Source organism: Carcharodon carcharias, chromosome 15 (assembly GCF_017639515.1).
Source record: "Carcharodon carcharias isolate sCarCar2 chromosome 15, sCarCar2.pri, whole genome shotgun sequence".
Classification (NCBI taxonomy): Eukaryota; Metazoa; Chordata; class Chondrichthyes; order Lamniformes; family Lamnidae; genus Carcharodon; species Carcharodon carcharias.
In genome coordinates, this window is record NC_054481.1 from 113,145,735 (window position 1) to 113,289,913 (window position 144,179).

Below are 144,179 nucleotides of genomic sequence, written 5' to 3' on the forward strand. Positions count from 1 at the left end.
CGCAGCACCCAGTGTGAACAGTCCTCTCTGTGATCAACAGCACCACGTGTGAAGAGTCCTGCCTGTGATCCGCAGCATCCAGTGTGAACAGTCCTGTCTGAACCACAGCACTCAGTGTGAACAGTCCTGTCTGTGATCCGCAGCACCCAGTGTGAACAGTCCTGTCTGTGATCCACAGCATCCAGTATGAACAGTCATGTCTGTGATCCGCAGCACCCAGTATTAAAAGTCATGTCTGTCATCCGCAGCACCCAGTACGAACAGTCCTCTCTGTGATCCACAGCACCCAGTATGAACAGTCATGTCTGTGATCCGCAGCACCCAGTGTGAACCGTCCTGTCTCTGCTCCACAGCACCCAGTGTGAACAGTCATGTTTGTGACCACAGCACCCAGTGTGAACAGTCCTGTCTGTGATCCGCAGCACCCAGTGTGAACAGTCTTGTCTGTGTCCCGTAGCAAACAATGTGAACAGTCCTGTCTGAAATCCACAGCACCCGGTAATGAACAATCCTGTCTGTGATCCGCAGCACCCAGAGTGAACAGTCCTGTCTGTGTCCCGTAGCAACCAATGTGATCAGTCCTGTCTGTGATCCGCAGCACCCAGTGTGAAAAGTCCTGTCTGTGATCCGCAGCACCAGTGTGAACAGTCCTCTCTGTCATCCACAGCACCACGTGTGAACAGACCTGTCTGTGATCCGCAGCACCCGATGTGAACAGTCTTGTCTATGATCCACAGTTCCCAGTGTCCTCTCTGGGAGGCAGAGCACCCAGTATGAACAGTCCTGCCTATGATCCACAGCCCACAGTGTGAACAATCCTGTCTTTGATCCACAGAACCAAGTGAGAACAGTCCTGTCTGTGATCCACAGCACCCAGTGTGAACAGTCATGTCTGTGATCCACAGCACCCAGTGTGAACTGTCTAGTCTGTGATCCACAGCATCAAGTGTGCACAGCCCAGAGTTTGAGCCACAGCACCCAGTGTGAACAGTCCTGTCTGTGATCCACAGCACCAAATGTGAACAGTCCTGCCTGTGATTCGCTGCACCCAGTATGAACAGTCATGTCTGTGATCCGCAGCACCCAGTGTGAACAGTCCTATCTGTGATCAGCAGCAACCAGTGTGAACAGTCTTGTCTGTGTCCCGTAGCACCCAGTGTGAACAGTCCTGTCTGTGATCCGCTGCACCCAGTATGAACAGTCCTGTCTGTGATCCGCGGCACCCAGTATGAACAGTCAAGTCTGTGATCCGCGGAACCTAGTATGAACAGTCCTGTCTGTGAGCCACAGCACCCTGTGTGAACGGTCCTGTCTGTGATCCGCAGCACCCACTGTGAACTGTCCTGTCTGATCCACAGCACTCAGTGTGAACAGTCCTGTCTGTGATCCGCAGCACCCAGTGTGAACAGTCCTGCCTGTGATCCACAGCATCCAGTATGAACAGTCCTGTCTGTGATCCACAGCCCCCAGTGTGAACAGTCCTGTCTATGATCCGCAGCACCCAGTGTGAACAGTCCTGTCTGTGATCCAAAGCATCCAGTGTGATCAGACTTGTCTGTGTTCAGCAGCACCCACTGTTATCAGTCGCGTCTGTGATCCGCAGCACGCAGTGTGAACAGTCGTGTCTGTGATCCGCAGCACGCAGTGTGTACAGTGCTGTCTGTGATCAGCAGCACCCAGTTTGAACAGTCCTGTCTGTGTTCAGCAGCACACAGTGTGAACAGTCATGTCTGTGATGCACAGCACCCAGTGTGAACAGTCATGTCAGTGATCCGTAGCACCCAGTGTGAACAGTCCTGTCTGTGATATGCAGCACCTAGTATGAACAGACATGTCTGTGATCCGTAGCATCCAGTGTGAACAGTCCTGTCTGTGATCCGCAGCACCCAGTGTGAACAGTCCTGTCTGATCCACAGCACTCAGTGTGAACAGTCCTGTCTGTGATCCGCAGCACCCAGTGTGAACAGTCCTGTCTGTGATCCACAGCATCCAGTATGAACAGTCATGTCTGTGATCTACAGCACCCAGTATTAAAAGTCATGTCTGTCATCCGCAGCACCCAGTATGAACAGTCCTGTCTGTGATCCACAGCACCCAGTATGAACAGTCATGTCTGTGATCCGCAGCACCCAGTGTGAACCGTCCTGTCTCTGCTCCACAGCACCCAGTGTGAACAGTCATGTCTGTGATCCACAGCACCCAGTGTGAACAGTCCTCTCTGTGATCCGCAGCACCCAGTGTGAACAGTCTTGTCTGTGTCCCGTAGCAAACATTGTGAACAGTCCTGTCTGTAATCCACAGCACCCGGTATGAACAGTCCTGTCTGTGATCCGCAGCACCCAGAGTGAACAGTCCTGTCTGTGTCCCGTAGCAACCAATGTGAACAGACCTGTCTGTGAGCCACAGCACCCGGTATGAACAGTCCTGTCTGTGTCCCGTAGCAACCAATGTGATCAGTCCTGTCTGTGATCCGCAGCACCCAGTGTGAAAAGTCCTGTCTGTGATCCGCAGCACCCAGTGTGAACAGTCCTCTCTGTGATCAACAGCACCACGTGTGAAGAGTCCTGCCTGTGATCCGCAGCATCCAGTGTGAACAGTCCTGTCTGAACCACAGCACTCAGTGTGAACAGTCCTGTCTGTGATCCGCAGCACCCAGTGTGAACAGTCCTGTCTGTGATCCACAGCACGCAGTGTGAACAGTCCTGTCTGTGTTCAGCAGCACCCAGTGTGAACAGTCCAATCTGTGATACGCAGCACCCAGTGTGAACAGTCCTGTCTGTGTTCAGCAGCACACAGTGTGAACAGTCATGTCTGTGATCCGCAGCACCCAGTGTGTACAGTGCTGTCTGTGATCAGCAGCACCCAGTGTGAACAGTCCTGTCTGTGATCCGCAGCACCCAGTGTGAACAGTCATGTCTGTGATCCACAGCACCCAGCGTGAACAGTCGTGTCAGTGATCCGTAGCACCCAGTGTGAAGAGTCCTGTCAGTGATATGCAGCACCCAGTATGAACTGTCATGTCTGTGATCCGTAGAATCCAGTGTGAACAGTCCTGTCTCGGATCCACAGCATCCAGTATGAACAGTCATGTCTGTGATCCGCAGCACCCAGTACGAACAGTCATGTCTGTCATCCGCAGCACCCAGTATGAACAGTCCTGTCTGTGATCCACAGCACCCAGTGTGAACAGTCCTGTCTGTGATCCGCAGCACCCAGTGTGAAGAGTCCTGTCTGATCCACAGCTCTCAGTGTGAACAGTCCTGTCTGTGATCAGCAGCACCCAGTCTGAACAGTCCTGTCTGTGAACCACAGCACCCAGTGTGAACAGTCCTGTCTGTGTCCCGTAGGACCCAGTGTGAACAGTCCTGTCTGTGTCCCTTAGCATACAGTGTGAACAGTCCTGTCTTTGATCCGCAGCACCCAGTGTGAACAGTCCTGTCTGTGTCCCTTAGGACCCAGTGTGAACAGTCCTGCCTATGATCCACAGCCACACAGTGTGAACAGTCCTGTCTGTGAGCCACAGCACCCAATGTGAACATTGCTATCTCTGTTCAGCAGCACCCAATGTGAACAATCCTGTCTGATCCACAGCATCCAGTGTGAACAGTCCTGTCTGTGATCCGCAGTACCCGATGTAAACAGTCTTGTCTATGATTCACAGTTCCCAGTGTGAACAGTCCTCTCTGGGAGGCAGAGCACCCAGTGTGAACAGTCCTGCCTATGATCCACAGCACACAGTGTGAACAATCCTGTCTTTGATCCACAGAACCAAGTGAGAACAGTCCTGTCTGTGATCCACAGCAACCTGTGTGAACAGTCCTGTCTGTGATAAGCAGCAACCAGTGTGAACAGTCCTGTCCATGATCCACAGCACCCAATGTGAACAGTCCTGTCTGTCTTCCTCAGCGCCGAAAGTGAACAGTCCTGCCTCCGATCAGCAGCACACTTTGTGAACAGCGCTGTCTGTGATCAGCAGCACCCAGTGTGAAGAGTCCTGTCTGTGATCAGCAGCACACAGTGTGAACAGCCCTGTCTGTGATCAGCAGCACCCAGTGTGAAGAGTCCTGTCTGTGATCAGCAGCACACAGTGTGAACAGCCCTGTCTGTGTTCAGCAGCACCCAGTGTGAAGAGTCCTGTCTGTGATCAGCAGCACCCAGTGTGAACATTCCTGTCTATGTCCTGCAGCACCTAGTGTGAACAGTCCTGTCTGTGATCCGCGGCACCCAGTGTGAACAGTCCAGTCTGTGATCCGCGGCACCCAGTGTGAACAGTCCTGTCTGTGATCCACAGCACCCAGTGTGCACAGTCTTGTCTGTCTTCCTCCGCACCGAGCGTGAACAGTCCTGCCTCTGATCAGCAGCACACAGTGTGAACAGTCCGGTCTGTGATCCGCAGCACCCAGTGTGAACAGTCCTGTCTGTGTCCCGTAGCAGCCAGTGTGAACAGTCCTGTCTGTGATCCGCAGCACCCAGTCTGAACAGTCCTGTCTGTGAGCCACAGCACCCAGTGTGAACGGTCCTGTCTGTGATCCGCAGCACCCACTGTGAACTGTCCTGTCTGATCCACAGCACCCAGTGTGAACAGTCATGTCTGTGATCCACAGCACCCATTGTGACCAGTCCTGTCTGTGATCCGCAGCACCCAGTGTGAACAGTCTTGTCTTTGTCCCGTAGCAAACAATGTGAACAGTCCTGTCTGTAATCCACAGCACCCGGTATGAACAGTCCTGTCTGTGATCCGCAGCACCCAGAGTGAACAGTCCTGTCTGTGTCCCGTAGCAACCAATGTGAACAGACCTGTCTGTGATCCACAGCACCCAGTATGAACAGTCCTGTCTGTGATCCGCAGCACCCACTGTGAACTGTCCTGTCTGATCCACAGCACCCAGTATGATCAGTCAAGTCTGTGATCCGCGGCACCCAGTATGAACAGTCATGTCTGTCATCCGCAGCACCCAGTATGAACAGTCCTGTCTGTGATCCGCAGCACCCTGCGTGAACAGTCCTGTCTGTGATCCGCAGCACCCAGTGTGAAGAGTCCTGTCTGATCCACAGCACTCAGTGTGAACAGTCCTGTCTGTGATCCGCAGCACCCAGTGTGAACAGTCCTGTCTGTGATCCACAGCATCCAGTATGAACAGTCATGTCTGTGATCCGCAGCACCCAGTATTAAAAGTCATGTCTGTCATCCGCAGCACCCAGTATGAACAGTCCTCTCTGTGATCCACAGCACCCAGTATGAACAGTCATGTCTGTGATCCGCAGCACCCAGTGTGAACCGTCCTGTCTCTGCTCCACAGCACCCAGTGTGAACAGTCATGTCTGTGATCCACAGCACCCAGTGTGAACAGTCCTCTCTGTGATCCGCAGCACCCAGTGTGAACAGTCTTGTCTGTGTCCCGTAGCAAACATTGTGAACAGTCCTGTCTGTAATCCACAGCACCCGGTATGAACAGTCCTGTCTGTGATCCGCAGCACCCAGAGTGAACAGTCCTGTCTGTGTCCCGTAGCAACCAATGTGAACAGACCTGTCTGTGAGCCACAACACCCGGTATGAACAGTCCTGTCTGTGTCCCGTAGCAACCAATGTGATCAGTCCTGTCTGTGATCCGCAGCACCCAGTGTGAAAAGTCCTGTCTGTGATCCGCAGCACCCAGTGTGAACAGTCCTCTCTGTGATCCACAGCACCACGTGTGAAGAGTCCTGCCTGTGATCCGTAGCATCCAGTGTGAACAGTCCTGTCTGAACCACAGCACTCAGTGTGAACAGTCCTGTCTGTGATCCGCAGCACCCAGTGTGAACAGTCCTGTCTGTGATCCACAGCATCCAGTATGAACAGTCATGTCTGTGATCCGCAGCACCCAGTATTAAAAGTCATGTCTGTCATCCGCAGCACCCAGTACGAACAGTCCTGTCTGTGATCCACAGCACCCAGTATGAACAGTCATGTCTGTGATCCACAGCACCCAGTGTGAACCGTCCTGTCTCTGCTCCACAGCACCCAGTGTGAACAGTCATGTTTGTGACCACAGCACCCAGTGTGAAAAGTCCTGTCTGTGATCCGCAGCACCCAGTGTGAACAGTCCTCTCTGTCATCCACAGCACCACGTGTGAACAGACCTGTCTGTGATCCGCAGCACCCGATGTGAACAGTCTTGTCTATGATCCACAGTTCCCAGTGTCCTCTCTGGGAGGCAGAGCACCCAGTATGAACAGTCCTGCCTATGATCCACAGCACACAGTGTGAACAATCCTGTCTTTGATCCACAGAACCAAGTGAGAACAGTCCTGTCTGTGATCCACAGCACCCAGTGTGAACAGTCATGTCTGTGAACCACAGCAGCCAGTGGGAACTGTCTAGTCTGTGATCCACAGCATCAAGTGTGCACAGCCCAGAGTTTGAGCCACAGCACCCAGTGTGAACAGTCCTGTCTGTGATCCACAGCACCAAATGTGAACAGTCCTGCCTGTGATTCGCTGCACCCAGTATGAACAGTCATGTCTGTGATCCGCAGCACCCAGTGTGAACAGTCCTATCTGTGATCAGCAGCAACCAGTGTGAACAGTCCTGTCTGTGTCCCGTAGCACCCAGTGTGAACAGTCCTGTCTGTGATCCGCTGCACCCAGTATGAACAGTCCTGTCTGTGATCCGCGGCACCCAGTATGAACAGTCAAGTCTGTGATCCGCGGAACCTAGTATGAACAGTCCTGTCTGTGAGCCACAGCACCCAGTGTGAACAGACCTGTCTGTGATCCACAGCACCCAGTATGAACAGTCCTGTCTGTGATCCGCAGCACCCACTGTGAACTGTCCTGTCTGATCCACAGCACCCAGTATGATCAGTCAAGTCTGTGATCCGCGGCACCCAGTATGAACAGTCATGTCTGTCATCCGCAGCACCCAGTATGAACAGTCCTGTCTGTGATCCGCAGCACCCTGCGTGAACAGTCCTGTCTGTGATCCGCAGCACCCAGTGTGAAGAGTCCTGTCTGATCCACAGCACTCAGTGTGAACAGTCCTGTCTGTGATCCGCAGCACCCAGTGTGAACAGTCCTGTCTGTGATCCACAGCATCCAGTATGAACAGTCATGTCTGTGATCCGCAGCACCCAGTATTAAAAGTCATGTCTGTCATCCGCAGCACCCAGTATGAACAGTCCTCTCTGTGATCCACAGCACCCAGTATGAACAGTCATGTCTGTGATCCGCAGCACCCAGTGTGAACCGTCCTGTCTCTGCTCCACAGCACCCAGTGTGAACAGTCATGTCTGTGATCCACAGCACCCAGTGTGAACAGTCCTCTCTGTGATCCGCAGCACCAAGTGTGAACAGTCTTGTCTGTGTCCCGTAGCAAACATTGTGAACAGTCCTGTCTGTAATCCACAGCACCCGGTATGAACAGTCCTGTCTGTGATCCGCAGCACCCAGAGTGAACAGTCCTGTCTGTGTCCCGTAGCAACCAATGTGAACAGACCTGTCTGTGAGCCACAGCACCCGGTATGAACAGTCCTGTCTGTGTCCCGTAGCAACCAATGTGATCAGTCCTGTCTGTGATCCGCAGCACCCAGTGTGAAAAGTCCTGTCTGTGATCCGCAGCACCCAGTGTGATCAGTCCTCTCTGTGATCAACAGCACCACGTGTGAAGAGTCCTGCCTGTGATCCGCAGCATCCAGTGTGAACAGTCCTGTCTGAACCACAGCACTCAGTGTGAACAGTCCTGTCTGTGATCCGCAGCACCCAGTGTGAACAGTCCTGTCTGTGATCCACAGCATCCAGTATGAACAGTCATGTCTGTGATCCGCAGCACCCAGTATTAAAAGTCATGTCTGTCATCCGCAGCACCCAGCACGAACAGTCCTCTCTGTGATCCACAGCACCCAGTATGAACAGTCATGTCTGTGATCCGCAGCACCCAGTGTGAACCGTCCTGTCTCTGCTCCACAGCACCCAGTGTGAACAGTCATGTTTGTGACCACAGCACCCAGTGTGAACAGTCCTGTCTGTGATCCGCAGCACCCAGTGTGAACAGTCTTGTCTGTGTCCCGTAGCAAACAATGTGAACAGTCCTGTCTGAAATCCACAGCACCCGGTATGAACAATCCTGTCTGTGATCCGCAGCACCCAGAGTGAACAGTCCTGTCTGTGTCCCGTAGCAACCAATGTGATCAGTCCTGTCTGTGATCCGCAGCACCCAGTGTGAAAAGTCCTGTCTGTGATCCGCAGCACCCAGTGTGAACAGTCCTCTCTGTCATCCACAGCACCACGTGTGAACAGACCTGTCTGTGATCCGCAGCACCCGATGTGAACAGTCTTGTCTATGATCCACAGTTCCCAGTGTCCTCTCTGGGAGGCAGAGCACCCAGTATGAACAGTCCTGCCTATGATCCACAGCACACAGTGTGAACAATCCTGTCTTTGATCCACAGAACCAAGTGAGAACAGTCCTGTCTGTGATCCACAGCACCCAGTGTGAACAGTCATGTCTGTGATCCACAGCACCCAGTGTGAACTGTCTAGTCTGTGATCCACAGCATCAAGTGTGCACAGCCCAGAGTTTGAGCCACAGCACCCAGTGTGAACAGTCCTGTCTGTGATCCACAGCACCAAATGTGAACAGTCCTGCCTGTGATTCGCTGCACCCAGTATGAACAGTCATGTCTGTGATCCGCAGCACCCAGTGTGAACAGTCCTATCTGTGATCAGCAGCAACCAGTGTGAACAGTCCTGTCTGTGTCCCGTAGCACCCAGTGTGAACAGTCCTGTCTGTGATCCGCTGCACCCAGTATGAACAGTCCTGTCTGTGATCCGCGGCACCCAGTATGAACAGTCAAGTCTGTGATCCGCGGAACCTAGTATGAACAGTCCTGTCTGTGAGCCACAGCACCCAGTGTGAACGGTCCTGTCTGTGATCCGCAGCACCCACTGTGAACTGTCCTGTCTGATCCACAGCACCCAGTGTGAACAGTCATGTCTGTGATCCACAGCACCCATTGTGAACAGTCCTGTCTGTGATCCCCAGCACCCAGTGTGAACAGTCTTGTCTTTGTCCCGTAGCAAACAATGTGAACAGTCCTGTCTGTAATCCACAGCACCCGGTATGAACAGTCCTGTCTGTGATCCGCAGCACCCAGAGTGAACAGTCCTGTCTGTGTCCCGTAGCAACCAATGTGAACAGACCTGTCTGTGATCCACAGCACCCAGTATGAACAGTCCTGTCTGTGATCCGCAGCACCCACTGTGAACTGTCCTGTCTGATCCACAGCACCCAGTATGATCAGTCAAGTCTGTGATCCGCGGCACCCAGTATGAACAGTCATGTCTGTCATCCGCAGCACCCAGTATGAACAGTCCTGTCTGTGATCCGCAGCACCCTGCGTGAACAGTCCTGTCTGTGATCCGCAGCACCCAGTGTGAAGAGTCCTGTCTGATCCACAGCACTCAGTGTGAACAGTCCTGTCTGTGATCCGCAGCACCCAGTGTGAACAGTCCTGTCTGTGATCCACAGCATCCAGTATGAACAGTCATGTCTGTGATCCGCAGCACCCAGTATTAAAAGTCATGTCTGTCATCCGCAGCACCCAGTATGAACAGTCCTCTCTGTGATCCACAGCACCCAGTATGAACAGTCATGTCTGTGATCCGCAGCACCCAGTGTGAACCGTCCTGTCTCTGCTCCACAGCACCCAGTGTGAACAGTCATGTCTGTGATCCGCAGCACCCAGTGTGAACAGTCCTCTCTGTGATCCGCAGCACCCAGTGTGAACAGTCTTGTCTGTGTCCCGTAGCAAAGATTGTGAACAGTCCTGTCTGTAATCCACAGCACCCGGTATGAACAGTCCTGTCTGTGATCCGCAGCACCCAGAGTGAACAGTCCTGTCTGTGTCCCGTAGCAGCCAATGTGAACAGACCTGTCTGTGAGCCACAGCACCCGGTATGAACAGTCCTGTCTGTGTCCCGTAGCAACCAATGTGATCAGTCCTGTCTGTGATCCGCAGCACCCAGTGTGAAAAGTCCTGTCTGTGATCCGCAGCACCCAGTGTGAACAGTCCTCTCTGTGATCAACAGCACCACGTGTGAAGAGTCCTGCCTGTGATCCGCAGCATCCAGTGTGAACAGTCCTGTCTGAACCACAGCACTCAGTGTGAACAGTCCTGTCTGTGATCCGCAGCACCCAGTGTGAACAGTCCTGTCTGTGATCCACAGCACGCAGTGTGAACAGTCCTGTCTGTGTTCAGCAGCACCCAGTGTGAACAGTCCAGTCTGAGATACGCAGCACCCAGTGTGAACAGTCCTGTCTGTGTTCAGCAGCGCACAGTGTGAACAGTCATGTCTGTGATCCGCAGCACCCAGTGTGTACAGTGCTGTCTGTGATCAGCAGCACCCAGTGTGAACAGTCCTGTCTGTGATCCGCAGCACCCAGTGTGAACAGTCATGTCTGTGATCCACAGCACCCAGTGTGAACAGTCGTGTCAGTGATCCGTAGCACCCAGTGTGAAGAGTCCTGTCAGTGATATGCAGCACCCAGTATGAACAGTCATGTCTGTGATCCGTAGAATCCAGTGTGAACAGTCCTGTCTCGGATCCACAGCATCCAGTATGAACAGTCATGTCTGTGATCCGCAGCACCCAGTACGAACAGTCATGTCTGTCATCCGCAGCACCCAGTATGAACAGTCCTGTCTGTGATCCACAGCACCCAGTGTGAACAGTCCTGTCTGTGATCCGCAGCACCCAGTGTGAAGAGTCCTGTCTGATCCACAGCTCTCAGTGTGAACAGTCCTGTCTGTGATCAGCAGCACCCAGTCTGAACAGTCCTGTCTGTGAACCACAGCACCCAGTGTGAACAGTCCTGTCTGTGTCCCGTAGCACCCAGTGTGAACAGTCCTGTCTGTGTCCCTTAGCATACAGTGTGAACAGTCCTGTCTTTGATCCGCAGCACCCAGTGTGAACAGTCCTGTCTGTGTCCCTTAGCACCCAGTGTGAACAGTCCTGCCTATGATCCACAGCCACACAGTGTGAACAGTCCTGTCTGTGAGCCACAGCACCCAATGTGAACATTGCTATCTCTGTTCAGCAGCACCCAATGTGAACAATCCTGTCTGATCCACAGCATCCAGTGTGAACAGTCCTGTCTGTGATCCGCAGTACCCGATGTGAACAGTCTTGTCTATGATTCACAGTTCCCAGTGTGAACAGTCCTCTCTGGGAGGCAGAGCACCCAGTGTGAACAGTCCTGCCTATGATCCACAGCACACAGTGTGAACAATCCTGTCTTTGATCCACAGAACCAAGTGAGAACAGTCCTGTCTGTGATCCACAGCAACCTGTGTGAACAGTCCTGTCTGTGATAAGCAGCAACCAGTGTGAACAGTCCTGACCATGATCCACAACACCCAATGTGAACAGTCCTGTCTGTCTTCCTCAGCGCCGAACGTGAACAGTCCTGCCTCCGATCAGCAGCACACTTTGTGAACAGCGCTGTCTGTGATCAGCAGCACCCAGTGTGAAGAGTCCTGTCTGTGATCAGCAGCACACAGTGTGAACAGCCCTGTCTGTGATCAGCAGCACCCAGTGTGAAGAGTCCTGTCTGTGATCAGCAGCACACAGTGTGAACAGCCCTGTATGTGTTCAGCAGCACCCAGTGTGAAGAGTCCTGTCTGTGATCAGCAGCACCCAGTGTGAACAGTCATGCCTGTGACCCACAGCATCCAGTGTGAACAGTCCAGTGTGTGATCCGCAGCACCCAGTGTGAACAGTCATGCCTGTGACGCCCAGCACCCAGTTTGACCAGTCCTGTCTGTGATCCGCAGCACCCGGTGTGAAGACTCCTATCAATGATCCACAGCACCCAGTGTGAACATTCCTGTAGGAGTTTCGCAGCTCCTAGTCTGAACAGTCCTGTCTGTGATCAGCAGCACCCAGTGTGAACATTCCAGTCTATGTCCTGCAGCACCTAGTGTGAACAGTCCTGTCTGTGTCCCATAGCAACCAATGTGAACAGTCCTGTCTGTGATCCACAGCACCTAGTGTGAACAGTCCTGTCTGTGATCAGCAGCACCCAGTGTGAACAGTCCTGTCTGTGATCCACAGCAACCAGTGTGAACAGTCCTGTCTGTCTTGCTCAGCGCCGAGCGTAAACAGTTCTGCCTGCGATCAGCAGCACACAGTGTGAACAGTCCTGTCTGTGATCCGCAGCACCCAGTGTGAACAGTCATGTCTGTGATCCACAGCACCCAGTGTGAACAGTCATGTCAGTGATCCGTAGCACCCAGTGTGAACAGTCCTGTCTGTGATATGCAGCAGCCAGTATGAACAGTCATGTCTGTGATCCGTAGCATCCAGTGTGAACAGTCCTGTCTGGGATCCACAGCATCCAGTATGAACAGTCATGTCTGTGATCCGCAGCACCCAGTATGAACAGTCATGTCTGCCATCCGCAGCACCCAGTATGAACAGTCCTGTCTGTGATCCACAGCACCCAGTGTGAACAGTCCTGTCTGTGATCCGCAGCACCCAGTGTGAAGAGTCCTGTCTGATCCACAGCACTCAGTGTGAACAGTCCTGTCTGTGATCCGCAGCACCCAGTCTGAACAGTCCTGTCTGTGATCCACAGCTTCCAGTGTGAACAGTCCTGTCTGTGTCCCGTAGCACCCAGTGTGAATAGTCCTGTCTGTGATCCGCAGCACCCAGTGTGAACAGTCCTGTCTGTGTCCCTTAGCACCCAGTGTGAACAGTCCTGCCTATGATCCACAGCCACACAGTGTGAACAGTCCTGTCTGTGAGCCACAGCACCCAATGTGAACATTGCTCTCTCTGTTCAGCAGCACCCAATGTGAACAATCCTGTCTGATCCACAGCATCCAGTGTGAACAGTCCTGTCTGTGATCCGCAGCACCCGATGTGAGCAGTCTTGTCTATGATTCACAGTTCCCAGTGTGAACAGTCCTCTCTGGGAGGCAGAGCACCCAGTGTGAACAGTCCTGCCTATGATCCACAGCACACAGTGTGAACAATCCTGTCTTTGATCCACAGAACCAAGTGAGAACAGTCCTGTCTGTGATCCACAGCAACCTGTGTGAACAGTCCTGTCTGTGATAAGCAGCAACCAGTGTGAACAGTCCAGTCCATGATCCACAGCACCCAATGTGTACAGTCCTGTCTGTCTTCCTGAGCGCCGAACGTGAACAGTCCTGCCTCCGATCAGCAGCACACTTTGTGAACAGCGCTGTCTGTGATCAGCAGCACCCAGTGTGAAGAGTCCTGTCTGTGATCAGCAGCACACAGTGTGAACAGCCCTGTCTGTGTTCAGCAGCACCCAGTGTGAGAGTCCTGTCTGTGATCAGCAGCACCCAGTGTGAACAGTCATGCCTGTGACGCCCAGCACCCAGTGTGACCAGTCCTGTCTGTGATCCGCAGCACCCGGTGTGAAGACTCCTGTCTATGATCCACAGCACCCAGTGTGAACATTCCTGTCGGAGTTTCGCAGCTCCTAGTCTGAACAGTCCTGTCTGTGATCAGCAGCACCCAGTGTGAACATTCCAGTCTATGTCCTGCAGCACCTAGTGTGAACTGTCCTGTCTGTGTCCCATAGCAACCAATGTGAACAGTCCTGTCTGTGATCCACAGCACCTAGTATGAACAGTCCTGTCTGTGATCAGCAGCACCCAGTGTGAACAGTCCTGTCTGTGATCCACAGCAACCAGTGTGAACAGTCCTGTCTGTCTTGCTCAGCGCTGAGCGTAAACAGTTCTGCCTGCGATCAGCAGCACACAGTGTGAACAGTCCTGTCTGTGATCTGCAGCACACAGTGTGAACAATCCTGTCTTTGATCCACAGAACCAAGTGAGAACAGTCCTGTCTGTGATCCACAGCAACCTGTGTGAACAGTCCTGTCTGTGATAAGCAGCAACCAGTGTGAACAGTCCTGTCCATGATCCACAGCAACCAATGTGTACAGTCCTGTCTGTCTTCCTCAGCGCCGAACGTGAACAGTCCTGCCTCCGATCAGCAGCACACTTTGTGAACAGCCCTGTCTGTGATCAGCAGCACCCAGTGTGAAGAGTCCTGTCTGTGATCAGCAGCACACAGTGTGAACAGCCCTGTCTGTGTTCAGCAGCACCCAGTGTGAACAGTCATGCCTGTGACCCACAGCATCCAGTGTGAACAGTCCAGTGTGTGATCCGCAGCACCCAGTGTGAACAGTCATGCCTGTGACCCCCAGCACCCAGTGTGACCAGTCCTGTCTGTGATCCGCAGCACCCGGTGTGAAGACTCCTGTCTATGATCCACAGCACCCAGTGTGAACATTCCTGTCGGAGATTCGCAGCTCCTAGTCTGAACAGTCCTGTCTGTGATCAGCAGCACCCAGTGTGAACATTCCTGTCTATGTCCTGCAGCACCTAGTGTGAACAGTCCTGTCTGTGTCCCATAGCAACCAATGTGAACAGTCCTGTCTGTGATCCACAGCACCCAGTGTGAACAGTCCTGTCTGTGATCAGCAGCCCAGTGTGAACAGTCCTGTCTGTGATCCACAGCAACCAGTGTGAACAGTCCTGTCTGTCTTGCTCAGCGCCGAGCGTAAACAGTTCTGCCTGCGATCAGCAGCACACAGTGTGAACAGTTCTGTCTGTGATCAGCAGCACCCAGTGTGAACAGTCATGCCTGTGATCCACAACACCCAGTGTGAATAGTCCAGTGTGTGATCCGCAGAACCCAGTTTGACCAGTCATGCCTGTGATCCACAACACCCAGTGTGAAAAGTCCCGTCTGTGATCAGCAGCACATGGTGTGAACAGTCCTGTCTGTGATCTGCAGCACCCGGTGTGAAGAGTCCTGTCTATGATCCACAGCACCCAGTGTGAACAGTCCTGTCTGTGATCCACAGCACCCAGTGTGAAAAGTCCTGTCTGTGATCAGCAGCACATGGTGTGAACAGTCCTGTCTGTGATCAGCAGCCCAGTGTGAACAGTCCTGTCTGTGATCCACAGCAACCAGTGTGAACAGTCCTGTCTGTCTTGCTCAGCGCCGAGCGTAAACAGTTCTGCCTGCGATCAGCAGCACACAGTGTGAACAGTTCTGTCTGTGATCAGCAGCACCCAGTGTGAACAGTCATGCCTGTGATCCACAACACCCAGTGTGAATAGTCCAGTGTGTGATCCGCAGAACCCAGTTTGACCAGTCATGCCTGTGATCCACAACACCCAGTGTGAAAAGTCCCGTCTGTGATCAGCAGCACATGGTGTGAACAGTCCTGTCTGTGATCTGCAGCACCCGGTGTGAAGAGTCCTGTCTATGATCCACAGCACCCAGTGTGAACAGTCCTGTCTGTGATCCACAGCACCCAGTGTGAAAAGTCCTGTCTGTGATCAGCAGCACATGGTGTGAACAGTCCTGTCTGTGATCTGCAGCACCCGGTGTGAAGAGTCCTGTCTGTAATCCACAGCACCCGGTATGAACAGTCCTGTCTGTGATCCGCAGCACCCAGAGTGAACAGTCCTGTCTGTGTCCCGTAGCAACCAATGTGAACAGACCTGTCTGTGATCCACAGCACCCAGTATGAACAGTCCTGTCTGTGACCCACAGCATCCACTGTGAACAGTCCAGTGTGTGATCCGCAGCACCCAGTGTGAACAGTCATGCCTGTGACGCCCAGCACCCAGTGTGACCAGTCCTGTCTGTGATCCGCAGCACCCGGTGTGAAGACTCCTATCAATGATCCACAGCACCCAGTGTGAACATTCCTGTAGGAGTTTCGCAGCTCCTAGTCTGAACAGTCCTGTCTGTGATCAGCAGCACCCAGTGTGAACATTCCAGTCTATGTCCTGCAGCACCTAGTGTGAACAGTCCTGTCTGTGTCCCATAGCAACCAATGTGAACAGTCCTGTCTGTGATCCACAGCACCTAGTGTGAACAGTCCTGTCTGTGATCAGCAGCACCCAGTGTGAACAGTCCTGTCTGTGATCCACAGCAACCAGTGTGAACAGTCCTGTCTGTCTTGCTCAGCGCCGAGCGTAAACAGTTCTGCCTGCGATCAGCAGCACACAGTGTGAACAGTCCTGTCTGTGATCCGCAGCACCCAGTGTGAACAGTCATGTCTGTGATCCACAGCACCCAGTGTGAACAGTCATGTCAGTGATCCGTAGCACCCAGTGTGAACAGTCCTGTCTGTGATATGCAGCAGCCAGTATGAACAGTCATGTCTGTGATCCGTAGCATCCAGTGTGAACAGTCCTGTCTGGGATCCACAGCATCCAGTATGAACAGTCATGTCTGTGATCCGCAGCACCCAGTATGAACAGTCATGTCTGCCATCCGCAGCACCCAGTATGAACAGTCCTGTCTGTGATCCACAGCACCCAGTGTGAACAGTCCTGTCTGTGATCCGCAGCACCCAGTGTGAAGAGTCCTGTCTGATCCACAGCACTCAGTGTGAACAGTCCTGTCTGTGATCCGCAGCACCCAGTCTGAACAGTCCTGTCTGTGATCCACAGCTTCCAGTGTGAACAGTCCTGTCTGTGTCCCGTAGCACCCAGTGTGAATAGTCCTGTCTGTGATCCACAGCATCCAGTATGAACAGTCATGTCTGTGATCCGCAGCACCCAGTATTAAAAGTCATGTCTGTCATCCGCAGCACCCAGTATGAACAGTCCTCTCTGTGATCCACAGCACCCAGTATGAACAGTCATGTCTGTGATCCGCAGCACCCAGTGTGAACCGTCCTGTCTCTGCTCCACAGCACCCAGTGTGAACAGTCATGTCTGTGATCCGCAGCACCCAGTGTGAACAGTCCTCTCTGTGATCCGCAGCACCCAGTGTGAACAGTCTTGTCTGTGTCCCGTAGCAAACATTGTGAACAGTCCTGTCTGTAATCCACAGCACCCGGTATGAACAGTCCTGTCTGTGATCCGCAGCACCCAGAGTGAACAGTCCTGTCTGTGTCCCGTAGCAGCCAATGTGAACAGACCTGTCTGTGAGCCACAGCACCCGGTATGAACAGTCCTGTCTGTGTCCCGTAGCAACCAATGTGATCAGTCCTGTCTGTGATCCGCAGCACCCAGTGTGAAAAGTCCTGTCTGTGATCCGCAGCACCCAGTGTGAACAGTCCTCTCTGTGATCAACAGCACCACGTGTGAAGAGTCCTGCCTGTGATCCGCAGCATCCAGTGTGAACAGTCCTGTCTGAACCACAGCACTCAGTGTGAACAGTCCTGTCTGTGATCCGCAGCACCCAGTGTGAACAGTCCTGTCTGTGATCCACAGCACGCAGTGTGAACAGTCCTGTCTGTGTTCAGCAGCACCCAGTGTGAACAGTCCAGTCTGAGATACGCAGCACCCAGTGTGAACAGTCCTGTCTGTGTTCAGCAGCGCACAGTGTGAACAGTCATGTCTGTGATCCGCAGCACCCAGTGTGTATAGTGCTGTCTGTGATCAGCAGCACCCAGTGTGAACAGTCCTGTCTGTGATCCGCAGCACCCAGTGTGAACAGTCATGTCTGTGATCCACAGCACCCAGTGTGAACAGTCGTGTCAGTGATCCGTAGCACCCAGTGTGAAGAGTCCTGTCAGTGATATGCAGCACCCAGTATGAACAGTCATGTCTGTGATCCGTAGAATCCAGTGTGAACAGTCCTGTCTCGGATCCACAGCATCCAGTATGAACAGTCATGTCTGTGATCCGCAGCACCCAGTACGAACAGTCATGTCTGTCATCCGCAGCACCCAGTATGAACAGTCCTGTCTGTGATCCACAGCACCCAGTGTGAACAGTCCTGTCTGTGATCCGCAGCACCCAGTGTGAAGAGTCCTGTCTGATCCACAGCTCTCAGTGTGAACAGTCCTGTCTGTGATCAGCAGCACCCAGTCTGAACAGTCCTGTCTGTGAACCACAGCACCAAGTGTGAACAGTCCTGTCTGTGTCCCGTAGCACCCAGTGTGAACAGTCCTGTCTGTGTCCCTTAGCATACAGTGTGAACAGTCCTGTCTTTGATCCGCAGCACCCAGTGTGAACAGTCCTGTCTGTGTCCCTTAGCACCCAGTGTGAACAGTCCTGCCTATGATCCACAGCCACACAGTGTGAACAGTCCTGTCTGTGAGCCACAGCACCCAATGTGAACATTGCTATCTCTGTTCAGCAGCACCCAATGTGAACAATCCTGTCTGATCCACAGCATCCAGTGTGAACAGTCCTGTCTGTGATCCGCAGTACCCGATGTGAACAGTCTTGTCTATGATTCACAGTTCCCAGTGTGAACAGTCCTCTCTGGGAGGCAGAGCACCCAGTGTGAACAGTCCTGCCTATGATCCACAGCACACAGTGTGAACAATCCTGTCTTTGATCCACAGAACCAAGTGAGAACAGTCCTGTCTGTGATCCACAGCAACCTGTGTGAACAGTCCTGTCTGTGATAAGCAGCAACCAGTGTGAACAGTCCTGACCATGATCCACAACACCCAATGTGAACAGTCCTGTCTGTCTTCCTCAGCGCCGAACGTGAACAGTCCTGCCTCCGATCAGCAGCACACTTTGTGAACAGCGCTGTCTGTGATCAGCAGCACCCAGTGTGAAGAGTCCTGTCTGTGATCAGCAGCACACAGTGTGAACAGCCCTGTCTGTGATCAGCAGCACCCAGTGTGAAGAGTCCTGTCTGTGATCAGCAGCACACAGTGTGAACAGCCCTGTATGTGTTCAGCAGCACCCAGTGTGAAGAGTCCTGTCTGTGATCAGCAGCACCCAGTGTGAACAGTCATGCCTGTGACCCACAGCATCCAGTGTGAACAGTCCAGTGTGTGATCCGCAGCACCCAGTGTGAACAGTCATGCCTGTGACGCCCAGCACCCAGTTTGACCAGTCCTGTCTGTGATCCGCAGCACCCGGTGTGAAGACTCCTATCAATGATCCACAGCACCCAGTGTGAACATTCCTGTAGGAGTTTCGCAGCTCCTAGTCTGAACAGTCCTGTCTGTGATCAGCAGCACCCAGTGTGAACATTCCAGTCTATGTCCTGCAGCACCTAGTGTGAACAGTCCTGTCTGTGTCCCATAGCAACCAATGTGAACAGTCCTGTCTGTGATCCACAGCACCTAGTGTGAACAGTCCTGTCTGTGATCAGCAGCACCCAGTGTGAACAGTCCTGTCTGTGATCCACAGCAACCAGTGTGAACAGTCCTGTCTGTCTTGCTCAGCGCCGAGCGTAAACAGTTCTGCCTGCGATCAGCAGCACACAGTGTGAACAGTCCTGTCTGTGATCCGCAGCACCCAGTGTGAACAGTCATGTCTGTGATCCACAGCACCCAGTGTGAACAGTCATGTCAGTGATCCGTAGCACCCAGTGTGAACAGTCCTGTCTGTGATATGCAGCAGCCAGTATGAACAGTCATGTCTGTGATCCGTAGCATCCAGTGTGAACAGTCCTGTCTGGGATCCACAGCATCCAGTATGAACAGTCATGTCTGTGATCCGCAGCACCCAGTATGAACAGTCATGTCTGCCATCCGCAGCACCCAGTATGAACAGTCCTGTCTGTGATCCACAGCACCCAGTGTGAACAGTCCTGTCTGTGATCCGCAGCACCCAGTGTGAAGAGTCCTGTCTGATCCACAGCACTCAGTGTGAACAGTCCTGTCTGTGATCCGCAGCACCCAGTCTGAACAGTCCTGTCTGTGATCCACAGCTTCCAGTGTGAACAGTCCTGTCTGTGTCCCGTAGCACCCAGTGTGAATAGTCCTGTCTGTGATCCGCAGCACCCAGTGTGAACAGTCCTGTCTGTGTCCCTTAGCACCCAGTGTGAACAGTCCTGCCTATGATCCACAGCCACACAGTGTGAACAGTCCTGTCTGTGAGCCACAGCACCCAATGTGAACATTGCTCTCTCTGTTCAGCAGCACCCAATGTGAACAATCCTGTCTGATCCACAGCATCCAGTGTGAACAGTCCTGTCTGTGATCCGCAGCACCCGATGTGAGCAGTCTTGTCTATGATTCACAGTTCCCAGTGTGAACAGTCCTCTCTGGGAGGCAGAGCACCCAGTGTGAACAGTCCTGCCTATGATCCACAGCACACAGTGTGAACAATCCTGTCTTTGATCCACAGAACCAAGTGAGAACAGTCCTGTCTGTGATCCACAGCAACCTGTGTGAACAGTCCTGTCTGTGATAAGCAGCAACCAGTGTGAACAGTCCAGTCCATGATCCACAGCACCCAATGTGTACAGTCCTGTCTGTCTTCCTGAGCGCCGAACGTGAACAGTCCTGCCTCCGATCAGCAGCACACTTTGTGAACAGCGCTGTCTGTGATCAGCAGCACCCAGTGTGAAGAGTCCTGTCTGTGATCAGCAGCACACAGTGTGAACAGCCCTGTCTGTGTTCAGCAGCACCCAGTGTGAGAGTCCTGTCTGTGATCAGCAGCACCCAGTGTGAACAGTCATGCCTGTGACGCCCAGCACCCAGTGTGACCAGTCCTGTCTGTGATCCGCAGCACCCGGTGTGAAGACTCCTGTCTATGATCCACAGCACCCAGTGTGAACATTCCTGTCGGAGTTTCGCAGCTCCTAGTCTGAACAGTCCTGTCTGTGATCAGCAGCACCCAGTGTGAACATTCCAGTCTATGTCCTGCAGCACCTAGTGTGAACTGTCCTGTCTGTGTCCCATAGCAACCAATGTGAACAGTCCTGTCTGTGATCCACAGCACCTAGTATGAACAGTCCTGTCTGTGATCAGCAGCACCCAGTGTGAACAGTCCTGTCTGTGATCCACAGCAACCAGTGTGAACAGTCCTGTCTGTCTTGCTCAGCGCTGAGCGTAAACAGTTCTGCCTGCGATCAGCAGCACACAGTGTGAACAGTCCTGTCTGTGATCTGCAGCACACAGTGTGAACAATCCTGTCTTTGATCCACAGAACCAAGTGAGAACAGTCCTGTCTGTGATCCACAGCAACCTGTGTGAACAGTCCTGTCTGTGATAAGCAGCAACCAGTGTGAACAGTCCTGTCCATGATCCACAGCAACCAATGTGTACAGTCCTGTCTGTCTTCCTCAGCGCCGAACGTGAACAGTCCTGCCTCCGATCAGCAGCACACTTTGTGAACAGCCCTGTCTGTGATCAGCAGCACCCAGTGTGAAGAGTCCTGTCTGTGATCAGCAGCACACAGTGTGAACAGCCCTGTCTGTGTTCAGCAGCACCCAGTGTGAACAGTCATGCCTGTGACCCACAGCATCCAGTGTGAACAGTCCAGTGTGTGATCCGCAGCACCCAGTGTGAACAGTCATGCCTGTGACCCCCAGCACCCAGTGTGACCAGTCCTGTCTGTGATCCGCAGCACCCGGTGTGAAGACTCCTGTCTATGATCCACAGCACCCAGTGTGAACATTCCTGTCGGAGATTCGCAGCTCCTAGTCTGAACAGTCCTGTCTGTGATCAGCAGCACCCAGTGTGAACATTCCTGTCTATGTCCTGCAGCACCTAGTGTGAACAGTCCTGTCTGTGTCCCATAGCAACCAATGTGAACAGTCCTGTCTGTGATCCACAGCACCCAGTGTGAACAGTCCTGTCTGTGATCAGCAGCCCAGTGTGAACAGTCCTGTCTGTGATCCACAGCAACCAGTGTGAACAGTCCTGTCTGTCCTGCTCAGCGCTGAGCGTAAACAGTTCTGCCTGCGATCAGCAGCACACAGTGTGAACAGTTCTGTCTGTGATCAGCAGCACCCAGTGTGAACAGTCATGCCTGTGATCCACAACACCCAGTGTGAATAGTCCAGTGTGTGATCCGCAGAACCCAGTTTGACCAGTCATGCCTGTGATCCACAACACCCAGTGTGAAAAGTCCCGTCTGTGATCAGCAGCACATGGTGTGAACAGTCCTGTCTGTGATCTGCAGCACCCGGTGTGAAGAGTCCTGTCTATGACCCACAGCACCCAGTGTGAACAGTCCTGTCTGTGATCCACAGCACCCAGTGTGAAAAGTCCTGTCTGTGATCAGCAGCACATGGTGTGAACAGTCCTGTCTGTGATCTGCAGCACCCGGTGTGAAGAGTCCTGTCTGTAATCCACAGCACCCGGTATGAACAGTCCTGTCTGTGATCCGCAGCACCCAGAGTGAACAGTCCTGTCTGTGTCCCGTAGCAACCAATGTGAACAGACCTGTCTGTGATCCACAGCACCCAGTATGAACAGTCCTGTCTGTGACCCACAGCATCCACTGTGAACAGTCCAGTGTGTGATCCGCAGCACCCAGTGTGAACAGTCATGCCTGTGACGCCCAGCACCCAGTGTGACCAGTCCTGTCTGTGATCCGCAGCACCCGGTGTGAAGACTCCTATCAATGATCCACAGCACCCAGTGTGAACATTCCTGTAGGAGTTTCGCAGCTCCTAGTCTGAACAGTCCTGTCTGTGATCAGCAGCACCCAGTGTGAACATTCCAGTCTATGTCCTGCAGCACCTAGTGTGAACAGTCCTGTCTGTGTCCCATAGCAACCAATGTGAACAGTCCTGTCTGTGATCCACAGCACCTAGTGTGAACAGTCCTGTCTGTGATCAGCAGCACCCAGTGTGAACAGTCCTGTCTGTGATCCACAGCAACCAGTGTGAACAGTCCTGTCTGTCTTGCTCAGCGCCGAGCGTAAACAGTTCTGCCTGCGATCAGCAGCACACAGTGTGAACAGTCCTGTCTGTGATCCGCAGCACCCAGTGTGAACAGTCATGTCTGTGATCCACAGCACCCAGTGTGAACAGTCATGTCAGTGATCCGTAGCACCCAGTGTGAACAGTCCTGTCTGTGATATGCAGCAGCCAGTATGAACAGTCATGTCTGTGATCCGTAGCATCCAGTGTGAACAGTCCTGTCTGGGATCCACAGCATCCAGTATGAACAGTCATGTCTGTGATCCGCAGCACCCAGTATGAACAGTCATGTCTGCCATCCGCAGCACCCAGTATGAACAGTCCTGTCTGTGATCCACAGCACCCAGTGTGAACAGTCCTGTCTGTGATCCGCAGCACCCAGTGTGAAGAGTCCTGTCTGATCCACAGCACTCAGTGTGAACAGTCCTGTCTGTGATCCGCAGCACCCAGTCTGAACAGTCCTGTCTGTGATCCACAGCTTCCAGTGTGAACAGTCCTGTCTGTGTCCCGTAGCACCCAGTGTGAATAGTCCTGTCTGTGATCCACAGCATCCAGTATGAACAGTCATGTCTGTGTCCCTTAGCACCCAGTGTGAACAGTCCTGCCTATGATCCACAGCCACACAGTGTGAACAGTCCTGTCTGTGAGCCACAGCACCCAATGTGAACATTGCTCTCTCTGTTCAGCAGCACCCAATGTGAACAATCCTGTCTGATCCACAGCATCCAGTGTGAACAGTCCTGTCTGTGATCCGCAGCACCCGATGTGAGCAGTCTTGTCTATGATTCACAGTTCCCAGTGTGAACAGTCCTCTCTGGGAGGCAGAGCACCCAGTGTGAACAGTCCTGCCTATGATCCACAGCACACAGTGTGAACAATCCTGTCTTTGATCCACAGAACCAAGTGAGAACAGTCCTGTCTGTGATCCACAGCAACCTGTGTGAACAGTCCTGTCTGTGATAAGCAGCAACCAGTGTGAACAGTCCAGTCCATGATCCACAGCACCCAATGTGTACAGTCCTGTCTGTCTTCCTGAGCGCCGAACGTGAACAGTCCTGCCTCCGATCAGCAGCACACTTTGTGAACAGCGCTGTCTGTTATCAGCAGCACCCAGTGTGAAGAGTCCTGTCTGTGATCAGCAGCACACAGTGTGAACAGCCCTGTCTGTGTTCAGCAGCACCCAGTGTGAGAGTCCTGTCTGTGATCAGCAGCACCCAGTGTGAACAGTCATGCCTGTGACGCCCAGCACCCAGTGTGACCAGTCCTGTCTGTGATCCGCAGCACCCGGTGTGAAGACTCCTGTCTATGATCCACAGCACCCAGTGTGAACATTCCTGTCGGAGTTTCGCAGCTCCTAGTCTGAACAGTCCTGTCTGTGATCAGCAGCACCCAGTGTGAACATTCCAGTCTATGTCCTGCAGCACCTAGTGTGAACAGTCCTGTCTGTGTCCCATAGCAACCAATGTGAACAGTCCTGTCTGTGATCCGCAGCACCTAGTATGAACAGTCCTGTCTGTGATCAGCAGCACCCAGTGTGAACAGTCCTGTCTGTGATCCACAGCAACCAGTGTGAACAGTCCTGTCTGTCTTGCTCAGCGCTGAGCGTAAACAGTTCTGCCTGCGATCAGCAGCACACAGTGTGAACAGTCCTGTCTGTGATCCGCAGCACACAGTGTGAACAATCCTGTCTTTGATCCACAGAACCAAGTGAGAACAGTCCTGTCTGTGATCCACAGCAACCTGTGTGAACAGTCCTGCCTGTGATAAGCAGCAACCAGTGTGAACAGTCCTGTCCATGATCCACAGCAACCAATGTGTACAGTCCTGTCTGTCTTCCTCAGCGCCGAACGTGAACAGTCCTGCCTCCGATCAGCAGCACACTTTGTGAACAGCCCTGTCTGTGATCAGCAGCACCCAGTGTGAAGAGTCCTGTCTGTGATCAGCAGCACACAGTGTGAACAGCCCTGTCTGTGTTCAGCAGCACCCAGTGTGAACAGTCATGCCTGTGACACCCAGCACCCAGTGTGACCAGTCCTGTCTGTGATCCGCAGCACCCGGTGTGAAGACTCCTGTCTATGATCCACAGCACCCAGTGTGAACATTCCTGTCGGAGATTCGCAGCTCCTAGTCTGAACAGTCCTGTCTGTGATCAGCAGCACCCAGTGTGAACATTCCTGTCTATGTCCTGCAGCACCTAGTGTGAACAGTCCTGTCTGTGTCCCATAGCAACCAATGTGAACAGTCCTGTCTGTGATCCACAGCACCCAGTGTGAACAGTCCTGTCTGTGATCAGCAGCCCAGTGTGAACAGTCCTGTCTGTGATCCACAGCAACCAGTGTGAACAGTCCTGTCTGTCTTGCTCAGCGCCGAGCGTAAACAGTTCTGCCTGCGATCAGCAGCACACAGTGTGAACAGTTCTGTCTGTGATCAGCAGCACCCAGTGTGAACAGTCATGCCTGTGATCCACAACACCCAGTGTGAATAGTCCAGTGTGTGATCCGCAGAACCCAGTTTGACCAGTCATGCCTGTGATCCACAACACCCAGTGTGAAAAGTCCCGTCTGTGATCAGCAGCACATGGTGTGAACAGTCCTGTCTGTGATCTGCAGCACCCGGTGTGAAGAGTCCTGTCTATGATCCACAGCACCCAGTGTGAACAGTCCTGTCTGTGATCCACAGCACCCAGTGTGAAAAGTCCTGTCTGTGATCAGCAGCACATGGTGTGAACAGTCCTGTCTGTGATCTGCAGCACCCGGTGTGAAGAGTCCTGTCTATGATCCACAGCACCCGGTGTGAACAGTCCTGTCTGTGATCCACAGCACCCAGTGTAAACAGTCCTGTCTGTGATCAGCAGCATCCAGTGAGAACAGTCCTGTCTATGTCCTGCAGCACCTGGTGTGAACAGTCCTGTCTATGATCCACAGTACCCAGTGTGAATAGTCCTGTCTGTGTCCTGCAGCACCCAGTGTGAACAATGCTGTCTGTGATCCACAGCACCTAGTGTGAACTATCCTATCGTTGATCAGCAGCACTCAGTGTGAACTGTCTAGTCTGTGATCCACAGCACCAAGTGTGAAAAGCCCAGAATTTGAGACACAGCACCCAGTGTGAACAATCATGTCTGTGATCAGCAGCACCCAGTGTGAACAGTCCTGTCTATGATCCGCAGCACCCAGTGTGAACAGTCCTGTCTGTATCGTGCAGCACCTAGTGTGAATATTCCTGTCTGTGATCCACAGCACCAAGTGTGAAAAGCCCAGAATTTGAGACACAGCACCCAGTGTGAACAATCATGTCTGTGATCAGCAGCACCCAGTGTGAACAGTCCTGTCAGTGATCCACAGCCCCCAGTGTGAACAGTCCTGTCTATGATCCGCAGCACCCAGTGTGAACAGTCCTGTCTGTGATCCAAAGCATCCAGTGTGATCAAGCTTGTCTGTGTTCAGCAGCACCCAATGTGAACAGTCGTGTCTGTGATCCGCAGCACGCAGTGTGAACAGTCCTGTCTGTGTTCAGCAGCAACCAATGTGAACAGTCCAGTCTGTGATACGCAGCACCCAGTTTGAACAGTCCTGTCTGTGTTCAGCAGCACACAGTGTGAACAGTCATGTCTGTGATACGCAGCACCCAGTGTGTACAGTGCTGTATGTGAAGAGCAGCACCCAGTGTGAACAGTCCTGTCTGAGATCCGCAGCACCCAGTGTGAACAGTCATGTCAGTGATCCGTAGCACCCAGTGTGAACAGTCCTGTCTGTGGTATGCAGCACCCATTATGAACAGTCATGTCTGTGATCCGTAGCATCCAGTGTGAACAGTCCTGTCTGGGATCCACAGCATCCAGTATGAACAGCCATGTCTGTTATCCGCAGCACCCAGTATGAACAGTCATGTCTGTCATCCGCAGCACCCAGTATGAGCAGTCCTGTCTGTGATCCACAGCACCCAGTGTGAACAGTCCTGTCTGTGATCCACAGCACCCATTGTGAACAGTCATGTCTGTGATCCGCAGCACCCAGTGTGAACAGTCCTGTCTGATCCACAGCACTCGGTGTGAACATTCCTGTCTGTGTCCCTTAGCACCAAGCGTGAACAGTCCTGTCTGTGATCCACAGTTCCCAGTGTGAACAGTCCTCTCTGGGAGGCAGAGCACCCAGTGTGAACAGTCCTGCCTATGATCCACAGCACACAGTGTGAACAGTCCTGTCTGTGAGCCACAGCACCCAGTGTGAACAGTCATGTCTCTGTTCAGCAGCACCCAATGTGAACAGTCCTGTCTGATCCACCGCATCCAGTGTGAACAGTCCTGTCTGTGATCCACAGTTCCCAGTGTGAACAGTCCTCTCTGGGAGGCAGAGCACCCAGTGTGAACAGTCCTGCCTATGATCCACAGCACACAGTGTGAACAGTCCTGTCTGTGAGCCACAGCACCCAGTGTGAACAGTCATGTCTCTGTTCAGCAGCACCCAATGTGAACAGTCCTGTCTGATCCACCGCATCCAGTGTGAACAGTCCTGTCTGTGATCCGCAGCACCCGATGTGAACAGTCTTGTCTATGATCCACAGTTCCCAGTGTGAACAGTCCTCTCTGGGAGGCAGAGCCCCCAGTGTGAACAGTCCTGCCTATGCTCCACAGCACACAGTGTGAACAATCCTGTCTTTGATCCACAGAACCAAGTGAGAACAGTCCTGTCTGTGATCCACAGCAACCTGTGTGAACAGTCCTGTCTGTGATAAGCAGCAACCAGTGTGAACAGTCCTGTCTATGATCCACAGCACCCAGTGTGAACAGTCCTGTCTGTCTTCCTCAGCGCCGAACGTGAACAATCCTGCCTCCGATCAGCAGCACACAGTGTGAACAGCCCTCTCTGTGATCAGCAGCACCCAGTGTGAAGAGTCCTGTCTGTGATCAGCAGCACACAGTGAGAACAGCCCTGTCTGTGATCAGCAGCACCCAGTGTGAAGAGTCCTGTCTGTGATCAGCAGCACACAGTGTGAACAGCACTGTCTTTGATCAGCAGCACCCAGTATGAAGAGTCCTGTCTGTGATCAGCAGCACCCAGTGTGAACAGTCATGCCTGTGACCCACAGCATCCAGTGTGAACAGTCCAGTGTGTGATCCGCAGCACCCAGTGTGAACAGTCATGACTGTGACCCCCAGCACCCAGTGTGACCAGTCCTGTCTGTGATCCGCAGCACCCGGTGTGAAGACTCCTGTCTATGATCCACAGCACCCAGTGTGAACATTCCTGTCGGAGTTCCGCAGCTCCTAGTCTGAACAGTCCTGTCTGTGATCAGCAGCACCCAGTGTGAACATTCCTGTCTATGTCCTGCAGCACCTAGTGTGAACAGTCCTGTCTGTGTCCCATAGCAACCAATGTGAACAGTCCTGTCTGTGATCCACAGCACCCAGTGTGAACAGTCCTGTCTGTGATCAGCAGCACCCAGTGTGAACAGTCCTGACTGTGATCCACAGCAACCAGTGTGAACAGTCCTGTCTGTCCTGCTCAGCGCCGAGCGTAAACAGTTCTGCCTGCGATCAGCAGCACACAGTGTGAACAGTCCTGTCTGTGAACAGCAGCACCCAGTGTGAACAGTCATGCCTGTGATCCACAACACCCAGTGTGAATAGTCCAGTGTGTGATCCGCAGCACCCAGTGTGAACAGTCATGCCTGTGATCCACAGCACCCAGTGTGAAGAGTCCTGTCTGAGATCAGCAGCACATGGTGTGAACAGTCCTGTCTGTGATCTGCAGCACCCAGTATGAACAGTCATGTCTGTGATCCGTAGCATCCAGTGTGAACAGTCCTGTCTGGGATCCACAGCATCCAGTATGAACAGTCATGTCTGTGATACGCAGCACCCAGTATGAACAGTCATGTCTGTCATCCGCAGCACCCAGTATGAACAGTCCTGTCTGTGATCCAAAGCACCCAGTGTGAACAGTCCTGTCTGATCCACAGCACTCGGTGTGAACAGTCCTGTCTGTGATCCGCAGCACCAAGTATGAACAGTCCTGTCTGTGATCCACAGCCCCCAGTGTGAACATTCCTGTCTGTGTCCCTTAGCACCAAGCGTGAACAGTCCTGTCTGTGAGCCACAGCACCCAGTGTGAACAGTCATGTCTCTGTTCAGCAGCACCCAATGTGAACAGTCCTGTCTGATCCACCGCATCCAGTGTGAACAGTCTTGTCTGTGATCCACAGTTCCCAGTGTGAACAGTCCTCTCTGGGAGGCAGAGCACCCAGTGTGAACAGTCCTGCCTATGATCCACAGCACACAGTGTGAACAGTCCTGTCTGTGAGCCACAGCACCCAGTGTGAACAGTCCTGTCTCTGTTCAGCAGCACCCAATGTGAACAGTCCTGTCTGATCCACCGCATCCAGTGTGAACAGTCCTGTCTGTGATCCGCAGCACCCGATGTGAACAGTCTTGTCTATGATCCACAGTTCCCAGTGTGAACAGTCCTCTCTGGGAGGCAGAGCCCCCAGTGTGAACAGTCCTGCCTATGCTCCACAGCACACAGTGTGAACATTCCTGTCTTTGATCCACAGAACCAAGTGAGAACAGTCCTGTCTGTGATCCACAGCAACCTGTGTGAACCGTCCTGTCTGTGATAAGCAGCAACCAGTGTGAACAGTCCTATCTATGATCCACAGCACCCAGTATGAACAGTCCTGTCTGTCTTCCTCAGCGCCGAACGTGAACAGTCCTGCCTCCGATCAGCAGCACACAGTGTGAACAGCCCTCTCTGTGATCAGCAGCACCCAGTGTGAAGAGTCCTGTCTGTGATCAGCAGCACACAGTGAGAACAGCCCTGTCTGTGATCAGCAGCACCCAGTGTGAAGAGTCCTGTCTGTGAACAGCAGCACACAGTGTGAACAGCACTGTCTTTGATCAGCAGCACCCAGTGTGAAGAGTCCTGTCTGTGATCAGCAGCACCCAGTGTGAACAGTCATGCCTGTGACCCACAGCATCCAGTGTGAACAGTCCAGTGTGTGATCCGCAGCACCCAGTGTGAACAGTCATGACTGTGACCCCCAGCACCCAGTGAGAACAGTCCTGTCTGTGATCCGCAGCACCCTGTGTGAAGACTCCTGTCTATGATCCACAGCACCCAGTGTGAACATTCCTGTCGGAGTTCCGCAGCTCCTAGTCTGAACAGTCCTGTCTGTGATCAGCAGCACCCAGTGTGAACATTCCTGTCTATGTCCTGCAGCACCTAGTGTGAACAGTCCTGTCTGTGTCCCATAGCAACCAATGTGAACAGTCCTGTCTGTGATCCACAGCACCCAGTGTGAACAGTCCTGTCTGTGATCAGCAGCACCCAGTGTGAACAGTCCTGTCTGTGATCCACAGCAACCAGTGTGAACAGTCCTGTCTGTCTTGCTCAGCGCCGAGCGTAAACAGTTCTGCCTGCGATCAGCAGCACACAGTGTGAACAGTCCTGTCTGTGAACAGCAGCACCCAGTGTGAACAGTCATGCCTGTGATCCACAACACCCAGTGTGAATAGTCCAGTGTGTGATCCGCAGCACCCAGTGTGAACAGTCATGCCTGTGATCCACAGCACCCAGTGTGAAGAGTCCTGTCTGTGATCAGCAGCACATGGTGTGAACAGTCCTGTCTGTGATCTGCAGCACCCAGTATGAACAGTCATGTCTGTGATCCGTAGCATCCAGTGTGAACAGTCCTGTCTGGGATCCACAGCATCCAGTATGAACAGTCATGTCTGTGATACGCAGCACCCATTATGAACAGTCATGTCTGTCATCCGCAGCACCCAGTATGAACAGTCCTGTCTGTGATCCAAAGCACCCAGTGTGAACAGTCCTGCCTGTGATCCGCAGCACCCAGTGTGAAGAGTCCTGTCTGATCCACAGCACTCAGTGTGAACAGTCCTGTCTGTGATCCGCAGCACCCAGTCTATACAGTCCTGTCTGTGTCCCGTAGCACCCAGTGTGAACAGTCCTGTCTGTGTCCCGTAGCACCCAGTGTGAACAGTCATGCCTGTGATCCGTAGCATCCAGTGTGACCAGTCCTGTCTGTGATCCGCAGCACCCGATGTGAAGACTCCTGTCTATGATCCACAGCACCCAGTGTGAACATTCCTGTCGGAGATTCGCAGCTCCTAGACTGAACAGTCCTGTCTGTGATCCACAGCACCCAGTGTGAACAGTCCTGTCTGTGATCCACAGCACCCATTGTGAACAGTCATGTCTGTGATCCGCAGCACCCAGTGTGAACAGTCCTGTCTGATCCACAGCACTCGGTGTGAACATTCCTGTCTGTGTCCCTTAGCATCAAGCGTGAACAGTCCTGTCTGTGAGCCACAGCACCCAGTGTGAACAGTCCTGTCTCTGTTCAGCAGCACCCAATGTGAACAGTCCTGTCTGATCCACCGCATCCAGTGTGAACAGTCCTGTCTGTGATCCACAGTTCCCAGTGTGAACAGTCCTCTCTGGGAGGCAGAGCACCCTGTGTGAACAGTCCTGCCTATGATCCACAGCACACAGTGTGAACAGTCCTGTCTGTGAGCCACAGCACCCAGTGTGAACAGTCATGTCTCTGTTCAGCAGCACCCAATGTGAACAGTCCTGTCTGATCCACCGCATCCAGTGTGAACAGTCCTGTCTGTGATCCACAGTTCCCAGTGTGAACAGTCCTCTCTGGGAGGCAGAGCACCCAGTGTGAACAGTCCTGCCTATGATCCACAGCACACAGTGTGAACAGTCCTGTCTGTGAGCCACAGCACCCAGTGTGAACAGTCCTGTCTCTGTTCAGCAGCACCCAATGTGAACAGTCCTGTCTGATCCACCGCATCCAGTGTGAACAGTCCTGTCTGTGATCCGCAGCACCCGATGTGAACAGTCTTGTCTATGATCCACAGTTCCCAGTGTGAACAGTCCTCTCTGGGAGGCAGAGCCCCCAGTGTGAACAGTCCTGCCTATGCTCCACAGCACACAGTGTGAACAATCCTGTCTTTGATCCACAGAACCAAGTGAGAACAGTCCTGTCTGTGATCCACAGCAACCTGTGTGAACAGTCCTGTCTGTGATAAGCAGCAACCAGTGTGAACAGTCCTGTCTATGATCCACAGCACCCAGTGTGAACAGTCCTGTCTGTCTTCCTCAGCGCCGAACGTGAACAATCCTGCCTCCGATCAGCAGCACACAGTGTGAACAGCCCTCTCTGTGATCAGCAGCACCCAGTGTGAAGAGTCCTGTCTGTGATCAGCAGCACACAGTGAGAACAGCCCTGTCTGTGATCAGCAGCACCCAGTGTGAAGAGTCCTGTCTGTGATCAGCAGCACACAGTGTGAACAGCACTGTCTTTGATCAGCAGCACCCAGTGTGAAGAGTCCTGTCTGTGATCAGCAGCACCCAGTGTGAACAGTCATGCCTGTGACCCACAGCATCCAGTGTGAACAGTCCAGTGTGTGATCCGCAGCACCCAGTGTGAACAGTCATGCCTGTGACCCCCAGCACCCAGTGTGACCAGTCCTGTCTGTGATCCGCAGCACCCGGTGTGAAGACTCCTGTCTATGATCCACAGCACCCAGTGTGAACATTCCTGTCGGAGTTCCGCAGCTCCTAGTCTGAACAGTCCTGTCTGTGATCAGCAGCACCCAGTGTGAACATTCCTGTCTATGTCCTGCAGCACCTAGTGTGAACAGTCCTGTCTGTGTCCCATAGCAACCAATGTGAACAGTCCTGTCTGTGATCCACAGCACCCAGTGTGAACAGTCCTGTCTGTGATCAGCAGCACCCAGTGTGAACAGTCCTGACTGTGATCCACAGCAACCAGTGTGAACAGTCCTGTCTGTCCTGCTCAGCGCCGAGCGTAAACAGTTCTGCCTGCGATCAGCAGCACACAGTGTGAACAGTCCTGTCTGTGAACAGCAGCACCCAGTGTGAACAGTCATGCCTGTGATCCACAACACCCAGTGTGAATAGTCCAGTGTGTGATCCGCAGCACCCAGTGTGAACAGTCATGCCTGTGATCCACAGCACCCAGTGTGAAGAGTCCTGTCTGTGATCAGCAGCACATGGTGTGAACAGTCCTGTCTGTGATCTGCAGCACCCAGTATGAACAGTCATGTCTGTGATCCGTAGCATCCAGTGTGAACAGTCCTGTCTGGGATCCACAGCATCCAGTATGAACAGTCATGTCTGTGATACGCAGCACCCAGTATGAACAGTCATGTCTGTCATCCGCAGCACCCAGTATGAACAGTCCTGTCTGTGATCCAAAGCACCCAGTGTGAACAGTCCTGTCTGATCCACAGCACTCGGTGTGAACAGTCCTGTCTGTGATCCGCAGCACCAAGTATGAACAGTCCTGTCTGTGATCCACAGCCCCCAGTGTGAACATTCCTGTCTGTGTCCCTTAGCACCAAGCGTGAACAGTCCTGTCTGTGAGCCACAGCACCCAGTGTGAACAGTCCTGTCTCTGTTCAGCAGCACCCAATGTGAACAGTCCTGTCTGATCCACCGCATCCAGTGTGAACAGTCTTGTCTGTGATCCACAGTTCCCAGTGTGAACAGTCCTCTCTGGGAGGCAGAGCACCCAGTGTGAACAGTCCTGCCTATGATCCACAGCACACAGTGTGAACAGTCCTGTCTGTGAGCCACAGCACCCAGTGTGAACAGTCCTGTCTCTGTTCAGCAGCACCCAATGTGAACAGTCCTGTCTGATCCACCGCATCCAGTGTGAACAGTCCTGTCTGTGATCCGCAGCACCCGATGTGAACAGTCTTGTCTATGATCCACAGTTCCCAGTGTGAACAGTCCTCTCTGGGAGGCAGAGCCCCCAGTGTGAACAGTCCTGCCTATGATCCACAGCACACAGTGTGAACAATCCTGTCTTTGATCCACAGAACCAAGTGAGAACAGTCCTGTCTGTGATCCACAGCAACCTGTGTGAACCGTCCTGTCTGTGATAAGCAGCAACCAGTGTGAACAGTCCTGTCTATGATCCACAGCACCCAGTATGAACAGTCCTGTCTGTCTTCCTCAGCGCCGAACGTGAACAGTCCTGCCTCCGATCAGCAGCACACAGTGTGAACAGCCCTCTCTGTGATCAGCAGCACCCAGTGTGAAGAGTCCTGTCTGTGATCAGCAGCACACAGTGAGAACAGCCCTGTCTGTGATCAGCAGCACCCAGTGTGAAGAGTCCTGTCTGTGAACAGCAGCACACAGTGTGAACAGCACTGTCTTTGATCAGCAGCACCCAGTGTGAAGAGTCCTGTCTGTGATCAGCAGCACCCAGTGTGAACAGTCATGCCTGTGACCCACAGCATCCAGGGTGAACAGTCCAGTGTGTGATCCGCAGCACCCAGTGTGAACAGTCATGCCTGTGACCCCCAGCACCCAGTGTGACCAGTCCTGTCTGTGATCCGCAGCACCCGGTGTGAACAGTCCTGTCTGTCTTGCTCAGCGCCGAGCGTAAACAGTTCTGCCTGCGATCAGCAGCACACAGTGTGAACAGTTCTGTCTGTGATCAGCAGCACCCAGTGTGAACAGTCATGCCTGTGATCCACAACACCCAGTGTGAATAGTCCAGTGTGTGATCCGCAGAACCCAGTTTGACCAGTCATGCCTGTGATCCACAACACCCAGTGTGAAAAGTCCCGTCTGTGATCAGCAGCACATGGTGTGAACAGTCCTGTCTGTGATCTGCAGCACCCGGTGTGAAGAGTCCTGTCTATGATCCACAGCACCCAGTGTGAACAGTCCTGTCTGTGATCCACAGCACCCAGTGTGAAAAGTCCTGTCTGTGATCAGCAGCACATGGTGTGAACAGTCCTGTCTGTGATCTGCAGCACCCGGTGTGAAGAGTCCTGTCTATGATCCACAGCACCCGGTGTGAACAGTCCTGTCTGTGATCCACAGCACCCAGTGTAAACAGTCCTGTCTGTGATCAGCAGCATCCAGTGAGAACAGTCCTGTCTATGTCCTGCAGCACCTGGTGTGAACAGTCCTGTCTATGATCCACAGTACCCAGTGTGAATAGTCCTGTCTGTGTCCTGCAGCACCCAGTGTGAACAATGCTGTCTGTGATCCACAGCACCTAGTGTGAACTATCCTATCGTTGATCAGCAGCACTCAGTGTGAACTGTCTAGTCTGTGATCCACAGCACCAAGTGTGAAAAGCCCAGAATTTGAGACACAGCACCCAGTGTGAACAATCATGTCTGTGATCAGCAGCACCCAGTGTGAACAGTCCTGTCTATGATCCGCAGCACCCAGTGTGAACAGTCCTGTCTGTATCGTGCAGCACCTAGTGTGAATATTCCTGTCTGTGATCCACAGCACCAAGTGTGAAAAGCCCAGAATTTGAGACACAGCACCCAGTGTGAACAATCATGTCTGTGATCAGCAGCACCCAGTGTGAACAGTCCTGTCTGTGATCCACAGCCCCCAGTGTGAACAGTCCTGTCTATGATCCGCAGCACCCAGTGTGAACAGTCCTGTCTGTGATCCAAAGCATCCAGTGTGATCAAGCTTGTCTGTGTTCAGCAGCACCCAATGTGAACAGTCGTGTCTGTGATCCGCAGCACGCAGTGTGAACAGTCCTGTCTGTGTTCAGCAGCAACCAATGTGAACAGTCCAGTCTGTGATACGCAGCACCCAGTTTGAACAGTCCTGTCTGTGTTCAGCAGCACACAGTGTGAACAGTCATGTCTGTGATACGCAGCACCCAGTGTGTACAGTGCTGTATGTGAAGAGCAGCACCCAGTGTGAACAGTCCTGTCTGAGATCCGCAGCACCCAGTGTGAACAGTCATGTCAGTGATCCGTAGCACCCAGTGTGAACAGTCCTGTCTGTGGTATGCAGCACCCATTATGAACAGTCATGTCTGTGATCCGTAGCATCCAGTGTGAACAGTCCTGTCTGGGATCCACAGCATCCAGTATGAACAGCCATGTCTGTTATCCGCAGCACCCAGTATGAACAGTCATGTCTGTCATCCGCAGCACCCAGTATGAGCAGTCCTGTCTGTGATCCACAGCACCCAGTGTGAACAGTCCTGTCTGTGATCCACAGCACCCATTGTGAACAGTCATGTCTGTGATCCGCAGCACCCAGTGTGAACAGTCCTGTCTGATCCACAGCACTCGGTGTGAACATTCCTGTCTGTGTCCCTTAGCACCAAGCGTGAACAGTCCTGTCTGTGATCCACAGTTCCCAGTGTGAACAGTCCTCTCTGGGAGGCAGAGCACCCAGTGTGAACAGTCCTGCCTATGATCCACAGCACACAGTGTGAACAGTCCTGTCTGTGAGCCACAGCACCCAGTGTGAACAGTCATGTCTCTGTTCAGCAGCACCCAATGTGAACAGTCCTGTCTGATCCACCGCATCCAGTGTGAACAGTCCTGTCTGTGATCCACAGTTCCCAGTGTGAACAGTCCTCTCTGGGAGGCAGAGCACCCAGTGTGAACAGTCCTGCCTATGATCCACAGCACACAGTGTGAACAGTCCTGTCTGTGAGCCACAGCACCCAGTGTGAACAGTCCTGTCTCTGTTCAGCAGCACCCAATGTGAACAGTCCTGTCTGATCCACCGCATCCAGTGTGAACAGTCCTGTCTGTGATCCGCAGCACCCGATGTGAACAGTCTTGTCTATGATCCACAGTTCCCAGTGTGAACAGTCCTCTCTGGGAGGCAGAGCCCCCAGTGTGAACAGTCCTGCCTATGCTCCACAGCACACAGTGTGAACAATCCTGTCTTTGATCCACAGAACCAAGTGAGAACAGTCCTGTCTGTGATCCACAGCAACCTGTGTGAACAGTCCTGTCTGTGATAAGCAGCAACCAGTGTGAACAGTCCTGTCTATGATCCACAGCACCCAGTGTGAACAGTCCTGTCTGTCTTCCTCAGCGCCGAACGTGAACAATCCTGCCTCCGATCAGCAGCACACAGTGTGAACAGCCCTCTCTGTGATCAGCAGCACCCAGTGTGAAGAGTCCTGTCTGTGATCAGCAGCACACAGTGAGAACAGCCCTGTCTGTGATCAGCAGCACCCAGTGTGAAGAGTCCTGTCTGTGATCAGCAGCACACAGTGTGAACAGCACTGTCTTTGATCAGCAGCACCCAGTATGAAGAGTCCTGTCTGTGATCAGCAGCACCCAGTGTGAACAGTCATGCCTGTGACCCACAGCATCCAGTGTGAACAGTCCAGTGTGTGATCCGCAGCACCCAGTGTGAACAGTCATGCCTGTGACCCCCAGCACCCAGTGTGACCAGTCCTGTCTGTGATCCGCAGCACCCGGTGTGAAGACTCCTGTCTATGATCCACAGCACCCAGTGTGAACATTCCTGTCGGAGTTCCGCAGCTCCTAGTCTGAACAGTCCTGTCTGTGATCAGCAGCACCCAGTGTGAACATTCCTGTCTATGTCCTGCAGCACCTAGTGTGAACAGTCCTGTCTGTGTCCCATAGCAACCAATGTGAACAGTCCTGTCTGTGATCCACAGCACCCAGTGTGAACAGTCCTGTCTGTGATCAGCAGCACCCAGTGTGAACAGTCCTGACTGTGATCCACAGCAACCAGTGTGAACAGTCCTGTCTGTCCTGCTCAGCGCCGAGCGTAAACAGTTCTGCCTGCGATCAGCAGCACACAGTGTGAACAGTCCTGTCTGTGAACAGCAGCACCCAGTGTGAACAGTCATGCCTGTGATCCACAACACCCAGTGTGAATAGTCCAGTGTGTGATCCGCAGCACCCAGTGTGAACAGTCATGCCTGTGATCCACAGCACCCAGTGTGAAGAGTCCTGTCTGAGATCAGCAGCACATGGTGTGAACAGTCCTGTCTGTGATCTGCAGCACCCAGTATGAACAGTCATGTCTGTGATCCGTAGCATCCAGTGTGAACAGTCCTGTCTGGGATCCACAGCATCCAGTATGAACAGTCATGTCTGTGATACGCAGCACCCAGTATGAACAGTCATGTCTGTCATCCGCAGCACCCAGTATGAACAGTCCTGTCTGTGATCCAAAGCACCCAGTGTGAACAGTCCTGTCTGATCCACAGCACTCGGTGTGAACAGTCCTGTCTGTGATCCGCAGCACCAAGTATGAACAGTCCTGTCTGTGATCCACAGCCCCCAGTGTGAACATTCCTGTCTGTGTCCCTTAGCACCAAGCGTGAACAGTCCTGTCTGTGAGCCACAGCACCCAGTGTGAACAGTCATGTCTCTGTTCAGCAGCACCCAATGTGAACAGTCCTGTCTGATCCACCGCATCCAGTGTGAACAGTCTTGTCTGTGATCCACAGTTCCCAGTGTGAACAGTCCTCTCTGGGAGGCAGAGCACCCAGTGTGAACAGTCCTGCCTATGATCCACAGCACACAGTGTGAACAGTCCTGTCTGTGAGCCACAGCACCCAGTGTGAACAGTCCTGTCTCTGTTCAGCAGCACCCAATGTGAACAGTCCTGTCTGATCCACCGCATCCAGTGTGAACAGTCCTGTCTGTGATCCGCAGCACCCGATGTGAACAGTCTTGTCTATGATCCACAGTTCCCAGTGTGAACAGTCCTCTCTGGGAGGCAGAGCCCCCAGTGTGAACAGTCCTGCCTATGCTCCACAGCACACAGTGTGAACATTCCTGTCTTTGATCCACAGAACCAAGTGAGAACAGTCCTGTCTGTGATCCACAGCAACCTGTGTGAACCGTCCTGTCTGTGATAAGCAGCAACCAGTGTGAACAGTCCTGTCTATGATCCACAGCACCCAGTATGAACAGTCCTGTCTGTCTTCCTCAGCGCCGAACGTGAACAGTCCTGCCTCCGATCAGCAGCACACAGTGTGAACAGCCCTCTCTGTGATCAGCAGCACCCAGTGTGAAGAGTCCTGTCTGTGATCAGCAGCACACAGTGAGAACAGCCCTGTCTGTGATCAGCAGCACCCAGTGTGAAGAGTCCTGTCTGTGAACAGCAGCACACAGTGTGAACAGCACTGTCTTTGATCAGCAGCACCCAGTGTGAAGAGTCCTGTCTGTGATCAGCAGCACCCAGTGTGAACAGTCATGCCTGTGACCCACAGCATCCAGTGTGAACAGTCCAGTGTGTGATCCGCAGCACCCAGTGTGAACAGTCATGACTGTGACCCCCAGCACCCAGTGTGACCAGTCCTGTCTGTGATCCGCAGCACCCGGTGTGAAGACTCCTGTCTATGATCCACAGCACCCAGTGTGAACATTCCTGTCGGAGTTCCGCAGCTCCTAGTCTGAACAGTCCTGTCTGTGATCAGCAGCACCCAGTGTGAACATTCCTGTCTATGTCCTGCAGCACCTAGTGTGAACAGTCCTGTCTGTGTCCCATAGCAACCAATGTGAACAGTCCTGTCTGTGATCCACAGCACCCAGTGTGAACAGTCCTGTCTGTGATCAGCAGCACCCAGTGTGAACAGTCCTGTCTGTGATCCACAGCAACCAGTGTGAACAGTCCTGTCTGTCTTGCTCAGCGCCGAGCGTAAACAGTTCTGCCTGCGATCAGCAGCACACAGTGTGAACAGTCCTGTCTGTGAACAGCAGCACCCAGTGTGAACAGTCATGCCTGTGATCCACAACACCCAGTGTGAATAGTCCAGTGTGTGATCCGCAGCACCCAGTGTGAACAGTCATGCCTGTGATCCACAGCACCCAGTGTGAAGAGTCCTGTCTGTGATCAGCAGCACATGGTGTGAACAGTCCTGTCTGTGATCTGCAGCACCCAGTATGAACAGTCATGTCTGTGATCCGTAGCATCCAGTGTGAACAGTCCTGTCTGGGATCCACAGCATCCAGTATGAACAGTCATGTCTGTGATACGCAGCACCCATTATGAACAGTCATGTCTGTCATCCGCAGCACCCAGTATGAACAGTCCTGTCTGTGATCCAAAGCACCCAGTGTGAACAGTCCTGCCTGTGATCCGCAGCACCCAGTGTGAAGAGTCCTGTCTGATCCACAGCACTCAGTGTGAACAGTCCTGTCTGTGATCCGCAGCACCCAGTCTATACAGTCCTGTCTGTGTCCCGTAGCACCCAGTGTGAACAGTCCTGTCTGTGTCCCGTAGCACCCAGTGTGAACAGTCATGCCTGTGATCCGTAGCATCCAGTGTGACCAGTCCTGTCTGTGATCCGCAGCACCCGATGTGAAGACTCCTGTCTATGATCCACAGCACCCAGTGTGAACATTCCTGTCGGAGATTCGCAGCTCCTAGACTGAACAGTCCTGTCTGTGATCCACAGCACCCAGTGTGAACAGTCCCGTCTGTGATCCACAGCACCCATTGTGAACAGTCATGTCTGTGATCCGCAGCACCCAGTGTGAACAGTCCTGTCTGATCCACAGCACTCGGTGTGAACATTCCTGTCTGTGTCCCTTAGCATCAAGCGTGAACAGTCCTGTCTGTGAGCCACAGCACCCAGTGTGAACAGTCCTGTCTCTGTTCAGCAGCACCCAATGTGAACAGTCCTGTCTGATCCACCGCATCCAGTGTGAACAGTCCTGTCTGTGATCCACAGTTCCCAGTGTGAACAGTCCTCTCTGGGAGGCAGAGCACCCAGTGTGAACAGTCCTGCCTATGATCCACAGCACACAGTGTGAACAGTCCTGTCTGTGAGCCACAGCACCCAGTGTGAACAGTCATGTCTCTGTTCAGCAGCACCCAATGTGAACAGTCCTGTCTGATCCACCGCATCCAGTGTGAACAGTCCTGTCTGTGATCCACAGTTCCCAGTGTGAACAGTCCTCTCTGGGAGGCAGAGCACCCAGTGTGAACAGTCCTGCCTATGATCCACAGCACACAGTGTGAACAGTCCTGTCTGTGAGCCACAGCACCCAGTGTGAACAGTCCTGTCTCTGTTCAGCAGCACCCAATGTGAACAGTCCTGTCTGATCCACCGCATCCAGTGTGAACAGTCCTGTCTGTGATCCGCAGCACCCGATGTGAACAGTCTTGTCTATGATCCACAGTTCCCAGTGTGAACAGTCCTCTCTGGGAGGCAGAGCCCCCAGTGTGAACAGTCCTGCCTATGCTCCACAGCACACAGTGTGAACAATCCTGTCTTTGATCCACAGAACCAAGTGAGAACAGTCCTGTCTGTGATCCACAGCAACCTGTGTGAACAGTCCTGTCTGTGATAAGCAGCAACCAGTGTGAACAGTCCTGTCTATGATCCACAGCACCCAGTGTGAACAGTCCTGTCTGTCTTCCTCAGCGCCGAACGTGAACAATCCTGCCTCCGATCAGCAGCACACAGTGTGAACAGCCCTCTCTGTGATCAGCAGCACCCAGTGTGAAGAGTCCTGTCTGTGATCAGCAGCACACAGTGAGAACAGCCCTGTCTGTGATCAGCAGCACCCAGTGTGAAGAGTCCTGTCTGTGATCAGCAGCACACAGTGTGAACAGCACTGTCTTTGATCAGCAGCACCCAGTGTGAAGAGTCCTGTCTGTGATCAGCAGCGCCCAGTGTGAACAGTCATGCCTGTGACCCACAGCATCCAGTGTGAACAGTCCAGTGTGTGATCCGCAGCACCCAGTGTGAACAGTCATGCCTGTGACCCCCAGCACCCAGTGTGACCAGTCCTGTCTGTGATCCGCAGCACCCGGTGTGAAGACTCCTGTCTATGATCCACAGCACCCAGTGTGAACATTCCTGTCGGAGTTCCGCAGCTCCTAGTCTGAACAGTCCTGTCTGTGATCAGCAGCACCCAGTGTGAACATTCCTGTCTATGTCCTGCAGCACCTAGTGTGAACAGTCCTGTCTGTGTCCCATAGCAACCAATGTGAACAGTCCTGTCTGTGATCCACAGCACCCAGTGTGAACAGTCCTGTCTGTGATCAGCAGCACCCAGTGTGAACAGTCCTGACTGTGATCCACAGCAACCAGTGTGAACAGTCCTGTCTGTCCTGCTCAGCGCCGAGCGTAAACAGTTCTGCCTGCGATCAGCAGCACACAGTGTGAACAGTCCTGTCTGTGAACAGCAGCACCCAGTGTGAACAGTCATGCCTGTGATCCACAACACCCAGTGTGAATAGTCCAGTGTGTGATCCGCAGCACCCAGTGTGAACAGTCATGCCTGTGATCCACAGCACCCAGTGTGAAGAGTCCTGTCTGTGATCAGCAGCACATGGTGTGAACAGTCCTGTCTGTGATCTGCAGCACCCAGTATGAACAGTCATGTCTGTGATCCGTAGCATCCAGTGTGAACAGTCCTGTCTGGGATCCACAGCATCCAGTATGAACAGTCATGTCTGTGATACGCAGCACCCAGTATGAACAGTCATGTCTGTCATCCGCAGCACCCAGTATGAACAGTCCTGTCTGTGATCCAAAGCACCCAGTGTGAACAGTCCTGTCTGATCCACAGCACTCGGTGTGAACAGTCCTGTCTGTGATCCGCAGCACCAAGTATGAACAGTCCTGTCTGTGATCCACAGCCCCCAGTGTGAACATTCCTGTCTGTGTCCCTTAGCACCAAGCGTGAACAGTCCTGTCTGTGAGCCACAGCACCCAGTGTGAACAGTCCTGTCTCTGTTCAGCAGCACCCAATGTGAACAGTCCTGTCTGATCCACCGCATCCAGTGTGAACAGTCTTGTCTGTGATCCACAGTTCCCAGTGTGAACAGTCCTCTCTGGGAGGCAGAGCACCCAGTGTGAACAGTCCTGCCTATGATCCACAGCACACAGTGTGAACAGTCCTGTCTGTGAGCCACAGCACCCAGTGTGAACAGTCCTGTCTCTGTTCAGCAGCACCCAATGTGAACAGTCCTGTCTGATCCACCGCATCCAGTGTGAACAGTCCTGTCTGTGATCCGCAGCACCCGATGTGAACAGTCTTGTCTATGATCCACAGTTCCCAGTGTGAACAGTCCTCTCTGGGAGGCAGAGCCCCCAGTGTGAACAGTCCTGCCTATGATCCACAGCACACAGTGTGAACAATCCTGTCTTTGATCCACAGAACCAAGTGAGAACAGTCCTGTCTGTGATCCACAGCAACCTGTGTGAACCGTCCTGTCTGTGATAAGCAGCAACCAGTGTGAACAGTCCTGTCTATGATCCACAGCACCCAGTATGAACAGTCCTGTCTGTCTTCCTCAGCGCCGAACGTGAACAGTCCTGCCTCCGATCAGCAGCACACAGTGTGAACAGCCCTCTCTGTGATCAGCAGCACCCAGTGTGAAGAGTCCTGTCTGTGATCAGCAGCACACAGTGAGAACAGCCCTGTCTGTGATCAGCAGCACCCAGTGTGAAGAGTCCTGTCTGTGAACAGCAGCACACAGTGTGAACAGCACTGTCTTTGATCAGCAGCACCCAGTGTGAAGAGTCCTGTCTGTGATCAGCAGCACCCAGTGTGAACAGTCATGCCTGTGACCCACAGCATCCAGTGTGAACAGTCCAGTGTGTGATCCGCAGCACCCAGTGTGAACAGTCATGCCTGTGACCCCCAGCACCCAGTGTGACCAGTCCTGTCTGTGATCCGCAGCACCCGGTGTGAACAGTCCTGTCTGTCTTGCTCAGCGCCGAGCGTAAACAGTTCTGCCTGCGATCAGCAGCACACAGTGTGAACAGTTCTGTCTGTGATCAGCAGCACCCAGTGTGAACAGTCATGCCTGTGATCCACAACACCCAGTGTGAATAGTCCAGTGTGTGATCCGCAGAACCCAGTTTGACCAGTCATGCCTGTGATCCACAACACCCAGTGTGAAAAGTCCCGTCTGTGATCAGCAGCACATGGTGTGAACAGTCCTGTCTGTGATCTGCAGCACCCGGTGTGAAGAGTCCTGTCTATGATCCACAGCACCCAGTGTGAACAGTCCTGTCTGTGATCCACAGCACCCAGTGTGAAAAGTCCTGTCTGTGATCAGCAGCACATGGTGTGAACAGTCCTGTCTGTGATCTGCAGCACCCGGTGTGAAGAGTCCTGTCTATGATCCACAGCACCCGGTGTGAACAGTCCTGTCTGTGATCCACAGCACCCAGTGTAAACAGTCCTGTCTGTGATCAGCAGCATCCAGTGAGAACAGTCCTGTCTATGTCCTGCAGCACCTGGTGTGAACAGTCCTGTCTATGATCCACAGTACCCAGTGTGAATAGTCCTGTCTGTGTCCTGCAGCACCCAGTGTGAACAATGCTGTCTGTGATCCACAGCACCTAGTGTGAACTATCCTATCGTTGATCAGCAGCACTCAGTGTGAACTGTCTAGTCTGTGATCCACAGCACCAAGTGTGAAAAGCCCAGAATTTGAGACACAGCACCCAGTGTGAACAATCATGTCTGTGATCAGCAGCACCCAGTGTGAACAGTCCTGTCTATGATCCGCAGCACCCAGTGTGAACAGTCCTGTCTGTATCGTGCAGCACCTAGTGTGAATATTCCTGTCTGTGATCCACAGCACCAAGTGTGAAAAGCCCAGAATTTGAGACACAGCACCCAGTGTGAACAATCATGTCTGTGATCAGCAGCACCCAGTGTGAACAGTCCTGTCTGTGATCCACAGCCCCCAGTGTGAACAGTCCTGTCTATGATCCGCAGCACCCAGTGTGAACAGTCCTGTCTGTGATCCAAAGCATCCAGTGTGATCAAGCTTGTCTGTGTTCAGCAGCACCCAATGTGAACAGTCGTGTCTGTGATCCGCAGCACGCAGTGTGAACAGTCCTGTCTGTGTTCAGCAGCAACCAATGTGAACAGTCCAGTCTGTGATACGCAGCACCCAGTTTGAACAGTCCTGTCTGTGTTCAGCAGCACACAGTGTGAACAGTCATGTCTGTGATACGCAGCACCCAGTGTGTACAGTGCTGTATGTGAAGAGCAGCACCCAGTGTGAACAGTCCTGTCTGAGATCCGCAGCACCCAGTGTGAACAGTCATGTCAGTGATCCGTAGCACCCAGTGTGAACAGTCCTGTCTGTGGTATGCAGCACCCATTATGAACAGTCATGTCTGTGATCCGTAGCATCCAGTGTGAACAGTCCTGTCTGGGATCCACAGCATCCAGTATGAACAGCCATGTCTGTTATCCGCAGCACCCAGTATGAACAGTCATGTCTGTCATCCGCAGCACCCAGTATGAGCAGTCCTGTCTGTGATCCACAGCACCCAGTGTGAACAGTCCTGTCTGTGATCCACAGCACCCATTGTGAACAGTCATGTCTGTGATCCGCAGCACCCAGTGTGAACAGTCCTGTCTGATCCACAGCACTCGGTGTGAACATTCCTGTCTGTGTCCCTTAGCACCAAGCGTGAACAGTCCTGTCTGTGATCCACAGTTCCCAGTGTGAACAGTCCTCTCTGGGAGGCAGAGCACCCAGTGTGAACAGTCCTGCCTATGATCCACAGCACACAGTGTGAACAGTCCTGTCTGTGAGCCACAGCACCCAGTGTGAACAGTCATGTCTCTGTTCAGCAGCACCCAATGTGAACAGTCCTGTCTGATCCACCGCATCCAGTGTGAACAGTCCTGTCTGTGATCCACAGTTCCCAGTGTGAACAGTCCTCTCTGGGAGGCAGAGCACCCAGTGTGAACAGTCCTGCCTATGATCCACAGCACACAGTGTGAACAGTCCTGTCTGTGAGCCACAGCACCCAGTGTGAACAGTCCTGTCTCTGTTCAGCAGCACCCAATGTGAACAGTCCTGTCTGATCCACCGCATCCAGTGTGAACAGTCCTGTCTGTGATCCGCAGCACCCGATGTGAACAGTCTTGTCTATGATCCACAGTTCCCAGTGTGAACAGTCCTCTCTGGGAGGCAGAGCCCCCAGTGTGAACAGTCCTGCCTATGCTCCACAGCACACAGTGTGAACAATCCTGTCTTTGATCCACAGAACCAAGTGAGAACAGTCCTGTCTGTGATCCACAGCAACCTGTGTGAACAGTCCTGTCTGTGATAAGCAGCAACCAGTGTGAACAGTCCTGTCTATGATCCACAGCACCCAGTGTGAACAGTCCTGTCTGTCTTCCTCAGCGCCGAACGTGAACAATCCTGCCTCCGATCAGCAGCACACAGTGTGAACAGCCCTCTCTGTGATCAGCAGCACCCAGTGTGAAGAGTCCTGTCTGTGATCAGCAGCACACAGTGAGAACAGCCCTGTCTGTGATCAGCAGCACCCAGTGTGAAGAGTCCTGTCTGTGATCAGCAGCACACAGTGTGAACAGCACTGTCTTTGATCAGCAGCACCCAGTATGAAGAGTCCTGTCTGTGATCAGCAGCACCCAGTGTGAACAGTCATGCCTGTGACCCACAGCATCCAGTGTGAACAGTCCAGTGTGTGATCCGCAGCACCCAGTGTGAACAGTCATGCCTGTGACCCCCAGCACCCAGTGTGACCAGTCCTGTCTGTGATCCGCAGCACCCGGTGTGAAGACTCCTGTCTATGATCCACAGCACCCAGTGTGAACATTCCTGTCGGAGTTCCGCAGCTCCTAGTCTGAACAGTCCTGTCTGTGATCAGCAGCACCCAGTGTGAACATTCCTGTCTATGTCCTGCAGCACCTAGTGTGAACAGTCCTGTCTGTGTCCCATAGCAACCAATGTGAACAGTCCTGTCTGTGATCCACAGCACCCAGTGTGAACAGTCCTGTCTGTGATCAGCAGCACCCAGTGTGAACAGTCCTGACTGTGATCCACAGCAACCAGTGTGAACAGTCCTGTCTGTCCTGCTCAGCGCCGAGCGTAAACAGTTCTGCCTGCGATCAGCAGCACACAGTGTGAACAGTCCTGTCTGTGAACAGCAGCACCCAGTGTGAACAGTCATGCCTGTGATCCACAACACCCAGTGTGAATAGTCCAGTGTGTGATCCGCAGCACCCAGTGTGAACAGTCATGCCTGTGATCCACAGCACCCAGTGTGAAGAGTCCTGTCTGAGATCAGCAGCACATGGTGTGAACAGTCCTGTCTGTGATCTGCAGCACCCAGTATGAACAGTCATGTCTGTGATCCGTAGCATCCAGTGTGAACAGTCCTGTCTGGGATCCACAGCATCCAGTATGAACAGTCATGTCTGTGATACGCAGCACCCAGTATGAACAGTCATGTCTGTCATCCGCAGCACCCAGTATGAACAGTCCTGTCTGTGATCCAAAGCACCCAGTGTGAACAGTCCTGTCTGATCCACAGCACTCGGTGTGAACAGTCCTGTCTGTGATCCGCAGCACCAAGTATGAACAGTCCTGTCTGTGATCCACAGCCCCCAGTGTGAACATTCCTGTCTGTGTCCCTTAGCACCAAGCGTGAACAGTCCTGTCTGTGAGCCACAGCACCCAGTGTGAACAGTCATGTCTCTGTTCAGCAGCACCCAATGTGAACAGTCCTGTCTGATCCACCGCATCCAGTGTGAACAGTCTTGTCTGTGATCCACAGTTCCCAGTGTGAACAGTCCTCTCTGGGAGGCAGAGCACCCAGTGTGAACAGTCCTGCCTATGATCCACAGCACACAGTGTGAACAGTCCTGTCTGTGAGCCACAGCACCCAGTGTGAACAGTCCTGTCTCTGTTCAGCAGCACCCAATGTGAACAGTCCTGTCTGATCCACCGCATCCAGTGTGAACAGTCCTGTCTGTGATCCGCAGCACCCGATGTGAACAGTCTTGTCTATGATCCACAGTTCCCAGTGTGAACAGTCCTCTCTGGGAGGCAGAGCCCCCAGTGTGAACAGTCCTGCCTATGCTCCACAGCACACAGTGTGAACATTCCTGTCTTTGATCCACAGAACCAAGTGAGAACAGTCCTGTCTGTGATCCACAGCAACCTGTGTGAACCGTCCTGTCTGTGATAAGCAGCAACCAGTGTGAACAGTCCTGTCTATGATCCACAGCACCCAGTATGAACAGTCCTGTCTGTCTTCCTGAGCGCCGAACGTGAACAGTCCTGCCTCCGATCAGCAGCACACAGTGTGAACAGCCCTGTCTGTGATCAGCAGCACCCAGTGTGAACAGCCCTTCTGTGATCAGCAGCACACAGTGTGAACAGCCCTGTCTGTGATCAGCAGCACCCATTGTGAAGAGTCCTGTCTGTGATCAGCAGCACCCAGTGTGAACAGTCATGCTTGTGACCCACAGCATCCAGTGTGAAGAGTCCAATGTGTGATCCGCAGCACCCAGTGTGAACAGTCATGCCTGTGACCCACAGCACCCAGTGTGACCAGTCCTGTCTGTGATCCGCAGCACCCGGTGTGAAGACTCCTGTCTATGATCCACAGCACCCAGTGTGAAGATTCCTGTCGGAGTTCCGCAGCTCCTAGTCTGAACAGTCCTGTCTGTGATCAGCAGCACCCAGTGTGAACATTCCTGTCTATGTCCTGCAGCACCTGGTGTGAACAGTCCTGTCTATGATCCACAGCACCCAGTGTGAACAGTCCAGACTGTGATCCGCGGCACCCAGTGTGAACAGTCATGTCTGTGATCCACAGCACCCAGTGTGCAAAGTCTTGTCTGTCTTCCTCCGCGCCGACCGTGAACAGTCCTGCCTCTGATCAGCAGCACACAGTGTGAACAGTCCGGTCTGTGATCCACAGCACCCAGTGTGAACAGTCCTGTCTGTGTTCCGCAGCACCCTGTGTGAACAGTCTTGTCTGTGTCCTGTAGCAAACAATGTGAACAGTCCTGTCTGTAATCCACACCACCCAGAATGAACAGTCCTATCTGTGATCCGCAGCACCTAGAGTGAACAGTCCTGTCTGTGTCCCGTAGCAACCAATGTGAACAGACCTGTCTGTGATCCGCCACACCAAGTACGAACAGTCCTGTCTGTGATCCGCAGCACCCAGTGTGAACAGTCCTGTCTGTGTCCCTTAGCACCCATTGTGAACAGTCCTGTCTCTGTTCAGCAGCACCCAATGTAAACAGTCCTGTCTGATCCACAGCATCCAGTGTGAACAGTCCTGTCTGTGATCCGCAGCACCCGATGTGAACAGTATTGTCTATGATCCACAGTTCCCAGTGTGAACAGTCCTCTCTTGGAGGCAGAGCACCCAGTGTGAACAGTCCTGCCTATGATACACAGCACACAGTGTGAACAGTCCTGTCTGTGAGCCACAGTACCCAATGTGAACAGTCCTGTCTCTGTTCAGAAGCACCCAATGTGAACAGTCATGTCTGATCCACAGCATCCAGTGTGAACAGTCCTGCCTATGATCCACAGCACACAGTGTGAACAATCCTGTCTTTGATCCACAGAACCAAGTGAGAACAGTCCTGTCTGTGATCCACAGCACCCAGTGTGAACAGTCCTGTCTGTCTTCCTCAGCGCCGAACGTGAACAGTCCTGCCTCCGATCAGCAGCACACAGTGTGAACAGCCCTGTCTGTGATCAGCAGCACACAGTGTGAACAGCCCTGTCTGTGATCAGCAGCACCCAGTGTGAACAGTCATGCTTGTGACCCACAGCATCCAGTGTGAAGAGTCCAGTGTGTGATCCGCAGCACCCAGTGTGAACAGTCATGCCTGTGACCCACAGCACCCAGTGTGACCAGTCCTGTCTGTGATCCGCAGCACCAGGTGTGAAGACTCCTGTCTATGATCCACAGCACCCAGTGTGAAGATTCCTGTCGGAGTTCCGCAGCTCCTAGTCTGAACAGTCCTGTCTGTGATCAGCAGCACCCAGTGTGAACATTCCTGTCTATGTCCTGCAGCACCTAGTGTGAATAGTCCTGTCTATGATCCACAGCACCCAGTGTGAACAGTCCAGTCTGTGATCCGCAGCACCCAGTGTGAACAGTCTTGTCTGTGTCCCGTAGCAAACAATGTGAACAGTCCTGTCCGTAATCCACACCACACGGAATGAACAGTCCTATTTGTGATCCGCAGCACCCAGAGTGAACAGTCCTGTCTGTGTCCCGTAGCAACCAATGTGAACAGACCTGTCTGCGATCCACAGCACCCAGTATGAACAGTCCTGTCTGTGATCCGCAGCACACAGTGTGAACAGTCCTTTCTGTGTCCCGTAGCAACCAATGTGATCAGTCCTGTCTGTGATCCGCAGCACCCAGTGTGAAAAGTCCTGCCTGTGATCCGCAGCATCCAGTGTGAACAGTCCTGTCTGTGATCCACAGCCCCCAGTGTGAACAGTCCTGTCTGTGATCCACAGCATCCAGTGTGAACAGTCCTGTCTGTGATCGGCAGCACCCAGTGTGAACAGTCCTGTCTGTGATCCACAGCCTTCAGTGTGAAAAGTCATGTCTGTGATCCGCAGCACCCAGTGTGAAAAGACCTGTCTGTGATCCGCAGCACCCAGTATGAACAGTCCTGTCTGTGATCCACAGCATCCAGTATGAACAGTCATGTCTGTGATCCGCAGCACCCAGTATGAACAGTCATGTCTGTCATCCGCAGCACCAAGTATGAACAGTCCTGTCTGTGAAGCGCAGCACCCAGTGTGAACACTCCTGTCTGTGATCCGCAGCACCCAGTATCAACAGTCATGTCTGTCATCCGCAGCACCCATTATGAACAGTCCTGTCTGTGATCCACAGCACCCACTATGAACAGTCATGTCTGTGATCCGCAGCACCCAGTGTGAACAGTCCTGTCTCTGATCCACAGCACCCAATTTGAACAGTCATGTCTGTGATCCACAGCACCCAGTGTGAACAGTCCTGTCTGTGATCCGCAGCACCCAGTGTGAACAGTCTTGTCTGTGTCCCGTAGCAAATAATGTGAACAGTCCTGTTTGTAATCCACACCACCCGGAATGAACAGTCCTATCTGTGATCCGCAGCACCCAGAGTGAACAGTCCTGTCTGTGTCCCGTAGCAACCAATGTGAACAGACCTGTCTGTGATCCAAAGCACCCAGTATGAACAGTCCTGTCTGTGATCCGCAGCACACAGTGTGAACAGTCCTGTCTGTGATCCACAGCATCCAGTGTGAACAGTCCAGTCTGTGATCGGCAGCATCCAGTGTGAACAGTCCTGTCTGTGTCCCGTAGCAACCAGTGTGAACAGTCCTGTCTGTGATCCACAGCACTCAGTGTGAAAAGTCCTGTCTGTGATCCGCAGCACCCAGTGTGAACAGTCCTGTCTGTGATCCGCAGCACCCAGTGTGCACAGTCTTGTCTGTCTTCATCCGCGCCGAGCGTGAACAGTCCTGCCTCTGATCAGCAGCACACAGTGTGAACCGTCCGGTCTGTGATCCGCAGCACCCAGTGTGAACAGTCCTTTCTGTGTCCCGTAGCAGCCAGTGTGAACAGTCCTGTCTGTGATCCGTAGCACCCAGTCTGAACAGTCCTGTCTGTGAGCCACAGCACCCAGTGTGAACAGTCCTGTCTGATCCACAGCACTCAGTGTGAACAGTCCTGTCTGAGCCACAGCACTCAATGTGAACAGTCCTGTCTGTGATCCGCAGCACACAGTGTGAACAGTCCTGTCTGTGATCCACAGCATCCAGTATGAACAGTCATGTCTGTGATCCGCAGCACCCAGTATGAACAGTCATGTCTGTCATCCGCAGCACCCAGTATGAACAGTCCTGTCTGTGATCTGCAGCACCCAGTGTGAACAGTCCTGTCTGTGATCCGCAGCACCCAGTGTGAACAGTCCTGTCTGATCCACAGCACTCAGTGTGAAAAGTCCTGTCTGTGATCCGCAGCACCCAGTGTGAACAGTCCTGTCTGTGATCCACAGCATCCAGTATGAACAGTCATGTCTGTGATCCACAGCACCCAGTATCAACAGTCATGTCTGTCATCCGCAGCACCCAGTATGAACAGTCCTGTCTGTGATCCACAGCACCCAGTATGAACAGTCATGTCTGTGATCCGCAGCACCCAGTGTGAACAGCCCTGTCTCTGATCCACAGCACCCAATTTGAACAGTCATGTCTGTGATCCACAGCACCCAGTGTGAACAGTCCTGTCTGTGATCCGCAGCACCCAGTGTGAACAGTCTTGTCTGTGTCCCGTAGCAAACATTGTGAACAGTCCTGTCTGTAATCCACACCACTCGGAATGAACAGTCCTATCTGTGATCCGCAGCACACAGTGTGAACAGTCCTGTCTGTGATCCACAGCATCCAGTGTGAACAGTCCAGTCTGTGATCGGCAGCATCCAGTGTGAACAGTCCTGTCTGTGTCCCGTAGCAACCAGTGTGAACAGTCCTGTCTGTGATCCACAGCACTCAGTGTGAAAAGTCCTGTCTGTGATCCGCAGCACCCAGTGTGAACAGTCCTGTCTGTGATCCGCAGCACCCAGTGTGCACAGTCTTGTCTGTCTTCCTCCGCGCCGAGCGTGAACAGTCCTGCCTCTGATCAGCAGCACACAGTGTGAACCGTCCGGTCTGTGATCCGCAGCACCCAGTGTGAACAGTCCTTTCTGTGTCCCGTAGCAGCCAGTGTGAACAGTCCTGTCTGTGATCCGTAGCACCCAGTCTGAACAGTCCTGTCTGTGAGCCACAGCACCCAGTGTGAACAGTCCTGTCTGATCCACAGCACTCAGTGTGAACAGTCCTGTCTGAGCCACAGCACTCAATGTGAACAGTCCTGTCTGTGATCCGCAGCACACAGTGTGAACAGTCCTGTCTGTGATCCACAGCATCCAGTATGAACAGTCATGTCTGTGATCCGCAGCACCCAGTATGAACAGTCATGTCTGTCATCCGCAGCACCCAGTATGAACAGTCCTGTCTGTGATCTGCAGCACCCAGTGTGAACAGTCCTGTCTGTGATCCGCAGCACCCAGAATGAACAGTCCTGTCTGATCCACAGCACTCAGTGTGAAAAGTCCTGTCTGTGATCCGCAGCACCCAGTGTGAACAGTCCTGTCTGTGATCCACAGCATCCAGTATGAACAGTCATGTCTGTGATCCACAGCACCCAGTATCAACAGTCATGTCTGTCATCCGCAGCACCCAGTATGAACAGTCCTGTCTGTGATCTACAGCACCCAGTATGAACAGTCATGTCTGTGATCCGCAGCACCCAGTGTGAACAGCCCTGTCTCTGATCCACAGCACCCAATTTGAACAGTCATGTCTGTGATCCACAGCACCCAGTGTGAACAGTCCTGTCTGTGATCCGCAGCACCCAGTGTGAACAGTCTTGTCTGTGTCCCGTAGCAAACATTGTGAACAGTCCTGTCTGTAATCCACACCACTCGGAATGAACAGTCCTATCTGTGATCCGCAGCACCCAGAGTGAACAGTCCTGTCTGTGTCCCGTAGCAACCAATGTGAACAGACCTGTCTGCGATCCACAGCACCCAGTATGAACAGTCCTGTCTGTGATCCGCAGCACACAGTGTGAACAGTCCTTTCTGTGTCCCGTAGCAACCAATGTGATCAGTCCTGTCTGTGATCCGCAGCAACCAGTGTGAAAAGTCCTGTCTGTGATCCGCAGCACCCAGTGTGAACAGTCCTCTCCGTGATCCACAGCACCACGTGTGAAGAGTCCTGCCTGTGATCCGCAGCATCCAGTGTGAACAGTCCTGTCTGTGATCCACAGCACCCAGTGTGAACAGTCCTGTCTGTGATCCACAGCATCCAGTGTGAACAGTCCTGTCTGTGATCCGCAGCATCCAGTGTGAACAGTCCTGTCTGTGTCCCGTAGCAAACAATGTGAACAGTCCTGTCTGAAATCCACAGCATCCAGTGTGAACAGTCCTGTCTATGATCCACAGCACCCAGTGTGAATAGTCCTGTCTGTGTCCTGCAGCACCCAGTGTGAACAATGCTGTCTGTGATCCACAGCACCTAGTGTGAACTATCCTATCGTTGATCAGCAGCACTCAGTGTGAACTGTCTAGTCTGTGACACACAGCACCCACTGTGAACAGTCCTGTCTGTGATCCACAGCACCCAGTGTGAACAATCCTGTCTGTGATCAGCAGCATCCAGTGAGAACAGTCCTGTCTATGTCCTGCAGCACCTGGTGTGAACAGTCCTGTCTATGATCCACAGCACCCAGTGAGAACAGTCGTGTCTATGTCCTGCAGCACCTGGTGTGAACAGTCCTGTCTATGATCCACAGCACCCAGTGAGAACAGTCCTGTCTATGTCCTGCAGCACCTGGTGTGAACAGTCCTGTCTATGATCCACAGCACCCAGTGTGAATAGTCCTGTCTGTGTTGCAGCACCCAGTGTGAACAATGCTGTCTGTGATCCACAGCACCTAGTGTGAACTATCCTATCGTTGATCAGCAGCACTCAGTGTGAACTGTCTAGTCTGTGATACACAGCACCAAGTGTGAACAGCCCAGACTTTGAGCCACAGCACCCAATGTGAACAGTCCTGTCTGTATCGTGCAGCACCCAGTGTGAAAATTCCTGTCTGTGATCCACAGCACCAAGTGTGAAAAGCCCAGAATTTGAGACACAGCACCCAGTGTGAACAATCATGTCTGTGATCAGCAGCACCCAGTGTGAACAGTGCTGTCTGTGACTCACAGCCCCCAGTGTGAACAGTCCTGTCTATGATCCGCAGCACCCGGTGTGAAGACTCCTGTCTATGATCCACAGCACCCAGTGTGAACATTCCTGTCGGAGATCCGCAGCTCCTAGTCTGAAGAGTTCTGTCTGTGATCAGCAGCACCCAGTGTGAACATTCCTGTCTATGTCCTGCAGCACCTAGTGTGAACAGTCCTGTCTATGATCCACAGCACCCAGTGTGAACAGTCCAGTCTGTGATCCGCGGCACCCAGTGTGAACAGTCCTGTCTGTGATCCACAGCACCCAGTGTGCACAGTCTTGTCTGTCTTCCTCCGCGCCGAGCGTGAACAGTCCTGCCTCTGATCAGCAGCACACAGTGTGAACAGTCCGGTCTGTGATCCGCAGCACCCAGTGTGAACAGTCCTGTCTGTGTCCCGTAGCAGCCAGTGTGAACAGTCCTGTCTGTGAGACACAGCACACAGTGTGAACTGTCCTGTCTGTGATCCGCAGCACCCACTGTGAACTGTCCTGTCTGATCCACAGCACCCATCGTGAACAGACCTGTCTGAGCTCAGCAGAACCCAGTGTGAACAGTCCTGTCTGAAATCCACAGCACCCAGTATGAAGAGTCAAGTCTGTGATCAGCAACACCCAGTATGAACAGTCATGTCTGTGATCCGCAGCACCTAGTATGAACAGTCCAGTCTGTGATCCACAGCACCCTGTGTGAACAGTCATGTCTGTGATCTGCAGCACCCAGTGTGAACAGTCCTATCTGTGATCCACAGCACCCAGTGTGAACAGTCCTGTCTGTGTCCCATAGCAACCAATGTGAACAGTCCTGTCTGATCCACAGAATCCAGTGTGAAAAGTCCTGTCTATGATCCACAGCACCCGATGTGAACAGTCTTGTCTATGATCCACAGTTCCCAGTGTGAACAGTCCACTCTGGGAGGCAGAGCACCCAGTGTGAACAGTCCTGCCTATGATCCACAGCACACAGTGTGAACAATCCTGTCTTTGATCCACGGAACCAAGTGAGAACCGTCCTGTCTGTGATCCACAGCACCCAGTGTGAAAAGTCCCGTCTGTGATCAGCAGCACATGGTGTGAACAGTCCTGTCTGTGATCTGAAGCACCCGGTGTGAAGAGTCCTGTCTATGATCCACAGCACTCAGTGTGAACAGTCCTGTCTGTGATCCACAGCACCCAGTGTAATCAGTCCTTGCTGTGATCAGCAGCATCCAGTGAGAACAGTCCTGTCTATGTCTTGCAGCACCTGGTGTGAACAGTCCTGTCTATGATCCACACCACCCAGTGTGAATAGTCCTGTCTGTGTCCTGCAGCACCCAGAGTGAACAATGCTGTCTGTGATCCACAGCACCAAGTATGAACTATCCTATCGTTGATCAGCAGCACTCAGTGTGAACTGTCTAGTCTGTGACACACAGCACCCACTGTGAACAGTCCTGTCTGTGATCCACAGCACCCAGTGTGAACAGTCCTGTCTGTAATCAGCAGCATCCAGTGAGAACAGTCCTGTCTATGTCCTGCAGCACCTGGTGTGAACAGTCCTGTCTATGATCCACAGCACCCAGTGAGAACAGTCCTGTCTATGTCCTGCAGCACCTGGTGTGAACAGTCCTGTCTATGATCCACAGCACCCAGTGTGAATAGTCCTGTCTGTGTTGCAGCACCCAGTGTGAACAATGCTGTCTGTGATCCACAGCACCTAGTGTGAACTATCCTATCGTTGATCAGCAGCACTCAGTGTGAACAGTCCTGTCTGTGAGCCACAGCACCCAGTGTGAACGGTCCTGTCTGTGATCCGCAGCACCCACTGTGAACAGTCCTGTCTGATCCACAGCACCCATCGTGAACAGACCTGTCTGAGATCCGCAGAACCCAGTGTGAACAGTCCTGTCTGAAATCCACAGCACCCAGTATGAAGAGTCAAGTCTGTGATCCGCAACACCCAGTATGAACAGTCATGTCTGTGATCCGCAGCACCTAGTATGAACAGTCCAGTCTGTGATCCACAGCACCCTGTGTGAACAGTCATGTCTGTGATCCGCAGCACCCAGTGTGAACAGTCCTATCTGTGATCCACAGCACCCAGTGTGAACAGTCCTGTCTGTGTCCCATAGCAACCAATGTGAACAGTCCCGTCTGATCCACAGCATCCAGTGTGAAAAGTCCTGTCTATGATCCGCAGCACCCGATGTGAACAGTCTTGTCTATGATCCACAGTTCCCAGTGTGAACAGTCCACTCTGGGAGGCAGAGCACCCAGTGTGAACAGTCCTGCCTATGATCCACAGCACACAGTGTGAACAATCCTGTCTTTGATCCACAGAACCAAGTGAGAACAGTCCTGTCTGTGATCCACAGCAACCTGTGTGAACAGTCCTGTCTGTGATAAGCAGCAACCAGTGTGAACAGTCCTTTCTATGATCCACTGCACCCAGTGTGAACAGTCCTGTCTGTCTTCCTCAGCGCCGAACGTGAACAGTCCTGCCTCCGATCAGCAGCACACAGTGTGAACAGCCCTGTCTGTGATCAGCAGCGCACAGTGTGAACAGCCCTGTCTGTGATCAACAGCACCCATTGTGAAGAGTCCTGTCTGTGATCAGCAGCACCCAGTGTGAACAGTCATGCTTGTGACCCACAGCATCCAGTGTGAAGAGTCCAGTGTGTGATCCGCAGCACCCAGTGTGAACAGTCATGCCTGTGACCCACAGCACCCAGTGTGACCAGTCCTGTCTGTGATCCGCAGCACCAGGTGTGAAGACTCCTGTCTATGATCCACAGCACCCAGTGTGAAGATTCCTGTCGGAGTTCCGCAGCTCCTAGTCTGAATAGTCCTGTCTGTGATCAGCAGCACCCAGTGTGAACATTCCTGTCTATGTCCTGCAGCACCTAGTGTGAACAGTCCTGTCTATGATCCACAGCACCCAGTGTGAATAGTCCTGTCTGTGTCCTGCAGCACCCAGTGTGAACAATGCTGTCTGTGATCCACAGCACCTAGTGTGAACTATCCTATCGTTGATCAGCAGCACTCAGTGTGAACTGTCTATTCTGTGACACACAGCACCCACTGTGAACAGTCCTATCTGTGATCCACAGCACCCAGTGTGAACAGTCCTGTCTGTGATCAGCAGCATCCAGTGTGAACAGTCCTGTCTATGTCCTGCAGCACCTGGTGTGAACAGTCCTGTCTATGTTGTGCAGCACCCAGTGTGAACAGTCCTGTCTGTGTCCTGCAGCACCCAGTGTGAACAATGCTGTCTGTGATCCACAGCACCTAGTGTGAACTATCCTATCGGTGATCAGCAGCACTCAGTGTGAACTGTCTAGTCTGTGATACACAGCACCAAGTGTGAACAGCCCAGACTTTGAGCCACAGCACCCAGTGTGAACAGTCCTGTCTGTGTCCTGCAGCACCCAATGTTAACAATGCTGTCTGTGATCCACAGCACCAAGTGTGAAAAGCCCAGAATTTGAGACACAGCATCCAGTATGAACAGTCAAGTCTGTGATCCGCAGCACCCAGTATGAACAGGCATGTCTGTGATCCGCAGCACCTAGTATGAACAGTCCTGTCTGTGATCCACAGCACCCTGTATGAATAGTCCTGCCTGTGATCCGCAGCACCCAGTGTGAACAGTCCTGTCTGTGATCAGCAGCAACCAGTGTGAGCAGTCCTGTCTGTGATCCACAGCAACCAGTGTGAACAGTCCTGTCTGTCTTCCTCAGCGCCGAGCGTAAACAGTTCTGCCTGCGATCAGCAGCACACAATGTGAACAGTTCTGTCTGTGATCAGCAGCACCCAGTGTGAACAGTCATGCCTGTGATCCACAACACCCAGTATGAATAGTCCAGTGTGTGATCCGCAGCATCCAGTGTGAACAGTCATGCCTGTGATCCACAGCACCCAGTGTGAAAAGTCCCGTCTGTGATCAGCAGCACATGGTGTGAACTGTCCTGTCTGTGATCTGAAGCACCCGGTGTGAAGAGTCCTGTCTATGATCCACAGCATCCAGTGTGAACAGTCCTGTCTGTGATCCACAGCACCCAGTGTAATCAGTCCTTGCTGTGATCAGCAGCATCCAGTGAGAACAGTCCTCTCTATATCTTGCAGCACCTGGTGTGAACAGTCCTGTCTGTGTCCTGCAGCACCCAGTGTGAACAATGCTGTCTGTGATCCACAGCACCTAGTGTGAACTATCCTATCGTTGATCAGCAGCACTCAGTGTGAACTGTCTAGTCTGTGACACACAGCACCCACTGTGAACAGTCCTGTCTGTGATCCACAGCACCCAGTGTGAACAATCCTGTCTGTGATCAGCAGCATCCAGTGAGAACAGTCCTGTCTATGTCCTGCAGCACCTGGTGTGAACAGTCCTGTCTATGATCCACAGCACCCAGTGAGAACAGTCGTGTCTATGTCCTGCAGCACCTGGTGTGAACAGTCCTGTCTATGATCCACAGCACCCAGTGTGAATAGTCCAGTCTGTGTTGCAGCACCCAGTGTGAACAATGCTGTCTGTGATCCACAGCACCTAGTGTGAACTATCCTATCGTTGATCAGCAGCACTCAGTGTGAACTGTCTAGTCTGTGATACACAGCACCAAGTGTGAACAGCCCAGACTTTGAGCCACAGCACCCAATGTGAACAGTCCTGTCTGTATCGTGCAGCACCCAGTGTGAAAATTCCTGTCTGTGATCCACAGCACCAAGTGTGAAAAGCCCAGAATTTGAGACACAGCACCCAGTGTGAACAATCATGTCTGTGATCAGCTGCACCCAGTGTGAACAGTCCTGTCTGTGACTCACAGCCCCCAGTGTGAACAGTCCTGTCTATGATCCGCAGCACCCGGTGTGAAGACTCCTGTCTATGATCCACAGCACCCAGTGTGAACATTCCTGTCGGAGATCCGCAGCTCCTAGTCTGAAGAGTCCTGTCTGTGATCAGCAGCACCCAGTGTGAACATTCCTGTCTATGTCCTGTAGCACCTAGTGTGAACAGTCCTGTCTATGATCCACAGCACCCAGTGTGAACAGTCCAGTCTGTGATCCGCGGCACCCAGTGTGAACAGTCCTGTCTGTGATCCACAGCACCCAGTGTGCACAGTCTTGTCTGTCTTCCTCCGCGCCGAGCGTGAACAGTCCTGCCTCTGATCAGCAGCACACAGTGTGAACAGTCCGGTCTGTGATCCGCAGCACCCAGTGTGAACAGTCCTGTCTGTGTCCCGTAGCAGCCAGTGTGAACAGTCCTGTCTGTGAGCCACAGCACACAGTGTGAACTGTCCTGTCTGTGATCCGCAGCACCCACTGTGAACTGTCCTGTCTGATCCACAACACCCATCGTGAACAGACCTGTCTGAGATCCGCAGCACCCAGTGTGAACAGTCCTGTCTGTGATCCACAGCACCCAGTATGAACAGTCAAGTCTGTGATCCGCAGCACCCAGTATGAACAGTCATGTCTGTGATCCGCAGCACCTAGTATGAACAGTCCTGTCTGTGATCCACAGCACCCTGTATGAATAGTCCTGCCTGTGATCCGCAGCACCCAGTGTGAACAGTCCTGTCTGTGATCAGCAGCAACCAGTGTGAACAGTCCTGTCTGTGATCCACAGCAACCATTGTGAACAGTCCTGTCTGTCTTCCTCAGCGCCGAGCGTAAACAGTTCTGCCTGCGATCAGCAGCACACAATGTGAACAGTTCTGTCTGTGATCAGCAGCACCCAGTGTGAACAGTCATGCCTGTGATCCACAACACCCAGTATGAATAGTCCAGTGTGTGATCCGCAGCACCCAGTGTGAACAGTCATGCCTGTGATCCACAGCACCCAGTGTGAAAAGTCCTGTCTGTGATCCACAGCACCCAGTGTAATCAGTCCTTGCTGTGATCAGCAGCATCCAGTGAGAACAGTCCTGTCTATGTCTTGCAGCACCTGGTGTGAACAGTCCTGTCTATGATCCACAGCACCCAGTGTGAATAGTCCTGTCTGTGTCCTGCAGCACCCAGTGTGAACAATGCTGTCTGTGATCCACAGCACCTAGTGTGAACTATCCTATCGTTGATCAGCAGCACTCAGTGTGAACTGTCTAGTCTGTGACACACAGCACCCACTGTGAACAGTCCTGTCTGTGATCCACAGCACCCAGTGTGAACAATCCTGTCTGTGATCAGCAGCATCCAGTGAGAACAGTCCTGTCTATGTCCTGCAGCACCTGGTGTGAACAGTCCTGTCTATGATCCACAGCACCCAGTGAGAACAGTCGTGTCTATGTCCTGCAGCACCTGGTGTGAACAGTCCTGTCTATGATCCACAGCACCCAGTGAGAACAGTCCTGTCTATGTCCTGCAGCACCTGGTGTGAACAGTCCTGTCTATGATCCACAGCACCCAGTGTGAATAGTCCTGTCTGTGTTGCAGCACCCAGTGTGAACAATGCTGTCTGTGATCCACAGCACCTAGTGTGAACTATCCTATCGTTGATCAGCAGCACTCAGTGTGAACTGTCTAGTCTGTGATACACAGCACCAAGTGTGAACAGCCCAGACTTTGAGCCACAGCACCCAATGTGAACAGTCCTGTCTGTATCGTGCAGCACCCAGTGTGAAAATTCCTGTCTGTGATCCACAGCACCAAGTGTGAAAAGCCCAGAATTTGAGACACAGCACCCAGTGTGAACAATCATGTCTGTGATCAGCAGCACCCAGTGTGAACAGTGCTGTCTGTGACTCACAGCCCCCAGTGTGAACAGTCCTGTCTATGATCCGCAGCACCCGGTGTGAAGACTCCTGTCTATGATCCACAGCACCCAGTGTGAACATTCCTGTCGGAGATCCGCAGCTCCTAGTCTGAAGAGTCCTGTCTGTGATCAGCAGCACCCAGTGTGAACATTCCTGTCTATGTCCTGCAGCACCTAGTGTGAACAGTCCTGTCTATGATCCACAGCACCCAGTGTGAACAGTCCAGTCTGTGATCCGCGGCACCCAGTGTGAACAGTCCTGTCTGTGATCCACAGCACCCAGTGTGCACAGTCTTGTCTGTCTTCCTCCGCGCCGAGCGTGAACAGTCCTGCCTCTGATCAGCAGCACACAGTGTGAACAGTCCGGTCTGTGATCCGCAGCACCCAGTGTGAACAGTCCTGTCTGTGTCCCGTAGCAGCCAGTGTGAACAGTCCTGTCTGTGAGCCACAGCACACAGTGTGAACTGTCCTGTCTGTGATCCGCAGCACCCACTGTGAACTGTCCTGTCTGATCCACAGCACCCATCGTGAACAGACCTGTCTGAGCTCAGCAGAACCCAGTGTGAACAGTCCTGTCTGAAATCCACAGCACCCAGTATGAAGAGTCAAGTCTGTGATCAGCAACACCCAGTATGAACAGTCATGTCTGTGATCCGCAGCACCTAGTATGAACAGTCCAGTCTGTGATCCACAGCACCCTGTGTGAACAGTCATGTCTGTGATCTGCAGCACCCAGTGTGAACAGTCCTATCTGTGATCCACAGCACCCAGTGTGAACAGTCCTGTCTGTGTCCCATAGCAACCAATGTGAACAGTCCTGTCTGATCCACAGAATCCAGTGTGAAAAGTCCTGTCTATGATCCACAGCACCCGATGTGAACAGTCTTGTCTATGATCCACAGTTCCCAGTGTGAACAGTCCACTCTGGGAGGCAGAGCACCCAGTGTGAACAGTCCTGCCTATGATCCACAGCACACAGTGTGAACAATCCTGTCTTTGATCCACAGAACCAAGTGAGAACCGTCCTGTCTGTGATCCACAGCAACCTGTGTGAACAGTCCTGTCTGTGATAAGCAGCAACCAGTGTGAACAGTCCTTTCTATGATCCTCTGCACCCAGTGTGAACAGTCCTGTCTGTCTTCCTCAGCGCCGAACGTGAACAGTCCTGCCTCCGATCAGCAGCACACAGTGTGAACAGCCCTGTCTGTGATCAGCAGCGCACAGTGTGAACAGCCCTGTCTGTGATCAACAGCACCCATTGTGAAGAGTCCTGTCTGTGATCAGCAGCACCCAGTGTGAACAGTCATGATTGTGACCCACAGCATCCAGTGTGAAGAGTCCAGTGTGTGATCCGCAGCACCCAGTGTGAACAGTCATGCCTGTGACCCACAGCACCCAGTGTGACCAGTCCTGTCTGTGATCCGCAGCACCAGGTGTGAAGACTCCTGTCTATGATCCACAGCACCCAGTGTGAAGATTCCTGTCGGAGTTCCGCAGCTCCTAGTCTGAATAGTCCTGTCTGTGATCAGCAGCACCCAGTGTGAACATTCCTGTCTATGTCCTGCAGCACCTAGTGTGAACAGTCCTGTCTATGATCCACAGCACCCAGTGTGAACAGTCCAGTCTGTGATCCACGGCACCCAGTGTGAACAGTCCTGTCTGTGATACACAGCACCCAGTGTGCACAGTCTTGTCTGTCTTCCTCCGCGCCGAGCGTGAACAGTCCTACCTATGATCAGCAGCACCCAGTGTGAACAGTCCTGTCTGTGTCCCGTAGCAGCCAGTGTGAACAGTCCTGTCTGTGAGCCACAGCACCCACTGTGAACTGTCCTGTCTGATCCACAACACCCATCGTGAACAGACCTGTCTGAGATCCGCAGCACCCAGTGTGAACAGTCCTGTCTGTGATCCACAGCACCCAGTATGAACAGTCAAGTCTGTGATCCGCAGCACCCAGTATGAACAGTCATGTCTGTGATCCGCAGCACCTAGTATGAACAGTCCTGTCTATGATCCACAGCACCCAGTGTGAACAGTCCTGTCTGTGATCCACAGCACACAGTGTGAACAATCCTGTCTTTGATCCACAGAACCAAGTGAGAACAGTCCTGTCTGTGATCCACAGCACCCAGTGTGAACAGTCCTGTCTGTGATCCGCAGCACCTAGTATGCACAGTCGTGTCTATGATCCATAGCACCCTGTGTGAACAGTCATGTCTGTGATCCGCAGCACCCAGTGTGAACTGTCCTATCTGTGATCCGCAACACCCAGTGTGAACAGTCCTGTCTGTGTCCCATAGCAACCAATGTGAACAGTCCTGTCTGTGATCCACAGCACCCTGTATGAATAGTCCTATCTGTGATCCGCAGCACCCAGTGTGAACAGTCCTGTCTGATCCACAGCACTCAGTGTGAACTGTCCTCTCTGTGATCCGCAGCACCCAGTGTGAACAGTTCTGTCTGTGATCCACAGCATCCAGTATGAACAGACATGTCTGTGATCCGCAGCACCCAGTATGAACAGTCATGTCTGTCATCCGTAGCACCCAGTATGAACAGTGCTGTCTGTGATCCGCAGCACCCAGTGTGAACAGTCCTGTCTGTGATCCGTAGCACCCAGTGTGAACAGTCCTGTCTGATCCACAGCACTCAGTGTGAACACTCCTGTCTGTGATCCGCAGCACCCAGTGTGAACAGTCCTGTCTGTGATCCACAGCATCCAGTATGAACAGTCCTGTCTGTCTTCCTCATCGCCGAACGTGAACAGTCCTGCCTCCGATCAGCAGCACACAGTGTGAACAGCCCTGTCTGTGATCCGCAGCACCCAGTGTGAACAGTCCTGTCTGTGATCAGCAGCAACCAGTGTGAACAGTCCTGTCTGTGTCCCGTAGCACCCAGTGTGAACAGTCCTGTCTGTGATCCGCTGCACCCAGTATGAACAGTCCTGTCTGTGATCCGCAGCACCCAGTGTGAACAGTCCTGTCTGATCCACAGCATCCAGTGTGAACAGTCCTGTCTGTGATCCGCAGCACCCGATGTGAAAAGTGTTGTCTATGATCCACAGTTCCCAGTGTGAACAGTCCTCTCTTGGAGGCAGAGCACCCAATGTGAACAGTCCTGCCTATGATCCACTGCACACAGTGTGAACAGTCCTGTCTGTGAGCCACAGTACCCAATGTGAACAGTCCTGTCTCTGTTCAGCAGCACCCAATGTGAACAGTCCTGTCTATGATCCACAGCACCCAGTGTGAACAGTCCAGTCTGTGATCCACGGCACCCAGTGTGAACAGTCCTGTCTGTGATACACAGCACCCAGTGTGCACAGTCTTGTCTGTCTTCCTCCGCGCCGAGCGTGAACAGTCCTACCTATGATCAGCAGCACCCAGTGTGAACAGTCCTGTCTGTGTCCCGTAGCAGCCAGTGTGAACAGTCCTGTCTGTGAGCCACAGCACCCACTGTGAACTGTCCTGTCTGATCCACAACACCCATCGTGAACAGACCTGTCTGAGATCCGCAGCACCCAGTGTGAACAGTCCTGTCTGTGATCCACAGCACCCAGTATGAACAGTCAAGTCTGTGATCCGCAGCACCCAGTATGAACAGTCATGTCTGTGATCCGCAGCACCTAGTATGAACAGTCCTGTCTATGATCCACAGCACACAGTGTGAACAATCCTGTCTTTGATCCACAGAACCAAGTGAGAACAGTCCTGTCTGTGATCCACAGCACCCAGTGTGAACAGTCCTGTCTGTGATCCGCAGCACCTAGTATGCACAGTCGTGTCTATGATCCATAGCACCCTGTGTGAACAGTCATGTCTGTGATCCGCAGCACCCAGTGTGAACTGTCCTATCTGTGATCCGCAACACCCAGTGTGAACAGTCCTGTCTGTGTCCCATAGCAACCAATGTGAACAGTCCTGTCTGTGATCCACAGCACCCTGTATGAATAGTCCTATCTGTGATCCGCAGCACCCAGTGTGAACAGTCCTGTCTGATCCACAGCACTCAGTGTGAACTGTCCTCTCTGTGATCCGCAGCACCCAGTGTGAACAGTTCTGTCTGTGATCCACAGCATCCAGTATGAACAGACATGTCTGTGATCCGCAGCACCCAGTATGAACAGTCATGTCTGTCATCCGTAGCACCCAGTATGAACAGTGCTGTCTGTGATCCGCAGCACCCAGTGTGAACAGTCCTGTCTGTGATCTGTAGCACCCAGTGTGAACAGTCCTGTCTGATCCACAGCACTCAGTGTGAACACTCCTGTCTGTGATCCGCAGCACCCAGTGTGAACAGTCCTGTCTGTGATCCACAGCATCCAGTATGAACAGTCCTGTCTGTCTTCCTCAGCGCCGAACGTGAACAGTCCTGCCTCCGATCAGCAGCACACAGTGTGAACAGCCCTGTCTGTGATCCGCAGCACCCAGTGTGAACAGTCCTGTCTGTGATCAGCAGCAACCAGTGTGAACAGTCCTGTCTGTGTCCCGTAGCACCCAGTGTGAACAGTCCTGTCTGTGATCCGCTGCACCCAGTATGAACAGTCCTGTCTGTGATCCGCAGCACCCAGTGTGAACAGTCCTGTCTGATCCACAGCATCCAGTGTGAACAGTCCTGTCTGTGATCCGCAGCACCCGATGTGAAAAGTGTTGTCTATGATCCACAGTTCCCAGTGTGAACAGTCCTCTCTTGGAGGCAGAGCACCCAATGTGAACAGTCCTGCCTATGATCCACTGCACACAGTGTGAACAGTCCTGTCTGTGATCCACAGCATCCAGTATGAACAGTCCTGTCTGTGATCCAAAGCACCCTGTATGAATAGTCCTGCCTGTGATCCGCAGCACCCAGTGTGAACAGTCCTGTCTGTGATCAGCAGCAACCAGTGTGAACAGTCCTGTCTGTGATCCACAGCAACCATTGTGAACAGTCCTGTCTGTCTTCCTCAGCGCCGAGCGTAAACAGTTCTGCCTGCGATCAGCAGCACACAATGTGAACAGTTCTGTCTGTGATCAGCAGCACCCAGTGTGAACAGTCATGCCTGTGATCCACAACACCCAGTATGAATAGTACAGTGTGTGATCCGCAGCACCCAGTGTGAACAGTCATGCCTGTGATCCACAGCACCCAGTGTGAAAAGTCCCGTCTGTGATCAGCAGCACATGGTGTGAACAGTCCTGTCTGTGATCTGAAGCACCCGGTGTGAAGAGTCCTGTCTATGATCCACAGCACCCAGTGTGAACAGTCCTGTCTGTGATCCACAGCACCTAGTGTGAACAGTCCTGTCTATGATCCACAGCACCCAGTGTGAATAGTCCTGTCTGTGTCCTGCAGCACCCAGTGTGAACAATGCTGTCTGTGATCCACAGCACCTAGTGTGAACTATCCTATCGTTGATCAGCAGCACTCAGTGTGAACTGTCTATTCTGTGACACACAGCACCCACTGTGAACAGTCCTATCTGTGATCCACAGCACCCAGTGTGAACAGTCCTGTCTGTGATCAGCAGCATCCAGTGTGAACAGTCCTGTCTATGTCCTGCAGCACCTGGTGTGAACAGTCCTGTCTATGGTCCACAGCACCCAGTGTGAATAGTCCTGTCTGTGTCCTGCAGCACCCAGTGTGAACAATGCTGTCTGTGATCCACAGCACCTAGTGTGAACTATCCTATCGTTGATCAGCAGCACTCAGTGTGAACTGTCTAGTCTGTGATACACAGCACCAAGTGTGAACATCCCAGACTTTGAGCCACAGCACCCAGTGTGAACAGTCCTGTCTGTATCGTGCAGCACCCAGTGTGAAAATTCCTGTCTGTGATCCACAGCACCAAGTGTGAAAAGCCCAGAATTTGAGACACAGCATCCAGTATGAACAGTCAAGTCTGTGATCCGCAGCACCCAGTATGAACAGGCATGTCTGTGATCCGCAGCACCTAGTATGAACAGTCCTGTCTGTGATCCACAGCACCCTGTATGAATAGTCCTGCCTGTGATCCGCAGCACCCAGTGTGAACAGTCCTGTCTGTGATCAGCAGCAACCAGTGTGAGCAGTCCTGTCTGTGATCCACAGCAACCAGTGTGAACAGTCCTGTCTGTCATCCTCAGTTCCGAGAGTAAACAGTTCTGACTGCGATCAGCAGCACACAATGTGAACAGTTCTGTCTGTGATCAGCAGCACCCAGTGTGAACAGTCATGCCTGTGATCCACAACACCCAGTATGAATAGTCCAGTGTGTGATCCGCAGCACCCAGTGTGAACAGTCATGCCTGTGATCCACAGCACCCAGTGTGAAAAGTCCCGTCTGTGATCAGCAGCACATGGTGTGAACTGTCCTGTCTGTGATCTGAAGCACCCGGTGTGAAGAGTCCTGTCTATGATCCACAGCATCCAGTGTGAACAGTCCTGTCTGTGATCCACAGCACCCAGTGTAATCAGTCCTTGCTGTGATCAGCAGCATCCAGTGAGAACAGTCCTCTCTATATCTTGCAGCACCTGGTGTGAACAGTCCTGTCTGTGTCCTGCAGCACCCAGTGTGAACAATGCTGTCTGTGATCCACAGCACCTAGTGTGAACTATCCTATCGTTGATCAGCAGCACTCAGTGTGAACTGTCTAGTCTGTGACACACAGCACCCACTGTGAACAGTCCTGTCTGTGATCCACAGCACCCAGTGTGAACAATCCTGTCTGTGATCAGCAGCATCCAGTGAGAACAGTCCTGTCTTTGTCCTGCAGCACCTGGTGTGAACAGTCCTGTCTATGATCCACAGCACCCAGTGTGAATAGTCCAGTCTGTGTTGCAGCACCCAGTGTGAACAATGCTGTCTGTGATCCACAGCACCTAGTGTGAACTATCCTATCGTTGATCAGCAGCACTCAGTGTGAACTGTCTAGTCTGTGATACACAGCACCAAGTGTGAACAGCCCAGACTTTGAGCCACAGCACCCAATGTGAACAGTCCTGTCTGTATCGTGCAGCACCCAGTGTGAAAATTCCTGTCTGTGATCCACAGCACCAAGTGTGAAAAGCCCAGAATTTGAGACACAGCACCCAGTGTGAACAATCATGTCTGTGATCAGCTGCACCCAGTGTGAACAGTCCTGTCTGTGACTCACAGCCCCCAGTGTGAACAGTCCTGTCTATGATCCGCAGCACCCGGTGTGAAGACTCCTGTCTTTGATCCACAGCACCCAGTGTGAACATTCCTGTCGGAGATCCGCAGCTCCTAGTCTGAAGAGTCCTGTCTGTGATCAGCAGCACCCAGTGTGAACATTCCTGTCTATGTCCTGTAGCACCTAGTGTGAACAGTCCTGTCTATGATCCACAGCACCCAGTGTGAACAGTCCAGTCTGTGATCCGCGGCACCCAGTGTGAACAGTCCTGTCTGTGATCCACAGCACCCAGTGTGCACAGTCTTGTCTGTCTTCCTCCGCGCCGAGCGTGAACAGTCCTGCCTCTGATCAGCAGCACACAGTGTGAACAGTCCGGTCTGTGATCCGCAGCACCCAGTGTGAACAGTCCTGTCTGTGTCCCGTAGCAGCCAGTGTGAACAGTCCTGTCTGTGAGCCACAGCACACAGTGTGAACTGTCCTGTCTGTGATCCGCAGCACCCACTGTGAACTGTCCTGTCTGATCCACAACACCCATCGTGAACAGACCTGTCTGAGATCCGCAGCACCCAGTGTGAACAGTCCTGTCTGTGATCCACAGCACCCAGTATGAACAGTCAAGTCTGTGATCCGCAGCACCCAGTATGAACAGTCATGTCTGTGATCCGCAGCACCTAGTATGAACAGTCCTGTCTGTGATCCACAGCACCCTGTATGAATAGTCCTGCCTGTGATCCGCAGCACCCAGTGTGAACAGTCCTGTCTGTGATCAGCAGCAACCAGTGTGAACAGTCCTGTCTGTGATCCACAGCAACCATTGTGAACAGTCCTGTCTGTCTTCCTCAGCGCCGAGCGTAAACAGTTCTGCCTGCGATCAGCAGCACACAATGTGAACAGTTCTGTCTGTGATCAGCAGCACCCAGTGTGAACAGTCATGCCTGTGATCCACAACACCCAGTATGAATAGTCCAGTGTGTGATCCGCAGCACCCAGTGTGAACAGTCATGCCTGTGATCCACAGCACCCAGTGTGAAAAGTCCTGTCTGTGATCCACAGCACCCAGTGTAATCAGTCCTTGCTGTGATCAGCAGCATCCAGTGAGAACAGTCCTGTCTATGTCTTGCAGCACCTGGTGTGAACAGTCCTGTCTATGATCCACAGCACCCAGTGTGAATAGTCCTGTCTGTGTCCTGCAGCACCCAGTGTGAACAATGCTGTCTGTGATCCACAGCACCTAGTGTGAACTATCCTATCGTTGATCAGCAGCACTCAGTGTGAACTGTCTAGTCTGTGACACACAGCACCCACTGTGAACAGTCCTGTCTGTGATCCACAGCACCCAGTGTGAACAATCCTGTCTGTGATCAGCAGCATCCAGTGAGAACAGTCCTGTCTATGTCCTGCAGCACCTGGTGTGAACAGTCCTGTCTATGATCCACAGCACCCAGTGAGAACAGTCGTGTCTATGTCCTGCAGCACCTGGTGTGAACAGTCCTGTCTATGATCCACAGCACCCAGTGAGAACAGTCCTGTCTATGTCCTGCAGCACCTGGTGTGAACAGTCCTGTCTATGATCCACAGCACCCAGTGTGAATAGTCCTGTCTGTGTTGCAGCACCCAGTGTGAACAATGCTGTCTGTGATCCACAGCACCTAGTGTGAACTATCCTATCGTTGATCAGCAGCACTCAGTGTGAACTGTCTAGTCTGTGATACACAGCACCAAGTGTGAACAGCCCAGACTTTGAGCCACAGCACCCAATGTGAACAGTCCTGTCTGTATCGTGCAGCACCCAGTGTGAAAATTCCTGTCTGTGATCCACAGCACCAAGTGTGAAAAGCCCAGAATTTGAGACACAGCACCCAGTGTGAACAATCATGTCTGTGATCAGCAGCACCCAGTGTGAACAGTGCTGTCTGTGACTCACAGCCCCCAGTGTGAACAGTCCTGTCTATGATCCGCAGCACCCGGTGTGAAGACTCCTGTCTATGATCCACAGCACCCAGTGTGAACATTCCTGTCGGAGATCCGCAGCTCCTAGTCTGAAGAGTCCTGTCTGTGATCAGCAGCACCCAGTGTGAACATTCCTGTCTATGTCCTGCAGCACCTAGTGTGAACAGTCCTGTCTATGATCCACAGCACCCAGTGTGAACAGTCCAGTCTGTGATCCGCGGCACCCAGTGTGAACAGTCCTGTCTGTGATCCACAGCACCCAGTGTGCACAGTCTTGTCTGTCTTCCTCCGCGCCGAGCGTGAACAGTCCTGCCTCTGATCAGCAGCACACAGTGTGAACAGTCCGGTCTGTGATCCGCAGCACCCAGTGTGAACAGTCCTGTCTGTGTCCCGTAGCAGCCAGTGTGAACAGTCCTGTCTGTGAGCCACAGCACACAGTGTGAACTGTCCTGTCTGTGATCCGCAGCACCCACTGTGAACTGTCCTGTCTGATCCACAGCACCCATCGTGAACAGACCTGTCTGAGCTCAGCAGAACCCAGTGTGAACAGTCCTGTCTGAAATCCACAGCACCCAGTATGAAGAGTCAAGTCTGTGATCAGCAACACCCAGTATGAACAGTCATGTCTGTGATCCGCAGCACCTAGTATGAACAGTCCAGTCTGTGATCCACAGCACCCTGTGTGAACAGTCATGTCTGTGATCTGCAGCACCCAGTGTGAACAGTCCTATCTGTGATCCACAGCACCCAGTGTGAACAGTCCTGTCTGTGTCCCATAGCAACCAATGTGAACAGTCCTGTCTGATCCACAGAATCCAGTGTGAAAAGTCCTGTCTATGATCCACAGCACCCGATGTGAACAGTCTTGTCTATGATCCACAGTTCCCAGTGTGAACAGTCCACTCTGGGAGGCAGAGCACCCAGTGTGAACAGTCCTGCCTATGATCCACAGCACACAGTGTGAACAATCCTGTCTTTGATCCACAGAACCAAGTGAGAACCGTCCTGTCTGTGATCCACAGCAACCTGTGTGAACAGTCCTGTCTGTGATAAGCAGCAACCAGTGTGAACAGTCCTTTCTATGATCCTCTGCACCCAGTGTGAACAGTCCTGTCTGTCTTCCTCAGCGCCGAACGTGAACAGTCCTGCCTCCGATCAGCAGCACACAGTGTGAACAGCCCTGTCTGTGATCAGCAGCGCACAGTGTGAACAGCCCTGTCTGTGATCAACAGCACCCATTGTGAAGAGTCCTGTCTGTGATCAGCAGCACCCAGTGTGAACAGTCATGATTGTGACCCACAGCATCCAGTGTGAAGAGTCCAGTGTGTGATCCGCAGCACCCAGTGTGAACAGTCATGCCTGTGACCCACAGCACCCAGTGTGACCAGTCCTGTCTGTGATCCGCAGCACCAGGTGTGAAGACTCCTGTCTATGATCCACAGCACCCAGTGTGAAGATTCCTGTCGGAGTTCCGCAGCTCCTAGTCTGAATAGTCCTGTCTGTGATCAGCAGCACCCAGTGTGAACATTCCTGTCTATGTCCTGCAGCACCTAGTGTGAACAGTCCTGTCTATGATCCACAGCACCCAGTGTGAACAGTCCAGTCTGTGATCCACGGCACCCAGTGTGAACAGTCCTGTCTGTGATACACAGCACCCAGTGTGCACAGTCTTGTCTGTCTTCCTCCGCGCCGAGCGTGAACAGTCCTACCTATGATCAGCAGCACCCAGTGTGAACAGTCCTGTCTGTGTCCCGTAGCAGCCAGTGTGAACAGTCCTGTCTGTGAGCCACAGCACCCACTGTGAACTGTCCTGTCTGATCCACAACACCCATCGTGAACAGACCTGTCTGAGATCCGCAGCACCCAGTGTGAACAGTCCTGTCTGTGATCCACAGCACCCAGTATGAACAGTCAAGTCTGTGATCCGCAGCACCCAGTATGAACAGTCATGTCTGTGATCCGCAGCACCTAGTATGAACAGTCCTGTCTATGATCCACAGCACCCAGTGTGAACAGTCCTGTCTGTGATCCACAGCACACAGTGTGAACAATCCTGTCTTTGATCCACAGAACCAAGTGAGAACAGTCCTGTCTGTGATCCACAGCACCCAGTGTGAACAGTCCTGTCTGTGATCCGCAGCACCTAGTATGCACAGTCGTGTCTATGATCCATAGCACCCTGTGTGAACAGTCATGTCTGTGATCCGCAGCACCCAGTGTGAACTGTCCTATCTGTGATCCGCAACACCCAGTGTGAACAGTCCTGTCTGTGTCCCATAGCAACCAATGTGAACAGTCCTGTCTGTGATCCACAGCACCCTGTATGAATAGTCCTATCTGTGATCCGCAGCACCCAGTGTGAACAGTCCTGTCTGATCCACAGCACTCAGTGTGAACTGTCCTCTCTGTGATCCGCAGCACCCAGTGTGAACAGTTCTGTCTGTGATCCACAGCATCCAGTATGAACAGACATGTCTGTGATCCGCAGCACCCAGTATGAACAGTCATGTCTGTCATCCGTAGCACCCAGTATGAACAGTGCTGTCTGTGATCCGCAGCACCCAGTGTGAACAGTCCTGTCTGTGATCCGTAGCACCCAGTGTGAACAGTCCTGTCTGATCCACAGCACTCAGTGTGAACACTCCTGTCTGTGATCCGCAGCACCCAGTGTGAACAGTCCTGTCTGTGATCCACAGCATCCAGTATGAACAGTCCTGTCTGTCTTCCTCATCGCCGAACGTGAACAGTCCTGCCTCCGATCAGCAGCACACAGTGTGAACAGCCCTGTCTGTGATCCGCAGCACCCAGTGTGAACAGTCCTGTCTGTGATCAGCAGCAACCAGTGTGAACAGTCCTGTCTGTGTCCCGTAGCACCCAGTGTGAACAGTCCTGTCTGTGATCCGCTGCACCCAGTATGAACAGTCCTGTCTGTGATCCGCAGCACCCAGTGTGAACAGTCCTGTCTGATCCACAGCATCCAGTGTGAACAGTCCTGTCTGTGATCCGCAGCACCCGATGTGAAAAGTGTTGTCTATGATCCACAGTTCCCAGTGTGAACAGTCCTCTCTTGGAGGCAGAGCACCCAATGTGAACAGTCCTGCCTATGATCCACTGCACACAGTGTGAACAGTCCTGTCTGTGAGCCACAGTACCCAATGTGAACAGTCCTGTCTCTGTTCAGCAGCACCCAATGTGAACAGTCCTGTCTATGATCCACAGCACCCAGTGTGAACAGTCCAGTCTGTGATCCACGGCACCCAGTGTGAACAGTCCTGTCTGTGATACACAGCACCCAGTGTGCACAGTCTTGTCTGTCTTCCTCCGCGCCGAGCGTGAACAGTCCTACCTATGATCAGCAGCACCCAGTGTGAACAGTCCTGTCTGTGTCCCGTAGCAGCCAGTGTGAACAGTCCTGTCTGTGAGCCACAGCACCCACTGTGAACTGTCCTGTCTGATCCACAACACCCATCGTGAACAGACCTGTCTGAGATCCGCAGCACCCAGTGTGAACAGTCCTGTCTGTGATCCACAGCACCCAGTATGAACAGTCAAGTCTGTGATCCGCAGCACCCAGTATGAACAGTCATGTCTGTGATCCGCAGCACCTAGTATGAACAGTCCTGTCTATGATCCACAGCACACAGTGTGAACAATCCTGTCTTTGATCCACAGAACCAAGTGAGAACAGTCCTGTCTGTGATCCACAGCACCCAGTGTGAACAGTCCTGTCTGTGATCCGCAGCACCTAGTATGCACAGTCGTGTCTATGATCCATAGCACCCTGTGTGAACAGTCATGTCTGTGATCCGCAGCACCCAGTGTGAACTGTCCTATCTGTGATCCGCAACACCCAGTGTGAACAGTCCTGTCTGTGTCCCATAGCAACCAATGTGAACAGTCCTGTCTGTGATCCACAGCACCCTGTATGAATAGTCCTATCTGTGATCCGCAGCACCCAGTGTGAACAGTCCTGTCTGATCCACAGCACTCAGTGTGAACTGTCCTCTCTGTGATCCGCAGCACCCAGTGTGAACAGTTCTGTCTGTGATCCACAGCATCCAGTATGAACAGACATGTCTGTGATCCGCAGCACCCAGTATGAACAGTCATGTCTGTCATCCGTAGCACCCAGTATGAACAGTGCTGTCTGTGATCCGCAGCACCCAGTGTGAACAGTCCTGTCTGTGATCTGTAGCACCCAGTGTGAACAGTCCTGTCTGATCCACAGCACTCAGTGTGAACACTCCTGTCTGTGATCCGCAGCACCCAGTGTGAACAGTCCTGTCTGTGATCCACAGCATCCAGTATGAACAGTCCTGTCTGTCTTCCTCAGCGCCGAACGTGAACAGTCCTGCCTCCGATCAGCAGCACACAGTGTGAACAGCCCTGTCTGTGATCCGCAGCACCCAGTGTGAACAGTCCTGTCTGTGATCAGCAGCAACCAGTGTGAACAGTCCTGTCTGTGTCCCGTAGCACCCAGTGTGAACAGTCCTGTCTGTGATCCGCTGCACCCAGTATGAACAGTCCTGTCTGTGATCCGCAGCACCCAGTGTGAACAGTCCTGTCTGATCCACAGCATCCAGTGTGAACAGTCCTGTCTGTGATCCGCAGCACCCGATGTGAAAAGTGTTGTCTATGATCCACAGTTCCCAGTGTGAACAGTCCTCTCTTGGAGGCAGAGCACCCAATGTGAACAGTCCTGCCTATGATCCACTGCACACAGTGTGAACAGTCCTGTCTGTGATCCACAGCATCCAGTATGAACAGTCCTGTCTGTGATCCAAAGCACCCTGTATGAATAGTCCTGCCTGTGATCCGCAGCACCCAGTGTGAACAGTCCTGTCTGTGATCAGCAGCAACCAGTGTGAACAGTCCTGTCTGTGATCCACAGCAACCATTGTGAACAGTCCTGTCTGTCTTCCTCAGCGCCGAGCGTAAACAGTTCTGCCTGCGATCAGCAGCACACAATGTGAACAGTTCTGTCTGTGATCAGCAGCACCCAGTGTGAACAGTCATGCCTGTGATCCACAACACCCAGTATGAATAGTCCAGTGTGTGATCCGCAGCACCCAGTGTGAACAGTCATGCCTGTGATCCACAGCACCCAGTGTGAAAAGTCCCGTCTGTGATCAGCAGCACATGGTGTGAACAGTCCTGTCTGTGATCTGAAGCACCCGGTGTGAAGAGTCCTGTCTATGATCCACAGCACCCAGTGTGAACAGTCCTGTCTGTGATCCACAGCACCTAGTGTGAACAGTCCTGTCTATGATCCACAGCACCCAGTGTGAATAGTCCTGTCTGTGTCCTGCAGCACCCAGTGTGAACAATGCTGTCTGTGATCCACAGCACCTAGTGTGAACTATCCTATCGTTGATCAGCAGCACTCAGTGTGAACTGTCTATTCTGTGACACACAGCACCCACTGTGAACAGTCCTATCTGTGATCCACAGCACCCAGTGTGAACAGTCCTGTCTGTGATCAGCAGCATCCAGTGTGAACAGTCCTGTCTATGTCCTGCAGCACCTGGTGTGAACAGTCCTGTCTATGGTCCACAGCACCCAGTGTGAATAGTCCTGTCTGTGTCCTGCAGCACCCAGTGTGAACAATGCTGTCTGTGATCCACAGCACCTAGTGTGAACTATCCTATCGTTGATCAGCAGCACTCAGTGTGAACTGTCTAGTCTGTGATACACAGCACCAAGTGTGAACATCCCAGACTTTGAGCCACAGCACCCAGTGTGAACAGTCCTGTCTGTATCGTGCAGCACCCAGTGTGAAAATTCCTGTCTGTGATCCACAGCACCAAGTGTGAAAAGCCCAGAATTTGAGACACAGCATCCAGTATGAACAGTCAAGTCTGTGATCCGCAGCACCCAGTATGAACAGGCATGTCTGTGATCCGCAGCACCTAGTATGAACAGTCCTGTCTGTGATCCACAGCACCCTGTATGAATAGTCCTGCCTGTGATCCGCAGCACCCAGTGTGAACAGTCCTGTCTGTGATCAGCAGCAACCAGTGTGAGCAGTCCTGTCTGTGATCCACAGCAACCAGTGTGAACAGTCCTGTCTGTCTTCCTCAGTGCCGAGCGTAAACAGTTCTGCCTGCGATCAGCAGCACACAATGTGAACAGTTCTGTCTGTGATCAGCAGCACCCAGTGTGAACAGTCATGCCTGTGATCCACAACACCCAGTATGAATAGTCCAGTGTGTGATCCGCAGCACCCAGTGTGAACAGTCATGCCTGTGATCCACAGCACCCAGTGTGAAAAGTCCCGTCTGTGATCAGCAGCACATGGTGTGAACTGTCCTGTCTGTGATCTGAAGCACCCGGTGTGAAGAGTCCTGTCTATGATCCACAGCATCCAGTGTGAACAGTCCTGTCTGTGATCCACAGCACCCAGTGTAATCAGTCCTTGCTGTGATCAGCAGCATCCAGTGAGAACAGTCCTCTCTATATCTTGCAGCACCTGGTGTGAACAGTCCTGTCTATGATCCACAGCACCCAGTGTGAATAGTCCTGTCTGTGTCCTGCAGCACCCAGTGTGAACAATGCTGTCTGTGATCCACAGCACCTAGTGTGAACTATCCTATCGTTGATCAGCAGCACTCAGTGTGAACTGTCTAGTCTGTGACACACAGCACCCACTGTGAACAGTCCTGTCTGTGATCCACAGCACCCAGTGTGAACAATCCTGTCTGTGATCAGCAGCATCCAGTGAGAACAGTCCTGTCTATGTCCTGCAGCACCTGGTGTGAACAGTCCTGTCTATGATCCACAGCACCCAGTGAGAACAGTCGTGTCTATGTCCTGCAGCACCTGGTGTGAACAGTCCTGTCTATGATCCACAGCACCCAGTGTGAATAGTCCTGTCTGTGTTGCAGCACCCAGTGTGAACAATGCTGTCTGTGATCCACAGCACCTAGTGTGAACTATCCTATCGTTGATCAGCAGCACTCAGTGTGAACTGTCTAGTCTGTGATACACAGCACCAAGTGTGAACAGCCCAGACTTTGAGCCACAGCACCCAATGTGAACAGTCCTGTCTGTATCGTGCAGCACCCAGTGTGAAAATTCCTGTCTGTGATCCACAGCACCAAGTGTGAAAAGCCCAGAATTTGAGACACAGCACCCAGTGTGAACAATCATGTCTGTGATCAGCTGCACCCAGTGTGAACAGTCCTGTCTGTGACTCACAGCCCCCAGTGTGAACAGTCCTGTCTATGATCCGCAGCACCCGGTGTGAAGACTCCTGTCTATGATCCACAGCACCCAGTGTGAACATTCCTGTCGGAGATCCGCAGCTCCTAGTCTGAAGAGTCCTGTCTGTGATCAGCAGCACCCAGTGTGAACATTCCTGTCTATGTCCTGTAGCACCTAGTGTGAACAGTCCTGTCTATGATCCACAGCACCCAGTGTGAACAGTCCAGTCTGTGATCCGCGGCACCCAGTGTGAACAGTCCTGTCTGTGATCCACAGCACCCAGTGTGCACAGTCTTGTCTGTCTTCCTCCGCGCCGAGCGTGAACATTCCTGCCTCTGATCAGCAGCACACAGTGTGAACAGTCCGGTCTGTGATCCGCAGCACCCAGTGTGAACAGTCCTGTCTGTGTCCCGTAGCAGCCAGTGTGAACAGTCCTGTCTGTGAGCCACAGCACACAGTGTGAACTGTCCTGTCTGTGATCCGCAGCACCCACTGTGAACTGTCCTGTCTGATCCACAACACCCATCGTGAACAGACCTGTCTGAGATCCGCAGCACCCAGTGTGAACAGTCCTGTCTGTGATCCACAGCACCCAGTATGAACAGTCAAGTCTGTGATCCGCAGCACCCAGTATGAACAGTCATGTCTGTGATCCGCAGCACCGAGTATGAAGAGTCCTGTCTGTGATCCACAGCACCCTGTATGAATAGTCCTGCCTGTGATCCGCAGCACCCAGTGTGAACAGTCCTGTCTGTGATCAGCAGCAACCAGTGTGAACAGTCCTGTCTGTGATCCACAGCAACCATTGTGAACAGTCCTGTCTGTCTTCCTCAGCGCCGAGCGTAAACAGTTCTGCCTGCGATCAGCAGCACACAATGTGAACAGTTCTGTCTGTGATCAGCAGCACCCAGTGTGAACAGTCATGCCTGTGATCCACAACACCCAGTATGAATAGTCCAGTGTGTGATCCGCAGCACCCAGTGTGAACAGTCATGCCTGTGATCCACAGCACCCAGTGTGAAAAGTCCCATCTGTGATCAGCAGCACATGGTGTGAACAGTCCTGTCTGTGAACTGCAGCACCCGGTGTGAAGAGTCCTGTCTATGATCCACAGCACCCACTGTGAACAGTCCTGTCTGTGATCCACAGCACCCAGTGTAATCAGTCCTTGCTGTGATCAGCAGCATCCAGTGAGAACAGTCCTGTCTATGTCTTGCAGCACCTGGTGTGAACAGTCCTGTCTATGATCCACAGCACCCAGTGTGAATAGTCCTGTCTGTGTCCTGCAGCACCCAGTGTGAACAATGCTGTCTGTGATCCACAGCACCTAGTGTGAACTATCCTATCGTTGATCAGCAGCACTCAGTGTGAACTGTCTAGTCTGTGACACACAGCACCCACTGTGAACAGTCCTGTCTGTGATCCACAGCACCCAGTGTGAACAATCCTGTCTGTGATCAGCAGCATCCAGTGAGAACAGTCCTGTCTATGTCCTGCAGCACCTGGTGTGAACAGTCCTGTCTATGATCCACAGCACCCAGTGAGAACAGTCGTGTCTATGTCCTGCAGCACCTGGTGTGAACAGTCCTGTCTATGATCCACAGCACCCAGTGAGAACAGTCCTGTCTATGTCCTGCAGCACCTGGTGTGAACAGTCCTGTCTATGATCCACAGCACCCAGTGTGAATAGTCCTGTCTGTGTTGCAGCACCCAGTGTGAACAATGCTGTCTGTGATCCACAGCACCTAGTGTGAACTATCCTATCGTTGATCAGCAGCACTCAGTGTGAACTGTCTAGTCTGTGATACACAGCACCAAGTGTGAACAGCCCAGACTTTGAGCCACAGCACCCAATGTGAACAGTCCTGTCTGTATCGTGCAGCACCCAGTGTGAAAATTCCTGTCTGTGATCCACAGCACCAAGTGTGAAAAGCCCAGAATTTGAGACACAGCACCCAGTGTGAACAATCATGTCTGTGATCAGCAGCACCCAGTGTGAACAGTGCTGCCTGTGACTCACAGCCCCCAGTGTGAACAGTCCTGTCTATGATCCGCAGCACCCGGTGTGAAGACTCCTGTCTATGATCCACAGCACCCAGTGTGAACATTCCTGTCGGAGATCCGCAGCTCCTAGTCTGAAGAGTTCTGTCTGTGATCAGCAGCACCCAGAGTGAACATTCCTGTCTATGTCCTGCAGCACCTAGTGTGAACAGTCCTGTCTATGATCCACAGCACCCAGTGTGAACAGTCCAGTCTGTGATCCGCGGCACCCAGTGTGAACAGTCCTGTCTGTGATCCACAGCACCCAGTGTGCACAGTCTTGTCTGTCTTCCTCCGCGCCGAGCGTGAACAGTCCTGCCTCTGATCAGCAGCACACAGTGTGAACAGTCCGGTCTGTGATCCGCAGCACCCAGTGTGAACAGTCCTGTCTGTGTCCCGTAGCAGCCAGTGTGAACAGTCCTGTCTGTGAGCCACAGCACACAGTGTGAACTGTCCTGTCTGTGATCCGCAGCACCCACTGTGAACTGTCCTGTCTGATCCACAGCACCCATCGTGAACAGACCTGTCTGAGCTCAGCAGAACCCAGTGTGAACAGTCCTGTCTGAAATCCACAGCACCCAGTATGAAGAGTCAAGTCTGTGATCAGCAACACCCAGTATGAACAGTCATGTCTGTGATCCGCAGCACCTAGTATGAACAGTCCAGTCTGTGATCCACAGCACCCTGTGTGAACAGTCATGTCTGTGATCTGCAGCACCCAGTGTGAACAGTCCTATCTGTGATCCACAGCACCCAGTGTGAGCAGTCCTGTCTGTGTCCCATATCAACCAATGTGAACAGTCCTGTCTGATCCACAGAATCCAGTGTGAAAAGTCCTGTCTATGATCCACAGCACCCGATGTGAACAGTCTTGTCTATGATCCACAGTTCCCAGTGTGAACAGTCCACTCTGGGAGGCAGAGCACCCAGTGTGAACAGTCCTGCCTATGATCCACAGCACACAGTGTGAACAATCCTGTCTTTGATCCACAGAACCAAGTGAGAACCGTCCTGTCTGTGATCCACAGCAACCTGTGTGAACAGTCCTGTCTGTGATAAGCAGCAACCAGTGTGAACAGTCCTTTCTATGATCCTCTGCACCCAGTGTGAACAGTCCTGTCTGTCTTCCTCAGCGCCGAACGTGAACAGTCCTGCCTCCGATCAGCAGCACACAGTGTGAACAGCCCTGTCTGTGATCAGCAGCGCACAGTGTGAACAGCCCTGTCTGTGATCAACAGCACCCATTGTGAAGAGTCCTGTCTGTGATCAGCAGCACCCAGTGTGAACAGTCATGATTGTGACCCACAGCATCCAGTGTGAAGAGTCCAGTGTGTGATCCGCAGCACCCAGTGTGAACAGTCATGCCTGTGACCCACAGCACCCAGTGTGACCAGTCCTGTCTGTGATCCGCAGCACCAGGTGTGAAGACTCCTGTCTATGATCCACAGCACCCAGTGTGAAGATTCCTGTCGGAGTTCCGCAGCTCCTAGTCTGAATAGTCCTGTCTGTGATCAGCAGCACCCAGTGTGAACATTCCTGTCTATGTCCTGCAGCACCTAGTGTGAACAGTCCTGTCTATGATCCACAGCACCCAGTGTGAACAGTCCAGTCTGTGATCCACGGCACCCAGTGTGAACAGTCCTGTCTGTGATACACAGCACCCAGTGTGCACAGTCTTGTCTGTCTTCCTCCGCGCCGAGCGTGAACAGTCCTACCTATGATCAGCAGCACCCAGTGTGAACAGTCCTGTCTGTGTCCCGTAGCAGCCAGTGTGAACAGTCCTGTCTGTGAGCCACAGCACCCACTGTGAACTGTCCTGTCTGATCCACAACACCCATCGTGAACAGACCTGTCTGAGATCCGCAGCACCCAGTGTGAACAGTCCTGTCTATGATCCACAGCACCCAGTGTGAATAGTCCTGTCTGTTTTGCAGCACCCAGTGTGAACAATGCTGTCTGTGATCCACAGCACCTAGTGTGAACTATCCTATCGTTGATCAGCAGCACTCAGTGTGAACAGTCCTGTCTGTGAGCCACAGCACCCAGTGTGAACGGTCCTGTCTGTGATCCGCAGCACCCACTGTGAACAGTCCTGTCTGATCCACAGCACCCATCGTGAACAGACCTGTCTGAGCTCAGCAGAACCCAGTGTGAACAGTCCTGTCTGAAATCCACAGCACCCAGTATGAAGAGTCAAGTCTGTGATCAGCAACACCCAGTATGAACAGTCATGTCTGTGATCCGCAGCACCTAGTATGAACAGTCCAGTCTGTGATCCACAGCACCCTGTGTGAACAGTCATGTCTGTGATCTGCAGCACCCAGTGTGAACAGTCCTATCTGTGATCCACAGCACCCAGTGTGAACAGTCCTGTCTGTGTCCCATAGCAACCAATGTGAACAGTCCTGTCTGATCCACAGAATCCAGTGTGAAAAGTCCTGTCTATGATCCGCAGCACCCGATGTGAACAGTCTTGTCTATGATCCACAGTTCCCAGTGTGAACAGTCCACTCTGGGAGGCAGAGCACCCAGTGTGAACAGTCCTGCCTATGATCCACAGCACACAGTGTGAACAATCCTGTCTTTGATCCACAGAACCAAGTGAGAACCGTCCTGTCTGTGATCCACAGCAACCTGTGTGAACAGTCCTGTCTGTGATAAGCAGCAACCAGTGTGAACAGTCCTTTCTATGATCCTCTGCACCCAGTGTGAACAGTCCTGTCTGTCTTCCTCAGCGCCGAACGTGAACAGTCCTGCCTCCGATCAGCAGCACACAGTGTGAACAGCCCTGTCTGTGATCAGCAGCGCACAGTGTGAACAGCCCTGTCTGTGATCAACAGCACCCATTGTGAAGAGTCCTGTCTGTGATCAGCAGCACCCAGTGTGAACAGTCATGATTGTGACCCACAGCATCCAGTGTGAAGAGTCCAGTGTGTGATCCGCAGCACCCAGTGTGAACAGTCATGCCTGTGACCCACAGCACCCAGTGTGACCAGTCCTGTCTGTGATCCGCAGCACCAGGTGTGAAGACTCCTGTCTATGATCCACAGCACCCAGTGTGAAGATTCCTGTCGGAGTTCCGCAGCTCCTAGTCTGAATAGTCCTGTCTGTGATCAGCAGCACCCAGTGTGAACATTCCTGTCTATGTCCTGCAGCACCTAGTGTGAACAGTCCTGTCTATGATCCACAGCACCCAGTGTGAACAGTCCAGTCTGTGATCCACGGCACCCAGTGTGAACAGTCCTGTCTGTGATACACAGCACCCAGTGTGCACAGTCTTGTCTGTCTTCCTCCGCGCCGAGCGTGAACAGTCCTACCTATGATCAGCAGCACCCAGTGTGAACAGTCCTGTCTGTGTCCCGTAGCAGCCAGTGTGAACAGTCCTGTCTGTGAGCCACAGCACCCACTGTGAACTGTCCTGTCTGATCCACAACACCCATCGTGAACAGACCTGTCTGAGATCCGCAGCACCCAGTGTGAACAGTCCTGTCTATGATCCACAGCACCCAGTGTGAATAGTCCTGTCTGTTTTGCAGCACCCAGTGTGAACAATGCTGTCTGTGATCCACAGCACCTAGTGTGAACTATCCTATCGTTGATCAGCAGCACTCAGTGTGAACAGTCCTGTCTGTGAGCCACAGCACCCAGTGTGAACGGTCCTGTCTGTGATCCGCAGCACCCACTGTGAACAGTCCTGTCTGATCCACAGCACCCATCGTGAACAGACCTGTCTGAGCTCAGCAGAACCCAGTGTGAACAGTCCTGTCTGAAATCCACAGCACCCAGTATGAAGAGTCAAGTCTGTGATCAGCAACACCCAGTATGAACAGTCATGTCTGTGATCCGCAGCACCTAGTATGAACAGTCCAGTCTGTGATCCACAGCACCCTGTGTGAACAGTCATGTCTGTGATCTGCAGCACCCAGTGTGAACAGTCCTATCTGTGATCCACAGCACCCAGTGTGAACAGTCCTGTCTGTGTCCCATAGCAACCAATGTGAACAGTCCTGTCTGATCCACAGAATCCAGTGTGAAAAGTCCTGTCTATGATCCGCAGCACCCGATGTGAACAGTCTTGTCTATGATCCACAGTTCCCAGTGTGAACAGTCCACTCTGGGAGGCAGAGCACCCAGTGTGAACAGTCCTGCCTATGATCCACAGCACACAGTGTGAACAATCCTGTCTTTGATCCACAGAACCAAGTGAGAACCGTCCTGTCTGTGATCCACAGCAACCTGTGTGAACAGTCCTGTCTGTGATAAGCAGCAACCAGTGTGAACAGTCCTTTCTATGATCCTCTGCACCCAGTGTGAACAGTCCTGTCTGTCTTCCTCAGCGCCGAACGTGAACAGTCCTGCCTCCGATCAGCAGCACACAGTGTGAACAGCCCTGTCTGTGATCAGCAGCGCACAGTGTGAACAGCCCTGTCTGTGATCAACAGCACCCATTGTGAAGAGTCCTGTCTGTGATCAGCAGCACCCAGTGTGAACAGTCATGATTGTGACCCACAGCATCCAGTGTGAAGAGTCCAGTGTGTGATCCGCAGCACCCAGTGTGAACAGTCATGCCTGTGACCCACAGCACCCAGTGTGACCAGTCCTGTCTGTGATCCGCAGCACCAGGTGTGAAGACTCCTGTCTATGATCCACAGCACCCAGTGTGAAGATTCCTGTCGGAGTTCCGCAGCTCCTAGTCTGAATAGTCCTGTCTGTGATCAGCAGCACCCAGTGTGAACATTCCTGTCTATGTCCTGCAGCACCTAGTGTGAACAGTCCTGTCTATGATCCACAGCACCCAGTGTGAACAGTCCAGTCTGTGATCCACGGCACCCAGTGTGAACAGTCCTGTCTGTGATACACAGCACCCAGTGTGCACAGTCTTGTCTGTCTTCCTCCGCGCCGAGCGTGAACAGTCCTACCTATGATCAGCAGCACCCAGTGTGAACAGTCCTGTCTGTGTCCCGTAGCAGCCAGTGTGAACAGTCCTGTCTGTGAGCCACAGCACCCACTGTGAACTGTCCTGTCTGATCCACAACACCCATCGTGAACAGACCTGTCTGAGATCCGCAGCACCCAGTGTGAACAGTCCTGTCTATGATCCACAGCACCCAGTGTGAATAGTCCTGTCTGTTTTGCAGCACCCAGTGTGAACAATGCTGTCTGTGATCCACAGCACCTAGTGTGAACTATCCTATCGTTGATCAGCAGCACTCAGTGTGAACAGTCCTGTCTGTGAGCCACAGCACCCAGTGTGAACGGTCCTGTCTGTGATCCGCAGCACCCACTGTGAACAGTCCTGTCTGATCCACAGCACCCATCGTGAACAGACCTGTCTGAGCTCAGCAGAACCCAGTGTGAACAGTCCTGTCTGAAATCCACAGCACCCAGTATGAAGAGTCAAGTCTGTGATCAGCAACACCCAGTATGAACAGTCATGTCTGTGATCCGCAGCACCTAGTATGAACAGTCCAGTCTGTGATCCACAGCACCCTGTGTGAACAGTCATGTCTGTGATCTGCAGCACCCAGTGTGAACAGTCCTATCTGTGATCCACAGCACCCAGTGTGAACAGTCCTGTCTGTGTCCCATAGCAACCAATGTGAACAGTCCTGTCTGATCCACAGAATCCAGTGTGAAAAGTCCTGTCTATGATCCGCAGCACCCGATGTGAACAGTCTTGTCTATGATCCACAGTTCCCAGTGTGAACAGTCCACTCTGGGAGGCAGAGCACCCAGTGTGAACAGTCCTGCCTATGATCCACAGCACACAGTGTGAACAATCCTGTCTTTGATCCACAGAACCAAGTGAGAACCGTCCTGTCTGTGATCCACAGCAACCTGTGTGAACAGTCCTGTCTGTGATAAGCAGCAACCAGTGTGAACAGTCCTTTCTATGATCCTCTGCACCCAGTGTGAACAGTCCTGTCTGTCTTCCTCAGCGCCGAACGTGAACAGTCCTGCCTCCGATCAGCAGCACACAGTGTGAACAGCCCTGTCTGTGATCAGCAGCGCACAGTGTGAACAGCCCTGTCTGTGATCAACAGCACCCATTGTGAAGAGTCCTGTCTGTGATCAGCAGCACCCAGTGTGAACAGTCATGATTGTGACCCACAGCATCCAGTGTGAAGAGTCCAGTGTGTGATCCGCAGCACCCAGTGTGAACAGTCATGCCTGTGACCCACAGCACCCAGTGTGACCAGTCCTGTCTGTGATCCGCAGCACCAGGTGTGAAGACTCCTGTCTATGATCCACAGCACCCAGTGTGAAGATTCCTGTCGGAGTTCCGCAGCTCCTAGTCTGAATAGTCCTGTCTGTGATCAGCAGCACCCAGTGTGAACATTCCTGTCTATGTCCTGCAGCACCTAGTGTGAACAGTCCTGTCTATGATCCACAGCACCCAGTGTGAACAGTCCAGTCTGTGATCCACGGCACCCAGTGTGAACAGTCCTGTCTGTGATACACAGCACCCAGTGTGCACAGTCTTGTCTGTCTTCCTCCGCGCCGAGTGTGAACAGTCCTACCTATGATCAGCAGCACCCAGTGTGAACAGTCCTGTCTGTGTCCCGTAGCAGCCAGTGTGAACAGTCCTGTCTGTGAGCCACAGCACCCACTGTGAACTGTCCTGTCTGATCCACAACACCCATCGTGAACAGACCTGTCTGAGATCCGCAGCACCCAGTGTGAACAGTCCTGTCTATGATCCACAGCACCCAGTGTGAATAGTCCTGTCTGTTTTGCAGCACCCAGTGTGAACAATGCTGTCTGTGATCCACAGCACCTAGTGTGAACTATCCTATCGTTGATCAGCAGCACTCAGTGTGAACAGTCCTGTCTGTGAGCCACAGCACCCAGTGTGAACGGTCCTGTCTGTGATCCGCAGCACCCACTGTGAACAGTCCTGTCTGATCCACAGCACCCATCGTGAACAGACCTGTCTGAGCTCAGCAGAACCCAGTGTGAACAGTCCTGTCTGAAATCCACAGCACCCAGTATGAAGAGTCAAGTCTGTGATCAGCAACACCCAGTATGAACAGTCATGTCTGTGATCCGCAGCACCTAGTATGAACAGTCCAGTCTGTGATCCACAGCACCCTGTGTGAACAGTCATGTCTGTGATCTGCAGCACCCAGTGTGAACAGTCCTATCTGTGATCCACAGCACCCAGTGTGAACAGTCCTGTCTGTGTCCCATAGCAACCAATGTGAACAGTCCTGTCTGATCCACAGAATCCAGTGTGAAAAGTCCTGTCTATGATCCGCAGCACCCGATGTGAACAGTCTTGTCTATGATCCACAGTTCCCAGTGTGAACAGTCCACTCTGGGAGGCAGAGCACCCAGTGTGAACAGTCCTGCCTATGATCCACAGCACACAGTGTGAACAATCCTGTCTTTGATCCACAGAACCAAGTGAGAACCGTCCTGTCTGTGATCCACAGCAACCTGTGTGAACAGTCCTGTCTGTGATAAGCAGCAACCAGTGTGAACAGTCCTTTCTATGATCCTCTGCACCCAGTGTGAACAGTCCTGTCTGTCTTCCTCAGCGCCGAACGTGAACAGTCCTGCCTCCGATCAGCAGCACACAGTGTGAACAGCCCTGTCTGTGATCAGCAGCGCACAGTGTGAACAGCCCTGTCTGTGATCAACAGCACCCATTGTGAAGAGTCCTGTCTGTGATCAGCAGCACCCAGTGTGAACAGTCATGATTGTGACCCACAGCATCCAGTGTGAAGAGTCCAGTGTGTGATCCGCAGCACCCAGTGTGAACAGTCATGCCTGTGACCCACAGCACCCAGTGTGACCAGTCCTGTCTGTGATCCGCAGCACCAGGTGTGAAGACTCCTGTCTATGATCCACAGCACCCAGTGTGAAGATTCCTGTCGGAGTTCCGCAGCTCCTAGTCTGAATAGTCCTGTCTGTGATCAGCAGCACCCAGTGTGAACATTCCTGTCTATGTCCTGCAGCACCTAGTGTGAACAGTCCTGTCTATGATCCACAGCACCCAGTGTGAACAGTCCAGTCTGTGATCCACGGCACCCAGTGTGAACAGTCCTGTCTGTGATACACAGCACCCAGTGTGCACAGTCTTGTCTGTCTTCCTCCGCGCCGAGCGTGAACAGTCCTACCTATGATCAGCAGCACCCAGTGTGAACAGTCCTGTCTGTGTCCCGTAGCAGCCAGTGTGAACAGTCCTGTCTGTGAGCCACAGCACCCACTGTGAACTGTCCTGTCTGATCCACAACACCCATCGTGAACAGACCTGTCTGAGATCCGCAGCACCCAGTGTGAACAGTCCTGTCTATGATCCACAGCACCCAGTGTGAATAGTCCTGTCTGTTTTGCAGCACCCAGTGTGAACAATGCTGTCTGTGATCCACAGCACCTAGTGTGAACTATCCTATCGTTGATCAGCAGCACTCAGTGTGAACAGTCCTGTCTGTGAGCCACAGCACCCAGTGTGAACGGTCCTGTCTGTGATCCGCAGCACCCACTGTGAACAGTCCTGTCTGATCCACAGCACCCATCGTGAACAGACCTGTCTGAGCTCAGCAGAACCCAGTGTGAACAGTCCTGTCTGAAATCCACAGCACCCAGTATGAAGAGTCAAGTCTGTGATCAGCAACACCCAGTATGAACAGTCATGTCTGTGATCCGCAGCACCTAGTATGAACAGTCCAGTCTGTGATCCACAGCACCCTGTGTGAACAGTCATGTCTGTGATCTGCAGCACCCAGTGTGAACAGTCCTATCTGTGATCCACAGCACCCAGTGTGAACAGTCCTGTCTGTGTCCCATAGCAACCAATGTGAACAGTCCTGTCTGATCCACAGAATCCAGTGTGAAAAGTCCTGTCTATGATCCGCAGCACCCGATGTGAACAGTCTTGTCTATGATCCACAGTTCCCAGTGTGAACAGTCCACTCTGGGAGGCAGAGCACCCAGTGTGAACAGTCCTGCCTATGATCCACAGCACACAGTGTGAACAATCCTGTCTTTGATCCACAGAACCAAGTGAGAACCGTCCTGTCTGTGATCCACAGCAACCTGTGTGAACAGTCCTGTCTGTGATAAGCAGCAACCAGTGTGAACAGTCCTTTCTATGATCCTCTGCACCCAGTGTGAACAGTCCTGTCTGTCTTCCTCAGCGCCGAACGTGAACAGTCCTGCCTCCGATCAGCAGCACACAGTGTGAACAGCCCTGTCTGTGATCAGCAGCGCACAGTGTGAACAGCCCTGTCTGTGATCAACAGCACCCATTGTGAAGAGTCCTGTCTGTGATCAGCAGCACCCAGTGTGAACAGTCATGATTGTGACCCACAGCATCCAGTGTGAAGAGTCCAGTGTGTGATCCGCAGCACCCAGTGTGAACAGTCATGCCTGTGACCCACAGCACCCAGTGTGACCAGTCCTGTCTGTGATCCGCAGCACCAGGTGTGAAGACTCCTGTCTATGATCCACAGCACCCAGTGTGAAGATTCCTGTCGGAGTTCCGCAGCTCCTAGTCTGAATAGTCCTGTCTGTGATCAGCAGCACCCAGTGTGAACATTCCTGTCTATGTCCTGCAGCACCTAGTGTGAACAGTCCTGTCTATGATCCACAGCACCCAGTGTGAACAGTCCAGTCTGTGATCCACGGCACCCAGTGTGAACAGTCCTGTCTGTGATACACAGCACCCAGTGTGCACAGTCTTGTCTGTCTTCCTCCGCGCCGAGCGTGAACAGTCCTACCTATGATCAGCAGCACCCAGTGTGAACAGTCCTGTCTGTGTCCCGTAGCAGCCAGTGTGAACAGTCCTGTCTGTGAGCCACAGCACCCACTGTGAACTGTCCTGTCTGATCCACAACACCCATCGTGAACAGACCTGTCTGAGATCCGCAGCACCCAGTGTGAACAGTCCTGTCTGTGATCCACAGCACCCAGTATGAACAGTCAAGTCTGTGATCCGCAGCACCCAGTATGAACAGTCATGTCTGTGATCCGCAGCACCTAGTATGAACAGTCCTGTCTATGATCCACAGCACACAGTGTGAACAATCCTGTCTTTGATCCACAGAACCAAGTGAGAACAGTCCTGTCTGTGATCCACAGCACCCAGTGTGAACAGTCCTGTCTGTGATCCGCAGCACCTAGTATGCACAGTCGTGTCTATGATCCATAGCACCCTGTGTGAACAGTCATGTCTGTGATCCGCAGCACCCAGTGTGAACTGTCCTATCTGTGATCCGCAACACCCAGTGTGAACAGTCCTGTCTGTGTCCCATAGCAACCAATGTGAACAGTCCTGTCTGTGATTCACAGCACCCAGTGTGCACAGTCTTGTCTGTCTTCCTCCGCGCCGAGCGTGAACAGTCCTGCCTCTGATCAGCAGCACACATTGTGAACAGTCCGGTCTGTGATCCGCAGCAGCCAGTGTGAACAGTCCTGTCTGTGTCCCGTAGCAGCCAGTGTGAACAGTCCTGTCTGTGAGCCACAGCACACAGTGTGAACTGTCCTGTCTGTGATCCGCAGCACCCACTGTGAACTGTCCTGTCTGATCCACAACACCCATCGTGAACAGACCTGTCTGAGATCCGCAGCACCCAGTGTGAACAGTCCTGTCTGTGATCCACAGCACCCAGTATGAACAGTCAAGTCTGTGATCCGCAGCACCCAGTATGAACAGTCATGTCTGTGATCCGCAGCACCTAGTATGAACAGTCCTGTCTGTGATCCAAAGCACCCTGTATGAATAGTCCTGCCTGTGATCCGCAGCACCCAGTGTGAACAGTCCTGTCTGTGATCAGCAGCAACCAGTGTGAACAGTCCTGTCTGTGATCCACAGCAACCATTGTGAACAGTCCTGTCTGTCTTCCTCAGCGCCGAGCGTAAACAGTTCTGCCTGCGATCAGCAGCACACAATGTGAACAGTTCTGTCTGTGATCAGCAGCACCCAGTGTGAACAGTCATGCCTGTGATCCACAACACCCAGTATGAATAGTCCAGTGTGTGATCCGCAGCACCCAGTGTGAACAGTCATGCCTGTGATCCACAGCACCCAGTGTGAAAAGTCCCGTCTGTGATCAGCAGCACATGGTGTGAACAGTCCTGTCTGTGATCTGAAGCACCCGGTGTGAAGAGTCCTGTCTATGATCCACAGCACTCAGTGTGAACAGTCCTGTCTGTGATCCACAGCACCCAGTGTAATCAGTCCTTGCTGTGATCAGCAGCATCCAGTGAGAACAGTCCTGTCTATGTCTTGCAGCACCTGGTGTGAACAGTCCTGTCTATGATCCACACCACCCAGTGTGAATAGTCCTGTCTGTGTCCTGCAGCACCCAGAGTGAACAATGCTGTCTGTGATCCACAGCACCAAGTATGAACTATCCTATCGTTGATCAGCAGCTCTCAGTGTGAACTGTCTAGTCTGTGACACACAGCACCCACTGTGAACAGTCCTGTCTGTGATCCACAGCACCCAGTGTGAACAGTCCTGTCTGTAATCAGCAGCATCCAGTGAGAACAGTCCTGTCTATGTCCTGCAGCACCTGGTGTGAACAGTCCTGTCTATGATCCACAGCACCCAGTGAGAACAGTCGTGTCTATGTCCTGCAGCACCTGGTGTGAACAGTCCTGTCTATGATCCACAGCACCCAGTGTGAATAGTCCTGTCTGTGTTGCAGCACCCAGTGTGAACAATGCTGTCTGTGATCCACAGCACCTAGTGTGAACTATCCTATCGTTGATCAGCAGCACTCAGTGTGAACAGTCCTGTCTGTGAGCCACAGCACCCAGTGTGAACGGTCCTGTCTGTGATCCGCAGCACCCACTGTGAACAGTCCTGTCTGATCCACAGCACCCATCGTGAACAGACCTGTCTGAGATCCGCAGAACCCAGTGTGAACAGTCCTGTCTGAAATCCACAGCACCCAGTATGAAGAGTCAAGTCTGTGATCCGCAACACCCAGTATGAACAGTCATGTCTGTGATCCGCAGCACCTAGTATGAACAGTCCAGTCTGTGATCCACAGCACCCTGTGTGAACAGTCATGTCTGTGATTCGCAGCACCCAGTGTGAACAGTCCTATCTGTGATCCACAGCACCCAGTGTGAACAGTCCTGTCTGTGTCCCATAGCAACCAATGTGAACAGTCCCGTCTGATCCACAGCATCCAGTGTGAAAAGTCCTGTCTATGATCCGCAGCACCCGATGTGAACAGTCTTGTCTATGATCCACAGTTCCCAGTGTGAACAGTCCTCTCTTGGAGGCAGAGCACCCAATGTGAACAGTCCTGCCTATGATCCACTGCACACAGTGTGAACAGTCCTGTCTGTGAGCCACAGTACCCAATGTGAACAGTCCTGTCTCTGTTCAGCAGCACCCAATGTGAACAGTCCTGTCTGATCCACAGCATCCAGTGTGAAAAGTCCTGTCTATGATCCGCAGCACCCGATGTGAACATTCTTGTCTATGATCCACAGTTCCCAGTGTGAACAGTCCACTCTGGGAGGCAGAGCACCCAGTGTGAACAGTCCTGCCTATGATCCACAGCACACAGTGTGAACAATCCTGTCTTTGATCCACAGAACCAAGTGAGAACAGTCCTGTCTGTGATCCACAGCAAACTGTGTGAACAGTCCTGTCTGTGATAAGCAGCAACCAGTGTGAGCATTCCTTTCTATGATCCACTGCACCCAGTGTGAACAGTCCTGTCTGTCTTCCTCAGCGCCGAACGTGAACAGTCCTGCCTCCGATCAGCAGCACACAGTGTGAACAGCCCTTCTGTGATCAGCAGCACACAGTGTGAACAGCCCTGTCTGTGATCAGCAGCACCCATTGTGAAGAGTCCTGTCTGTGATCAGCAGCACCCAGTGTGAACAGTCATGCTTGTGACCCACAGCATCCAGTGTGAAGAGTCCAGTGTGTGATCCGCAGCACCCAGTGTGAACAGTCATGCCTGTGACCCACAGCACCCAGTGTGACCAGTCCTGTCTGTGATCCGCAGCACCAGGTGTGAAGACTCCTGTCTATGATCCACAGCACCCAGTGTGAACATTCCTGTCGGAGATCCACAGCTCCTAGTCTGAACAGTCCTGTCTGTGATCAGCAGCACCCAGTGTGAACATTCCTGTCTATGTCCTGCAGCACCTAGTGTGAACAGTCCTGTCTATGATCCATAGCACCCAGTGTGAACAGTCCAGTCTGTGATCCGCGGCACCCAGTGTGAACAGTCCTGTCTGTGATTCACAGCACCCAGTGTGCACAGTCTTGTCTGTCTTCCTCCGCGCCGAGCGTGAACAGTCCTGCCTCTGATCAGCAGCACACATTGTGAACAGTCCGGTCTGTGATCCGCAGCAGCCAGTGTGAACAGTCCTGTCTGTGTCCCGTAGCAGCCAGTGTGAACAGTCCTGTCTGTGAGCCACAGCACACAGTGTGAACTGTCCTGTCTGTGATCCGCAGCACCCACTGTGAACTGTCCTGTCTGATCCACAACACCCATCGTGAACAGACCTGTCTGAGATCCGCAGCACCCAGTGTGAACAGTCCTGTCTGTGATCCACAGCACCCAGTATGAACAGTCAAGTCTGTGATCCGCAGCACCTAGTATGAACAGTCCTGTCTGTGATCCAAAGCACCCTGTATGAATAGTCCTGCCTGTGATCCGCAGCACCCAGTGTGAACAGTCCTGTCTGTGATCAGCAGCAACCAGTGTGAACAGTCCTGTCTGTGATCCACAGCAACCATTGTGAACAGTCCTGTCTGTCTTCCTCAGCGCCGAGCGTAAACAGTTCTGCCTGCGATCAGCAGCACACAATGTGAACAGTTCTGTCTGTGATCAGCAGCACCCAGTGTGAACAGTCATGCCTGTGATCCACAACACCCAGTATGAATAGTCCAGTGTGTGATCCGCAGCACCCAGTGTGAACAGTCATGCCTGTGATCCACAGCACCCAGTGTGAAAAGTCCCGTCTGTGATCAGCAGCACATGGTGTGAACAGTCCTGTCTGTGATCTGAAGCACCCGGTGTGAAGAGTCCTGTCTATGATCCACAGCACTCAGTGTGAACAGTCCTGTCTGTGATCCACAGCACCCAGTGTAATCAGTCCTTGCTGTGATCAGCAGCATCCAGTGAGAACAGTCCTGTCTATGTCTTGCAGCACCTGGTGTGAACAGTCCTGTCTATGATCCACACCACCCAGTGTGAATAGTCCTGTCTGTGTCCTGCAGCACCCAGAGTGAACAATGCTGTCTGTGATCCACAGCACCAAGTATGAACTATCCTATCGTTGATCAGCAGCACTCAGTGTGAACTGTCTAGTCTGTGACACACAGCACCCACTGTGAACAGTCCTGTCTGTGATCCACAGCACCCAGTGTGAACAGTCCTGTCTGTAATCAGCAGCATCCAGTGAGAACAGTCCTGTCTATGTCCTGCAGCACCTGGTGTGAACAGTCCTGTCTATGATCCACAGCACCCAGTGAGAACAGTCCTGTCTATGTCCTGCAGCACCTGGTGTGAACAGTCCTGTCTATGATCCACAGCACCCAGTGTGAATAGTCCTGTCTGTGTTGCAGCACCCAGTGTGAACAATGCTGTCTGTGATCCACAGCACCTAGTGTGAACTATCCTATCGTTGATCAGCAGCACTCAGTGTGAACAGTCCTGTCTGTGAGCCACAGCACCCAGTGTGAACGGTCCTGTCTGTGATCCGCAGCACCCACTGTGAACAGTCCTGTCTGATCCACAGCACCCATCGTGAACAGACCTGTCTGAGATCCGCAGAACCCAGTGTGAACAGTCCTGTCTGAAATCCACAGCACCCAGTATGAAGAGTCAAGTCTGTGATCCGCAACACCCAGTATGAACAGTCATGTCTGTGATCCGCAGCACCTAGTATGAACAGTCCAGTCTGTGATCCACAGCACCCTGTGTGAACAGTCATGTCTGTGATTCGCAGCACCCAGTGTGAACAGTCCTATCTGTGATCCACAGCACCCAGTGTGAACAGTCCTGTCTGTGTCCCATAGCAACCAATGTGAACAGTCCCGTCTGATCCACAGCATCCAGTGTGAAAAGTCCTGTCTATGATCCGCAGCACCCGATGTGAACAGTCTTGTCTATGATCCACAGTTCCCAGTGTGAACAGTCCACTCTGGGAGGCAGAGCACCCAGTGTGAACAGTCCTGCCTATGATCCACAGCACACAGTGTGAACAATCCTGTCTTTGATCCACAGAACCAAGTGAGAACAGTCCTGTCTGTGATCCACAGCAACCTGTGTGAACAGTCCTGTCTGTGATAAGCAGCAACCAGTGTGAACAGTCCTTTCTATGATCCACTGCACCCAGTGTGAACAGTCCTGTCTGTCTTCCTCAGCGCCGAACGTGAACAGTCCTGCCTCCGATCAGCAGCACACAGTGTGAACAGCCCTGTCTGTGATCAGCAGCGCACAGTGTGAACAGCCCTGTCTGTGATCAACAGCACCCATTGTGAAGAGTCCTGTCTGTGATCAGCAGCACCCAGTGTGAACAGTCATGCTTGTGACCCACAGCATCCAGTGTGAACAGTCCAGTGTGTGATCCGCAGCACCCAGTGTGAACAGTCATGCCTGTGACCCACAGCACCCAGTGTGACCAGTCCTGTCTGTGATCCGCAGAACCAGGTGTGAAGACTCCTGTCTATGATCCACAGCACCCAGTGTGAAGATTCCTGTCGGAGTTCCGCAGCTCCTAGTCTGAATAGTCCTGTCTGTGATCAGCAGCACCCAGTGTGAACATTCCTGTCTATGTCCTGCAGCACCTAGTGTGAACAGTCCTGTCTATGATCCACAGCACCCGGTGTGAATAGTCCTGTCTGTGTCCTGCAGCACCCAGTGTGAACAATGCTGTCTGTGATCCACAGCACCTAGTGTGAACTATCCTATCGTTGATCAGCAGCACTCAGTGTGAACTGTCTATTCTGTGACACACAGCACCCACTGTGAACAGTCCTATCTGTGATCCACAGCACCCAGTGTGAACAGTCCTGTCTGTGATCAGCAGCATCCAGTGTGAACAGTCCTGTCTATGTCCTGCAGCACCTGGTGTGAACAGTCCTGTCTATGGTCCACAGCACCCAGTGTGAATAGTCCTGTCTGTGTCCTGCAGCACCCAGTGTGAACAATGCTGTCTGTGATCCACAGCACCTAGTGTGAACTATCCTATCGTTGATCAGCAGCACTCAGTGTGAACTGTCTATTCTGTGACACACAGCACCCACTGTGAACAGTCCTATCTGTGATCCACAGCACCCAGTGTGAACAGTCCTGTCTGTGATCAGCAGCATCCAGTGTGAACAGTCCTGTCTATGTCCTGCAGCACCTGGTGTGAACAGTCCTGTCTATGGTCCACAGCACCCAGTGTGAATAGTCCTGTCTGTGTCCTGCAGCACCCAGTGTGAACAATGCTGTCTGTGATCCACAGCACCTAGTGTGAACTATCCTATCGTTGATCAGCAGCACTCAGTGTGAACTGTCTAGTCTGTGATACACAGCACCAAGTGTGAACAGCCCAGACTTTGAGCCACAGCACCCAGTGTGAACAGTCCTGTCTGTATCGTGCAGCACCCAGTGTGAAAATTCCTGTCTGTGATCCACAGCACCAAGTGTGAAAAGCCCAGAATTTGAGACACAGCATCCAGTATGAACAGTCAAGTCTGTGATCCGCAGCACCCAGTATGAACAGGCATGTCTGTGATCCGCAGCACCTAGTATGAACAGTCCTGTCTGTGATCCACAGCACCCTGTATGAATAGTCCTGCCTGTGATCCGCAGCACCCAGTGTGAACAGTCCTGTCTGTGATCAGCAGCAACCAGTGTGAGCAGTCCTGTCTGTGATCCACAGCAACCAGTGTGAACAGTCCTGTCTGTCTTCCTCAGCGCCGAGCGTAAACAGTTCTGCCTGCGATCAGCAGCACACAATGTGAACAGTTCTGTCTGTGATCAGCAGCACCCAGTGTGAACAGTCATGCCTGTGATCCACAACACCCAGTATGAATAGTCCAGTGTGTGATCCGCAGCACCCAGTGTGAACAGTCATGCCTGTGATCCACAGCAACCAGTGTGAAAAGTCCCGTCTGTGATCAGCAGCACATGGTGTGAACTGTCCTGTCTGTGATCTGAAGCACCCGGTGTGAAGAGTCCTGTCTATGATCCACAGCATCCAGTGTGAACAGTCCTGTCTGTGATCCACAGCACCCAGTGTAATCAGTCCTTGCTGTGATCAGCAGCATCCAGTGAGAACAGTCCTCTCTATATCTTGCAGCACCTGGTGTGAACAGTCCTGTCTATGATCCACAGCACCCAGTGTGAATAGTCCTGTCTGTGTCCTGCAGCACCCAGTGTGAACAATGCTGTCTGTGATCCACAGCACCTAGTGTGAACTATCCTATCGTTGATCAGCAGCACTCAGTGTGAACTGTCTAGTCTGTGACACACAGCACCCACTGTGAACAGTCCTGTCTGTGATCCACAGCACCCAGTGTGAACAATCCTGTCTGTGATCAGCAGCATCCAGTGAGAACAGTCCTGTCTATGTCCTGCAGCACCTGGTGTGAACAGTCCTGTCTATGATCCACAGCACCCAGTGAGAACAGTCGTGTCTATGTCCTGCAGCACCTGGTGTGAACAGTCCTGTCTATGATCCACAGCACCCAGTGTGAATAGTCCTGTCTGTGTTGCAGCACCCAGTGTGAACAATGCTGTCTGTGATCCACAGCACCTAGTGTGAACTATCCTATCGTTGATCAGCAGCACTCAGTGTGAACTGTCTAGTCTGTGATACACAGCACCAAGTGTGAACAGCCCAGACTTTGAGCCACAGCACCCAATGTGAACAGTCCTGTCTGTATCGTGCAGCACCCAGTGTGAAAATTCCTGTCTGTGATCCACAGCACCAAGTGTGAAAAGCCCAGAATTTGAGACACAGCACCCAGTGTGAACAATCATGTCTGTGATCAGCTGCACCCAGTGTGAACAGTCCTGTCTGTGACTCACAGCCCCCAGTGTGAACAGTCCTGTCTATGATCCGCAGCACCCGGTGTGAAGACTCCTGTCTATGATCCACAGCACCCAGTGTGAACATTCCTGTCGGAGATCCGCAGCTCCTAGTCTGAAGAGTCCTGTCTGTGATCAGCAGCACCCAGTGTGAACATTCCTGTCTATGTCCTGTAGCACCTAGTGTGAACAGTCCTGTCTATGATCCACAGCACCCAGTGTGAACAGTCCAGTCTGTGATCCGCGGCACCCAGTGTGAACAGTCCTGTCTGTGATCCACAGCACCCAGTGTGCACAGTCTTGTCTGTCTTCCTCCGCGCCGAGCGTGAACAGTCCTGCCTCTGATCAGCAGCACACAGTGTGAACAGTCCGGTCTGTGATCCGCAGCACCCAGTGTGAACAGTCCTGTCTGTGTCCCGTAGCAGCCAGTGTGAACAGTCCTGTCTGTGAGCCACAGCACACAGTGTGAACTGTCCTGTCTGTGATCCGCAGCACCCACTGTGAACTGTCCTGTCTGATCCACAACACCCATCGTGAACAGACCTGTCTGAGATCCGCAGCACCCAGTGTGAACAGTCCTGTCTGTGATCCACAGCACCCAGTATGAACAGTCAAGTCTGTGATCCGCAGCACCCAGTATGAACAGTCATGTCTGTGATCCGCAGCACCTAGTATGAAGAGTCCTGTCTGTGATCCACAGCACCCTGTATGAATAGTCCTGCCTGTGATCCGCAGCACCCAGTGTGAACAGTCCTGTCTGTGATCAGCAGCAACCAGTGTGAACAGTCCTGTCTGTGATCCACAGCAACCATTGTGAACAGTCCTGTCTGTCTTCCTCAGCGCCGAGCGTAAACAGTTCTGCCTGCGATCAGCAGCACACAATGTGAACAGTTCTGTCTGTGATCAGCAGCACCCAGTGTGAACAGTCATGCCTGTGATCCACAACACCCAGTATGAATAGTCCAGTGTGTGATCCGCAGCACCCAGTGTGAACAGTCATGCCTGTGATCCACAGCACCCAGTGTGAAAAGTCCCGTCTGTGATCAGCAGCACATGGTGTGAACAGTCCTGTCTGTGAACTGCAGCACCCGGTGTGAAGAGTCCTGTCTATGATCCACAGCACCCACTGTGAACAGTCCTGTCTGTGATCCACAGCACCCAGTGTAATCAGTCCTTGCTGTGATCAGCAGCATCCAGTGAGAACAGTCCTGTCTATGTCTTGCAGCATCTGGTGTGAACAGTCCTGTCTATGATCCACAGCACCCAGTGTGAATAGTCCTGTCTGTGTCCTGCAGCACCCAGTGTGAACAATGCTGTCTGTGATCCACAGCACCTAGTGTGAACTATCCTATCGTTGATCAGCAGCACTCAGTGTGAACTGTCTAGTCTGTGACACACAGCACCCACTGTGAACAGTCCTGTCTGTGATCCACAGCACCCAGTGTGAACAATCCTGTCTGTGATCAGCAGCATCCAGTGAGAACAGTCCTGTCTATGTCCTGCAGCACCTGGTGTGAACAGTCCTGTCTATGATCCACAGCACCCAGTGAGAACAGTCGTGTCTATGTCCTGCAGCACCTGGTGTGAACAGTCCTGTCTATGATCCACAGCACCCAGTGAGAACAGTCCTGTCTATGTCCTGCAGCACCTGGTGTGAACAGTCCTGTCTATGATCCACAGCACCCAGTGTGAATAGTCCTGTCTGTGTTGCAGCACCCAGTGTGAACAATGCTGTCTGTGATCCACAGCACCTAGTGTGAACTATCCTATCGTTGATCAGCAGCACTCAGTGTGAACTGTCTAGTCTGTGATACACAGCACCAAGTGTGAACAGCCCAGACTTTGAGCCACAGCACCCAATGTGAACAGTCCTGTCTGTATCGTGCAGCACCCAGTGTGAAAATTCCTGTCTGTGATCCACAGCACCAAGTGTGAAAAGCCCAGAATTTGAGACACAGCATCCAGTGTGAACAATCATGTCTGTGATCAGCAGCACCCAGTGTGAACAGTGCTGTCTGTGACTCACAGCCCCCAGTGTGAACAGTCCTGTCTATGATCCGCAGCACCCGGTGTGAAGACTCCTGTCTATGATCCACAGCACCCAGTGTGAACATTCCTGTCGGAGATCCGCAGCTCCTAGTCTGAAGAGTCCTGTCTGTGATCAGCAGCACCCAGTGTGAACATTCCTGTCTATGTCCTGCAGCACCTAGTGTGAACAGTCCTGTCTATGATCCACAGCACCCAGTGTGAACAGTCCAGTCTGTGATCCGCGGCACCCAGTGTGAACAGTCCTGTCTGTGATCCACAGCACCCAGTGTGCACAGTCTTGTCTGTCTTCCTCCGCGCCGAGCGTGAACAGTCCTGCCTCTGATCAGCAGCACACAGTGTGAACAGTCCGGTCTGTGATCCGCAGCACCCAGTGTGAACAGTCCTGTCTGTGTCCCGTAGCAGCCAGTGTGAACAGTCCTGTCTGTGAGACACAGCACACAGTGTGAACTGTCCTGTCTGTGATCCGCAGCACCCACTGTGAACTGTCCTGTCTGATCCACAGCACCCATCGTGAACAGACCTGTCTGAGCTCAGCAGAACCCAGTGTGAACAGTCCTGTCTGAAATCCACAGCACCCAGTATGAAGAGTCAAGTCTGTGATCAGCAACACCCAGTATGAACAGTCATGTCTGTGATCCGCAGCACCTAGTATGAACAGTCCAGTCTGTGATCCACAGCACCCTGTGTGAACAGTCATGTCTGTGATCTGCAGCACCCAGTGTGAACAGTCCTATCTGTGATCCACAGCACCCAGTGTGAACAGTCCTGTCTGTGTCCCATAGCAACCAATGTGAACAGTCCTGTCTGATCCACAGAATCCAGTGTGAAAAGTCCTGTCTATGATCCACAGCACCCGATGTGAACAGTCTTGTCTATGATCCACAGTTCCCAGTGTGAACAGTCCACTCTGGGAGGCAGAGCACCCAGTGTGAACAGTCCTGCCTATGATCCACATCACACAGTGTGAACAATCCTGTCTTTGATCCACAGAACCAAGTGAGAACCGTCCTGTCTGTGATCCACAGCAACCTGTGTGAACAGTCCTGTCTGTGATAAGCAGCAACCAGTGTGAACAGTCCTTTCTATGATCCTCTGCACCCAGTGTGAACAGTCCTGTCTGTCTTCCTCAGCGCCGAACGTGAACAGTCCTGCCTCCGATCAGCAGCACACAGTGTGAACAGCCCTGTCTGTGATCAGCAGCGCACAGTGTGAACAGCCCTGTCTGTGATCAACAGCACCCATTGTGAAGAGTCCTGTCTGTGATCAGCAGCACCCAGTGTGAACAGTCATGATTGTGACCCGCAGCATCCAGTGTGAAGAGTCCAGTGTGTGATCCGCAGCACCCAGTGTGAACAGTCATGCCTGTGACCCACAGCACCCAGTGTGACCAGTCCTGTCTGTGATCCGCAGCACCAGGTGTGAAGACTCCTGTCTATGATCCACAGCACCCAGTGTGAAGATTCCTGTCGGAGTTCCGCAGCTCCTAGTCTGAATAGTCCTGTCTGTGATCAGCAGCACCCAGTGTGAACATTCCTGTCTATGTCCTGCAGCACCTAGTGTGAACAGTCCTGTCTATGATCCACAGCACCCAGTGTGAACAGTCCAGTCTGTGATCCACGGCACCCAGTGTGAACAGTCCTGTCTGTGATACACAGCACCCAGTGTGCACAGTCTTGTCTGTCTTCCTCCGCGCCGAGCGTGAACAGTCCTACCTATGATCAGCAGCACCCAGTGTGAACAGTCCTGTCTGTGTCCCGTAGCAGCCAATGTGAACAGTCCTGTCTGTGAGCCACAGCACCCACTGTGAACTGTCCTGTCTGATCCACAACACCCATCGTGATCAGACCTGTCTGAGATCCGCAGCACCCAGTGTGAACAGTCCTGTCTATGATCCACAGCACCCAGTGTGAATAGTCCTGTCTGTGTCCTGCAGCACCCAGTGTGAACAATGCTGTCTGTGATCCACAGCACCTAGTGTGAACTATCCTATCGTTGATCAGCAGCACTCAGTGTGAACTGTCTAGTCTGTGACACACAGCACCCACTGTGAACAGTCCTGTCTGTGATCCACAGCACCCAGTGTGAACAATCCTGTCTGTGATCAGCAGCATCCAGTGAGAACAGTCCTGTCTATGTCCTGCAGCACCTGGTGTGAACAGTCCTGTCTATGATCCACAGCACCCAGTGAGAACAGTCGTGTCTATGTCCTGCAGCACCTGGTGTGAACAGTCCTGTCTATGATCCACAGCACCCAGTGAGAACAGTCCTGTCTATGTCCTGCAGCACCTGGTGTGAACAGTCCTGTCTATGATCCACAGCACCCAGTGTGAATAGTCCTGTCTGTGTTGCAGCACCCAGTGTGAACAATGCTGTCTGTGATCCACAGCACCTAGTGTGAACTATCCTATCGTTGATCAGCAGCACTCAGTGTGAACTGTCTAGTCTGTGATCCACAGCACCAAGTGTGAACAGCCCAGACTTTGAGCCAAAGCACCCAGTGTGAACAGTCCTGTCTGTATCGTGCAGCACCCAGTGTGAACAATCCTGTCTGTGATCCACAGCACCAAGTGTGAAAAGCCCAGAATTTGAGACACAGCACCCAGTGTGAACAATCATGTCTGTGATCAGCAGCACCCAGTGTGAACAGTGCTGTCTGTGACTCACAGCCCCCAGTGTGAACAGTCCTGTCTATGATCCGCAGCACCCGGTGTGAAGACTCCTGTCTATGATCCACAGCACCCAGTGTGAACATTCCTGTCGGAGATCCGCAGCTCCTAGTCTGAAGAGTCCTGTCTGTGATCAGCAGCACCCAGTGTGAACATTCCTGTCTATGTCCTGCAGCACCTAGTGTGAACAGTCCTGTCTATGATCCACAGCACCCAGTGTGAACAGTCCAGTCTGTGATCCGCGGCACCCAGTGTGAACAGTCCTGTCTGTGATCCACAGCACCCAGTGTGCACAGTCTTGTCTGTCTTCCTCCGCGCCGAGCGTGAACAGTCCTGCCTCTGATCAGCAGCACACAGTGTGAACAGTCCGGTCTGTGATCCGCAGCACCCAGTGTGAACAGTCCTGTCTGTGTCCCGTAGCAGCCAGTGTGAACAGTCCTGTCTGTGAGCCACAGCACACAGTGTGAACTGTCCTGTCTGTGATCCGCAGCACCCACTGTGAACTGTCCTGTCTGATCCACAGCACCCATCGTGAACAGACCTGTCTGAGCTCAGCAGAACCCAGTGTGAACAGTCCTGTCTGAAATCCACAGCACCCAGTATGAAGAGTCAAGTCTGTGATCAGCAACACCCAGTATGAACAGTCATGTCTGTGATCCGCAGCACCTAGTATGAACAGTCCAGTCTGTGATCCACAGCACCCTGTGTGAACAGTCATGTCTGTGATCTGCAGCACCCAGTGTGAACAGTCCTATCTGTGATCCACAGCACCCAGTGTGAACAGTCCTGTCTGTGTCCCATAGCAACCAATGTGAACAGTCCTGTCTGATCCACAGAATCCAGTGTGAAAAGTCCTGTCTATGATCCACAGCACCCGATGTGAACAGTCTTGTCTATGATCCACAGTTCCCAGTGTGAACAGTCCACTCTGGGAGGCAGAGCACCCAGTGTGAACAGTCCTGCCTATGATCCACAGCACACAGTGTGAACAATCCTGTCTTTGATCCACAGAACCAAGTGAGAACCGTCCTGTCTGTGATCCACAGCAACCTGTGTGAACAGTCCTGTCTGTGATAAGCAGCAACCAGTGTGAACAGTCCTTTCTATGATCCTCTGCACCCAGTGTGAACAGTCCTGTCTGTCTTCCTCAGCGCCGAACGTGAACAGTCCTGCCTCCGATCAGCAGCACACAGTGTGAACAGCCCTGTCTGTGATCAGCAGCGCACAGTGTGAACAGCCCTGTCTGTGATCAACAGCACCCATTGTGAAGAGTCCTGTCTGTGATCAGCAGCACCCAGTGTGAACAGTCATGATTGTGACCCACAGCATCCAGTGTGAAGAGTCCAGTGTGTGATCCGCAGCACCCAGTGTGAACAGTCATGCCTGTGACCCACAGCACCCAGTGTGACCAGTCCTGTCTGTGATCCGCAGCACCAGGTGTGAAGACTCCTGTCTATGATCCACAGCACCCAGTGTGAAGATTCCTGTCGGAGTTCCGCAGCTCCTAGTCTGAATAGTCCTGTCTGTGATCAGCAGCACCCAGTGTGAACATTCCTGTCTATGTCCTGCAGCACCTAGTGTGAACAGTCCTGTCTATGATCCACAGCACCCAGTGTGAACAGTCCAGTCTGTGATCCACGGCACCCAGTGTGAACAGTCCTGTCTGTGATACACAGCACCCAGTGTGCACAGTCTTGTCTGTCTTCCTCCGCGCCGAGCGTGAACAGTCCTACCTATGATCAGCAGCACCCAGTGTGAACAGTCCTGTCTGTGTCCCGTAGCAGCCAGTGTGAACAGTCCTGTCTGTGAGCCACAGCACCCACTGTGAACTGTCCTGTCTGATCCACAACACCCATCGTGAACAGACCTGTCTGAGATCCGCAGCACCCAGTGTGAACAGTCCTGTCTGTGATCCACAGCACCCAGTATGAACAGTCAAGTCTGTGATCCGCAGCACCAGTATGAACAGTCATGTCTGTGATCCGCAGCACCTAGTATGAACAGTCCTGTCTATGATCCACAGCACCCAGTGTGAACAGTCCTGTCTGTGATCCACAGCACACAGTGTGAACAATCCTGTCTTTGATCCACAGAACCAAGTGAGAACAGTCCTGTCTGTGATCCACAGCACCCAGTGTGAACAGTCCTGTCTGTGATCCGCAGCACCTAGTATGCACAGTCGTGTCTATGATCCATAGCACCCTGTGTGAACAGTCATGTCTGTGATCCGCAGCACCCAGTGTGAACTGTCCTATCTGTGATCCGCAACACCCAGTGTGAACAGTCCTGTCTGTGTCCCATAGCAACCAATGTGAACAGTCCTGTCTGTGATCCACAGCACCCTGTATGAATAGTCCTATCTGTGATCCGCAGCACCCAGTGTGAACAGTCCTGTCTGATCCACAGCACTCAGTGTGAACTGTCCTCTCTGTGATCCGCAGCACCCAGTGTGAACAGTTCTGTCTGTGATCCACAGCATCCAGTATGAACAGACATGTCTGTGATCCGCAGCACCCAGTATGAACAGTCATGTCTGTCATCCGTAGCACCCAGTATGAACAGTGCTGTCTGTGATCCGCAGCACCCAGTGTGAACAGTCCTGTCTGTGATCCGTAGCACCCAGTGTGAACAGTCCTGTCTGATCCACAGCACTCAGTGTGAACACTCCTGTCTGTGATCCGCAGCACCCAGTGTGAACAGTCCTGTCTGTGATCCACAGCATCCAGTATGAACAGTCCTGTCTGTCTTCCTCATCGCCGAACGTGAACAGTCCTGCCTCCGATCAGCAGCACACAGTGTGAACAGCCCTGTCTGTGATCCGCAGCACCCAGTGTGAACAGTCCTGTCTGTGATCAGCAGCAACCAGTGTGAACAGTCCTGTCTGTGTCCCGTAGCACCCAGTGTGAACAGTCCTGTCTGTGATCCGCTGCACCCAGTATGAACAGTCCTGTCTGTGATCCGCAGCACCCAGTGTGAACAGTCCTGTCTGATCCACAGCATCCAGTGTGAACAGTCCTGTCTGTGATCCGCAGCACCCGATGTGAAAAGTGTTGTCTATGATCCACAGTTCCCAGTGTGAACAGTCCTCTCTTGGAGGCAGAGCACCCAATGTGAACAGTCCTGCCTATGATCCACTGCACACAGTGTGAACAGTCCTGTCTGTGAGCCACAGTACCCAATGTGAACAGTCCTGTCTCTGTTCAGCAGCACCCAATGTGAACAGTCCTGTCTATGATCCACAGCACCCAGTGTGAACAGTCCAGTCTGTGATCCACGGCACCCAGTGTGAACAGTCCTGTCTGTGATACACAGCACCCAGTGTGCACAGTCTTGTCTGTCTTCCTCCGCGCCGAGCGTGAACAGTCCTACCTATGATCAGCAGCACCCAGTGTGAACAGTCCTGTCTGTGTCCCGTAGCAGCCAGTGTGAACAGTCCTGTCTGTGAGCCACAGCACCCACTGTGAACTGTCCTGTCTGATCCACAACACCCATCGTGAACAGACCTGTCTGAGATCCGCAGCACCCAGTGTGAACAGTCCTGTCTGTGATCCACAGCACCCAGTATGAACAGTCAAGTCTGTGATCCGCAGCACCCAGTATGAACAGTCATGTCTGTGATCCGCAGCACCTAGTATGAACAGTCCTGTCTATGATCCACAGCACACAGTGTGAACAATCCTGTCTTTGATCCACAGAACCAAGTGAGAACAGTCCTGTCTGTGATCCACAGCACCCAGTGTGAACAGTCCTGTCTGTGATCCGCAGCACCTAGTATGCACAGTCGTGTCTATGATCCATAGCACCCTGTGTGAACAGTCATGTCTGTGATCCGCAGCACCCACTGTGAACAGTCCTGTCTGATCCACAGCACCCATCGTGAACAGACCTGTCTGAGCTCAGCAGAACCCAGTGTGAACAGTCCTGTCTGAAATCCACAGCACCCAGTATGAAGAGTCAAGTCTGTGATCAGCAACACCCAGTATGAACAGTCATGTCTGTGATCCGCAGCACCTAGTATGAACAGTCCAGTCTGTGATCCACAGCACCCTGTGTGAACAGTCATGTCTGTGATCTGCAGCACCCAGTGTGAACAGTCCTATCTGTGATCCACAGCACCCAGTGTGAACAGTCCTGTCTGTGTCCCATAGCAACCAATGTGAACAGTCCTGTCTGATCCACAGAATCCAGTGTGAAAAGTCCTGTCTATGATCCGCAGCACCCGATGTGAACAGTCTTGTCTATGATCCACAGTTCCCAGTGTGAACAGTCCACTCTGGGAGGCAGAGCACCCAGTGTGAACAGTCCTGCCTATGATCCACAGCACACAGTGTGAACAATCCTGTCTTTGATCCACAGAACCAAGTGAGAACCGTCCTGTCTGTGATCCACAGCAACCTGTGTGAACAGTCCTGTCTGTGATAAGCAGCAACCAGTGTGAACAGTCCTTTCTATGATCCTCTGCACCCAGTGTGAACAGTCCTGTCTGTCTTCCTCAGCGCCGAACGTGAACAGTCCTGCCTCCGATCAGCAGCACACAGTGTGAACAGCCCTGTCTGTGATCAGCAGCGCACAGTGTGAACAGCCCTGTCTGTGATCAACAGCACCCATTGTGAAGAGTCCTGTCTGTGATCAGCAGCACCCAGTGTGAACAGTCATGATTGTGACCCACAGCATCCAGTGTGAAGAGTCCAGTGTGTGATCCGCAGCACCCAGTGTGAACAGTCATGCCTGTGACCCACAGCACCCAGTGTGACCAGTCCTGTCTGTGATCCGCAGAACCAGGTGTGAAGACTCCTGTCTATGATCCACAGCACCCAGTGTGAAGATTCCTGTCGGAGTTCCGCAGCTCCTAGTCTGAATAGTCCTGTCTGTGATCAGCAGCACCCAGTGTGAACATTCCTGTCTATGTCCTGCAGCACCTAGTGTGAACAGTCCTGTCTATGATCCACAGCACCCAGTGTGAACAGTCCAGTCTGTGATCCACGGCACCCAGTGTGAACAGTCCTGTCTGTGATACACAGCACCCAGTGTGCACAGTCTTGTCTGTCTTCCTCCGCGCCGAGCGTGAACAGTCCTACCTATGATCAGCAGCACCCAGTGTGAACAGTCCTGTCTGTGTCCCGTAGCAGCCAGTGTGAACAGTCCTGTCTGTGAGCCACAGCACCCACTGTGAACTGTCCTGTCTGATCCACAACACCCATCGTGAACAGACCTGTCTGAGATCCGCAGCACCCAGTGTGAACAGTCCTGTCTGTGATCCACAGCACCCAGTATGAACAGTCAAGTCTGTGATCCGCAGCACCCAGTATGAACAGTCATGTCTGTGATCCGCAGCACCTAGTATGAACAGTCCTGTCTATGATCCACAGCACCCAGTGTGAACAGTCCTGTCTGTGATCCACAGCACACAGTGTGAACAATCCTGTCTTTGATCCACAGAACCAAGTGAGAACAGTCCTGTCTGTGATCCACAGCACCCAGTGTGAACAGTCCTGTCTGTGATCCACAGCACACAGTGTGAACAATCCTGTCTTTGATCCACAGAACCAAGTGAGAACAGTCCTGTCTGTGATCCACAGCACCCTGTGTGAACAGTCATGTCTGTGATCCGCAGCACCCAGTGTGAACTGTCCTATCTGTGATCCGCAACACCCAGTGTGAACAGTCCTGTCTGTGTCCCATAGCAACCAATGTGAACAGTCCTGTCTGTGATCCACAGCACCCTGTATGAATAGTCCTGCCTGTGATCCGCAGCACCCAGTGTGAACAGTCCTGTCTGATCCACAGCACTCAGTGTGAACTGTCCTCTCTGTGATCCGCAGCACCCAGTGTGAACAGTTCTGTCTGTGATCCACAGCATCCAGTATGAACAGACATGTCTGTGATCCGCAGCACCCAGTATGAACAGTCATGTCTGTCATCCGTAGCACCCAGTATGAACAGTGCTGTCTGTGATCCGCAGCACCCAGTGTGAACAGTCCTGTCTGTGATCTGTAGCACCCAGTGTGAACAGTCCTGTCTGATCCACAGCACTCAGTGTGAACACTCCTGTCTGTGATCCGCAGCACCCAGTGTGAACAGTCCTGTCTGTGATCCACAGCATCCAGTATGAACAGTCATGTCTGTGATCCGCAGCACCCAGTATCAACAGTCATGTCTGTCATCCGCAGCACCCAGTATGAACAGTCCTGTCTGTGATCCACAGCACCCAGTATGAACAGTCCTGTCTGTGATCCGCAGCACCCAGTGTGAACAGTCTTGTCTGTGTCCCGTAGCAAACAATGTGAACAGTCCTGTCTGTAATCCACAGCACCCGGTATGAATTGTCCTGTCTGTGATCCGCAGCACCCAGAGTGAACAGTCCTCTCTGTGATCCGCAGCACACAGTGTGAACAGTCCTCTCTGTGATCCGCATCACACAGTGTGAACAGTCCTGTCTGTGTCCCATAGCAACCAATGTGATCAGTCCTGTCTGTGATCCGCAGCACCCAGTGTGAAAAGTCCTGTCTGTGATCCGCAGCACCCAGTGTGAACAGTCCTCTCTGTGATCCACAGCACCACGTGTGAAGAGTCCTGCCTGTGATCCGCAGCATCCAGTGTGAACAGTCCTGTCTGTGATCCGCAGCACCCAGTGTGAACAGTCCTGTCTGTGATCCACAGCATCCAGTGTGAACAGTCCTGTCTGTGATCCGCAGCACCCGATGTGAACAGTCTTGTCTATGATCCACAGTTCCCAGTGTGAACAGTCCTCTCTGGGAGGCAGAGCAACCAATGTGAACAGTCCTGCCTATGATCCACAGCACACAGTGTGAACAATCCTGTCTTTGAACCACAGAACCAAGTGAGAACAGTCCTGTCTGTGATCCACAGCACCCAGTGTGAACAGTCCTGTCTGTGATCCACATCACCCAGTGTGAACTGTCTAGTCTGTGATCCATAGCATCAAGTGTGAACAGCCCAGAGTTTGAGCCACAGCACCCAATGTGAACAGTCCTGTCTGTGATGCACAGCACTAAGTGTGAACAGTCCTGCCTGTGTTCAGCAGCACCCAGTGTGAACAGTCATATCTGTGATCCGGTGCACCCAGTATGAACAGTCATGTCTGTGATCCGCAGCACCTAGTATGAACAGTCCAGTCTGTGATCCACAGCACCCTGTGTGAACAGTCATGTGTGTGATCCGCAGCACCCAGTGTGAACAGTCCTATCTGTGATCCACAGCACCCAGTGTGAACAGTCCTGTCTGTGTCCCATAGCAACCAATGTGAAAAGTCCTGTCTATGATCCGCAGCACCCGATGTGAACAGTCTTGTCTATGATCCACAGTTCCCAGTGTGAACAGTCCACTCTGGGAGGCAGAGCACCCAGTGTGAACAGTCCTGCCTATGATCCACAGCACACAGTGTGAACAATCCTGTCTTTGATCCACAGAACCAAGTGAGAACAGTCCTGTCTGTGATCCACAGCAACCTGTGTGAACAGTCCTGTCTGTGATAAGCAGCAACCAGTGTGAACAGTCCTTTCTATGATCCACTGCACCCAGTGTGAACAGTCCTGTCTGTCTTCCTCAGCGCCGAACGTGAACAGTCCTGCCTCCGATCAGCAGCACACAGTGTGAACAGCCCTGTCTGTGATCAGCAGCACCCATTGTGAAGAGTCCTGTCTGTGATCAGCAGCACCCAGTGTGAACAGTCATGCTTGTGACCCACAGCATCCAGTGTGAATAGTCCAGTGTGTGATCCGCAGCACCCAGTGTGAACAGTCATGCCTGTGACCCACAGCACCTAGTGTGACCAGTCCTGTCTGTGATCCGCAGCACCCGGTGTGAAGACTCCTGTTTATGATCCACAGCACCCAGTGTGAAGATTCCTGTCGGAGTTCCGCAGCTCCTAGTCTGAACAGTCCTGTCTGTGATCAGCAGCACCCAGTGTGAACATTCCTGTCTATGTCCTGCAGCACCTAGTGTGAACAGTCCTGTCTATGATCCACAGCACCCAGTGTGAACAGTCCAGTCTGTGATCCACGGCACCCAGTGTGAACAGTCCTGTCTGTGATCCACAGCACCCAGTGTGCACAGTCTTGTCTGTCTTCCTCCGCGCCGAGCGTGAACAGTCCTGCCTCTGATCAGCAGCACACAGTGTGAACAGTCCGGTCTGTGATCCGCAGCACCCAGTGTGAACAGTTCTGTCTGTGTCCCGTAGCAGCCAGTGTGAACAGTCCTGTCTGTGAGCCACAGCACACAGTGTGAACTGTCCTGTCTGATCCACAACACCCATCGTGAACAGAGCTGTCTGAGATCCGCAGCACCCAGTGTGAACAGTCCTGTCTGTGATCCACAGCACCCAGTATGAACAGTCAAGTCTGTGATCCGCAGCACCCAGTATGAACAGTCATGTCTGTGATCCGCAGCACCTAGTATGAACAGTCCTGTCTGTGATCCACAGCACCCTGTGTGAACAGTCATGTCTGTGATCCGCAGTACCCAGTGTGAACTGTCCTATCTGTGACCCGCAGCACCCAGTGTGAACAGTCCTGTCTGTGTCCCATAGCGACCAATGTGAACAGTCCTGTCTGTGATCCACAGCACCCTGTATGAACAGTCCTGCCTGTGATCCGCAGCACCCAGTGTGAACAGTCCTGTCTGTGATCCACAGCACCCAGTGTGAACAGTCCTGTCTGTGATCAGCAGCAACCAGTGTGAACAGTCCTGTCTGTGATCCACAGCAACCAGTGTGAACAGTCCTGTCTGTCTTCCTCAGCGCCGAGCGTAAACAGTTCTGCCTGCGATCAGCAGCTCACAGTGTGAACAGTTCTGTCTGTGATCAGCAGCACACAGTGTGAACAGTCATGCCTGTGATCCACAATACCCAGTGTGAATAGTCCAGTGTGTGATCCGCAGCACCCAGTGTGAACAGTCATGCCTGTGATCCACAGCACCCAGTGTGAAAAGTCCTGTCTGTGATCAGCAGCACATGGTGTGAACAGTCCTGTCTGTGATCTGCAGCATCCGGTGTGAAGAGTCCTGTCTATGATCCACAGCACCCAGTGTGAACAGTCCTGTCTGTGATCCACAGCACCCAGTGTAAACAGACCTTGCTGTGATCAGCAGCATCCAGTGAGAACAGTCCTGTCTATGTCTTGCAGCACCTGGTGTGAACAGTCCTGTCTATGATCCACAGCACCCAGTGTGAATAGTCCTGTCTGTGTCCTGCAGCACCCAGTGTGAACAATGCTGTCTGTGATCCACAGCACCTAGTGTGAACTATCCTATCGTTGATCAGCAGCACTCAGTGTGAACTGTCTAGTCTGTGACACACAGCACCCACTGTGAACAGTCCTGTCTGTGATCCACAGCACCCAGTGTGAACAGTCCTGTCTGTGATCAGCAGCATCCAGTGAGAACAGTCCTGTCAATGTCCTGCAGCACCTGGTGTGAACAGTCCTGTCTATGATCCACAGCACCCAGTGAGAACAGTCCTGTCTATGTCCTGCAGAACCTGGTGTGAACAGTCCTGTCTATGATCCACAGCACCCAGTGTGAATAGTCCTGTCTGTTTTGCAGCACCCAGTGTGAACAATGCTGTCTGTGATCCACAGCACCTAGTGTGAACTATCCTATCGTTGATCAGCAGCACTCAGTGTGAACAGTCCTGTCTGTGAGCCACAGCACCCAGTGTGAACGGTCCTGTCTGTGATCCGCAGCAACCACTGTGAACAGTCCTGTCTGATCCACAGCACCCATCATGAACAGATCTGTCTGAGATCCGCAGCACCCAGTGTGAACAGTCCTGTCTGTGATCCACAGCACCCAGTGTGAACAGTCCTATCTGTGATCCACAGCACCCTGTGTGAACAGTCATGACTGTGATCCACAGCACCCAGTGTGAACAGTCCTATCTGTGATCCACAGCACCCAGTGTGAACAGTCCTGTCTGTGTCCCATAGCAACCAATGTGAACAGTCCTGTCTGTGATCCACAGCACCCAGTGTGAACAGTCCTGTCTGTGATCTGCAGCACTCAGTGTGAACAGTCGTGTCTGTGGTCCACAGCAACCAGTGTGAACAGTCCTGTCTTCCTCAGCGCCGAGCGTAAACAGTTCTGCCTCCGATCAGCAGGACACTGCGTGAACAGTTCTGTCTGTGATCAGCAGCACCCAGTGTGAACCGTCATGCCTGTGATCCACAACACCCAGTGTGAATAGTCCAGTGTGTGATCCGCAGCACCCAGTGTGAACAGTCATGCCTGTGATCCACAGCACCCAGTGTGAAAAGTCCTGTCTGTGATCTGCAGCACCCGGTGTGAAGAGTCCTGTCTATGATGCACAGCACCCAGTGTGAACAGTCCTGTCTGTGATCCACAGCACCCAGTGTAAACAGTCCTGTCTGTGATCAGCAGCATCCAGTGAGAACAGTCCTGTCTTTGTCCTGCAGCACCTGGTGTGAACAGTCCTGTCTATGATCCACAGCACCCAGTGTGAATAGTCCTTTCTGTGTCCTGCAGCACCCACTGTGAACAATGCTGTCTGTGATCCACAGCACCTAGTGTGAACTATCCTATCATTGATCAGCAGCATTCAGTGTGAACAGTCCTGTCTGTGAGCCACAGCACCCAGTGTGAACGGTCCTGTCTGTGATCCGCAGCACCCACTGTGAACAGACCTGTCTGAGATCCGCAACACCCAGTGTGAACAGTCCTGTCTGTGATCCACAGCACCCAGTATGAACAGTCAATTCTGTGATCCGCAGCACCCAGTATGAACAGTCATGTCTGTGATCCGCAGCACCTAGTATGAACAGTCCTGTCTGTGATCCACAGCACCCTGTGTGAACAGTCATGTGTGTGATCCGCAGCACCCAGTGTGAACAGTCCTATCTGAGATCCGCAGCACCCAGTGTGAACAGTCCTGTCTGTGTCCCATAGCAACCAATGTGAACAGTCCTGTCTGTGATCCACAGCACCCAGTATGAATAGACCTGCCTGTGATCCGCAGCACCCAGTGTGAAGAGTCCTGTCTGTGATCCACAGCACCCAGTGTGAACAGTCCTGTCTGTGATCAGCAGCAACCAGTGTGAACAGTCCTGTCTGTGATCCACAGCAACCAGTGTGAACAGTCCTGTCTGTCTTCCTCAGCGCCGAGCATAAACAGTTCTGCCTCCGATCACCAGCACACAGTGTGAAAAGTCCTGTCTGTGATCAGCAGCTCCCAGTGTGAACAGTCATGCCTGTGATCCACAACACCCAGTGTGAATAGTCCAGTGTGTGATCCACAGCACCCAGTGTGAACAGTCACGCCTGTAATCCACAGCACCCAGTGTGAAAAGTCCTGTCTGTGATCAGCAGCACATGGTGTGAACAGTCCTGTCTGTGATCTGCAGCACACGGTGTGAAGAGTCCTGTCTATGATCCACAGCACCCAGTGTGAACAGTCCTGTCTGTGATCCACAGCACCCAGTGTGAACAGTCCTGTCTGTCATCAGCAGCAACCAGTGAGAACAGTCCTGTCTATGTCCTGCAACACCTGGTGTGAACAGTCCTGTCTATGGTCCACAGCACCCAGTGTGAATAGTCCTGTCTTTGTCCTGCAGCACCCAGTGTGAACAATGCTGTCTGTGATCCACAGCACCTAGTGTGAACTATCCTATCGTTGATCAGCAGCACTCAGTGTGAACTGTCTAGTCTGTGATACACAGCACCAAGTGTGAACAGCCCAGACTTTGAGCCACAGCACCCAGTGTGAACAGTCCTGTCTGTATCGTGCAGCACCCAGTGTGAAAATTCCTGTCTGTGATCCACAGCACCAAGTGTGAAAAGCCCAGAATTTGAGACACAGCACCCAGTGTGAACAATCATGTCTGTGATCAGCAGCACCCAGTGTGAACAGTCCTGTCTGTGATTCACAGCCCCCAGTGTGAACAGTCCTGTCTGTGTTCAGCAGCAACCAGTGTGAACAGTCGTGTCTGTGATCCGCAGCACGCAGTGTGAACAGTCCTGTCTGTGTTCAGCAGCAACCAGTGTGAACAGTCCAGTCTGTGATACGCAGCACCCAATTTGAACAGTCCTGTCTGTGTTCAGCAGCACACAGTGTGAACAGTCATGTCTGTGATCCGCAGCACCCAGTGTGTACAGTGCTGTCTGTGATCAGCAGCAACCAGTGTGAACAGTCCTGTCTGTGATCCACAGCACCCAGTGTGAACAGTCATGTCTGTGATCCACAACACCCAGTGTGAACAGTCATGTCAGTGATCCGCAGCACCCAGTGTGAACAGTCCTGTCTGTGATATGCAGCACCCAGTATGAACAGTCCTGTCTGTGATCCGTAGCATCCAATGTGAACAGTCCTGTCTGGGATCCACAGCATCCAGTATGAGCAGACATGTCTGTGATCCGCAGCACCCAGTATCAACAGTCATGTCTGTGATCCACAGCACACAGTGTGAACAGTCCTGTCTGTGATCCGCAGCACCCAGTGTGAACAGTCTTGTCTGTGTCCCGTAGCAAACAATGTGAACAGTCCTGTCTGTAATCCACAGCACCCGGTATGAACAGTCCTGTCTGTGATCCGCAGCGCCCAGAGTGAACAGTCCTGTCTGTGTCCCGTAGCAACCAATGTGAACAGACCTGTCTGTGATCCACAGCACCCAGTATGAACAGTCCTGTCTGTGTTCCGCAGCACCCAGTTTGAACAGTCCTGTCTGTGATCCGCAGCACCCAGTGTGAACAGTCCTGTCTGTGTCCCGTAGCACCCAATGTGAACCGTCTTGTCTGTGCCCAGCAGCACCCCGTGTGAACAGTCCTGTCTGCAATCAGCTGCACCCAGAGTGAACTGTCCAGTCTGTGATCAGCATCTCCCAGTGTGAACAGGCCTGTCTGTGATCAGCAGCACCCAGAGTCAACAGTCCTCTCTGTGATCCACAGCACCCACTGCGAACAGTCCTGTCTGTGATCCACAGTTCCCCAAGTGAACAGTCGTGTACCCCACAGCACCCAGTGTGAACAGCCACCACTTAGCAGCACCCAGTGTGATGAGTCCTGTCTGTGATCCGCAACACCCAGCGTGAACAGTCCTTACTCTGATCAGCAGCTCCCAGAGTGAACAGTCCTGCCTGTGATCCGCAGAACCCAGTGTGAACAGTCCTGTCTATGATCAGCAGCACCCACTGTGAACAGCCCAGACTTCGAGCCAGAGCACACAGTGTGAACAGTCATGCCTGTGATCCACAGCACCCAGTGTGAACAGTCCTGTCTGTGATCCACAGCACCCAGTGTGAACAGTCCTGCCTGTGATCCACAGCACCCAGATTGAACAGTCCTGTCTGTGATCCACAGCACCCAGTGTGAAAAGTCCTGTCTGTGATCCACAGCACCCAGTGTGAACAGTCCTGTCTGTGATCAGCAGCACCCAATGTGAACAGTCCTGTCTGTGATCCACAGCAACCAGTGTGAACAGTCCTTTCTGTCTTCCTCAGCGCCGACCGTATACAGTTCTGCCTCCGATCAGCAGCACACAGTGTGAACAGCTCTGTCTGTGATCAGCAGAACCCATTGTGAACAGTCCTGCCTGTGATCCACAACACCCAGTGTGAATAGTCCAGTGTGTGATCCGCAGCACCCAGTGTGAACAGTCATGCCTGTGATCCACAGCAACCAGTGTGAAAAGTCCTGTCTGTGATCAGCAGCACATGGTGTGAACAGTCCTGTCTGTGATCTGCAGCACCCGGTGTGAAGAGTCGTCTATGATCCACAGCACCCAATGTGAACAGTCCTGTCTGTGATCAGCAGCACCCAGTGTGAACAGTCCTGTCTGTGTCCAGCAGCACCCCGTGTGAACAGTCCTGTCTGCAATCAGCTGCACCCAGAGTGAACTGTCCAGTCTGTGATCAGCATCTCACAGTGTGAACAGGCCTGTTTGTGATCAGCAGCACCCAGAGTCAACAGTCCTCTCTGTGATCCACAGCACCCACTGCGAACAGTCCTGTCTGTGATCCACAGTTCCCCAAGTGAACAGTCGTGTAACCCACAGCACCCAGTGTGAACAGCCACCACTTAGCAGCACCCAGTGTGATGAGTCCTGTCTGTGATCCGCAACACCCAGCGTGAACAGTCCTGTCTCTGATCAGCAGCTCCCAGAGTGAACAGTCCTGTCTGTGATCCGCAGAACCCAGTGTGAACAGTCCTGTCTGTGATCAGCAGCACCCACTGTGAACAGCCCAGACTTCGAGCCAGAGCACACAGTGTGAACAGTCATGCCTGTGATCCACAGCACCCAGTGTGAACAGTCCTGTCTGTGATCCACAGCACCCAGTGTGAACAGTCCTGCCTGTGATCCACAGCACCCAGATTGAACAGTCCTGTCTGTGATCCACAGCACCCAGTGTGAACAGTCCTGTCTGTGATCCGCAGCACCCAGTGTGAACAGTCCTGTCTGTGATCAGCAGCACCCAATGTGAACAGTCCTGTCTGTGATCCACAGCAACCAGTGTGAACAGTCATTTCTGTCTTCCTCAGCGCCGACCGTATACAGTTCTGCCTCCGATCAGCAGCACGCAGTGTGAACAGCTCTGTCTGTGATCAGCAGAACCCAGTGTGAACAGTCCTGCCTGTGATCCACCACACCCAGTGTGAATAGTCCAGTGTGTGATCCGCAGCACCCAGTGTGAACAGTCATGCCTGTGATCCACAGCAACCAGTGTGAAAAGACCAGTCTGTGATCAGCAGCACATGGTGTGAACAGTCCTGTCTGTGATCTGCAGCACCCGGTGTGAACAGTCCTGTCTGTGATCCGCAGCATCCAGTGTGAACAGTCCTGTCTGTGATCCACAGCACCCAGTGTGAACAGTCCTGTCTGTGATCCACAGCATCCAGTGTGAAAAGTCCTGTCTCGGAGGCACAGCACCCAGTGTGAACAGTCCTGTCTGTCTTCCTCAGCGCCGAGCATGAACAGTCCTGCCTCCGATCAGCAGCACACAGTGTGAACAGCCCTGTCTGTGATCATCAGCACCCAGTTTGAACAGCCCTGTCTGTGATACACAGCACCCAGTGTGAACACTCCTGTCTATGATCAGCAGCACCCAGTGTGAAGAGTCCAGTGTGTGATCCGCAGCACCCAGTGTGAACACTCCTGTCTGTGATCAGCAGCACCCAGTGTGAACAGTCCTGTCTGTGATCCGCAGCACCCAGTGTGAACAGTCCTGTCTGTGTCCCGTAGCACCCAGTGTGGACAGACCTGTCTGTGTCCAGCAGCACCCCGTGTGAACAGTCCTGTCTGCAATCAGCTGCACCCAGAGTGAACTGTCCAGTCTGTGATCAGCATCTCCCAGTGTGAACAGGCCTGTCTGTGATCAGCAGCACCCAGAGTCAACAGTCCTCTCTGTGATCCACAGCACCCACTGCGAACAGTCCTGTCTGTGATCCACAGTTCCCCAAGTGAACAGTCGTGTACCCCACAGCACCCAGTGTGAACAGGCACCACTTAGCAGCACCCAGTGTGATGAGTCCTGTCTGTGATCCGCAACACCCAGCGTGAACAGTCCTTACTCTGATCAGCAGCTCCCAGAGTGAACAGTCCTGCCTGTGATCCGCAGAACCCAGTGTGAACAGTCCTGTCTGTGATCAGCAGCACCCACTGTGAACAGCCCAGACTTCGAGCCAGAGCACACAGTGTGAACAGTCATGCCTGTGATCCACAGCACCCAGTGTGAACAGTCCTGTCTGTGATCCACAGCACCCAGTGTGAACAGTCCTGCCTGTGATCCACAGCACCCAGATTGAACAGTCCTGTCTGTGATCCACAGCACCCAGTGTGAACAGTCCTGTCTGTGATCCGCAGCACCCAGTGTGAACAGTCCTGTCTGTGATCAGCAGCACCCAATGTGAACAGTCCTGTCTGTGATCCACAGCAACCAGTGTGAACAGTCCTTTCTGTCTTCCTCAGCGCCGACCGTATACAGTTCTGCCTCCGATCAGCAGCACACAGTGTGAACAGCTCTGTCTGTGATCAGCAGAACCCAGTGTGAACAGTCCTGCCTGTGATCCACAACACCCAGTGTGAATAGTCCAGTGTGTGATCCGCAGCACCCAGTGTGAACAGTCATGCCTGTGATCCACAGCAACCAGTGTGAAAAGTCCTGTCTGTGATCAGCAGCATATGGTGTGAACAGTCCTGTCTGTGATCAGCAGCACCCAGTGTGAACAGTCCTGTCTGTGATCAGCAGCATCCAGTGTAAACAGTCCTTTCTATGTCCTGCAGCACCTATTGTGAACAGTCCTGTCTATGATCCATAGATCCCAGTATGAATAGTCCTGTCTCTGATCCACTGCACCCAGTATGAACAGTCCTCTCTGTGATCCACAGCTCCCAGTGTGAACAGTCCTGTCTCTGATCCACAGCACCCAGTATGAACAGTCCTGTCTGTGTCCCGTAGCACCCAGTGTGAACAGTCCTCTCTGTGATCCACAGCACCCAGTGTGAACAGACCTGTCTGTGATCCACAGCACCCAGTGTGAACAGTCCTGTCTATGAGCCACAGCTCCCAGTATGTATGGTCCTGAATGTGATCTGCAGCAACCAGTGTGAACAGTCCAGTCTGTGAGACACAGCACCCAGTGTGAACTGTCCTGACTGTGATCCGCAGCACCCATTGTGAACGGTCCTGTCTGTGATCCACAGCACCCAGTGTGAACTTTGCTGTCTGTGAGCCACAGCACCCAGTGTGAACAGCATTTCGGTGATCCGTATCACCCAGTGTGAACAATCCTGTCTGTGTTCAGCAGCAACCAATGTGAACAGTCCTGTCTGCGATCCGCAGCACCCAGGTTGAACAGTCCTGTCTGTGAGCCACAGCACCCAGTGTGAACGGTCCTGTCTATGATCCGCAGCACCCAGTGTGAACAGTCCTGTCTGTGATCCACAGCACCCAGTGTGAACAGTCCTGCCTGTGATCCACAGCACCCAGATTGAACAGTCCTGTCTGTGATCCACAGCACCCAGTGTGAACAGTCCTGTCTGTGATCCACAGCACCCAGTGTGAACAGTCCTGTCTGTGATCAGCAGCACCCAGTGTGAACAGTCCTGTCTGTTATCCACAGCACCCAGTGTGAACAGTCCAGCCTGTGATCCACAGCACCCAGATTGAACAGTCCTGTCTGTGAACCACAGCACCCAATGTGAACAGTCCTGTCTGTGATCCGCAGCACCCAGTGTGAACAGTCCTGTCTGTGATCAGCAGCACCCAGTGTGAACAGTCCTGTCTGTGATCCACAGCACCCAGTGTGAACAGTCCAGCCTGTGATCCACAGCACCCAGTGTGAACAGTCCTGTCTGTGATCAGCAGCACTCAGTGTGAAAAGTCCTGTCTGTGATCCACAGCAGCCAATGTGAACAGTCCTGCCTGTGATCCACAGCACCCATTGTGAACAGTCCTGTCTGTGATCCGTAGCACCCAGAGTGAACAGTCCTGTCTGGGTCCCGTAGCGACCAATTTGAACAGTCCTGTCTGTGATCCGCAGCACCCAGTATGAACAGTCCTGTCTGTGTCCCGTAGCACCCAGTGTGAACATTCCTCTCTGTGATCCACAGCACCCAGTGTGAACAGTCCTGCCTGTGAGCCACAGCATCCAGTGTGAGCAGTCCTGTCTGTGATCCACAGCACCCAGTGTGAACAGTCCTGTCTGGGAGGCACAGCACCCAGTGTGAACAGTCCTGTCTGTCTTCCTCAGCGCCGAGCATGAACAGTCCTGCCTCCGATCAGCAGCACACAGTGTGAACAGCCCTGTCTGTGATCATCAGCACCCAGTTTGAACAGCCCTGTCTGTGATACACAGCACCCAGTGTGAACACTCCTGTCTATGATCAGCAGCACCCAGTGTGAAGAGTCCAGTGTGTGATCCGCAGCACCCAGTGTGAACACTCCTGTCTGTGATCAGCAGCACCCAGTGTGAACAGTCCTGTCTGTGATCCGCAGCACCCAGTGTGAACAGTCCTGTCTGTGTCCCGTAGCACCCAATGTGAACAGTCCTGTCTGTGTCCAGCAGCACCCCGTGTGAACAGTCCTGTCTGCAATCAGCTGCACCCAGAGTGAACTGTCCAGTCTGTGATAAGCATCTCACAGTGTGAACAGGCCTGTCTGTGATCAGCAGCACCCAGAGTCAACAGTCCTCTCTGTGATCCACAGCACCCACTGCGAACAGTCCTGTCTGTGATCCACAGTTCCCCAAGTGAACAGTCGTGTACCCCACAGCACCCAGTGTGAACAGCCACCACTTAGCAGCACCCATTGTGATGAGTCCTGTCTGTGATCCGCAACACCCAGCGTGAACAGTCCTGTCTCTGATCAGCAGCTCCCAGAGTGAACAGTCCTGCCTGTGATCCGCAGAACACAGTGTGAACAGTCCTGTCTGTGATCAGCAGCACCCACTGTGAACAGCCCAGACTTCGAGCCAGAGCACACAGTGTGAACAGTCATGCCTGTGATCCACAGCACCCAGTGTGAACAGTCCTGTCTGTGATCCACAGCACCCAGTGTGAACAGTCCTGCCTGTGATCCACAGCACCCAGATTGAACATTCCTGTCTGTGATCCACAGCACCCAGTGTGAACAGTCCTGTCTGTGATCCGCAGCACCCAGTGTGAACAGTCCTGTCTGTGATCAGCAGCACCCAATGTGAACAGTCCTGTCTGTGATCCACAGCAACCAGTGTGAACAGTCCTTTCTGTCTTCCTCAGCGCCGACCGTATACAGTTCTGCCTCCGATCAGCAGCACACAGTGTGAACAGTCCTGCCTGTGATCCACAACACCCAGTGTGAATAGTCCAGTGTGTGATCCGCAGCACCCAGTGTGAACAGTCATGCCTGTGATCCACAGCAACCAGTGTGAAAAGTACTGTCTGTGATCAGCAGCACATGGTGTGAACAGTTCTGTCTGTGATCTGCAGCACCCGGTGTGAAGAGTCGTCTATGATCCACAGCACCCAGTGTGAACAGTCCTGTCTGTGATCAGCAGCACCCAGTGTGAACAGTCCTGTCTGTGATCAGCAGCATCCAGTGTAAACAGTCCTTTCTATGTCCTGCAGCACCCATTGTGAACAGTCCTGTCCATGATCCATAGCTCCCAGTATGAATAGTCCTGTCTGTGATCCACTGCACCCAGTATGGACAGTCCTGTCTGTGATCCACATCTCCCAGTGTGAACAGTCCTGTCTCTGATCCACAGCACCCAGTATGAACAGTCCTATCTGTTATCCGCAGCACCCAGTGTGAACAGTCCTGTCTGTGATCCGCACACCCAGTGTGAACAGTCCTGTCTGTGTCCCGTAGCACCCAGTGTGAACAGTCCTCTCTGTGATCCGCAGCACCCAGTGTGAACAGTCCTGTCTGTGATCAGCAGCACCCAGTGTGAACAGTCCTGTCTGTGATCCACAGCACCCAGTGTGAACAGTCCAGCCTGTGATCCACAGCACCCAGTGTGAACAGTCCTGTCTGTGATCAGCAGCACCCAGTGTGAACAGTCCTGTCTGTGTCCCGTAGCACCCAGTGTGAACAGTCCTCTCTGTGATCCACAGCACCCAGTGTGAACAGTCCTGTCTGTGATCCAAAGCACCCAGTGTGAACAGTCCTGTCTATGAGCCACAGCACCCAGTATGAATGGTCCTGAATGTGATCTGCAGCAACCAGTGTGAACAGTCCAGTCTGTGAGACACAGCACCCAGTGTGAACTGTCCTGACTGTGATCCGCAGCACCCATTGTGAACGGTCCTGTCTGTGATCCACAGCACCCAGTGTGAACTTTGCTGTCTGTGAGCCACAGCACCCAGTGTGAACAGCATTTCGGTGATCTGCAACAGCCAGTGTGAACAATCCTGTCTGTGTTCAGCAGCAACCAATGTGAACAATCCTGTCTGCGATCCGCAGCACCCAGTTTGAACAGTCCTGTCTGTGAGCCACAGCAACCAGTGTGAACGGTCCTCTCTATGATCCGCAGCACCCAGTGTGAACACTCCTGTCTGTGATCCACAGCACCCAGTGTGAACAGTCCTGCCTGTGATCCACAGCACCCAGATTGAACAGTCCTGTCTGTGAACCACAGCACCCAGTGTGAACAGTCCTGTCTGTGATCCGCAGCACCCAGTGTGAACAGTCCTGTCTGTGATCCGTAGCACCTAGTATGAACAGTCCTGTCTGTGATCCGCAGCACCCAGTGTGAACAGTCCTGTCTTTGATCCGCAGCACCCAGTGTGAACAGTCCTGTCCGTGTCCCGTAGCACCCACTGTGAACAGTCCTGTCTGTGATCCACAGCACCCAGTGTGAACAGTCCTGTCTATGAGCCACAGCACCCAGTATGAATGGTCCTGAATGTGATCTGCAGCAACCAGTGTGAACAGTCCAGTCTGTGAGACACAGCACCCAGTGTGAACTGTCCTGACTGTGATCCGCAGCACCCATTGTGAACGGTCCTGTCTGTGATCCACAACACCCAGTGTGAACTTTGCTGTCTGTGATCCACAGCACCCAGTGTGAACAGCATTTCGGTGATCCGCAGCAGCCAGTGTGAACAATCCTGTCTCTGTTCAGCAGCAACCAATGTGAACAGTCCTGTCTGCGATCCGCAGCACCCAGGTTGAACAGTCCTGTCTGTGAGCCACAGCACCCAGTGTGAACGGTCCTCTCTATGATCCGCAGCACCCAGTGTGAACAGTCCTGTCTGTGATCCACAGCACCCAGTGTGAACAGTCCTGCCTGTGATCCACAGCACCCAGATTGAACAGTCCTGTCTGTGAACCACTGCACCCAGTGTGAACAGTCCAGTCTGTGATCCGCAGAACCCAGTGTGAAACAGTCCTGTCTGTGATCAGCAGCACCCAGTGTGAAAAGTCCTGTCTGTGATCCACAACAGCCAATGTGAACAGTCCTGCCTGTGATCCACAGCAACCATTGTGAACAGTCCTGTCTGTGATCCGCAGCTCCCAGAGTGAACAGTCCTGTCTGGGTCCCGTAGCAACCAATGTGAACAGTCCTGTCTGTGATCCGCAGCACCCAGTATGAACCGTCCTGTCTGTGTCCCGTAGCACCCAGTGTGAACAGTCCTGTCTGTGATCCACAGCACCCAGTGTGAACAGTCCAGCCTGTGATCCACAGCACCCAGTGTGAACAGTCCTGTCTATGATCCACAGCACCCAGTGTGAAGAGTCCTGTCCATGATCCATAGCTCCCAGTATGAATAGTCCTGTCTGTGATCCACTGCACCCAGTATGAACAGTCCTGTCTGTGATCCACAGCTCCCAGTGTGAACAGTCCTGTCTCTGATCCACAGCACCCAGTATGAACAGTCCTGTCTGTGATCCGCAGCACCCAGTGTGAACAGTCCTGTCTGTGATCCGCACACCCAGTGTGAACAGTCCTGTCTGTGTCCCGTAGCACCCAGTGTGAACAGTCCTCTCTGTGATCCACAGCACCCAGTGTGAACAGTCCTGTCTGTGATCCACAGCACCCACTGTGAACAGTCCTGTCTATGAGCAACAGCTCCCAGTATGAATGGTCCTGAATGTGATCTGCAGCACCCAGGGTGAAATGTCCTGACTGTGATCCGCAGCACCCATTGTGAATGGTCCTGTCTGTGATCCACAGCACCCAGTGTGAACTTTGCTCTCTGTGAGCCACAGCACCCAGTGTGAACAGCATTTCGGTGATCCGCATCACCCAGTGTGAACAATCCTGTCTGTGTTCAGCAGCAACCAATGTGAACAGTCCTCTCTGTGATCCACAGCACCCAGTGTGAACAGTCCTGTCTGTGATCCACAGCACCCACTGTGAACAGTCCTGTCTATGAGCAACAGCTCCCAGTATGAATGGTCCTGAATGTGATCTGCAGCACCCAGTGTGAACTGTCCTGACTGTGATCCGCAGCACCCATTGTGAATGGTCCTGTCTGTGATCCACAGCACCCAGTGTGAACTTTGCTCTCTGTGAGCCACAGCACCCAGTGTGAACAGCATTTCGGTGATCCGCATCACCCAGTGTGAACAATCCTGTCTGTGTTCAGCAGCAACCAATGTGAACAGTCCTGTCTGCGATCCGCAGCACCCAGTTTGAACAGTCCTGTCTGTGAACCACAGCACCCAGTGTGAACAGTCCTGTCTGTGAACCACAGCACCCAGTGTGAACAGTCCTGTCTGTGATCCGCAGCACCCAGTGTGAACAGTCCTGTCTGTGATCAGCAGCACCCAGTGTGAACAGTCCTGTCTGTGATCCACAGCACCCAGTGTGAACAGTCCAGCCTGTGATCCACAGCACCCAGTGTGAACAGTCCTGTCTGTGATCAGCAGCACCCAGTGTGAACAGTCCTGTCTGTGTCCCGTAGCACCCAGTGTGAACAGTCCTCTCTGTGATCCACAGCACCCAGTGTGAACAGTCCTGTCTGTGATCCACAGCACCCAGTGTGAACAGTCCTGTCTATGAGCCACAGCACCCCGTATGAATGGTCCTGAATGTGATCTGCAGCAACCAGTGTGAACAGTCCAGTCTGTGAGACACAGCACCCAGTGTGAACTGTCCTGACTGTGATCCGGAGCACCCATTGTGAACGGTCCTGTCTGTGATCCACAGCACCCAGTGTGAACTTTGCTGTCTGTGAGCCACAGCACCCAGTGTGAACAGCATTTCGGTGATCCGCAGCACCCAGTGTGAACAATCCTGTCTGTGTTCAGCAGCAACCAAAGTGAACAGTCCTGTCTGCGATCCGCAGCACCCAGTTTCAACAGTCCTGTCTGTGAGCCACAGCACCCAGTGTGAACGGTCCTGTCTATGATCTGCAGCACCCAGTGTGAACAGTCCTGTCTGTGATCCACAGCACCCAGTGTGAACAGTCCTGCCTGTGATCCACAGCACCCAGATTGAACAGTCCTGTCTGTGAACCACAGCACCCAGTGTGAACAGTCCTGTCTGTGATCCGCAGCACCCAGTGTGAACAGTCCTGGCTGTGATCAGCAGCATCCAGTGTGAACAGTCCTGTCTGTGATCCACAGCGCCCAGTGTGAACAGTCCAGCCTGTGATCCACAGCACCCAGTGTGAACAGTCCTCTCTGTGATCCACAGCACCCAGTGTGAACAGTCCTGTCTGTAATCCACAGCACCCGGTATGCACAGTCCTGTCTGTGATCCGCAGCACCAAGAGCGAACAGTCCTGTCTGTGTCCCGTAGCAACCAATGTGAACAGATCTGTCTGTGATCCACAGCACCCAGTATGAACAGTCCTGTCTGTGTCCCTTAGCAACCAATGTGATCAGTCCTGTCTTTGATCCGCAGCACCCAGTGTGAAAAGTCCTGTCTGTGATCCGCAGCACCCACTGTGAACAGTCCTCTCTGAGATCCACAGCACCACGTGTGAAGAGTCCTGCCTGTGATCCGCAGCATCCAGTGTGAACAGTCCTGTCTGTGATCCACAGCACCCAGTGTGAACAGTCTTGTCTGTGATCCACAGCATCCAGTGTGAAAAGTCCTGTCTGGGAGGCACAGCACCCAGTGTGAACAGTCCTGTCTGTCTTCCTCAGCGCCGAGCGTGAACAGTCCTGCCTCCGATCAGCAGCACACAGTGTGAACAGCCCTGTCTGTGATCATCAGCACCCAGTTTGAACAGCCCTGTCTGTGATACACAGCACCCAGTGTGAACACTCCTGTCTATGATCAGCAGCACCCAGTGTGAAGAGTCCAGTGTGTGATCCGCAGCACCCAGTGTGAACACTCCTGTCTGTGATCAGCAGCACCCAGTGTGAACAGTCCTGTCTGTGATCCGCAGCACCCAGTGTGAACAGTCCTGTCTGTGTCCCGTAGCACCCAATGTGAACCGTCCTGTCTGTGTCCAGCAGCACCCCGTGTGAACAGTCCTGTCTGCAATCAGCTGCACCCAGAGTGAACTGTCCAGTCTGTGATCAGCATCTCCCAGTGTGAACAGGCCTGTCTGTGATCAGCAGCACCCAGAGTCAACAGTCCTCTCTGTGATCCACAGCACCCACTGCGAACAGTCCTGTCTGTGATCCACAGTTCCCCAAGTGAACAGTCGTGTAACCCACAGCACCCAGTGTGAACAGCCCCCACTGATCCGCAGCACCCAGTGTGATGAGTCCTGTCTGTGATCCGCAACACCCAGCGTGAACAGTCCTGTCTCTGATCAGCAGCTCCCAGAGTGAACAGTCCTGTCTGTGATCCGCAGAAACCAGTGTGAACAGTCCTGTCTGTGATCAGCAGCACCCACTGTGAACAGCCCAGACTTCGAGCCAGAGCACACAGTGTGAACAGTCATGCCTGTGATCCACAGCACCCAGTGTGAACAGTCCTGTCTGTGATCCACAGCACCCAGTGTGAACAGTCCTGCCTGTGATCCACAGCACCCAGATTGAACAGTCCTGTCTGTGATCCACAGCACCCAGTGTGAACAGTCCTGTCTGTGGTCAGCAGCACCCAGTGTGAACAGTCCTGTCTGTGATCCACAGCACCCAGTGTGAACAGTCCTTTCTGTCTTCCTCAGCGCCGACCGTATACAGTTCTGCCTCCGATCAGCAGCACACAGTGTGAACAGCCCTGTCTGTGATCCACAGCACACAGTGTGAACAGTTCTGTCTGTGATCAGCAGCACCCAGTGTGAACAGTCATGCCTGTGATCCACAACACCCAGTGTGAATAGTCCAGTGTGTGATCCGCAGCACCCAGTGTGAACAGTCCTGTCTGTGATCTGCAGCACCCGGTGTGAAGAGTCGTCTATGATCCACAGCACCCAGTGTGAACAATCCTGTCTGTGATCAGCAGCATCCAGTGTGAACAATCCTGTCTGTGATCAGCAGCATCCAGTGTAAACAGTCCTTTCTATGTCCTGCAGCACCTATTGTGAACAGTCCTGTCTATGATCCATAGCTCCCAGTATGAAAAGTCCTGTCTGTGATCCACTGCACCCAGAATGAACAGTCCTGTCTGTGATCCACAGCTCCCAGTGTGAACAGTCCTGTCTCTGATCCACAGCACCCAGTATGAACAGTCCTGTCTGTGATCCGCAGCACCCAGTGTGAACAGTCCTGTCTTTGATCCGCAGCACCCAGTGTGAACAGTCCTGTCTGTGTCCCGTAGCACCCAGTGTGAACAGTCCTCTCTGTGATCCACAGCACCCAGTGTGAACAGTCCTGTCTGTGATCCACAGCACCCAGTGTGAACAGTCCTGTCTATGAGCCACAGCACCCAGTATGAATGGTCCTGAATGTGATCTGCAGCAACCAGTGTGAACAGTCCAGTCTGTGAGACACAGCACCCAGTGTGAACTGTCCTGACTGTGATCCGCAGCACCCATTGTGAACAGTCCTGTCTGTGATCAGCAGCATCCAGTGTAAACAGTCCTTTCTATGTCCTGCAGCACCTATTGTGAACAGTCCTGTCCATGATCCATAGCTCCCAATATGAATAGTCCTGTCTGTGATCCACTGCACACAGTATGAACAGTCCTGTCTGTGATCCACAGCTCCCAGTGTGAACAGTCCTGTCTCTGATCCACAGCACCGAGTATGAACAGTCCTGTCTGTTATCCGCAGCACCCAGTGTGAACAGTCCTGTCTGTGATCCGCAGCACCAAGTGTGAACAGTCCTGTCTGTGATCCAAAGCACCCAGTGTGAACAGTCCTGTGTGTGATCAGCAGCATCCAGTGTGAACAGTCCTGTCTGCGATCCGCAGCACCCAGGTTGAACAGTCCTGTCTGTGAGCCACAGCACCCAGTGTGAACGGTCCTCTCTATGATCCGCAGCACCCAGTGTGAACAGTCCTGTCTGTGATCCACAGCACCCAGTGTGAACAGTCCTGCCTGTGATCCACAGCACCCAGATTGAACAGTCCTGTCTGTGAACCACTGCACCCAGTGTGAACAGTCCAGTCTGTGATCCGCAGAACCCAGTGTGAAACAGTCCTGTCTGTGATCAGCAGCACCCAGTGTGAAAAGTCCTGTCTGTGATCCACAACAGCCAATGTGAACAGTCCTGCCTGTGATCCACAGCAACCATTGTGAACAGTCCTGTCTGTGATCCGCAGCTCCCAGAGTGAACAGTCCTGTCTGGGTCCCGTAGCAACCAATGTGAACAGTCCTGTCTGTGATCCGCAGCACCCAGTATGAACCGTCCTGTCTGTGTCCCGTAGCACCCAGTGTGAACAGTCCTGTCTGTGATCCACAGCACCCAGTGTGAACAGTCCAGCCTGTGATCCACAGCACCCAGTGTGAACAGTCCTGTCTATGATCCACAGCACCCAGTGTGAAGAGTCCTGTCCATGATCCATAGCTCCCAGTATGAATCGTCCTGTCTGTGATCCACTGCACCCAGTATGAACAGTCCTGTCTGTGATCCACAGCTCCCAGTGTGAACAGTCCTGTCTCTGATCCACAGCACCCAGTATGAACAGTCCTGTCTGTGATCCGCAGCACCCAGTGTGAACAGTCCTGTCTGTGATCCGCACACCCAGTGTGAACAGTCCTGTCTGTGTCCCGTAGCACCCAGTGTGAACAGTCCTCTCTGTGATCCACAGCACCCAGTGTGAACAGTCCTGTCTGTGATCCACAGCACCCACTGTGAACAGTCCTGTCTATGAGCAACAGCTCCCAGTATGAATGGTCCTGAATGTGATCTGCAGCACCCAGTGTGAACTGTCCTGACTGTGATCCGCAGCACCCATTGTGAATGGTCCTGTCTGTGATCCACAGCACCCAGTGTGAACTTTGCTCTCTGTGAGCCACAGCACCCAGTGTGAACAGCATTTCGGTGATCCGCATCACCCAGTGTGAACAATCCTGTCTGTGTTCAGCAGCAACCAATGTGAACAGTCCTGTCTGCGATCCGCAGCACCCAGTTTGAACAGTCCTGTCTGTGATCCACAGCACCCAGTGTGAACAGTCCTGTCTGTGATCCACAGCACCCAGTGTGAACAGTCCTGTCTGTGATCCGCAGCACCCAGTGTGAACAGTCCTGTCTGTGATCAGCAGCACCCAGTGTGAACAGTCCTGTCTGTGATCCACAGCACCCAGTGTGAACAGTCCAGCCTGTGATCCACAGCACCCAGTGTGAACAGTCCTGTCTGTGATCAGCAGCACCCAGTGTGAACAGTCCTGTCTGTGTCCCGTAGCACCCAGTGTGAACAGTCCTCTCTGTGATCCACAGCACCCAGTGTGAACAGTCCTGTCTGTGATCCACAGCACCCAGTGTGAACAGTCCTGTCTATGAGCCACAGCACCCCGTATGAATGGTCCTGAATGTGATCTGCAGCAACCAGTGTGAACAGTCCAGTCTGTGAGACACAGCACCCAGTGTGAACTGTCCTGACTGTGATCCGGAGCACCCATTGTGAACGGTCCTGTCTGTGATCCACAGCACCCAGTGTGAACTTTGCTGTCTGTGAGCCACAGCACCCAGTGTGAACAGCATTTCGGTGATCCGCAGCACCCAGTGTGAACAATCCTGTCTGTGTTCAGCAGCAACCAAAGTGAACAGTCCTGTCTGCGATCCGCAGCACCCAGTTTCAACAGTCCTGTCTGTGAGCCACAGCACCCAGTGTGAACGGTCCTGTCTATGATCTGCAGCACCCAGTGTGAACAGTCCTGTCTGTGATCCACAGCACCCAGTGTGAACAGTCCTGCCTGTGATCCACAGCACCCAGATTGAACAGTCCTGTCTGTGAACCACAGCACCCAGTGTGAACAGTCCTGTCTGTGATCCGCAGCACCCAGTGTGAACAGTCCTGGCTGTGATCAGCAGCATCCAGTGTGAACAGTCCTGTCTGTGATCCACAGCGCCCAGTGTGAACAGTCCAGCCTGTGATCCACAGCACCCAGTGTGAACAGTCCTCTCTGTGATCCACAGCACCCAGTGTGAACAGTCCTGTCTGTAATCCACAGCACCCGGTATGCACAGTCCTGTCTGTGATCCGCAGCACCAAGAGCGAACAGTCCTGTCTGTGTCCCGTAGCAACCAATGTGAACAGATCTGTCTGTGATCCACAGCACCCAGTATGAACAGTCCTGTCTGTGTCCCTTAGCAACCAATGTGATCAGTCCTGTCTTTGATCCGCAGCACCCAGTGTGAAAAGTCCTGTCTGTGATCCGCAGCACCCACTGTGAACAGTCCTCTCTGAGATCCACAGCACCACGTGTGAAGAGTCCTGCCTGTGATCCGCAGCATCCAGTGTGAACAGTCCTGTCTGTGATCCACAGCACCCAGTGTGAACAGTCTTGTCTGTGATCCACAGCATCCAGTGTGAAAAGTCCTGTCTGGGAGGCACAGCACCCAGTGTGAACAGTCCTGTCTGTCTTCCTCAGCGCCGAGCGTGAACAGTCCTGCCTCCGATCAGCAGCACACAGTGTGAACAGCCCTGTCTGTGATCATCAGCACCCAGTTTGAACAGCCCTGTCTGTGATACACAGCACCCAGTGTGAACACTCCTGTCTATGATCAGCAGCACCCAGTGTGAAGAGTCCAGTGTGTGATCCGCAGCACCCAGTGTGAACACTCCTGTCTGTGATCAGCAGCACCCAGTGTGAACAGTCCTGTCTGTGATCCGCAGCACCCAGTGTGAACAGTCCTGTCTGTGTCCCGTAGCACCCAATGTGAACCGTCCTGTCTGTGTCCAGCAGCACCCCGTGTGAACAGTCCTGTCTGCAATCAGCTGCACCCAGAGTGAACTGTCCAGTCTGTGATCAGCATCTCCCAGTGTGAACAGGCCTGTCTGTGATCAGCAGCACCCAGAGTCAACAGTCCTCTCTGTGATCCACAGCACCCACTGCGAACAGTCCTGTCTGTGATCCACAGTTCCCCAAGTGAACAGTCGTGTAACCCACAGCACCCAGTGTGAACAGCCCCCACTGATCCGCAGCACCCAGTGTGATGAGTCCTGTCTGTGATCCGCAACACCCAGCGTGAACAGTCCTGTCTCTGATCAGCAGCTCCCAGAGTGAACAGTCCTGTCTGTGATCCGCAGAAACCAGTGTGAACAGTCCTGTCTGTGATCAGCAGCACCCACTGTGAACAGCCCAGACTTCGAGCCAGAGCACACAGTGTGAACAGTCATGCCTGTGATCCACAGCACCCAGTGTGAACAGTCCTGTCTGTGATCCACAGCACCCAGTGTGAACAGTCCTGCCTGTGATCCACAGCACCCAGATTGAACAGTCCTGTCTGTGATCCACAGCACCCAGTGTGAACAGTCCTGTCTGTGGTCAGCAGCACCCAGTGTGAACAGTCCTGTCTGTGATCCACAGCACCCAGTGTGAACAGTCCTTTCTGTCTTCCTCAGCGCCGACCGTATACAGTTCTGCCTCCGATCAGCAGCACACAGTGTGAACAGCCCTGTCTGTGATCCACAGCACACAGTGTGAACAGTTCTGTCTGTGATCAGCAGCACCCAGTGTGAACAGTCATGCCTGTGATCCACAACACCCAGTGTGAATAGTCCAGTGTGTGATCCGCAGCACCCAGTGTGAACAGTCCTGTCTGTGATCTGCAGCACCCGGTGTGAAGAGTCGTCTATGATCCACAGCACCCAGTGTAAACAGTCCTTTCTGTGATCAGCAGCACCCAGTGTGAACAATCCTGTCTGTGATCAGCAGCATCCAGTGTAAACAGTCCTTTCTATGTCCTGCAGCACCTATTGTGAACAGTCCTGTCTATGATCCATAGCTCCCAGTATGAAAAGTCCTGTCTGTGATCCACTGCACCCAGAATGAACAGTCCTGTCTGTGATCCACAGCTCCCAGTGTGAACAGTCCTGTCTCTGATCCACAGCACCCAGTATGAACAGTCCTGTCTGTGATCCGCAGCACCCAGTGTGAACAGTCCTGTCTTTGATCCGCAGCACCCAGTGTGAACAGTCCTGTCTGTGTCCCGTAGCACCCAGTGTGAACAGTCCTCTCTGTGATCCACAGCACCCAGTGTGAACAGTCCTGTCTGTGATCCACAGCACCCAGTGTGAACAGTCCTGTCTATGAGCCACAGCACCCAGTATGAATGGTCCTGAATGTGATCTGCAGCAACCAGTGTGAACAGTCCAGTCTGTGAGACACAGCACCCAGTGTGAACTGTCCTGACTGTGATCCGCAGCACCCATTGTGAACAGTCCTGTCTGTGATCAGCAGCATCCAGTGTAAACAGTCCTTTCTATGTCCTGCAGCACCTATTGTGAACAGTCCTGTCCATGATCCATAGCTCCCAATATGAATAGTCCTGTCTGTGATCCACTGCACACAGTATGAACAGTCCTGTCTGTGATCCACAGCTCCCAGTGTGAACAGTCCTGTCTCTGATCCACAGCACCGAGTATGAACAGTCCTGTCTGTTATCCGCAGCACCCAGTGTGAACAGTCCTGTCTGTGATCCGCAGCACCAAGTGTGAACAGTCCTGTCTGTGATCCAAAGCACCCAGTGTGAACAGTCCTGTGTGTGATCCGCAGCACCCAGTGTGAACAGTCTTGTCTGTGATCCGCAGCATCCAGTGTGAACAGTCCTGCCTGTGATCAGCAGCACCCAGTATGAACAGTCCTGTCTGTGTCCCGTAGCACCCAGTGTGAACAGTCCTCTCTGTGATCCACAGCACCCAGTGTGAACAGTCCTGTCTGTGATCCACTGCACCCAGTGTGAACAGTCCTGTCTATGAGCCACAGCACCCAGTATGAATTTTCCTGAATGTGATCTGCAGCAACCAGTGTGAACAGTCCAGTCTGTGAGACACAGCACCCAGTGTGAACTGTCCTGACTGTGATCCGCAGCACCCATTGTGACCGGTCCTGTCTGTGATCCACAGCACCCAGTGTGAACTTTGCTGTCTGTGAGCCACAGCAACCAGTGTGAACAGCATTTCGGTGATCCGCAGCAGCCAGTGTGAACAATCCTGTCTGTGTTCAGCGGCAACCAATGTGAACAGTCCTGTCTGCGATCCGCAGCACCCAGTTTGAACAGTCCTGTCTGTGAGCCACAGCACCCAGTGTGAACGGTCCTGTCTATGATCCGCAGCACCCAGTGTGAACAGTCCTGTCTGTGATCCACAGCACCCAGTGTGAACAATCCTGCCTGTGATCCACAGCACCCAGATTGAACAGTCCTGTCTGTGATCCACAGCACCCAGTGTGAACAGTCCTGTCTGTGATCAGCAGCACCCAGTGTGAACAGTCCTGTCTGTGATCCACAGCACCCAGTGTGAACAGTCCAGCCTGTGATCCACAGCACCCAGTGTGAACAGTCCTGTCTGTGATCAGCAGCACCCAGTGTGAAAAGTCCTGTCTGTGATCCACAGCAGCCAATGTGAACAGTCCTGCCTGTGATCCACAGCAACCATTGTGAACAGTCCTGTCTGTGATCCGCAGCACTCAGAGTGAACTGTCCTCTCTGGGTCCCGTAGCAACCAATGTGAACAGTCCTGTCTGTGATCCGCAGCACCCAGTGTGAACAGTCCTGCCTGTGATCCACAGCACCCAGATTGAACAGTCCTGTCTGTGAACCACAGCACCCAGTGTGAACAGTCCTGTCTGTGATCCGCAGCACCCAGTGTGAACAGTCCTGGCTGTGATCAGCAGCATCCAGTGTGAACAGTCCTGTCTGTGATCCACAGCGCCCAGTGTGAACAGTCCAGCCTGTGATCCACAGCACCCAGTGTGAACAGTCCTCTCTGTGATCCACAGCACCCAGTGTGAACAGTCCTGTCTGTAATCCACAGCACCCGGTATGCACAGTCCTGTCTGTGATCCGCAGCACCAAGAGCGAACAGTCCTGTCTGTGTCCCGTAGCAACCAATGTGAACAGATCTGTCTGTGATCCACAGCACCCAGTATGAACAGTCCTGTCTGTGTCCCTTAGCAACCAATGTGATCAGTCCTGTCTTTGATCCGCAGCACCCAGTGTGAAAAGTCCTGTCTGTGATCCGCAGCACCCACTGTGAACAGTCCTCTCTGAGATCCACAGCACCACGTGTGAAGAGTCCTGCCTGTGATCCGCAGCATCCAGTGTGAACAGTCCTGTCTGTGATCCACAGCACCCAGTGTGAACAGTCTTGTCTGTGATCCACAGCATCCAGTGTGAAAAGTCCTGTCTGGGAGGCACAGCACCCAGTGTGAACAGTCCTGTCTGTCTTCCTCAGCGCCGAGCGTGAACAGTCCTGCCTCCGATCAGCAGCACACAGTGTGAACAGCCCTGTCTGTGATCATCAGCACCCAGTTTGAACAGCCCTGTCTGTGATACACAGCACCCAGTGTGAACACTCCTGTCTATGATCAGCAGCACCCAGTGTGAAGAGTCCAGTGTGTGATCCGCAGCACCCAGTGTGAACACTCCTGTCTGTGATCAGCAGCACCCAGTGTGAACAGTCCTGTCTGTGATCCGCAGCACCCAGTGTGAACAGTCCTGTCTGTGTCCCGTAGCACCCAATGTGAACCGTCCTGTCTGTGTCCAGCAGCACCCCGTGTGAACAGTCCTGTCTGCAATCAGCTGCACCCAGAGTGAACTGTCCAGTCTGTGATCAGCATCTCCCAGTGTGAACAGGCCTGTCTGTGATCAGCAGCACCCAGAGTCAACAGTCCTCTCTGTGATCCACAGCACCCACTGCGAACAGTCCTGTCTGTGATCCACAGTTCCCCAAGTGAACAGTCGTGTAACCCACAGCACCCAGTGTGAACAGCCCCCACTGATCCGCAGCACCCAGTGTGATGAGTCCTGTCTGTGATCCGCAACACCCAGCGTGAACAGTCCTGTCTCTGATCAGCAGCTCCCAGAGTGAACAGTCCTGTCTGTGATCCGCAGAAACCAGTGTGAACAGTCCTGTCTGTGATCAGCAGCACCCACTGTGAACAGCCCAGACTTCGAGCCAGAGCACACAGTGTGAACAGTCATGCCTGTGATCCACAGCACCCAGTGTGAACAGTCCTGTCTGTGATCCACAGCACCCAGTGTGAACAGTCCTGCCTGTGATCCACAGCACCCAGATTGAACAGTCCTGTCTGTGATCCACAGCACCCAGTGTGAACAGTCCTGTCTGTGGTCAGCAGCACCCAGTGTGAACAGTCCTGTCTGTGATCCACAGCACCCAGTGTGAACAGTCCTTTCTGTCTTCCTCAGCGCCGACCGTATACAGTTCTGCCTCCGATCAGCAGCACACAGTGTGAACAGCCCTGTCTGTGATCCACAGCACACAGTGTGAACAGTTCTGTCTGTGATCAGCAGCACCCAGTGTGAACAGTCATGCCTGTGATCCACAACACCCAGTGTGAATAGTCCAGTGTGTGATCCGCAGCACCCAGTGTGAACAGTCCTGTCTGTGATCTGCAGCACCCGGTGTGAAGAGTCGTCTATGATCCACAGCACCCAGTGTAAACAGTCCTTTCTGTGATCAGCAGCACCCAGTGTGAACAATCCTGTCTGTGATCAGCAGCATCCAGTGTAAACAGTCCTTTCTATGTCCTGCAGCACCTATTGTGAACAGTCCTGTCTATGATCCATAGCTCCCAGTATGAAAAGTCCTGTCTGTGATCCACTGCACCCAGAATGAACAGTCCTGTCTGTGATCCACAGCTCCCAGTGTGAACAGTCCTGTCTCTGATCCACAGCACCCAGTATGAACAGTCCTGTCTGTGATCCGCAGCACCCAGTGTGAACAGTCCTGTCTTTGATCCGCAGCACCCAGTGTGAACAGTCCTGTCTGTGTCCCGTAGCACCCAGTGTGAACAGTCCTCTCTGTGATCCACAGCACCCAGTGTGAACAGTCCTGTCTGTGATCCACAGCACCCAGTGTGAACAGTCCTGTCTATGAGCCACAGCACCCAGTATGAATGGTCCTGAATGTGATCTGCAGCAACCAGTGTGAACAGTCCAGTCTGTGAGACACAGCACCCAGTGTGAACTGTCCTGACTGTGATCCGCAGCACCCATTGTGAACAGTCCTGTCTGTGATCAGCAGCATCCAGTGTAAACAGTCCTTTCTATGTCCTGCAGCACCTATTGTGAACAGTCCTGTCCATGATCCATAGCTCCCAATATGAATAGTCCTGTCTGTGATCCACTGCACACAGTATGAACAGTCCTGTCTGTGATCCACAGCTCCCAGTGTGAACAGTCCTGTCTCTGATCCACAGCACCGAGTATGAACAGTCCTGTCTGTTATCCGCAGCACCCAGTGTGAACAGTCCTGTCTGTGATCCGCAGCACCAAGTGTGAACAGTCCTGTCTGTGATCCAAAGCACCCAGTGTGAACAGTCCTGTGTGTGATCCGCAGCACCCAGTGTGAACAGTCTTGTCTGTGATCCGCAGCATCCAGTGTGAACAGTCCTGCCTGTGATCAGCAGCACCCAGTATGAACAGTCCTGTCTGTGTCCCGTAGCACCCAGTGTGAACAGTCCTCTCTGTGATCCACAGCACCCAGTGTGAACAGTCCTGTCTGTGATCCACTGCACCCAGTGTGAACAGTCCTGTCTATGAGCCACAGCACCCAGTATGAATTTTCCTGAATGTGATCTGCAGCAACCAGTGTGAACAGTCCAGTCTGTGAGACACAGCACCCAGTGTGAACTGTCCTGACTGTGATCCGCAGCACCCATTGTGACCGGTCCTGTCTGTGATCCACAGCACCCAGTGTGAACTTTGCTGTCTGTGAGCCACAGCAACCAGTGTGAACAGCATTTCGGTGATCCGCAGCAGCCAGTGTGAACAATCCTGTCTGTGTTCAGCGGCAACCAATGTGAACAGTCCTGTCTGCGATCCGCAGCACCCAGTTTGAACAGTCCTGTCTGTGAGCCACAGCACCCAGTGTGAACGGTCCTGTCTATGATCCGCAGCACCCAGTGTGAACAGTCCTGTCTGTGATCCACAGCACCCAGTGTGAACAATCCTGCCTGTGATCCACAGCACCCAGATTGAACAGTCCTGTCTGTGATCCACAGCACCCAGTGTGAACAGTCCTGTCTGTGATCAGCAGCACCCAGTGTGAACAGTCCTGTCTGTGATCCACAGCACCCAGTGTGAACAGTCCAGCCTGTGATCCACAGCACCCAGTGTGAACAGTCCTGTCTGTGATCAGCAGCACCCAGTGTGAAAAGTCCTGTCTGTGATCCACAGCAGCCAATGTGAACAGTCCTGCCTGTGATCCACAGCAACCATTGTGAACAGTCCTGTCTGTGATCCGCAGCACTCAGAGTGAACTGTCCTCTCTGGGTCCCGTAGCAACCAATGTGAACAGTCCTGTCTGTGATCCGCAGCACCCAGTATGAACCGTCTCTCTGTGTCCCGTAGCACCCAGTGTGAACAGTCCTCTCTGTGATCCACAGCACCCAGTGTGAACAGTCCTGCCTGTGAGCCACAGCACCCAGTATGAATAGTCCTGTCCGTGAAACACAGCACCCAGTGTGAACAGTCCTGACTGTGATCCGCAGCACCCACTGTGAACGTTCCTGTCTGTGATCTGCAGCACCCAGTGTGAACTTTCCTGTCTGTGAGCCACAGCACCCAGTGTGAACAGCCTTTCGGTGATCCGCAGCACCCAATGTGAACAATCCGGTCTGTGTTCAGCAGCAAACAATGTGAACAGTCCTGTCTGCTTTCCACAGCTCCCAGTGTGAACCATGCTCTCTGAGATCCACAGCACCCAGTGTGAACAGTCCTTTCTGTGAGCCACAGCACCCAGAGTGAACAGTCCTGTCTGTGATCCGCAGCACCCAGTGTGAACAGTCCTGTCTGTGAGCCACAGCACCCAGTGTGAACAGTCGTGACTGTGATCAGCAGCACCAAGAGTGAACAGTCTTGTCTGTGATCCGCAGCACCAAGTGTGAACAGTCCTGTCTGTGATCCAAAGCACCCAGTGTGAACAGACCTGTGTGTGATCCGCAGCACCCAGTGTGAACAGTCTCGTGTGTGATCCGCAGCATCCAGTGTGAACAGTCCTGCCTGTGATCCACAGCCCCCAGTGTGAACAGTCCTTTCTGTGATCAGCAGCACCCAGTGTGAACAGTCCTGTCTGTGATCAGCAGCATCCAGTGTAAACAGTCCTTTCTATGTCCTACAGCACCTATTGTGAACAGTCCTGTCTATGATCCATAGCTCCCAGTATGAACAGTCCTGTCTGTGATCCACTGTTCCCAGAATGAACAGTCCTGTCTGTGATCCACAGCTCCCAGTGTGAACAGTCCTGTCTCTGATCCACAGCACCCAGTATGAACAGTCCTGTCTGTGATCCGCAGCACCCAGTGTGAACAGTCCTGTCTTTGATCCGCAGCACCCAGTGTGAACAGTCCTGTCTGTGTCCCGTAGCACCCAGTGTGAACAGTCCTCTCTGTGATCCACAGCACCCAGTGTGAACAGTCCTGTCTGAGATCGACAGCACCCAGTGTGAACAGTCCTGTCTATGAGCCACAGCACCCAGTATGAATGGTCCTGACTGTGATCTGCAGCAACCAGTGTGAACAGTCCAGTCTGTGAGACACAGCACCCAGTGTGAACTGTCCTGACTGTGATCCGCAGCACCCATTGTGAATGGTCCTGTCTGTGATCCACAGCACCCAGTGTGAACTTTGCTGTCTGTGAGCCACAGCACCCAGTGTGAACAGCATTTCGGTGATGCGCAGCAGCCAGTGTGAACAATCCTGTCTGTGTTCAGCAGCAACCAATGTGAACAGTCCTGTCTGCGATCCGCAGCACCCAGTTTGAACAGTCCTGTCTGTGAGCCACAGCACCCAGTGTGAACGGTCCTGTCTATGATCCGCAGCACCCAGTGTGAACAGTCCTGTCTGTGATCCACAGCACCCAGTGTGAACAGTCCTGTCTGTGATCCACAGCACCCAGAGTCAACAGTCCTCTCTGTGATTCACAGCACCCACTGCGAACACTCCTTTCTGTGATCCACAGTTCCCCAAGTGAACAGTCGTGTACCCCACAGCACCCAGTGTGAACAGCCACCACTTAGCAGCACCCATTGTGATGAGTCCTGTCTGTGATCCGCAACACTCAGCGTGAACAGTCCTGTCTCTGATCAGCAGCTCCCAGAGTGAACAGTCCTGCCTGTGATCCGCAGAACCCAGTGTGAACAGTCCTGTCTGTGATCAGCAGCACCCACTGTGAACAGCCCAGACTTCGAGCCAGAGCACACAGTGTGAACAGTCATGCCTGTGATCCACAGCACCCAGTGTGAACAGTCCTGTCTGTGATCCACAGAACCCAGTGTGAACAGTCCTGCCTGTGATCCACAGCACCCAGATTGAACATTCCTGTCTGTGATCCACAGCAACCAGTGAGAACAGTCCTTTCTGTCTTCCTCAGCGCCGACCGTATACAGTTCTGCCTCCGATCAGCAGCACACAGTGTGAACAGCTCTGTCTGTGATCAGCAGAACCCAGTGTGAACAGTCCTGCCTGTGATCCACAACACCCAGTGTGAATAGTCCAGTGTGTGATCCGCAGCACCCAGTGTGAACAGTCATGCCTGTGATCCACAGCAACCAGTTTGAAAAGTCCTGTCTGTGATCAGCAGCACATGGTGTGAACAGTCCTGTCTGTGATCTGCAGCACCCAGTTTGAACAGTCCTGTCTGAGAGCCACAGCACCCAGTGTGAACGGTCCTGTCTATGATCCGCAGCACCCAGTGTGAACAGTCCTGTCTGTGATCCACAGCACCCAGTGTGAACAGTCCTGCCTGTGATCCACAGCACCCAGATTGAACAGTCCTGTCTGTGATCCACAGCACCCAGTGTGAACAGTCCTGTCTGTGATCCACTGCACCCAGTGTGAACAGTCCTGTCTGTGATCCACAGCACCCAGTGTGAACAGTCCAGCCTGTGATCCACAGCACCCAGTGTGAACAGTCCTGTCTGTGATCAGCAGCACCCAGTGTGAAAAGTCCTGTCTGTGATCCACAGCAGCCAATGTGAGCAGTCCTGCCTGTGATCCACAGCAACCATTGTGAACAGTCCTGTCTGTGATCCGCAGCACCCAGAGTGAACAGTCCTCTCTGGGTCCCGTAGCAACCAATGTGAACAGTCCTGTCTGTGATCCGCAGCACCCAGTGTGAACAGTCTCGTGTGTGATCCGCAGCATCCAGTGTGAACAGTCCTGCCTGTGATCCACAGCACCCAGTGTGAACAGTCCTTTCTGTGATCAGCAGCACCCAGTGTGAACAGTCCTGTCTGTGATCAGCAGCATCCAGTGTAAACAGTCCTTTCTATGTCCTGCAGCACCTATTGTGAACAGTCCTGTCTATGATCCATAGCTCCCAGTATGAACAGTCCTGTCTGTGATCCACTGTTCCCAGAATGAACAGTCCTGTCTGTGATCCACAGCTCCCAGTGTGAACAGTCCTGTCTCTGATCCACAGCACCCAGTATGAACAGTCCTGTCTGTGATCCGCAGCACCCAGTGTGAACAGTCCTGTCTTTGATCCGCAGCACCCAGTGTGAACAGTCCTGTCTGTGTCCCGTAGCACCCAGTGTGAACAGTCCTCTCTGTGATCCACAGCACCCAGTGTGAACAGTCCTGTCTGAGATCGACAGCACCCAGTGTGAACAGTCCTGTCTATGAGCCACAGCACCCAGTATGAATGGTCCTGACTGTGATCTGCAGCAACCAGTGTGAACAGTCCAGTCTGTGAGACACAGCACCCAGTGTGAACTGTCCTGACTGTGATCCGCAGCACCCATTGTGAATGGTCCTGTCTGTGATCCACAGCACCCAGTGTGAACTTTGCTGTCTGTGAGCCACAGCACCCAGTGTGAACAGCATTTCGGTGATGCGCAGCATCCAGTGTGAACAATCCTGTCTGTGTTCAGCAGCAACCAATGTGAACAGTCCTGTCTGCGATCCGCAGCACCCAGTTTGAACAGTCCTGTCTGTGAGCCACAGCACCCAGTGTGAACGGTCCTGTCTATGATCCGCAGCACCCAGTGTGAACAGTCCTGTCTGTGATCCACAGCACCCAGTGTGAACAGTCCTGTCTGTGATCCACAGCACCCAGAGTCAACAGTCCTCTCTGTGATTCACAGCACCCACTGCGAACACTCCTTTCTGTGATCCACAGTTCCCCAAGTGAACAGTCGTGTACCCCACAGCACCCAGTGTGAACAGCCACCACTTAGCAGCACCCATTGTGATGAGTCCTGTCTGTGATCCGCAACACTCAGCGTGAACAGTCCTGTCTCTGATCAGCAGCTCCCAGAGTGAACAGTCCTGCCTGTGATCCGCAGAACCCAGTGTGAACAGTCCTGTCTGTGATCAGCAGCACCCACTGTGAACAGCCCAGACTTCGAGCCAGAGCACACAGTGTGAACAGTCATGCCTGTGATCCACAGCACCCAGTGTGAACAGTCCTGTCTGTGATCCACAGAACCCAGTGTGAACAGTCCTGCCTGTGATCCACAGCACCCAGATTGAACATTCCTGTCTGTGATCCACAGCAACCAGTGAGAACAGTCCTTTCTGTCTTCCTCAGCGCCGACCGTATACAGTTCTGCCTCCGATCAGCAGCACACAGTGTGAACAGCTCTGTCTGTGATCAGCAGAACCCAGTGTGAACAGTCCTGCCTGTGATCCACAACACCCAGTGTGAATAGTCCAGTGTGTGATCCGCAGCACCCAGTGTGAACAGTCATGCCTGTGATCCACAGCAACCAGGTTGAAAAGTCCTGTCTGTGATCAGCAGCACATGGTGTGAACAGTCCTGTCTGTGTCCCGTAGCACCCAGTGTGAACAGTCCTCTCTGTGATCCACAGCACCCAGTGTGAACAGTCCTGTCTGTGATCCACAGCACCCAGTGTGAACAGTCCTGTCTATGAGCCACAGCACCCAGTATGAATGGTCCTGAATGTGATCTGCAGCAACCAGTGTGAACAGTCCAGTCTGTGAGACACAGCACCCAGTGTGAACTGTCCTGACTGTGATCCGCAGCACCCATTGTGAACAGTCCTGTCTGTGATCAGCAGCATCCAGTGTAAACAGTCCTTTCTATGTCCTGCAGCACCTATTGTGAACAGTCCTGTCCATGATCCATAGCTCCCAATATGAATAGTCCTGTCTGTGATCCACTGCACACAGTATGAACAGTCCTGTCTGTGATCCACAGCTCCCAGTGTGAACAGTCCTGTCTCTGATCCACAGCACCGAGTATGAACAGTCCTGTCTGTTATCCGCAGCACCCAGTGTGAACAGTCCTGTCTGTGATCCGCAGCACCAAGTGTGAACAGTCCTGTCTGTGATCCAAAGCACCCAGTGTGAACAGTCCTGTGTGTGATCCGCAGCACCCAGTGTGAACAGTCTTGTCTGTGATCCGCAGCATCCAGTGTGAACAGTCCTGCCTGTGATCAGCAGCACCCAGTATGAACAGTCCTGTCTGTGTCCCGTAGCACCCAGTGTGAACAGTCCTCTCTGTGATCCACAGCACCCAGTGTGAACAGTCCTGTCTGTGATCCACTGCACCCAGTGTGAACAGTCCTGTCTATGAGCCACAGCACCCAGTATGAATTTTCCTGAATGTGATCTGCAGCAACCAGTGTGAACAGTCCAGTCTGTGAGACACAGCACCCAGTGTGAACTGTCCTGACTGTGATCCGCAGCACCCATTGTGACCGGTCCTGTCTGTGATCCACAGCACCCAGTGTGAACTTTGCTGTCTGTGAGCCACAGCAACCAGTGTGAACAGCATTTCGGTGATCCGCAGCAGCCAGTGTGAACAATCCTGTCTGTGTTCAGCGGCAACCAATGTGAACAGTCCTGTCTGCGATCCGCAGCACCCAGTTTGAACAGTCCTGTCTGTGAGCCACAGCACCCAGTGTGAACGGTCCTGTCTATGATCCGCAGCACCCAGTGTGAACAGTCCTGTCTGTGATCCACAGCACCCAGTGTGAACAATCCTGCCTGTGATCCACAGCACCCAGATTGAACAGTCCTGTCTGTGATCCACAGCACCCAGTGTGAACAGTCCTGTCTGTGATCAGCAGCACCCAGTGTGAACAGTCCTGTCTGTGATCCACAGCACCCAGTGTGAACAGTCCAGCCTGTGATCCACAGCACCCAGTGTGAACAGTCCTGTCTGTGATCAGCAGCACCCAGTGTGAAAAGTCCTGTCTGTGATCCACAGCAGCCAATGTGAACAGTCCTGCCTGTGATCCACAGCAACCATTGTGAACAGTCCTGTCTGTGATCCGCAGCACTCAGAGTGAACTGTCCTCTCTGGGTCCCGTAGCAACCAATGTGAACAGTCCTGTCTGTGATCCGCAGCACCCAGTATGAACCGTCCTCTCTGTGTCCCGTAGCACCCAGTGTGAACAGTCCTCTCTGTGATCCACAGCACCCAGTGTGAACAGTCCTGCCTGTGAGCCACAGCACCCAGTATGAATAGTCCTGTCCGTGAAACACAGCACCCAGTGTGAACAGTCCTGACTGTGATCCGCAGCACCCACTGTGAACGTTCCTGTCTGTGATCTGCAGCACCCAGTGTGAACTTTCCTGTCTGTGAGCCACAGCACCCAGTGTGAACAGCCTTTCGGTGATCCGCAGCACCCAATGTGAACAATCCGGTCTGTGTTCAGCAGCAAACAATGTGAACAGTCCTGTCTGCTTTCCACAGCTCCCAGTGTGAACCATGCTCTCTGAGATCCACAGCACCCAGTGTGAACAGTCCTTTCTGTGAGCCACAGCACCCAGAGTGAACAGTCCTGTCTGTGATCCGCAGCACCCAGTGTGAACAGTCCTGTCTGTGAGCCACAGCACCCAGTGTGAACAGTCGTGACTGTGATCAGCAGCACCAAGAGTGAACAGTCTTGTCTGTGATCCGCAGCACCAAGTGTGAACAGTCCTGTCTGTGATCCAAAGCACCCAGTGTGAACAGACCTGTGTGTGATCCGCAGCACCCAGTGTGAACAGTCTCGTGTGTGATCCGCAGCATCCAGTGTGAACAGTCCTGCCTGTGATCCACAGCCCCCAGTGTGAACAGTCCTTTCTGTGATCAGCAGCACCCAGTGTGAACAGTCCTGTCTGTGATCAGCAGCATCCAGTGTAAACAGTCCTTTCTATGTCCTACAGCACCTATTGTGAACAGTCCTGTCTATGATCCATAGCTCCCAGTATGAACAGTCCTGTCTGTGATCCACTGTTCCCAGAATGAACAGTCCTGTCTGTGATCCACAGCTCCCAGTGTGAACAGTCCTGTCTCTGATCCACAGCACCCAGTATGAACAGTCCTGTCTGTGATCCGCAGCACCCAGTGTGAACAGTCCTGTCTTTGATCCGCAGCACCCAGTGTGAACAGTCCTGTCTGTGTCCCGTAGCACCCAGTGTGAACAGTCCTCTCTGTGATCCACAGCACCCAGTGTGAACAGTCCTGTCTGAGATCGACAGCACCCAGTGTGAACAGTCCTGTCTATGAGCCACAGCACCCAGTATGAATGGTCCTGACTGTGATCTGCAGCAACCAGTG